The following is a 144,179-nucleotide window of genomic DNA, read 5'->3' on the forward strand; positions in this document are numbered from 1 at the left end:
CTTGGAGAAAAAAAATCACTTCCATTTTAGAAGAAGATGAAACAAATCTTAAGAAACTGGGCTGCATACCTATGGAAAGGTTAGTGTCTGCTTCTTGACTTTGGTTCTTTTCAAAATACAAACATTCCTGATGTCTTTACAAAACAAACGAAGGAAGGATTACTTGCTTTATATTTATTACTATACTGTACCCAGACAGCTCCTCAATGACTTACAGACACATGATTTGATTCAGTCTCACCCAGAGGAACATTTCCTCTTTTGCTGGAATATGACAATCTGCTGTTAAAGCAATCTCACAAACCCCAAAACATAAAGTCTCAAAGACAAATGATCTTATGAGAAGAAGCATTCACCAATCTTGTATAGTGAGTGCTAGTACTTGACAGTGTCAATACATCTATGCACATGGTGAACTCTTCTGATAAAATCTAAAGACAAGATTCAAAGCCTGCTGAAATCAATGTATGTTTCCTTTTTCTGCATTTTGTTGCAGTTAAAAATCCTAATTCATACTTGGTTAAAAAAGAGTTGCTTTTTCTCTTTTCCTAGCATCAAAACATCTTGGCAATATGTGATCTATTGATTTGGAATGAAAAGAAATAAAGTTCATATTAGAGCAAGCTAGAAGTTGACTTAGTTTACGTTATGGTGGTGCCCTGTATTGTCAAAGAGTGATTCACTCCTGCTTTAATATCTATCTCATGACACACTGGAGGCCCTTATGTGCCTATACTGAATTTATAAAGAATTCCCCCAACTACAATGGACAGGATAACAGTCTTCTCTGTCATTCAATTACAATACCATCCATATACCTACATTTTAAATATATGTCTGATGACAATCTATGATCTTTGCTTCAGAGAACGTAAGTGTGCAAAAGTTATATATATGTGAAAGTTGCTTATTCTGATGTAGCATATGGGATGAAGAAAACCTGGACAGTGCTTACAAGTAGTTTATGGGAATATTACTCTGGCCACCCTGAAGCAAGAAGTTCTGCATGTTGTCTTGCAAGTTTTAAACTAATAATGTACTTTTAAATCTTTCAGCATACACTGTGCATTTAAACTTCAATGATTTAAAATATGTAAATAGAAACAGCAGAATGAAAGCCATCAGAGAAACATTAACCATGAGAACTTTACTGCCTAAAAATTACGTATATGTAGGACAGGACATAGATTTTTCTACTATAAATGAAATGGGTTGCTTTGAACAAATACAAGTAGGCAAGAGTAATTACAAAAACATGAATTAAATAGTGGCTTAGAAGTGAAAGTCACATAGCACTACCACACATGACACTTTTCTACTAGAGGCAAACTAAAAAAGGATTATTTCAGTTTTGAAAGAAATCATGAATGGTATAGAACAGTTGGCTCATTCTCTTCATAGAGGTGACATCATGCATATACTGCTTCAGTCTTCAACTGAAGCAGAATATGCATGTATATGCATTTATTTCTTACCAAAATAATCTCATATATTATTGCATCACTCTAATACCACCTGATTTACTTGTAAGTCCTTCTTAATTTATAAGTGATAATGGGTGGATCATAGCAAGTTCATGCTTACAACTGTATTTGTTCACAGACAATCCCTCTAAGTGCAAATGCCCTTATGACTAGGAAGAAGTAATAAAAAGAAATTAATGCATCTTTTTGCAATACCCAAAAGTGCATAAATAAAAGGAGACTGTCAGCATCTGTGATCTCCCAGTAATGCCTTGGGAGTCAGGTGAGGTCAGAAATCATCCTTCACTTACAACTGTCTGAAATGGCTGCTGTACTGGAAATCAGAAGCTGAATGAGATGCTAGCTTTAAGTTTGCCTTAAACTGACAGAGGGAAGGTTTAGATTAAATATTAGGAAGAAGTTCTTCCCTGTGACGGTCGTGAGGCTCCAGCACAGGTTGCCAAGAAAAGCTGTGGCTGCCGCATCCTTTGAAGTGTTCAAGACCAGATTGTACAGGGCTTAAAGTGACATGATCTAGTGGAAGATGTCCTGTGGCAGGTGGGTGGAACTGGATGATCAGTAAGGACCCTTCCAATGCAAACCAGTCCATGATTTTATGTATCTACAAAACACTGAAACATGAACTCTGTCAGATAAAGAACTGCACTGCTGAAAGATGCTAACATAGATTCCAAGATTCAAACAAAAATACTTCTCTTCAAGGTCCATTAGATATGGTTGTGCTCAAAAATATATCATGATAGATACATATACTTGTATGCATACACACACACATGGAGCTGGACTCATCTTATTTAGCTGTAGATGTTTATGACAGGACATGGAGGTCTTCCACTAGACCAGGTTGCTCCAAACCCTATCCAGCTGGTCTTGAACACTTCCTGTATAACTCAATACACTACTGACGCAAAATACTATGTCTGCAAAATGGACAGACCAGTTATTGTACTTTTCTCACACAGCCTGTGGACATATCTAAGTGCTTTAATGTTTATAACTATGTGCTCAGAACACACAAACAATAGCCCAGGACATGCTAATGATTACTGATGTCATGTATTTCTAAAAGCTTAAAGGTTTGTTAGTAAAATATTTTTGTTTCCTATGACATAACTGAACTGAAGATCCAAATGAGCTGAGAGTAATTCAAATTGAAGGCATCTGATGGAAACTCTGGCAGTTGTCCAGCTCAAAAGGATTTCAATAAAAGCAGCAAAACTTTCTTTCATCTGGAACAAAGAAAGAAATACCATCACTGAAGTATATGAGAGAAAAAGGGGGAAGGGGTGTCACATACAGCCCTGGAATAAATAAATACAAAAAAAGAGCAGTACTTCTAGAATACTGAATACAAAGAAAAGGGGTAAACTAGCTTCATCTCAGCACAAATGGCAGGAAGAAATTATTTCTTTGTTCTTCCTTATTTTTTTCTGTTTCAGAAACCCTAAATAAACTGAGAACAAGTTCTTCAGGCTTCAAGCTCTAACTTATTAGCTGTAACAAAAAAATCTTAGATAACAGATAATTAAAAATAAATATATAATTAGGACCAGGTGCATGTTAGTCTTACAGATCTTGACCTGACAGTGGCAAGGAGGGGAACAATTAAAATATTTTTTTTTAGTTTCTGTGTTATACTTGGTCCCATTATTAAAGTTAATTCATAGGAAAGGCTAAATATGAGTGCCATAACTTACATTTATTAAAAAGTTTCTGACTTTACAGTGCACTGCAAACACTAATTTTGTATTCACTAAAATCTAAACACAGTATAATATTCCTTCAGCTCAAAACAGGGAGGAAAAAAAGGGAGGGGGGAAGCACTATTAATTTCAGGGAGCTATTACTAAGATTATTTTTACTTAATATAATCAAATTCTATGTAAACTGGGTTTTTTCATCTCTCTGAATGCCATGAATAGAGTTTGAAATATATTTTCATTGTGCACCAGCTGCATCAGCTCTTTGTGCTTTTTCTTTTGGTTTACTGTTTCTACATTTGAGGATTGTAAGCAAATGCACAAATGAAGTAGAGTGGAACGAGTCACATTCTGCTTCACAAAGAAACGATGCTGCTCTTTTAACTCATTGGGATTGTTCCAGGAATTTGTTTTGAGGAATATACCTCTGGAAATTGCTTCCATGGATTTTCAGCTGAGGTACTGTGCCTAAGTTTAGCTACGTATGTTAAGGCATACAGTACCATCTGTGGAGAATCATCTACTTATGGAGATATAACATGTTTGTCTCACAGTGGTATTACCCTTTCACTTTATAATGCACTGCACCACCTTCTGCTGCCTTCAGAAATCTATTACATTCCCAGGTCTTGACTCAAGTTTCTTGGTTTAGCTACAGTTTACCTGTCCTGAATCTGTCCTAAAATGAGTGCATGGTCATGGGATATGCACCTCAATGGTAGTGTCTCTACTCATACTTCTTGTAACTTCAGGTTAAAAAATTTAAGGTAATAGTGTAACTATTGTGGAGTTATGCTTTCAAAAATATTCTCTAGCAATGTTATCTTGCACAGAAAGTATGGCAATATAATTACACAAACTGAAATAACAAAGAGAAAGGAAACAACTTTAAGACCTCTTGACTGGTAGATGGGCAAATATTTATAGTAAAAGATGAGATAAGGATCAGATCTCAAGCAGCTGAGTTAGGTAAGAAAGTGCAAAACACTTTCCTAGAAGAGGAAGTTCTATGTCTAAATGGAAAGTTGAACAGGAAATAATATAGAGAGAAGATTCAAAGGCTGCACTACTTGTTTGTTTAATTGTTTTGGGCCTTTGTTGTTGTTTTGGGCCTTTGATATAAAAAAAATTAGTGGGGACACTGAACACACAATAAGAGAAAGAAGACAGAGGTTACTGGAGGAAATTAAAAGGAGTTTGGTACTGCTACGGCACCCATAATTTTTTGTTTCTACTACCACTACTATTATTATTATTGTTATTATTATTATTATTATTATTATTATTATTATTATTATTATTGATAATTTATTATATAGTTAATAATGATGATGAGATGATGAGGATGATAATGTCAGTAGTAAAGAAGTTTAACTTGTAGTGCTAATTAAATATATTTAAAATGAAATTATGCTAGCTGATTTGCTCAATAGGTTTCTTGGATTATTTAAGATTACCTTTACTCCTGCTATAGAGAACAGCCTCCTCCTCACAAATCATTGGTGAGAAAGTCAGATAACAATACCGGGGGGGGTGGGGGGTGGGGGGGGGGGGGAAGAGAACAATTATTTACAATACTTCATAATATATTATATTGAGTGAGGTCACATCCTGACTATTATGTTCACTTCTGAACTCCACAGTACAAGAGAGACAAGGAATTACTACAGAGGGTCCAGGTGGGCCACAAAAGATGATGACGGGTCTGAAGCATCTCTCATGGGGAGAGACTGTAGGAGCTGAGCCTATTTAGTCTAAAGAAGAGAAGACTGAGAGGGAATCTTGTTAAATGCATATAAACATCTTGAAGTCAGGTGCCAAGAGGAAGGTGCTGGACTCTTTTCACTGGTATCCAAAAACAGGATGAGGAATAATGGCCGTAAAATAAAACACAAGAAGCCTCATCTCAACATAAGGAAGAACTTCTTTACAATGGGGGTGGCAGAGCACTGGGACAAGCTGCCCAATAAAGTTGTAAAATCTCTGTCTGGAGATATTCAAAACCCACCATGACCTTGCCTTGGCAGGGGGGTTGGATCTGCAGAGATTCAGTCCAACACTAACTATTCTGTGATTTCATGGTATTTTGTTTCAAAATATTATCTTCTTTTTTTCCCCTAGAGATGACAAGGGCATGAATCTGAAACTGAAGAAAAGCTAGTGCAGGTAACTCACATGTTAGGAAAACCACAAGAACAGCAACACAGTGGAAATAGCACTCTGAGAAAGACCCTTAATGACTCAGATATTCTGAATTACTTTTAAAAAGGAAGTGGTTATTTCTGTATGGGGGGGGAAGATATCAACTGTTGCATGACAATTCACCATACTTGTACTCAGGGCTCTAATGAAACCACCTATGGTTGCCAAAATACAAGCAAAAAGGGCTCAACACATTTCTCAATTTTGCCATTACAAGAGTGAGAGAAAAAACCCTTCAATTTAATCTAATCTTAGTTCTCCTACAACAAAGAAATTATATCTTCCCTTGTTTGTTTGGCACTGGTCCTCAAAGTCAGAAAGTTCTGGCTTTAAAGAAGTGCCAGACTCTCCTGATGAGAGATAATTCTTCCACTTAACCATTTGCTTAGAGAAACGCAGGATCAATGGATATAGCAATGGGACAGAGTTTACCTTGTCTAGTTAAATCTCTAGCCTGGTAAGTTTTGAATGTTTAAGCTCACAGTTTCAAATTAGATCGAGGTCTTGCTGAATTCTCTCTTGCACACAGATCTGCAGAGAAAAGGTCAGACTTTCACTCTCTATCGTTGGACTATGAAGGAAGACCACAGTAAGGTAACATTATTATACAATTTTGTACATCAAACATTTGTAAAATGTAAAATATTTGTAAAATTTGTACATCAACAGCTTTGTATACAAACATCTTGTCAAAGCAGCTATTTATTATTATTCCTGTGTGACTGCATTGTTATGCCTGACTTTTTATAAGAACAGGTAGTAACTCACTAGTTCAGTGCTTGCCCACCTCAAATCACATGACATGAGTTAAAATCTTTGCAAATGGTCTGGATGGTGGTGGAAAGTGCACCCTCAATTTGCTACTGATATGACACTGTGAGGACAGGCAGATACTAGGAAGAGTGGGTGATATGCCAAAGGGTTGTGCTGCCATCCAGAGAGATGGAGAAATGGGCTGACACAAAGATTGTGTAGTTCAAGAAATGCAGGATCATGAAGCTGGGAACAACAGTGCTAAGCACCAATATGTAGTGGGTCCACCCAGCTGGAAAGCAGCTCTGCACTAAACTGTAGAGGTCCCATTGGACTAGAAGGTAAACATCAGTGAGGTTGTTAAAGTAAACACCCAAGAGTAATAAAATTATAAAATGGCAGAATTTGAAGTAATGGTCCAAACTTTTAAACTTTGGGGGGCAGGGGGTGTGCATGTGTGTGCATACGATATGAGGTTGGTGTTATTAAATACATTGCATATTTTCTTCCCTACCCCTTCTGGGATTTTATAAATGAAAACTATATTTTGGTATTTTGCTCAGATTTGTAAAATTTGCTGGTAACATTTGAAATTAAGAAAAGTTTTTAATGATTACTTATAAATACATCAAAATACAAGAAATTATAGGATTGGTCTTGTAAACAGAATAAATATAACCTCCTTTAATACTACAGTATTTGTGCAGTTTTTTATTCCCTTGACAGCTCTTTCCTTTACAGGTTAATCTCCCAAAACAGTTAGACAACTGGATTCTCCCTGTATTTCATTAGAAGCATTAGGTTTTTCCCTTGCATTTGTTAAAAGCTGGGTATATTTCACTCAGAAGACTAGATTGCTGCTTGTAGGAACAGATACTTCAAAGTTGTAAAACAAAACTCAAGGTTGAAACACATACTTAGGAAAGTAACTGTTATCTACATAATAAAGAGCTTCAAGAGGGGTGAAAGGACCTCTTTTTCTGCTTCCTTTTTTGCTTTTCCTTTAAAAAGCAGCGATATCAATCAAACCAAACCCATGAAACACAAAAAAACAGAAAGAAAAATCCTTATATTGTTAGATTAGCAATCAAAAAGTTATATTCAAAAGTGTATGCCTGAACAAATCTCTCCCTTTTCTATAGTACTAGATTTTATTGAACAGATGGAACACTTAAGTAATGACAATAACCCAGTACTGGACTAAATGTAAAACACAGACCAACAGATAAAAGCTATGGTCTTTGACATCCAAATGTTAAACCTTTACAGTTGTTTCTAAAACTAAGTGGGAGAGAAAACTTCGAAAAGAGCACTAATTCTCTCATCAGTGAGACACAGTGGCATTTTTCTGGAAGATAAGCATAACAAAAAATAGTTACTGAGGTTTTCAATGAAAAATAATGCCTTTATTCAATGCCATAAAAGCTGATAAATGACAGCTATGTAGAACATCAAGAATAATTCATGTTTTTACTGAGAATTACAAAGCTGATTCAAGAGCATTCCCAAGTAGGCGAATGAACTAATACATTAGCTTTAGTGGTGGTTTCCTCTACAGATGGACAATGTGAGATATAGTTCTGTCAGACAAATGCCAGGGAGTCAGCAGAAAAAAAATCTTAAACCAAACACCTTTATATCAGTCTCTTTAGTCTCTATTTAGTCCACTCACCTTCTACACAAGAAAACCTCACGTCTTCCCCTTTTTACTTCAACGGAGTAGTTACATTGAAGTATAGCCAAGTATAAAGATATATAGATACAGATATAGATATAGATATATAGAAATAGATATAGATATAGATATATACACATGAAGTATGTCTAGACAAGAACTAAAGAGAACAGATGCACTTGCCCTTTGGTGTAGTGTGATTTTGCCTGAGTGAGAATGCTTAAAACACAGTTCCATGTATCTGTTGTCATCTATAGTAAATAATTGCAGTAACAGTTTTGAATTTAAAAAATTATTCAGATCTTTCAAGAATTAAACATGAAGTATTGTGCCTTTTATGAAATCAGAATTAAGTATTAACTGCCAAAAGCAGAAAATGAACTTGATGTTAGTCATTCAAGATACATAGTTTTTTGTTGTTTTTCTTCTTCTAATAGCATATAGATTTAAAGCACTTCATCCAGTCTCCTCTTCGTCCTCCTCGGTTACCTTCTTTTTATGTAATTTGTCATCTCACAGCTATTCAAATAACCATCGTTTTACATATTGGTTTTAGGGAATCTAACCCGCTTTTACAGGAACATTGCAACAGACTTTAGTGCCGTGTTTCACTTCACAGGATTTGCACGTTTTCACATAAATTGGTATGTGGTTTTTTGGGGAGTTTTTTTGGGTTTTGTGTGTGTGTGTTTTTAATAGGTACTTGCACTCAAAGAATTCAGTTTTTTAAAGGAAAGACTGCAATATGGTGTCTTGGTTTAGATAGACAGGTATCTGCCAGGGAGGGTTGGAGTCTCCCTTGAAATGTAAGCCCCTCCCCCCTTTTCCAAATTATTATAAATTTGCAATTAAAAGGCTGTCAGGCCAAGATTTTGGGAATAGGTATAGCAGCTCTTTACTAGGGATATAAAAATACAGATGTTGTAGTACCGAAGAATAAGCAAGCAAACAAACAAACAAGAAATCCTAGAAAAACCCTGACAGAGTCAGAAATACAACCTGACACCCTGTTGGTCAGGGTGTTGGAAGCAGTCCAAAGTAAGCCCTCCTGGAGTGGCAGATGTGGTTCTGTTGGAGTAGAGATGGTCCCGTTGAAGAAAAAGGGTCCAGTAATGGTGAGATGGGTCTGGTCTTCCTCCAGGGATCCGGTGGAAAACTGGATACTTAGTGGCACTGTGGCTCTTTTTTGTCTAGGTTAAGATGGTTAGGCTTATCCTCCCTGTGTGGAGCATCTTACCACAGTACGATGTGATGTGTCATGTCATTGGTGAGCTTTTAATGATCCATTAGCAGAAGATATCCCCATGGGAGTAGTGAAACAATGAAGAGAGATAAGTAGCACTCCACCATCTGACAAGCAACACTGACCCACTTGGGCAAAGATAAGCAGTTCTGCTCCACCCAGTTTCAACAGATGGAATAGAATAACATGTTCTTTACAAAACCCAAGACATATGGTAGTTTAGATGGAGCATTTGTACAATTTTTCTTCCAGGCACTATTTAGGATTTTTTTGATCTCTGCTCTTACAACCATCTCTTCTTTTGTTTCTATATAAATGCCAGCCAATATGACATGTGGGGAGAAATATTCATGGCACACTACCAAGCAGTTTGCATATTCTGAATGTGAGACACACTGATCTTCATTGAGAAAAAACAAAACGAAACAAAAAAGCATAATTATACATTCAGAGGGCATTAGCAATTGCACAACACATCCTCTCTAACTGACTCAAACTGCATGTGGTTTTCACTACAGAGAGCCTGTAGTGGATCAGATCCTATTTGAAAACAAAGTTGTGAAAACAGCTTAGATCAGGGCGAGACTATAATGCCATTTTTGTGTATATAAATCTGAAATCTGAAAAGGTTGAAAAGTTTCCTAAAATACATAGGGGCTTTGGCATTTGGCTTTGCTCTGTGTTACCCTCTCAAAATATCTGAAAAAGAAAATTCAAGGGACTGAATTAACCTTTTTAATTATGACAACATACTGTATTTACTATGCAACATGAACATCAGAATAGAACTAAACTATTTCAAATTGATACAAACATTTCTTTCCCAAAGCAACAGAATCTTAAGCAATCCAGACAAGGGTGAGTTGATATTCCTCCTTTGTTCTGGAGCTTGAAAATGTGATGCTTCCACAAGCTTTTAAAATGCTTCAGTATTGACTACTTTGCATTACTCTGATGTTCCACTGAAATGACTCTTCTAAATGGAGTGGGTCTGTACAGGAACACTGTTAGCAGGCTTTGTTCCTTATCTTACTTAAATAGGTTTTAAGGAATGGCACATTCCATCCGGATTTCTTAGTTTTCTTTCACCCTCCATCCTCAATTTCTACAAGCAGAGGGAGTTTGAATCTGTTCTTGAAAAATGAGATTGCCAAGAATAGGCAAAAAAATTAGATTTCCCCCCCCTGCTATGCTCTGATGAGATCCCACCTGTAGTACTGTGTTCAGCTCTAGCGTCCTTATAATAAGAAGGATGTGGATCTGTTGGATCAAGTCCAGAGAAGGCCACAATGAGGGTCAGATGTTGGAATTCTGGAAACTTAGATTTTGGGATTTTGGTATATGGTGATGTGTGTGGGGTAAGATGGAGACTTTGGGGTGGAGGTTAGTTGTTCTTTTTATCCTTCTTCTTCCTTCTTCGTAGGTTTGGGTGGTTTTCTGTAATTGATTAGTAAAGTCTGCATTGCGAACCTCAAGTAGTAAGTTATTGAGTTTAAGGTAAAAATAATTTAGGTGGCATTTCATAATTGCACAAATTGTCCCGGAAAAGACCTCATAGAGAGATACTCTATTTTACCTCTGTTTTCTAACTTGCTAGTTAGACGTCACGACTTGTGAGACAGTAATATAGATAAGAAATAATAAACACTGAGTCCGAACAAGAAACTATGACTCTCATGTATTAATCCTGGCTCCAACCTGAAGAAGAAAAGAAGATAAAGCCCTCACAGACAGAGGGCTGGAGCTCCTCTGCTATGGAAATGGGCTGAAAGAGTTGGGCGTGTTCAGCCTGGAGAAGAAAAGGCTCTGGTGAAATCTTAGATCTCATTCCAGCACCTAAAGGGGTTCCAAGAGCTGAAAAGGAACTATTGGCAGGGACATGGAGTGACAGGACAAGGGGGAATGGCTTAAATTGTCTGATGGTAGGGTTAGATTAAATATTAGGAAAATATTCTTCAGTGCAAGGGTGGTGAGGCCCTGGCACAGGTTGCCCAGGGAAGGTGTGGTTACCCTATCCCTGGTAGTGTTCAAGGCCAGGTTGAACAGGCCTTCGAGCAACCTGGGACAGTGGAAGATGTCCTTGCCCACAGCAGAGGGGTGGAATTGGATGATCTTTGAGTCCCCTTTTAACCCAAATAATTTTGTGGTTCTATGATTTCATGAATTGCTGAGTTAACGTTCCACATTTTTAACAATTTTCAGTATTTCTATTAGCCTTCTCTTTTATGCTGTTGCTTTTTAAAAAGAAAATAAAGCAGTGAGCTGCAGTCAACATCAGTGATTTTCTGGATTTGGACAATAGTCTGCAATTTTAAATTTCCATAACACTGAAGGGTCTGGACAATGTTAGTACAACCTCTGTCTTCCCAGAATGCCATTTGTGTTGTTCAGTTCTTTTGTTTGTTTTAAAATATTCGAGGTATATCCTTTTCTATCTCTCTTTCTGTGTACTTTAAAACATGCTGTGGAACCCCCCATCTCAGAGATACCTCCATTAACAGAGTACAGCCTATGTGCCAAATCAGATACACTTGATTATAGATGAGCTGTTCTTCATTTAAAAAAGGATACAGAAAGATGGCATAGGTCTCTTGGCGCTATCTTTGAATTAAAAAGTAATTACAGCATGTCACTGTGTTCAGAGGAGTTTTCCTTTTGAGACTTGTTTAATTCATCATTATACATAATTCTTAGTATCGATACTTTGTTAATCTGTGCAACAAAACAGCAAAGGAAAAATGTAAGTCTTAATGAAGGCTGAGGAAGACATGACTAAAAATACAACTGAAGGTACAAAAAATACAAGCAAAGTATATGTACATACAAAATACGTACAAAAATAAAACTAAGAGAAGAGTGTTTCCCAACTCCCTTCCTCCCCCTTCATTGCAGAGAAGTGTGATAATGGGTTTCATGACACAACCGAGCAACCCTATCTTGGCCCTTCATACAAATTGCTATCACCCTCTAAGGTGTTTAAGAAAGCAAGATGGAAATAGGCAGTTCCTACTGCTTTAATGTGGCAATTTTTACATCTGAAATACAGTTTCTTGTGCCCTGCAGCTGGATTAAAGTCCACGTGCTGTTTTTCAGTGAGTCTCAGCAATTTAAGATCTTAAGCATTTGCTAATGTGTAAAACTCTTGATGTAACACCGATAATAAGGTTTTCATGTTGCTGCTTATGGAATTGTTGGTACAGTACTCTCACTATAGCACTGCAGAGCAATTCATCTGAGACCTTGCTTCTCTACTGCTGTGGTACTACTCTCAAATATGCTGTATTTTCTGTACCTGATAGGTAAGATTTGCTTTAATTTCTTCCTAGAGTCTGATCTGATCCACAATCTTAAGTTAGGTCATGAGGCATGGTAAAGGTCTAACAAAAATAGTGTATATATTCTTGCTATGCTGGCATCCAAACTGAGAGACAGAAAAAGGCAGAATACAGCCAAACACTGGTGTTCATACAAAGAGGTAATCCCAGATGTTCCTGTAGTCCAGGTGCTTTATTCCCTGGGAAACAGAGGTGGTGCCAATAGGTGGATTGGCTGGTTAGGACAATAGAGTTGTTAGAAAGGTGAGAAAGCAAAGGAGGAAGGAAAATGCAGAGTTACTAGACAGTTTGGCACAGATATAATTAAACAAATTTATGTGGATGCAAATTTTCATTACCACAAGAATACATTACCCAAGGAAATCTAAGTTACAGATATGTGAGTTGAGTTGTAGACTGGAAGAATACCTTGTGCACCACTGCAAATCACATACAAAAGCCCATAACTTTTTCAATTATTATCTGCTTTAATTGAGGCATGGAATAGCCAGGCTTTCAAAGGCAAGGCCAATTAAGAGTAGCAGGTTACCACAGGAGATGATCTCTCAGTCCTCCACTCCCCTGCTAATAGACAAAGCCCCAGAAGCACCAATATTGAGATGCATCCTTTCTGAGTGAGAAGAGCCAATGTTGTCTCTTGTGCATATGTAACACGAACTAATGTGCTGCTATAGAGAGATCTCTCCCTACAGGGAAAACCAGATTTAAAAGATGGAGCAGTAGGCTCAAATACCTACATAGTGAAAACCAGTGAAGACCACTGCCAGCTCTAAATCCATTAGAAAGGGACTGTAACCTGGTGTGAAATCTGCCAGTCTGACTTAGTTCCTCTGAGAATTGCTGACCACCATGTGGCATGAATTTAAGCAGAAGCCAGAATCCTTTATTCCCATTATAGTGCCCCTATGCTCGCCTGCTGCAGGGATTAGATGTGCCTATTCCTTGTGTACACCAAGGCAGCTCCTTGTTTCCTTTTTACCGTGAACACTGCAATTTCTCATTAGTTAGAAGGGTACTAGTATTGAGTCTTCCCTAATTTTCTATTTACTGTGATAAATCCTATTACTCTTATAAGCACAGTACAATTTCCAAAATACATTCTAAGCCTCATGTATTCATATTGCATGGTCTGTGATTGATATACTTCTCCAAACAGCTCATATTTCACTGTTTTACAGAAATAAAGTTAGAAAAATCAATCTGTCATTGTTCATTATGAGAAAATGGATATCCCTGCAAACTGTGCAGTATCAGTGAAGGCTGCAAAGCTATTCACAGGTGCTGAAAAAGCAGCAAATGAACAACTATATACCAGGACATCTTGGAAAATCTTAGATTAAATTAAAAAGAGTCAACGAGTAATCTTTTAAATGTCAAATGAAACTAGTATTATTTGTAGCGAACTGCTGCTACAATAATTGCCCCTATGTAGCAGATGTAGCAGATGCCATACATCAGATGCAATGTTTGAACTTACCCTTTTTCCTAATCATCGTGAATGTCATGTTGAGGCATATATATAAGACTTCCATATATTGCTTCTTTATAAGAAATTGGGTTCAGCATTATCACCACTAAATCTTCAGGTACCTCTAATTTAAGCAGAATAGTGAAATGACAGCTAGTTTAATTGTTTAATACCTTTTAGAATTTAATCCATAGTAAGTTAAAATTGAGTTATCACTGTGTGAATATGTTTAGGTTATTCTAGAATGAGTTACATCACTTCTTAAAACTATAGACTACATATGTTCCTGCTTCTAGTAGTTTCATGCTGTGAAATTGATTGCAAAGTCAACAACAAATACAACTAGCTTAGACAAATTTCTTCATACAAGTAAATTCTATCACAAGCAATAAACATAATAGTAATGGAAAGAGTGATAAGTAGATTATGTGAGAAATAAATGTTTAGATTACACATTGTAAGGTCAAGAAGTTTAGGAGTCTGGGCAGTTATAAAAATAAACCACAGCATTTTACCTATTAAATCTTGCAGTTATATTAATTTAGTGTCTTGAGTCATAAAATCCTATAACAAAAATAGTTAAGAATTGGAGTTAGCATATTGGATTTTAACAATTGATTTCTTCTTTCTAATTGAGAAACATACCTTAAGGGAAAAATTTATCCCATGATGGAAGACATAGAGAAATTAAACTGTAAGTAAAGCAGTAGGACACCTAAACTATCCCAGTGTAACATATGAAGGAACTTGTTCCATGTGAGTATATACATAAGGAAATAGGAATCTTCATATACAGAATGGATGCTACAGATGTGTAAATATGACCTTAGACACAGTTACTAATTTTGCAAATACATTTTTTATGTCTCACATGCAAATTCTAGTTTCTGTAAATTCAGCAAGTGTACACAGAAGATTTGATGGCACCATGTGAGCAGACATTTTAAAACCTAACTGGCTTCATACAGACCTGATGTCCAGGAAATAATATCTGGCTACATCTTTGATAAAAAAAATCTGTTACTTGAATCAGCATTTTCTCTCCTTACTTCTCAGTTTTCAATGACACAATTCATAAAGACGTTAATTTAAAAATGTAGGTCAAAAAGAATTGATTTTTTTTCCTGGTAACTTATATGGATTTTTTTTTCCCCTGGAAACTTACTATTCCGCATCTGTTGAAACCAGTTGGGGAGGTGTTTTTCTTTATCTCTTGTATAACCCATTCCTCACAATTCCAGGGGTAGGGGGCAGGTGCCTTTTGTTAATGGGCCAGTATGGAGTCCCTGCAGCCCCTCGACATAATACCCAGACTCTGGCCTTGACAGGAAAGATCATAGAGTCACCTGCCCAGCCTGAGAGAGAGGACTTCTCAACAGTGCTTTGCACACAGTGGTTTGCCCCAGTTTCCCCCCTCCCCAGTGCCCCTTGACCTCTGGTTTCCTCTTTTCCCCTGTGTCTCCATTGGTTGTGGGACCCTGGTGACCAGCCCTATCTTCCCTATATGTCACTGACCCTGCCTGCCCTTTGTACCACCCCTGTGCCCCCAGGTCATTGGCTGCCGTACCCCATACTTAAGCTGGTACTCCACACATGGTCTGTTTTTTGTTCGGGATTTCCCTTCAGCTCCTGGAATAAAACATTGCTGGAACCGATCTCACACAAGGATCCTTCTGCCTCTCCTTGCCGAGCTAGCCTTGTGGTGTGTGTGGGTGTGTGAGCTTGACTGCTTTGCCTAAGTTTCCCCAAGCAGCCTTTCCACTGGAGAGGCTTATTGGGTTCTAGACTTCAGCTCCACTCCTAAGAAACACATTGGTACAGGCCAGCTGTTAAAACCAGTAGAACAATGTTCCTTATCTTTTCCAGGATCCATCCTCCCTCCAGGGGGACATCTTCTGTTAAAGGGCCATTACAGCTTATGACACGACTAATAAAATGAAATCATTCCATTGTGAGATGCTCCACCCAGTGGGAGGAGCCAAGCATTCCTACCTGGAGAAAAGCTGAAATTCAGAACAGTAGAGCAGCCCATTTTTCACTGAAATACTGTGTCACACTTTATGTGGCTTTTCACCCTAATAAGCATTAATGTTTAACAGCTCTCAAGTGTTGTGAAAAACTCTAATTGATCCTCTCACACATCTGTGAAATAGCTCCTTACTTTACTGATGGACAAGGAATAACCTTGCTCAAATTACTCACCCAATGCTTTAGAAATCAGTGACAAACCCAGCCTGAATACCTGAGCACCTAATCAGGCACACATTTCCCTGGAACATCTTCCCCCTGCCACAGTTATCACAATATGCATTATATTAGCTCAAACTAGGGAACATGCATATGCACTTCTCAGGGAAACTAGCCTGACACCTTTCTGACACAACAGGGATGATGGATTGAATATCCTAGTGTCATTTATACCAGGGATTTCAGAAGAAGAGGCATTTGCAGAAGCTCAAAAATATTGTTACATTTGCCCCTTTATCCAAGTACATCCATTTTAAAAAAAGTCCCATGAAGGCTTGTAGCTGTAGTTTTGAGTAGTCCTGCGAGGAGCAGGGAGTTTGTCTCTAAAGTTGGATCCCTACAGATCACTTCTGTTGTAAATGAGTAATGGGATGACTGACTCTTGCAATAAGGTATGAATATTATGTGTATGCTAAGAGAAGTTTTATTGATGTATAGTTATGTTATTGTGATTTGTTGTTCGGATGTCCTCTGTTCTCCCCACAGTCCCTTTTCTCCCTGTATGGTTCCCAAGGGAGGGCCTTGGTAGTCGGGATATGTAGAGGGAGGCTGTGTACCTGTGCCCCTTGCATGGGGCATTTTGGGGGAGAGCAGGCTTGTTACTAGGAGGTGTGGCATGGCAACACCTGACCTCCAATCAAGTTGCAAGAAAGCAGTCTCCACCAATGAACAGCAAAGCAGAGTTGATTGGCAGACTTTGGGAGGGGCCAGGGTTACCTGCTGCAACACTAAAGGTATAAAAGGCGGAGCAGCCATTTTGTAGGTGAGCACATGGTGGTTTAGTTCCATGCTCCCAAGAGCTGTAATTTTTCCTTATTCCATCCTTTGTTGTATTTCGTTACGGTTTAATAAACCTTTGCAATTTTAAAAGTGAGCATTGTTTCTCACACTTCCAAACCAAGATATTTAATGATTCTAAAGAGGGAATCTGTTGTGGTGCATGCTTTTTCCATGACTTTCCCAGATCCCCCATGCAATTTGTCTGGCCCTAAAAATGCTCCCTCCCCTTCTCCATCCATCAAGTTGACCCTGTCCCTTCTTCTAGATCCCTCAATGTTAATCCCTAGTTGTTCCAGACCTTCACCTGTCAGCCAATTCCTTGTTCTAGAAGATTCCACATTCCTCAACACCTTGTTGGTTCATCAACTTTGCACCCTCCTCTTTGTATCCCCTCATTGGTTGCAACTTTACAGACCACCCCTTGCGATCCTCCCTCACTGAGCTGTTATTGGCTCCTGTGTTGTACCACCTCTTGTTCCACCCGTTTAAAAAACCCTGTCCCTCTGTGATCAGTGCGTCTCTCCTTGAACCCTTCAGCTGCAATAAACTTGTAATTGGAACCTCACACCAAGAGCCTCCCCTTACTCCTTTATCCGGTCCCAGTCGTGGCTTGCTTCATTTGGCTTGGGGTTGCGAACCCCAAAGGTCCTGCTCTAGGCACTCTCTGCGCCTTAGCAGCTCCCCATTCCTGCCGTGGAGCTCCACTCTAAACGTAGTCGGGGCTTCAGAGACCTGAGAGGAGCACGCAACAGGAGTCAGCTTCCAAGGCTTAAGAAGTGACACAAGGTGATGTGTAGAACCTCCAGCACCAAGTGTCTTAGGATGGCAACTATGCCTGCAAACTGAACAGGAAAGATGTGTCGGGTGCAGAGCAGTAACAGCTCAGCTGATACTACTAGGAACTCTTTCTCTGCAGAATCTTTTCCAAATTTAAAACTGTTCTCACCAAAATAAACCTCCTGAAAGAGTGTTGTAGACACATTACCCCCTCCTGAATGAAATTCTTAGCTGTCCTTCTAGTGCCCACACCCCCACACACATTCTGCTGCCCAGGAAGGCACTTAGAAAAGCTTGCCTCATAAAGGGAATATTATAAATATTTACACTGCATTTCTATATTTAGGCTTATTGCTACCACTACAGTGACAAGGCTGCGTTAAAATTACTTTGTTTAGAAATCTGTGAGGGAAAGCAAGAAGCAGTAAAGGAAAACCCACAGAGAGAGCAGCCTACAATATTCTTTGAAATTACAATTTCTTAAAGCAGAAAAACAGCAGTAAATGGATGTATTACAACGGTATAAACTGAGGGCTAGAGCCAGCTTCTCTTTTCACCGTGATTCTGGGCACAAAACCAGCATAATTCTACATGTCTTAGTAGTGTAAACTGGGAGCAGAGTTTACCCTCAAAAGGAAAGATATGAAACAATTTCAGCAGATAAAAAGAGCTTGAGAGCTGTGAAAGTGGGAGCAGTAGTTTGTTTCAGTGGCCTCAGGAAAAATTCACTTAATAATTTTGGGTAACGCAAAGCTTTGAAAACCTGAATGTTTAGATGCCTTCTGAGAACTGTAGAGAAACATGCAAGCGTAAACGTGCTGCTGTTTGTTGGCTCTTTCATCACTGAGGAAAAAAAACCCTAAAGATATCTACATATTGCATTGCCTGGTAATGGCAATCACATGATGTCTTCTTGATCCCAGAGGTACTTAGGTGTGAATTGAAGCTAATGTAGCAAGTAAACCCACTTGAGGGAGAAAAACGGTTGATGATGAAGATAGGTATTGGTGTGCAGAAGGCAGGGTTGAAAGTTGCAAGCTTGAGTAACATGAAAAAATGCACTTTCAGGGAAGTACAGAGTAGAGTAGCAACGGAGTCACAATTCTTACAAGGCAAACAGTACCACCAGGATGTATTTTAAAAATTGTTAGAATAGGATCAGAATCATTAAGGTTGGAAAATACCACCAAGATCATCAAGTGCAACCATCACCCTGACACTGACCATGAAACCATGTCCCCATGCACCACATCCACAAGGTTTTTGAACGCTTTCATGGATGGCAAGTCCACCGTTGCCCAGGAGTCTGTTCCAGTGCTTGTTCAACCTTTCAGTGAAATTTTTTTTCCTAATATCCCGTATAATCCTCCCCTGACAAAACCGTTCCCACTTGTTCTGTCAATATCTGAAGGGGGGGGCGTAGTGAGGTGGAGACTGGTCTCTTCTGCTGTGCCTGCAACGGCAGGACCACACCGAGAAGGGGGAGATTCAGACTACACAGAATCGATCAGAATAAGCTGAGCTGGAAGACACCCAGTGGCGTCTCTTCACTGTTAGGGTGGTCAGGCATTGGAACACGTTGCCTAGGGAGGGAATGGAGTCATCATCCCTGGAGGGGTTCAAAAGGCATCTTGGATCCGGCGCTGGATCACAAGAGTTCAGAGTTACAGTGCTCCTGTTGGGTTGAACTAGTGGATCCTACCCCAGTCCCGCGGAACTAGCCATTTGTTTCCCGGGCCCGCACGGCCGGGCTCGTCGGCACCCGCGTCCGGCACAGCCCGCTCGGCGCCGCGGCGCCCGCGCAGACGCAGAGGTGCCGCGCAAGCGCGGAGCTCTCCCGGCGGGCGGGCGGCGCTTCCCTGGGGCGGCCGCGGGCCGAGGCAGCCGCGCGGGGCCCTGCGGAGCGGCCCAGCCCCCGCCCAGCCGGGCATTGTTCCCGGCCCGTCTCCGCCGGGAAGTTTCGGCCGCGTCCCGGCTCCGCTGCGTGCCGGGGCGGGGTGGGGGCAGGGGCCCGGAGCCCCTTTGTCGCCTCCTCCCCGGCGTGAGGCGGCCAGCGGAAGGGGGGGCGAGGCTCAACATGATGGCGGCCGAGGCCACGGTTGAGGAGGGCGGCTCGGGCGCTGCGGCCGGGACGGCGGGAGCCGCTGCCGCCGGGGAGCTGGGGCACTGCCCCGCCTTGTGCCGGGGCCGGGCGCCGGAGCCCCAAGGCCCTTTCCTTGTCGGCGGCGGCCCCCCAGGCGGGCCGGCTTTGTGTTCGGTTCTGGGGCTCCTGGAGCTGGGCGCGGGGTCAGCCCCTCCGGCGGGCGCTGGGGCTGCCGATCCCGGCTTCCCCCCGCTGCCGCCGCCGCCGCCCCCGTTGGCCGGGGGTCTGGGGACAGTGGACGAGGGAGACTCGCTGGACGGGCCGGAGTACGAGGAAGAGGAGGTGGCCATTCCGCTCAACGCGCCCCCCACCAATCAGTGAGTACCCACCGCCCCCGCCTCAGTCCTTGGGAGTGGGTACCGCGCCGCCGGGCCCCCACTGCTAGCCGGGGAAAGTGTGTGTCAAACTCGGCTGGAAGTCTCGCAGAAGTTCTGCGTCCCACCCCTTCACCTTCCCTCCCTCCTCCGGTTCCGTTCCAGCAGGAAGTTTGCTTCACGGGGACAGTGCTCGGGTTCTGCGGAGGGCAGCCCACCCGCAACCCGGGAGGGTGAGCGGCTGCAGCAGGGTGGTCGGGCTCCATCCCCTTCGCCGGGTGCTGATCCTCTGGTACTGAGCGGGATCTGCTCATGGGAAAAAGGCGTTTGGGTTAGTTTTTTGCAAGTTTTCATAGCAATACTGCAGGCTGCCTGGAAGAGTGAGCTATTCCGGTTGTGATTTAAAGGATCTGTTGGGGAGACTTTTCCAGCCACTGGTAGCCCTTTCTTAGTAGAGCTATAAACTTAATTTCTGTAAATAGATTAAAAAACCTTATTCATGGCATAAAATACTTTATTTACCATGCCGTCATTTTGTATTGCATTGCTTCCTGCTGAAAAAAAAAAAAAAGGAAGGCAACCTATCTTTTCCATTTCATACAGAAACACAGCCACAGTAATGCCCACGTGTTGGATCTTTTTAAAAATTGAGGCAGTCTTGAATCATGGATTTTAAATGAATTGAAATAATTTCTAATTTAAAAGCCTTAACAAAGGAATATTTTTAGAAATTTTTTAACTGTTGTGCTGCTCAACCAATTTAGAGTTGTTTTTATTTAAGTTATGCTTGGAGAGAGGAGACATTTGGAGTAAACTGTAAACTTACAGCTAGGTTTTATTGCATTTATCCGTGCATCAGGTTAATTAGGATTCCTGCTATGCTGGTAATAGAAAGAATCTTGCACTAGAGACAGACTAGTTCTTTGTTTATGTTGTGTGAAATATAAGATCAGATAATGTTATATAGAATCCATGTGATTGGAAAGTTCTCTAAACACAACCTTTGGATTTCACTGTAAAAAAACTGCAGGTTTATGCAAATCTCTTCCAAGGTGTGTGTTAGAATAGAAAAGAAACTTTCCATATCCTTATCATATTCTCCCCCAAATGAAATTGTTTCAGAAGCTTAAATTTTTCATTAGTATCGTTTATATAAATATGTTGTTCCTGAAGTTCTCGCAAGTATAGTGGATAATTTAGGGAGTAACGTACAGTTGTATTTAAAGGTACATATATATAGATAGGTCAGATAGTTAACCTAAAAATGCGTGTGAATTTTGGGTTCTTTCTTTATATTCTGTCATAGCTTGGCTGACAGAGTTAACTTCTGCATTATGTTACATACTTTAAGGATTTCAGGAGCCATTATCATTTTAAGTAGGACATAAAATTGTAATATTATAGGATTTATTTTAAAATTATTCTGTCTAACCTTGACAGACTTTGTAGCAGTCCTTCATCCTTTCAGTTTCTGAGCTTTGTGTGAAAGTTTGTAAACATTAAAGCCTTGTTTTCTGAATAGTGTTCTGAATGTGTTTGAATAGTCTTAAATTTGTAGAAGTCCATAATGAGCTAGAAATAGGATTAGGCAGTTTTGAAAGAAATCTGGGAAATGGAAGCACATAAAAAGCAAAGTACTTCTTCAGAATTGTGTGCCAAGCACATGAGGGACAGGATTTTACTTTTCTGGTTTGACTCTCTGAAATGTAGAGTGCTTCTGTTAGATCTGGCTAAGTTCTTCAGGAAACTGAGGAAAAAGCCAAACATCAAGCTTTTTACAATATTTTTGGAAAGGAGGACAATTATTAATGAGTAATCAGTTTTTGATACTGAATTAATTGTTACATCTACAATTCTGAGTGAATTTTTCAGTCGAACGTAATACTGGAGCAGACAAGGAGTAAAGCACATCTAGATATTGATTCAGAAGTTTGTACTTCCAAATACATAAGCTTTATCTTTGTAATTTTTATCCTTGGTGTGTGACTTTTCCATAAAATATTTAAGTTGTCTGATGATTTAGAAACGTCTTTCTGTTTCAGTCATTCTCTTATTTGTGGTTTGCAGCATCAGTTTTTACTATTTTCAATTAAGTCATAACGTTGGTATATGTCAGTAGTAAATTCTCTCCTTTCAGTACTGCTGTTTTATTTTGGAAATGCCCTTTCTTTGTAATTATACCATCTGCTTCTGTAGAATGAGAACTCCTGATTTATTACCAAAACCAGAGATCAGTATTAATCTGTCATCGTATATAAGGGAAGCTCCAGTATGGGTCTTTGAAAAGACTAATTGATCTGTCAATTTAAATTTGTATTAAATTTCTCCAGTTGGATATGATTACAGGACTGCTGTTCCATTTGTTTGATTGGCAGCTCCACCGTTTCCCACTTCCTCCTTATTCATTCAGTTTTTATGGAAGGAATGCAGGGTGACTTGATCAATGATTTCACACTTCTGTCACATGGCTTTGTTTGTCTTCATTACTTACAGTGTTTTATGTGTACATCTGAAATTTGAGAGTGCTCTTCACTCCTGGCCTTGCCATAATACAAAATTACTATCCTCCTTCATAAGAATGCAAAGGTAATTTCTTTTATAGTAGTACCAACTCACTAGGTTTCTTTGCCTTCCCATGGGCATGCATTGCAATTTAGGATTTCCTGAGTGGCTACTCTCTTCAGAGAGAAATATCTGATAAATGTTGCTGCTGGTTTTTCCAGGTTCAAACTCCAACCTTAGATTAGACTTCTAAGAATAAAATGAAATAATATAAAGCATTCTGCATAAACTTTGGCACAACTTTTATCACTGCTTCTTTGAGCTTGCTTTGCAAGTGAAAAAAACAAGCCCAACGCAAACAAAAAAACTCAAAACCCAGACAAAGTATGAGTTCCTAGTCTTTCAAGTTTTAGGCTGTAAAGATGTTACAAATGTTTTTTTAAACATGAGTATGCTTTTAAATAGTGTAAAGTTGACATTCTGGCTTTCATAGTAACTGATAGAAAGAGATGGGAAATTAAGCATGAGCAGGTTCTGCACTTCTCATCAGGATGTTTTTTATATAGTTTGTTCAGGGAGATCTGGGGAATATGTATTCTTTTAGTGTGTATTCGATCTGGACTAAAACTACCTTGAGGTTTGTTTGTTCAGTGTGTGTGTGGGTTTTCATTTTATGGAACACAGCAGTGGTGTGTTTGTGTTGCAGCTTAATGCTAGGTGGGAGGCACAGGATACTAGGGAATGAAATGGGCAACTCTGTGTTTGCCTAGGTCATTTTTTCCCTTGCTTTCTGCCCCATTTGCAGAGCTCAGTGACAGAGGCCCAAGTAGTGCAAATGCCTTTGATTTAATGAATGAATGCTGATTCTGTTTTATATTTGATTTAAGATCTTTGCTGACAAAATTACTATATATCATCCTAGTGTTGCAGTAATGTGGCAGGAGCAGTTCCAGTGTTGCAGCAAACCTGGCATTTTCATATGGTGTTTCTTGAACAGTGCTTATCTGTTTGAAATGTAAATCAGTTGAAATCTGAAAGTGATCAACCACACAAAACGAAATAGGCTGTTAAAATGCTGTCTAGTTAAAACAAATCTTGCCCAAAGCAGACATATTCTTACAGTCACTTTTGGTGCTTGTTCAGGCAACATAATAGCAAGAAAAAGCACTGAAGATGAAGACAAGTAGAGAAATATTAAGTAAGAATGGATCGCATTAAAGTTGAACATTTTTCTGCCTGATCAGAGAGTGAAGTTCTATCTTCACCTGAGTATCCAAGGTGGCAAGCTGAGAGTTCTGCATTTGTTTCAGTACCTCATGAAAAAATCTTTTCTGAATAATTGAAGAAGGCCTTTTTCCAGACTAATGAATGAATCTATTTCACTGTAAACCATGAGGAAATAATGTTGGCGTGTTCAGTTAGGTACTGTATTAAGAATATGAAATGTGATGTCAGTAGTATTCTGCATATGAGGTTTCTTCATTCAGCTGCTAATGTAGTTAGCATTGAATATTTTCTTTTTTTAGATCATTAATTTCCCCATCAGTTCCTGGTGTGCGTGGAAGAGAACTTATTTTTCTGAAGTTGGTGGCTAATGTAATCTGGGCTACTTCTGGCTGGATGTGTGGTGTTAGAAGTACTGTCTTAAATGAGTGCTTAAACAGCAGTGGTTGAACAACAGCAGAACAACATTGTACCTGACCTGCTACAGAAAGTGAAGCAGTAGTGTTAGTTCATAGGTAAATGAAAACTTCAAATAAATAAAACCAGAAGTAGAACAGGATTTGAAGCAAGAAGTTTGAGGATGATTTTTCAGTACTTTAGTCAGTATGTCTGGTTAACATCAGATAATGTAATTTTGTTTAAACAGTGACTAGAGTCTCTTGACCTGCTCTTTTAGTTTTTATTTCATGTCACAGATTGAGTCCCATAATATCAGGGTGGGACTTTGGCAGTTCATCTACTAGCCTACCCCACTGAGAAGCATAATACTGTGCTGTGTTTTTTCACCCTTTTTTGTGTGTTTGTTTTGTGGTTTTGAAGGGAAGAGGAACACAAATTTTCTGTTGAGGGCTTAGGTCTCCTCAGTGTAGCATTCCATATTTTGATTCAGGCGTAAATTTGTAAAACTGATGTAGTAGTTTTCCAGTTTCTTTCATATCTTTTTCCCAAACAAAACAAGAGTCCTGTTATATGTCTTGCTGGTAGGCACTGTAGGAGGGAGGAGAAGTTGGCTTGTTTTAACATCATCCTTGTGCTGTACATAAGTATTGCAGGGTTGATTCCTCAGTGTCCCTGCAGAGTATGGTTAGTACCAGTAAAATGTTACAGTGCTAGACAGAGTTTGTATACTTGACCTGCTTTATTTACTTTTATGTACTAGCTGAAGACTAGTAGAAGATGGTCCTTAATAGTTTTTATATAAAATACCTGCTTTATCACTCTTTATAGTGATAGAGCAGAAAAAAGTTTGTTATTAAATTAGTGTATCTTTAAATCATACTTACTGCTGAAGGTGCTGAGGAGTAATCAGCATGGATTTGTTACGGGAAAATTGTACTTAACCCACCTAAGAGCCTTTTGTGATGTGATCACTGACTTAAGGGAAAAACGGAGAGAGTTTGCCATAGCTTTAGTGAGGCTTTGGACACTCTCTTCCATAGTCTCCTTACTGACAAACTGACAAGAGTACAGATTTGGTAAAAGGACATGAGGTGCATTGAAAACTGGTTGAATGACTGGGAATAGCAAGATGATCAGCAGCTTGAAGTCCAGATAGAGGCAGATTACTGGAGGTGTTCCCTAGGGTGCCTCCAGGGGCAATACCTGACCTGGATGCTTGCACAGGGTGCCTGCACCCTTAGCAAGTTCACAGATTATGCAAAACTGAAGGAGGAGTAGCTGAAACACCAGGTAGTTGTGCTGACATCCCAGGTGATGTGGACAGGCTGGAGAATTGCACTGCAGGAGATCTTGTGTAGTTAACCAAAGGAAACACAGAGCTCTGGCGCTGGGTAGTAGTATCCCCAAGCAAGTGGTGGGGTTAAGCAGCTGGAAAGCAGCTCTGCAGAGAGGCGTGTGGATGTGTGGATGTGCACAAAGCTAGCAATGTGCCTGTGTGGGGAAGAAGACTGATGGTATCTAGGGTGTCATTGGGAGGAGTATTGTCCGCAGCTTGAAGAGGGATCATTGTTCCTCTCTGCTCAGCGCTGGTGGGACACACCTGAGGAATTCAGTGGTGGGCTCGCCAGTACAGCACAGTCACGGGGTGACTTGAGAGAGGTCTGTGCAAGGTGTCAGGGTGGTGAAGGGACTGCATCATCTGTCAGATAAAGAGATGCAGAGAAATCAGGAGCTGTTGAGCCTGAAGAAGAGGAAGTTGAGTGGGTCTTAAACATGAGTATAAAAATCATGTGGAACGAGTTGAGATGAGAGTACCAGACTGACCTCAGTGGTGTGAGGTGACAGAGCAAGAGGCAATAGAGACAAATGAAAAAACTTGAATTTCCATTTAAATACAACAGGATGCTTTTGTTCATTTATTTGTTGCTTTGTTTGTATTTTTTTAATGATGAAGGTGATCAAACAGTGACAAATATTGCTCAGAGTGGTCATGAAGTCTCCATCATTGAAGGTGTTCATAACCCAATGGAAGACAGCCCTGACTGAGCAACCAGATGTAGCTGCTCCTGCCTGAGCTGGGGTTGAAAGGTGGGCAAGGCTGGACTAGATGATCCCCAGTGGTCATCCCAACTCAAGTGTTTCTATCTTTATGTATAAAGATACTATTCATAGGTGAGGATCCATGTTACAGGATCTGTTGGCTGAAAACTCTTACTGTAATTAGTCAGGAATAAAGTCAGGACAGTTGCTAATAGGGGAGATTTGTAATGAAAGTACAGGAAATTTTTAGGTTGGCAAAAAGAATATTTCATTACTTTCTGTATAGACACATATCCTCATTTCTCTGGTAAAAGCTTATCTTTAAAAAGATGAATCTGCCTTTAAAGAGGTTTTTCTAAAGTAGCTATCAGTGCCTCTTAAATATTCAATAATTTGCTTCAAATACCTAGCTTTTACATCTGGGGTCTGTTTTTATTATTTTTTTATTATGTTATTATTTATTTATTATGTTTTTTATTCACATATACAAATTAGTGTACCCAGTGTTGCTAGATTAATTTCAAAGCTCCAGTCATATTTCAGGAATGGAGTATTGAGGTTTCCAGGACACTTGGTGTATGCAGTGTGTTATGGCAAGTTACAGTCTGATTCTTATGAAGATCAGATCCACAAAATCGATTTTTGTGTTCAAATTTCAGTATTTTTGGCTACTTTTTAGACCAGCTTCACACCATACCAATTTTTTTTGTTGGTGTTTTTTCCTAAACTGAAATATCAACAGTTGTTCATCCTCAAGTGCTAGTAGTTTGTGGTTTCTTTATACTCATTCTTGTGAGTATAAAATTTCATCAGGGTTGGAATATATAGAATCATAGAACCATAAATTAGCCCAGATTGGGATGGACCTTGAAAGTTCTTGTGTCCCAGCCTTTTGGGGGACAGGGAGTATAACTGAGATTATCTTGCAACCTGTCCATTCACACCTTGAAAACTTCCGGTGCGGTTTTTCTTCCTACTGAGTGAGGTTGTGTCAGTGAATAATTTTAACTACTGGAACACTGTGATGACATGCCCCTTAGCCTTTCTTTCTTCAGAGAGGAGAGACCTAGGTCCTTCATTCCTCATGGGATAGGCTCTCCAGCCATTTGCTCATCTTAGTGTCCCTCCTTTGGATCTTCTCTGGCCTGTTCACATCTTTCTTGGATTATGTGGAGCAGAACTGGACACAGAACTCCGGCTGCAGATGCATATAGCTGGGTGGACTGGCATGATCATCATCTAGGTTTAGCCAATTTTTGGTAATCTACTCAGCAATCATACGGTAATTATGTGTCGGTTTGTGTAAGATGTTTCTCTTAAATTTTGATCTTTTTTATTGTTCTTGGTTTTGAGTCTACCTCTTGATTTCCATAAGTTTTATGTATCTGTATGTAAATGTTTAGCTATATAAAGGAAATTCTGTTTATGGCTTATTAGGCTTTGTATGGTTATTTTATAGATAAATGGCATTATTTTTTATTTATAAAATTTAGGAATGTTCATAAGTCAATCAATTTCTTCTCAATATTGCCATTTGTTAGTAGAGTTAGCACTAGAGGTGTTACAGGATTCAAGGTTGGATACTTGCCTAGTACTGAACATGAAGGGACTGCTTGCATTATCTTATTCAAACAACATTTTTTCCTCAGTTTCTTTCTTTCATGGATTTTTGTCCTTTCTAAGCATCTTTGAATTTTTTTTTAAATTTCTGTTTCTTAAAATAAAACAAAAAGGATGTGAGAGAAATGTCTTTGTTCTCTAAAAGCAGCATGTTACCAAGCTCTGTAGTAATTATCCCAATCTATATTTCAGTCTAGAAACAGGTGGGGTTTTTCTTTTTCTCGGTTTTACACACAATTTTTTTGTTATGCTGTGAGATTTGTTCTGTATGGGTTGTACTCTAGGTTCCTAGTGCATGTTGGAAGATTGGAACATGTTCAAATGTTCACAGTTCGGGTGAGGGTTTGATTACTAGTGCATAAAAAACTTTCAGGGTTTTCTCATTATAGAAGCAGTTAATCCATCCATGGATATGATACATCTCTCTCAAAACAATCCAGCTTGCAGGAGGAGGTGAGAGTGGAGCACAAAACCAAAACCTGTGTTTGATTAAAGAGAGTGAGGTGCAAGGAGGAGGAGGAAGATGAAAGAGCCTCTGCTACATTTAATGAGGGGTAATGGCAGACAAATTGAACAACATCTTAGAAATTCCTTAGTTATTGTCAAGAGTATCTGCTCATTTATGTAGCCTTATTAACAGTGTTTCAGAGCTAGTTACTCAAAAAAGGTGTATTTTTCACCTGAGACCATGGATGGTAAAAATGCACGTAAAAGTGGAAAGTTTTTGCTAAGGCCTTTAATGAGTTCCAGAATTCATTTCCTAATCTGATTCTTCAGTAAGAAAAATGCCAGCTGTTTCAAAAGCTGTTTTTCATGAAGTTTAGCTGTGTTTCACTTGCTTATTGGTGGTTCTTGTGAAAATGAGATAGGCAGTCAGTCTTCTCAGTGTTGGATAGTATGCTGTTGGATAGTATGCTCTGCCTCTTCTAAAATTATGGCATTGTTTGCTGCAACAATTGCAACTTTTAGAAGCTTTCTGCCCTTTGTGGAATTATTTAAATGTATTACTCTTTTTACTGTATACTTACCTTGCTATTTCATGTTTTCATAGTCTGTTAAGACATACTGAGGTTTTTGGTTGATCTGTTTAGTTCTAGCTCAGGGCTGACATAAACTCTGCTGAGTTTTGGTGTCTGTTTTGTGGAGGTGTGTGCAGGGCAGAGGTGCGTGCGTGTCCCGCAGTTAACAGGCTGGCACAGCTAATGTGAGTGCCTGTGGTGGTGACTTTCCATGTTAGTTGGCTGGTTCCTAGTCTTGTAGCGCAGCACAGTTCAGTTTTCCCTGTGCTGTTTTTGAGAGATTTAGGAGCAGTCAAATGAGAAAAGCAGAATGAGTCTTTGTTAGGCTTATGTAGGTAGGCTTAAGTGCCTCTTAGAAAAATTCGTAGGAAAGCAAAAGGGATGAAAATCTCTCCCTCGTGTTCCTAGAACTATAACACTCAGGATCATGCACACTGGACAAAGAGCACTTACTTGGCTAGAAGTTAATTTCAACTGCTTATCTTAGAGGTGCATCCATTCTAGTATATTGGCAGATGTTTTTCTGCTAGCAAAGTTTTGTGATGTGGAGAACTGCAAAGACTTGGTCAAAAGTTAGTAACTACTAAATAATAACTATGAAGATGGAAAAAGGAGATGAATGTAGTAAAATCTAACTGAAATTTAGTTTAGTCTTGTCTCTACAAATTAATGCACAAAGGCAGTATCACACCTTACAAATAGGACAGAAATGGGAAATGAGGTATAAAAGGCAGAATCTGTATAAAAATAGTTAAACTGAGAGTGCAGTTTAGCTGGGAGAAGCTGTAAGGCTGAAATGAAACTTCAGCAGTGAATAGGAGCGTTGAATCTTGTCTTGCTTTAAAATCTTCTAAGGACAGTATCTGCCAGACAGATAATCTGCCAAGGAAGGTGGAAACCTTCCTGGAATGGAAAAACAGCCCCTCCCTCAAAATTATTGTGACTTCAAAATTACGAGGTGTTCAGGCAAAAATATAGGAAAAGGAATAACAGTCCTTTACTAGCAAACATATATGAGATAGATAGATAGATAGATATACTATATATTATATATTTCTCAGAACAAACAAACAAACACCCCCGAAGTTTTCTCATCTGTTAAGTGTCACTTTTCCCCTCTGGTGTAATTACAGTCACGACCGGCAGAGTTGCTAGCGGGGTCTGGTGAGGCAGGGACGCTGCGGTCACTGTCTTGTGGCCAGCAGGTGCACTCCCATACAAGAGTGGGACCTTCCCAGGTGATGGGAGCCCTGGCTCCTGGCAGCACACAGGCATTGGCTCTGGGTTCCCTTGCAGCAAGGAGTGAAGGAAGCAAACAGCCGGTTTTGGTCGCACTGCCGAAAACCACGGGGTAGCAATATTGTAGGCCAGCCACACTCACTGTCACCCATGTGCCCCTTCTCCTCGATTGCCAAGGGGAAGGGGCAGTCCTGGCCCCATGCCCCACAGGATTCTAGGCCGAGTTTACGCCTCTTGTGATGTCCCCTGAGCTGTAGGGTACCTGGGGGGATACAGTGGCAATTCCTGGCACAAATGACTGTGAGATAGTCCCATCCCTGTGATTCACCCCGAAAGACAGTCTTCACATGGAAAGCTTGAGAGGAGGATGGTTGATGTTAACAGAATAAGAAGACAAAAGTTATAATTCAGAATATATTGTTGTGTAATTTTTTTCCTTTGTCTTCATGAAATGCCTTGAGATTTTTATGTGTCTTTTGATACTGAGGATTTTCCCAGTTCAAAGTAATCCTTGCTTTCTTTTGCCTCTAATTGAAACAGAGCTCGTAGTCCGAGGTGGTAACAAGAATCTCTAATGTGTGAAAGGCATTAAGGCAGAGTCTGAACTCATAGGAGAGGAGCTCTGACCCTGATTCCTACAAATTCTATGTTACTACAGCTGTTCTTGAAGCATCATGATCTAGCTGAGAAGAGCCTTGAGTGAAGTGGGTGTGGCATTTAAAGACCGTTTTTCCTGTGCATCGCAGCTTTTTCTAGATGGAAATAGAGAAGTCTACAGCTGTTATCAACATCTTTATTTGTACTAAGTTGCTGAAACTCACTTTTACTCCCCTTCGGCACTTTCTCTTGCATTCTCTTCTCCCTTACCTACTGTGTTCCTAAGTATAAATTGCAGTGTACTCTAAGAGCAAAATCCTTTAGTAAGGCAGCAAAGCTTCATACTTGCTTTTCTCACATCTAAGAAGGAAATATGTAAATAAAGATTTGGTTGTACAATGTGACATGCTTCCACATGTAATAGCAGCTGCCTCCTTCCATATGGTAAATTCACCGTCTGCTACTTCTTTGTGAATGGCTTGTTCTTACATGGTTCCTTGTGGTGTTGGGGCTGTGCTGGGGGCCGGAAGCCTTATAGCTGTACTGTGAACTTGCTAAAGGGGTGCTGTGTAACTGCATTCCTCCTCACAGTAGAAGGGGCTGGCTGGGCCTAATGGGACTGGTGTGACTACCCAGCATCTTCTGTGGAGCATGGGAAAATACAGGGATCTCCTGTTTGTGTGTGGACCAGAGGTGACAACTCTGACTGCAGTGCAGCTCATTCCGTGAGGTTCATGACTTGTCATATGGTTGTCAGCCACTCCATGTGGCAGTGTTGTAGGCACCGTTCTTCTGCACACCTGCATGTTGCTTGCATGGATATAGAAGCTCTTTGTGATGTTGTGTCTTTGTTCTGTCTGCTTGCTGTAATTAAATTGTGATAGATAGGGTTGGAGTTTTGAACGTGCTGCTTTTGAAATAAATTGGCAGATGTATTTTCATGCACAGTTTCAACAGGTTTCTGAAACATGGAAGCCTTTTATTGTTATCCTCTTAGAAGCAAAATAGAGAACAATTGCACAAGTTTCTTAAAGCAGGCAAGTTAAACAGGTGGCCACAGGAAAAAACCACCTGTATTGTAATCTATAATTGATAGGACATTTTATAATTTAATAGTTTCACAAAGTACGCTTGCAAGGCTACTTACTCTCTTTCAATTCATGTCATAACAGCAACTGCATTGTTAGAGTACTAGCTGTGATTCTGAATGTCATTGAATTATGTTTGCTCAAAAGTGAGAGTAGTGGATTGTCAGCATTTAAAAACATGCAAAGCTAATGTTAGGAGTACAGAAGTGTTCCTAGGCAGGATTAGGCCAAACAAGCAGAGGTGACTGGTGAGAAATTATAGGGACCTTGTCTTTGGCAATGATGGAGGATGTACATCTGAGTAATAGTGAGCTAGAGTTTTGAGTGCAGGCACTTGTACGTCACAGTCACTTGGTAACTTATTTATGAACAGGTAGGCAGGTTTTTAATGTGGTACCTTCCTATCCAAACTTTAATTCCTTTCATGAGACTTATAGTACACCATACATAGAAATTCCTTTTGCATCCATTAAGAATCTTGTGGATGGTTAGCATTGCTTCTGACTGAAAACATTAAACTTGAAGCTGTTTTTATTGCAAAATATTTAAGTTGTAAATCTTGACTTAGAAAACTCAGAGGGAGAGGTGGTTTCTTGTGATGTATTTTTGCAGAAATACTGAGTTTGGGCTTCACTCAGGTCATTGGAGCTAAACCAAAGCATCTGGGGGTTACTTTATTTCCTCTCAGAAATTATGGTAGCCTGTTCATATCTTTCAGTGTCCTGCGCTCTGTTCTCTGATGAAATTAGGAGTATGGCTAGCTCTGTAGTTTACCCATTTCTCTTGTCCTTTTTTGGATAGCACTGACTTGGATGGATCTTCCTTTGTAACTGATAATACAACATAGGAGATTTTAAAATCTTTTATAAGTGCTTGTTAGATTAGTCCATATTCTGAAATGAGATTGAATACTGCAGTTTTGTAAAGCAGTTTTTACTATTTGCTATTAAAGCCCTTGAAGACACTGATGGGAGGTTGCAGAGTGTATCTTTCTATAATGCTGAAAACTGGTGATAACAGGATGAGTTATAAGACATGCGCTTCTGACAGTGATATCTTTCAGCGCACCTAGATTGTATATTGCTTGAATGAACTGTTTTTATCTATTGATGAAACTCTGCTATCTGAAAAAAAAAATGCAGTTATTTCTTAAAAATAATTTTGCTTACTCTAATGGTATTATACAAGCTTGCACTTGAGTATGTATCCTATTTTTTTAAAGATGTATGAAATCTGCAGAGGTTTCCTGGGGATATCACTTGAGCTGTCTTCTCTTATCATTGCTCAATATTGACTGCTTTACTGGCATTTGTATTAAATTTAGTGTTAATATTTATTTCTGTGGCTAGTACTCTTAATTTGGTACATTGCACTAATGCAGAGTGAGCTGTAAAATACGGTGGTTTTTTTGCCATCAGAAGTTAACATTTTATAGATGGGCTCGGTGACACTGAATTTAATTGCACTCAGAAATTTATTAATATTATTATTTCAGAAAAGAAATCTTTCCTTAAATGCTTTACCAGGTAATAAATGTCTTCTGGTACTCTTCATATAAACGTGTCAAATGGGACAAAATAAATATAGCCTGTTGAGTGTTAGAGAATGTGATCTCCAGTATGTGGGATATATCAATATAAATATTGCTGTCACCAGCTAGGAGGATGTCTTTTTTGTTCTGGACTGAAAATTGGAGCACCTGAATTTGTGCTATTGTTGTTAGAAATTCTGGTCTCTTACAGAAAAATTCTTCTATTTGCATATGATCCTGCCTTTTTGTTTACTCTGTTTTTTATTGGTAATTTGCATTCTTATTAAGACTCCCATGTCTCCATTTTGAGATTGTGCCTTTCTTTAAGTTTGGCATTGTAATACAATGTGTCTCACAATAGAATTAAGATTGTTTTCCTCAAGTGGGTGGTAAATAGGATCAAGTTAAAGCTTGGTGAATCTGTTTTTAGTGTAAAATAGATTTCATGAAATGGAATCTTGGCTTCTTCATTAGGTGAGTTTCTTGGGTCTCTGAGGAGTTTTATGCTTCATGAAAGTCAGTGTCTCCAGGATAGCAATGCCCAGTTGTAACATATTGGGAACAACCTCGCTCAAGTTTCATCTGTGCAGTGCATGGTGACACACAGAATATTTCACCTTAATTACTTCAAAATCAACAGTCTTGATTTTGCTTCATTTCCTAAAAGACCCTTCTGGTAGGGAAGGTGTGATCCACTTCTTTGTGGACTGTCTTTGAACAACAGGTTTCTGTTCATGAGGCTGCTTTGCTGGAATGGAAGGACACGGGCTCTTGCTAATGTAACTAGGCCTGCAGCAGTTTCAAGTTGTAAACATTGTACAGATACAACAGTGCTTCTACTTGTTTAACTTGTTTTGATCAGGGTGAGGAGGAGAAGCAAATGGGAGCAATACTAGCAAGCACCCAGTTTTGGCAGGTTAAACAGTATCTATGCTCGTGCTGCTCCTACTGGTGAAATAATGTGTTTTGGTTTAGTTTATCAAGGTTTTATTCTGATAAAAGCTCTCACAGCTTTTGTTTACATTTTGTAAAAAAAATTGCTTTTGTTCAGATTTTATCAACAGCTCGGCTTTTAAATTTTTGGTTTTTTGAAGCTATGCCATGAAATATTTGGTATTTTTGCATATATCAGTTCGAGAGATCATTTACATACATTTTAAATTGCATGTTTGTGGCTCTTGCAGAACAGTCTGTGAATTGTTAGAACTAAGTGGTATGTGATCTGAAATGGTGTAGGATTTAAATTGTTTGAAACAGTGGCTGTTTTTGAAGCTGACAGTTTCTGAGTGTAAAATTGAAGGTTTAATGAAGCAAAATAAGGTGGAGGAGCTAATGAATTATTGTGATATATAGCTCTGGAGTATGCTGTGGCTTGGTGAAGGTACTAAGAGCAATGGCTGTCTTTGGAAACTGCTCTCCATCACTCCTTTCTTGGGCGGGAAAAAAAAAAAAAGTTGTACTTGATCATTTGGAGTAGGACAAGTGTTCTGACAAAGGCTGTATAAATGAATTGAGATAGGTGAATGGTAGCAGTAGGTTAAAGATTTCCTTTGTCATATTTTGCAGTCTGTGATTTGCCATGCATCGGCACTCACTTTTGATTGATAGAGTGTGCATTGTGATTAGGAAAGGTGGTTTTGGGGCTGGATGGTGGCCTGATGACTGCTGTCCAGCTCTTTACTGGCTTTGCTGCAGCAGCTTCTCTGTCAGCTGAGGAACACTCTGATAGAATTCACTTCTCCATTGGTGCTTTTGAAATACCCAGCCTGAACTGACACCTGTGTAGACTTAAAATACAATTGTCTTTCAAGTCAGGTCAGTCACCACAGTCTCTGTTTCTTTAAAGTAAACCAATTAGGGAGGAGATAAAAACTGATGATATGTGTACAACCTCTGCCACTTAGGGTTGTTCCTTGGGAAAAGCAGGTTATTTGAAAAACTTCTGTTTTAAAAATACTGTTTATTGGCAGTAAGTAAACCAGGAGGTTGAACTTGTAACAGTGTCATAGCTTTGAAACGAAGTTTTGGAGTTATGTGGGTTTTGACTGAAAGATTTTCTTCCTTCCATAGGTCTGTTTTGTGAGAGTAAATGAAACTCTTAGGTTCTAAGGACACCCGTTATTACTCTTTTTTTTCAGGTGGTATCATGGAAAACTTGACAGAACAATTGCAGAAGAACGTCTTCGACAAGCAGGAAAACCTGGAAGTTACCTTATTCGAGAGAGTGATCGGAGACCAGGTTCATTTGTGCTTTCATTCCTTAGTAAAACAAATGTCAATCATTTTAGGTGAGAATTAAGAGTTTTATTTTGAATACTGTGATCTATCTACTTTTTGTTTCAGTACACAATAATGTAAACAGTGATTGTATTATGATGCAGTATTTTTGACGTTTTTTGCTTTTATGGTACAGTTTTTTAATTGTGTTGATTGTTTTAAAACCTGCTACTTTAAAATTACTTTATAGGATGAAGAACAGGATTGTGAGGAAACCAAAAATATCTGGATAGAGAAGCTTGCCTAAAGTGGTTTGAATAGACAAAGCACCGTGCAGGTTTCATTAGCTGGTCAAGGAGATTGTTTTGTGTCAGTTCCATATTAGTCATTGAAGTTAGCACAGTTAAAGTGCTAGAACATCTGATTGCTTCTTTAATTTTGAGGGGAAGAAACCCCACCCAAAACAAAGGCCCCCAAACAAACAAACAAAAGCCACCGGAAAAAAATCCCAAAGCGAAGCCCACCAGTAGATTATATGTTTAGTAATCAAAAGGTTTGCTGGAAACAGCTTTCAGCATATGTCCTGAGCATTGCGTTCTGACTCCCCTTGCAGTGCTATACACTTACGAGCTTGGGTTTAATCTCTGAAGATTAATCTTTGTATGCATTTTATATTACTTCTTGGGAGAAACAGTTTAATTCAAATTATGCATTAAAGAATCTCTTTTTTTAAGAAAATACACAAACGTTAAAGAAAAAAACAGTTTTGTAAGAAGGTTTTGTTTTGTTAAACTGCTGAAATGATTATGTGAGCTTTTTCCCATTAGATATCAAATTTTTATATAGAGTTTAAGGAGATACTTTGATTATTCCAAAGTAATTTCTTAACTTCTAATAGGGATGCTAAGCTATCTGTAGCAAAATGACTGATTTCTGATGGTGCTTGTTTTCTGCATTGTATAGTCTTGAAGTGTAGTAATTTTTTTGTTAAAGTACTTTGCTACTTTATGTGCATTAGAAAAGGTATATATTATGCATGATAAAGTAACGATGCTGTTGTGTATTAGTGCATTATTTCAGTTTTCCAGGATGTTCACATCACACTTACATTTCTTTCTTTTTGATTTCATTTAGTTCTGACAGATGTACTGTCTTTTTCTGTGAATCAGCACTTTCTTTAGATAAAAAAAACTGGTGGATCATACAATATATACATGAATTTTTTTATAAAATATTTATTAGATTTGTTTACATGTTTACAGAGACCCTGTAATAGTGCGTTTTGTTGAATATAGGCACTGTTTTAAGAATTAAACATGATCCTAATCTCCTTTTCTTCAAGAAAAATTGGTAGCAAATATTTTTATAATGTCAAGCTTCTGTTGCTTTTTTTTTATTAACAGGATTATTGCCATGTGTGGAGACTATTATATTGGTGGACGTCGCTTTGCTTCACTCTCAGACCTGATCGGTTATTACAGTCATGTGTCCTGCTTGCTGAAGGGGGAAAAGCTCTTATTTCCAGTAGCACCTCCAGAGGCAAGTAAATAGAAAATTCTGAAGACTAATTCACTAAAATGTTTCTAACATTAATCACTATTCAGAATTTTCTTTGGGAAAAAAATTTTAGAAAGTTTCCTCTAGTTTTGTATAGGTATACATGGCACTATAAGGAGTCTGAAAATGCATTTTTACTGATACGAAATAATGATTTTTAAAAAATTGCTATTCAATAGAAATAAATAATGAGGAAGATAGAGGTATTGCAGTTGTTGTCCAATGTAGTAACGTCATTTTAAGTAAACAGAGAAAGGAAGAAAATGCTGAGTTCTTGGCTGATAAAGAGGACTGTTGTAATGTAACCTTCACTGTTCTGTGACATTTTGCATATCTAACAATGGTTTCAAATATGCATCCTGGAGATAACCATGGTTTCTTTCACATGCCCATCTTTAAAACAATGAAAGTAATTAAAATGAAACAAAGTACTGCAAAATACCCCCTGTAACAAAACCCAAAATGTGAATAAAGATGTTTCTGAATGTTAAAATTCTGGACATTCCTTCTGCTCTAAGTGTAAGAAAAAGTAAAATAACTGGTCTCTTAGGCAGCAAATTACATGTTTCTGGATGACAGTGGTTTTGAGCTTTGGAAATACAAAACTGGCAAGATGAATATAAGTGGTGCTACCAGTTCTTTGCCTTGGAATGGCATAATGCTGGGGAGAAAGATTCTACAGTATAGAATATACAGTACAGAGAAAAAAACATTGCTCTCTTTTAAACTCTAGCCTGTGGAAGACAGAAGGAGAGTTCGAGCAATTCTACCTTACACCAAAGTGCCAGAAACTGATGAAATAAGGTATGTTCAAGCAACAATTGTCACTGTGAAATCCGCAAGAGTATTTTTAAATAGTAATAATTCAGGTAGATGTTCGTATACAAATACTTTCTGATTGCATCTTAAGCTTGATGGAGTTAGATTAAAGGATGATCTCCCTCTGTTCTTTGGTTGGAAATATGACATTTTGTTCTTAGTATATTTGTTTGTACTAATTGTAAGGAAAGGTACAATAGATACATAGAAACAAAATTAGTAATGTTATAATTATGAAATATGTTATGTAAAGCCTTAGATTTTTACCAAAAGGATGAATTTATCTGACAAAGAATTCTATATGGAAATGGCTTATCTGAGTGTATGAAAGAAATGAGCTAGGCTTTTTTTCTTAACTACCACAGTAAGTAGATATGTCGCTAAGGGAAACAATTCAGATCACTGGACAGAGAAAGTGAGCCTTGACTACTTTCAAATTTAAGAATGGAAAAAGTGAGTCTTTCAATAGCAGAACATTTTCTGGTTACTTGGGATTGATACTGCTCTCTTGAGATAATTTTTTTTCCAGATTAAAAAATAGGATTTGAAAGTGATTTATGGTGATTTCTGTTCTATCTAATGAGACAGATTTCATAAGCTGATGTAATACTCCAGTTGAATTGGGAATTTTCTTAAATTTAGGATTATTGTCTTAAAATGTAGGGAAAAATATGAGAGCTTTATATCCTCATTTGGATGGAAATTTATTCCAAGACTCACAATCCAGTCTGATCCTTTAAAGGATGATATGAGGATATTTGGGTTTGTAGTTATGTGTTTTAATAAGGTGATAGAACTGGGAAGGGGTTCTCTAATGGCACTGTGTGAGAACAAAAAAAAAAAAAAAAAAAGAATTGAGTCCTTTACATGCCTTATTGTGCCTATCAGCTTAAGAGGAAATAGAATTTTATTGTTTGCTATCATAACAAAAATTGTAGGCAATTAAACTTTTTCTTCCTCTTTTAGGATAGAACTGAAATGCAAAGTTAGTATTTGGGTTTTGAGGTCTACATGGCTAAGATAGTCCTGTTCATGGCATAGCTGAGACCAAGGTTCTCAATTTGTTCTAGATTGAATTGATATGCTCCTGAAGACATTATGTATTTCAGAGAATATTGACTTAGAATTTTAATATCATAAGTTCTAAGTATTACTGAGTTAATTTCAACGTGTCTTCCGTGCAGTAACTATACAGTGATGGAGGGTGCTCTTGTTGTCTGTCACCTGTTGAATTTTTTCTTTGTTCTTGGTAGTGGTTTGTTGCTTTTTGTTTTCTCCCTTAGCCTACTTGAAGTGAGAGCCATGCCATAGACATTTGCTATGAATTTTGAATTGAAATGGTAGTTAATGAGCTTCAGCTCTTTATTGTTTTTTCTGTGCCTTGATGAATCATGAAACATGATTGAAAATTATGTGCTGCAATGAAGGTTTTCATGTGACCTGAGTTTGGGTTCTTAACATTTAAGGAATAACTTAGACTAATCTTCCAGAAATGAAAACTCCCTTGGACCAGTTGCTGGGTCCTGCACTTTGGTCACCATAAAACCCTCTGCAGAGCTAGAGGCTGGAGGAGGAGTGGCTAACCCCTAACCCTAACCCAATGGAAAAGGACCTGGGGGTGCTGGTCAGCACTGGCTGAAGGCAAGCTGGCTGAAGATGAGCCAGCTGTGCCCAGGTGGCCAGGAGTCAATGTCATCCTTGCTTGGATCAGCAGTGGTGTAGCCAATAGCACTGAGAAGGTGATTCTTTCCCTGTACTCAACACTGGTGAGCCACACCTTGAGTACTATGTCCGCTTCTGGGCCACTCAGTTCAGGAAAGACATTGAGGTCCTGGAGTGTGTCCAGAGAAGGGTAATGGAACTGGTAAAGTGTCTGGAGTACAAGTCCTGTTAGGTGTGGCTGCAGGGCCTAAGCCTGGAGAAAAGGATTCTCAGGGGATATCTCATTGTTCTTTACCATTGCCTGGAAGAAGCATGTAGTCAGATACGGTTGAGTCTCTGCTACCAGGCATCAATGACAGGATGAGAGGGCATAATCTTAAATTCCCCTTTAGTCTGCAGGGCAGCTTTAGGTTGGACATTTTTCACAGAAAGGGTGATTAGACATTGAAATGCTGCCCATGGGTGTGATGCAATCACTGTCTCAGAAGGTGTTTAAAAAAAGACTGGATGTTGCACTTAGTGCCTTTGTCTGATTGACACGTGGTATTTGGTCATAGGTCGGACTCCATAATCACAGAGGTCTTTTCCAGCCTATTTGATTCTGTGATTCTCTGATTCTGAATGTTAATGCTTCTTATGCTTGTAGCTAATTGCATGGCATCTCTGGTAACTGTTTGTATTCTCTTTGCATCACTTGTCTTCATGTGTGAAAACATAATGAATAGGTATTCCACAACTTACATTATGCAAGGTAATTTTTCAGTGAAAGGAATGTTATTTTCTTATAGAATATAAAATATAATAATAACCTACTAAGGATTATGTTACTTGCATTTCATACTTGATCTCTCTTGATAAAAGAACAATATTGCTGTATTTTCATATTTCAGTATTATTTTTGTTTTATACATTACACACTTTGAAGTTGACAGCCCTGAAGCATATATTAGATACTGAACATAAATCAAAAGTAAGAAAACTTGTGTATAATAGCCACTTAACTGTAAGGAAAAATACTTAACTGTGAGGAAAAATATCAATTTCTTTGATATTCCATTTTTTACAAATAGGTTTTCTGAAATATTTTTTGGGAATTATACTCAAGAATTCATTATATTCATTAAACTTTATATTATGATTATATCTCTGATTTAAATCTTGCTGTAACCCTCTTCAGTTTCCTCAAAGGAGACATGTTTATTGTCCATAATGAATTGGAAGATGGCTGGATGTGGGTTACAAACCTACGGACAGATGAACAAGGTCTTATTGTGGAAGACCTGGTGGAAGAAGTGGTAAGTAATTTTTGCATTCATATTTCTTAAATGAATGGTATTTTTAAATAAAATAATATTGAACAAAACACACAATTAAATGTCACTAGTTTTTCTAATTCTGTACTTTTCTAAACCTAGTAAATTCATCTAGTGGTTCTAAAATACTAAAACTTTTAAGCCTAATTAATTATCGAAAAACATCTATTCATGTGTTGTCCAAAGATAAGAACAAATGAATGGTACTGTAAATTTACTAGGCATTTCCCTAAAATCTACTGTCCTAGTGAAGAATCATTAAATTGCATTTCTTTCTTAGAATTCCCATGAAATGTCCACTAAAACAACTGAATGTAATTTTGCATTGTGATAGGTCTTTCTCATTATTCAAGGATGAAATTAGGTCTAAAAATTTATTCGTGAGAAGAAAAAAGGGGAAAAATAGATTTTTTTTATAGTGTCTTCTTAGACAGTACATACGTTTTGCTAATAGCAGTGTTACTTGAGATGCTTCCCATAGATGCCCTGTGCCAGGATGTGGATAGCTCAACTTAAGTGGCAGTACTAGACTGTTAATCTGTAGACTGATAGGTCAGTGGTAATTTTACCTTAGGAAGGCTGAGAAGGTTGAAACTCTCTAAAAAGTTACCATCTCTAAAGGACTTGGATCATGACTGAAGCAATCATCAGAAATAACATTTTTGCAGAATTTTCACGTAATGAATGAAGAGGAAGACTTCACAGAGCTTGCAGTAAGCCCTTTAGTTAAAAAATGCCTCAGACTTCTAAATGTCTTTTTTTCTACAGAAGGTCTTAACTTTTGACTTTTTTTTTTCAAAATTGAGTTGTACTGTTGTCATTCACTTGATATGTTAATTTTCTCATAGGGAAGAGAAGAAGATCCCCATGAAGGCAAAATGTAAGGATTTTTGGTTTGTTGTTCAAAAGCGATCCTAACTGTTTGTAAACTTCCACTGTGAGTTTTCTGAGTTTTTAAGGAAGTGTCCAAAAAGATACGTTTTGTAATCTCAAGACTAATTTATATACTAGCTGCTGCAAGTGCTGGGATAATTAACATGAAAAAGTCCTGCAATAGGTATGTCTGTTGCTAATGGGTATTGCAGTGCCGAAATCTTAGATGAGGCCATGTATGATCACATTCAGCCAAAATAATGCACAGTGGAGTATTCCTTGAACACAGGTGCCTTGGAGATAACAACTCTAAATACTGTGCCAAAGTACTATTAGGACGGTGTCTCTGCTACATGGGCAGGAGCATTGAGCTTCTGGAGGGTAGGAGGGCTCTGCCGTGGAATCTGGAGAGGCTGGGTCAGAGAGGCCACTGGTGTGAGATCCCACAAGGCCAAGGGATGGTTCCTGCCCTTGGTTCACAACAACCCATGCTGTGCTGCAGGCTGGGGTGGTGGCTGGAAAGCTGCTCAGCAGAAAGGACCTGAGCTGCTGCTGGTCAACAGTGGCTGATCATGAGCCATTGTGGGCCCAGGGGACCAGGAAGGCTGATGGCATCCTGGCTTGGTCAGCAATAGTGTGGCCAGTGGGACCAGGGCAGTGACCATCTCCCTTTCAGGACTGGTGAGGCCACACCTTGAGTTCAGGTTCAGTTTTGGGCTCTCACAGCAAGAAGGAGGTGCTGCAGTGAGTCCAGGGAAGGGAAGTGAAGCTGGGGAAGGGTCTGGAGCACAAGTCTGGTGAGAAGCAGCTGAGGGAGCTGGTGGGGCTCAACCTGGAGAAAAGAAGGCTCAGGGAGAATCTCATCACTCTCGAGAGATGCCTGAAAGGAGGTTGTAGCTAGGAGAGGTCTCTTCTCCCAGGTAATGTGTGATAGGACAAGAGGAAGTTTGCTGAAGTTGTACAAAGGGAGGATTAGATTGGATATTAGGGAAGGTGCCTTTACTGGAAGGGTTGTCAAGCCCTGGAACAGGCTGCCCAGGACAGTGGTACCATTTCTGGAGGGATTTAGGAGGTGTGTATATGTGGCATTTGGGAACATAGTTTAGTGACAGACTTGGCAGTGCTGTGTTTTAAGGATTGGATGGGATGATCTTTAAGGTATTTTCTACCCAAAGTATTCTGTGATCCTATAATTCTGTGATTCTTGTAACACTTAAAGTTTGAAGAAAATGTCACAGAACTATAAGGTTCCTTCTGTTTTTGTAAATACTTAAATTTTTTAAAAAATTGGATGCAATGGTGTGTTAGTCTGTTGATAGATTACATTCACAAGTGAAGATGAGTGGCAGATAGTTGTGAAAAATGCCTGGTGCCTTGATGACTTAATCTGATGTCCTCATTTGTTTGTCATATTTGTGCTTGATATTTTTTTGCTGTTTCCCACTTTCCAAGAGGCTGGTGGCAGAAGGAAGTATTTCAGTGGTCTGTTTGGTTTACTGTATTCTACTAGTCAATTTGGCAGTATGGATGTCTTCAAATGTAGAAATTTTATATTTGGAAAGTAGCTTGTAGGAGATACCTAGAGCTTTGATTCTGTCATGCAGGGGTTGTTTGCCATTCAGAGGAATCCATAAATTAATATCTGAAGGTAGTATAGAAAGCTAGAAATTGGGATCTTTTCTGATAGATGAAAGCGTGCTATCTTTAACTTTCCTTTAAATACAAATTACTAAGTTGTAGCGTGTCAAGCTTTTCTGAATAGTGATAAGTATCAGGCTGAGACTAGGCAGAGGCTGTGAACTTTTGTGGGGTGCTGCTCTGACACAGAACTCTGGGAAAGTACAAGGTGTGAGATCAAAGCAGTTTGTATTCATTAATCTAACAGAGCTAGGTCTTGTTTCCCCAGCTCTGGCAAATTTGAATTTGAGGTTTTCTGTATGTATTTAACTTCTTGTTTGAGCTTCAGATTTTATGGTTCTAGTACATGGCTGTATTACTTCACATAATGCCGATCAAATTGTCTGCTTTCTGGACAATTTATATCAGTCTCTAAACAGGATTGTACTTGAACATCAGCTCCAAGTGTTGGATATTTTTATTGGAAGTAATTTATTTATATGCCTATTAGTGTTAGCCTTTTCATCCTGTTGGTAGAAGAGAATCATTAAGTAGCACAGACATTGATTGTCTTATCTATATATATTGGGTCTTTTTAAATAAAGATTAATTCATAGGTCCCAGAGCCTTGGATGTCACCACAACCAAAAAAGAGATCTCGTAGTCTTGCTTTCTAATTTTTCTCTTCATCTTTGTTAAGATGGTTCCATGGGAAGATCTCCAAACAAGAAGCTTACAATTTGCTGATGACAGGTATGTGTATTTCTCATGTGAAATACTGGGATAGTGAAATGGCACAAAATGATCCTATTAATGTTAAACTGTGGCAAAACTTCCTTTAATATCTGAACATATATGAGTGTTTCAGATTCCCCAACCTTTCTGGGTGCTACCTCAGTACATTACTACATTGTAAGAAAACCTTCATGGCTATCAATACTGAGTATGTTCTTAAGTGAAGTTAATTTTATAATTTTTGATTCAATTAATTTTTAAATTATTAAATGTGGAATCAGTTACTTCACTTCTGTAAAGCAAGTATTTCTGTAAATGAAAACAGTAGTTCTGACCCATATTGTTTAATACCCTACTTTAAATGCAGGAACAGAGATTGTGTTTTTTTTGAAAGTGTTATGAAATTTTTTTTGTATGCTGTCTTACAGAGGTGGCAAAGATGTGGCTATGTTGCAGGCTACAGCTGCACCATTTTTTGTTAATTTTGGTGGTTTAATACTACTACTTCTAGTTTGAGATCACTGCTGGTATTTACCTTTATAGGGTTTGTGTTTCTTCAAGTGTGCAGTTCTTCCTAGTTCATGTAGAAATAGATTTACTAAGGGTTTATATATAATGCTAAGAAAAATTATGCTATTATGATGTCTTTTCAGTTGGTCAGGTGTGCAGTTTTCTTGTGAGGCCTTCAGATAATACCCCTGGTGATTATTCACTTTATTTCCGGACCAGTGAAAATATTCAGCGTTTTAAAATATGTCCAACATCAAACAATCAGTTTATGATGGGGGGCAGATACTATAATAGGTGAGTTCTTGTGGTAAAAGGAATTGTGCTTATTTTATGCTTGTATGACTTGCTCCTGATAATTATTTACTACTATGATTTTATGACTGTAGTTTCCTTTATACTGAGTATTTTCCCTAATATCCTTAGTAGTTACTTCTAACTGAGCAAATTCTTATATGGCTTGTATAGCTAAATAGCCTAAGTGTAACTTGTGTCTCTTGAAGTATTTGTGCTTCTGCCAACCAGTTGCTTCACTCTGTAAATTGTGATTTGAATGGCTCATGTGGGTCCATAATTTGTGTATCTGTAATTAAGATATTACTCTATTTGAAGCAGCTTGGATGCTTCTCCATGTGTTCTTGTCTGTTTGAAAAGGGGAAAATAAAAATGCTAATTTTATCTGAGACAATCAGGGTTTTCAGATAATAAAAATGGGTATTTACAAGAAAGGGGAAAAACACTATTGTTGGAAAAAGTTACTAAATTGCATTGAAATATGTGCATGGTACCTGGAACAGAAATACAGATCAGTTCAGTTGGAGTGAACAAAATTAAGATGCATTTCTTTTGCCATTAGTAAAAAATATGGTAATTTGTACAAAAAGAAAGAGAAATGTGATGTTTCCCCTTTTGTGGGAGAAACTATCAGTACAGCTCCATCTTTGATAGTATTTTTTTAGAGTTGTTGTATCTGGAAGACTTTTCAGTAGTGGAAACTCACTTTCCTCCTAAAACAGAAGTCACTGCCTGCCTTAAAAAAAAAAAAAATCAGCATTTTTCCAGTCCTGCTCACCTATAACCAGGGTATTCTTACCCCAGTAGAGAATATGGGTCACTTCTAGCTTGGCTTCTGAGTGGGTAGAGTTTCAACAGCTGGTGTGTCTCAGAAAATGTCAAGATCTCCTCACTAAGTTCAGTGGTTTTTTTCATATGACTTCACTCACTTGATGCTGTGAGACTGAACAGTTGGATCCTTATGAATCTATGCCCATTTTATACCCAGGCTGCTTGAATACCTTCTTCATTAATCAGTCTGGCCTCCAGCCATCCTCACTGAAAACCAGGCTAGCTGCAGGGTCAGCCTTTCATGAAGGTAAATGCTGATTTCTAGCTGTATGGCTTATTAGGAGGATGATAGGCCAGAAGCCCCCCAGCCTTGATGATGTCAGCTTAATCATCAGGTTAGCAGAACTCTTTCTAGTCTGAAATGGGTTTATAGAATTAAATAGTATACTTTCAGAAAGTTACTATACTGTTATTACTTCAGATTTCTTTATAATATAGTGCTGGATTCACTTGGGGTATAGATTACATTTGCCTGAAAGAGATTCTATGCAGCTGAACAGAAAACAAGATTTTGAAGTTAAGCAATAAATTATGACAAAGTGCTGTAAGAATTTTTTTTAGTATTTTGGTATGTAATTTGCAGATATCTTCCTCAGTGTGAAAAAAAACTTGGATTTTGTTGTGTGTTTGGGAGAATTGTCACTATACTCCTAAGCTCACATTCAGTTTAACTTCCTGTGTGTATCAAGTTGGTAATTTGCTGGAAGTTCAAACATGTAATGAAGAATGCAGCCCTTAGGTGCTCCATCAGGGCATGAAGTCCTAGTCTATATGTTACTCTAACTACAGACTGAGTTTTTAAATGCAACTGAGTTTATTCTTCAGCCCATATTACAAATTTGCAGAAGTTTTGCAGGCTCCTGCTCCTTACACTGAAGAGCTCCTAATGACATTTTAAATCATGGAATGGTGCATTGAAGGTCAAGGTATTCCTGATTTGATTTGATTTCTCTGAGTGAGAAAATTCATGCAGCGCTGTTTTATTGATTAGAAAGTGTTGGTAGTAGCTATTCAACCTGTGAAAAATAGTGACAGAGTCATTATTTTTTGTAGTGTGGCACAGTTGAAATTCTTGTGTAGAAAACAGCATATGCAGACACCATTTCAGTAAAAATTGAAATAAATTACTTGATTTCATTAAAACTGAAAGAAACATTAATCTCGTTTTACGCACCTGAAAGATAAAAATACTTGCAGGAAGGTAATTTTATCAAGTTTGCACTAGTTCATAGCTTCAGAGTGAAATAGAAAAGCCAACCAGGATGCCTTGATGCAACTTTATTTAGGAGTTCTTGAGATTTTTACGGTATCAGCTATTGTTCCTGTGTTGCACATCTGCCTTATTTGTATCTTTGCATACACAGCTGGGTGTGCATGAACTGAGAAGACACACTGAGTATATTTTTATCTACTTAATTACTTAAGTCTTTTTCTAGACTGATATTTTGCATGTAAATGATTAATTTCTGTCAATGTCCCTGTTGCTGTTCTTTATTACAGTGTAAATTTCAGTAGTGCAAAAATAATTACAGCAACTTAAATGCCTTGAATTTCAGCTTGTATCTGTCACTACTTTTCTCCTGAGCCTTCCAAGTGCTATTGCAGTCTGAATCTGGTGATTAGAGTGAATGCTTTCCTGTAGAGGAGTGCTGCTGACATGAGTATTGAAAAGGACAGCTCAGTGATGTCCAGTCATAGTCTGTGTAAGCCCTGCTACAAACCTTTTCCTCTTGTCATAGAAAGAGATTGCACTTCGCTCAGAGTATGTCCCATTCCACTTTGCTAATTACTCTAGGACTTAGATGGAAAATTATTGCCAATGAAATAGCAATTTTCAGCCTGGTTGGAAAGCGGGTAATGCACATGAGCTACCTGAATGTGGAAAGTGCAGTGTCCTCATTTGACATTTTAAGCAAGTAATTAAAATATTTTGTGGAGCTTAGGATTAATACGTTCTGAATACAGTTTTGTGAACTTTCTTGACTTCAGTATATTAGTAAATCCTCATTCCTGCAAATAAGATTATGATGATTAACACTTGATTTTATTAAAAATTTGAGGGAAAGTTTTCTGTGGTTTTGTGGAAAAGCAGATTCTCAAACAGTGGAAAAATTGATGTGTTTAACATTTCAATATTCTTTTTCTTTCTGGAACAGTATTGCTGACATCATTGAGCACTACAGAAAAGAACAGATTGTTGAGGGATATTATTTAAAAGATCCTGTTCCAATGCAGGTAGGATTTCGTCTCTGAGCCTTTGATGTTGAAGTCACAGACTGAGTAATTATCAAATCAATTTATGAACAAAATTACAGCAGAGATACCAGTGGTAGTTAAGCAGCATCCTCTCCAGTAGTCAGTCATCAACAGTTTCAATGTTTTCAGCTCATCTGTTTGTTTTGTTTTATCTTCAAATACATACACTTACCGACCGAAGACTGGCTTGTAGTCAAGAGAAGGTATGGTAAGTTCTGTCTGTGCTCTGAGGTGTTCGACCTCTCCTCCGTGCCCCTGGCTTTGTTCAGGGCTCATGCTTTGATTTAGTCCCATTTTAAGGGGAGCCAGTCTGTCCGTCTCTTCTGTGTCTGGGGTTTTTCTCCTGTCAGAGGAAACCTATACACACCGAAAAGCTTCAGGGATGATTGGAAGGCTGGGACTGCAGCACTTGTTCTGAAGTGCACTTGCCCTATAGCAGAAGTTGATTCTGAGCAATCACCAGTAATAAACACACTACATCATTTAGCTTTTCACAAGCTTATAGTTGGTTAAGAAATTTACATACCTATTTTTTTTCATTTTCTGTTTCCAAGCTTTCCTGTTTCAATGGAATTGAGAAATTCGCTCTTCCTGTCCTCCCTAATGAGAGTTGCAGTCAGTTCATACCTCTTTGTGGGATCTCTCTTACTAATAGGAGAGCATTTCCTCTGTTCACCAAGCCAAGCACACAGAAGCTAACATTACAACTACCTTGTAATGCTACAAGGTAGCTGCTGCTACCAGTTTTAGTGTGAACTCAAGTTTCTTGAGCATGTACCAGAACAATTTAGAGTAGTACATGTTTTGCATAATTCCCTTTCCCACTGGAACGCACTTAATTGAATATACATGTAATTTTCTGTGGTGGGTTGACCCAGATGAGCTGCTAAGGACCTGCACCTTTGTTGCTTACTCCCTATTCCTGCGGAATATGGCAATGGCAAAAAAACCTCCTGCGTTGAGATAAATACTGTTTCATAAGCAAAGGAAGGGGTGATGAAAAGGCAATCACTCAGCACCTCTCATAAGTAGACTGATGGCCAGCTGCTCTCTGAGACCTCCCTGTGCCCACATGCTTATTGTTGGTCGTGATGTCACATGACACGGAGTAGCCCTCTGAGGAATTGTAATCATCTGTCCTGGCTGTCTCTGCTCCCAGCATCTTGTCCACCAGGCCACCTCACTGAGGGATGGGGCAGAGTGGGAAATGGAGAAAGTCTTGAGGTTATGCAGGTACTGATCAACAAGAGCCAGAACACTGGTGTGTTACCACTACTGTTTCAGGCACTAAACCAAAACGCAGCACCTTAGGGGCTGCCATGACAGTTGTTAAGTCCATCCTTGTGAGACCATTATGTTGGCATAGCCAACAGTATCGTAGCCCAGTCCTCCAGTGAGTGACTCAGCTGTTAATGTCTCGTTTTCTGTGTCTGACAGGTGTAACTGCTGTCTTGCACTAGGAGATGTATACGTGGTTATTGCAATCTTTCTTATACTTGTGTCCTTTGTGCTTCCCCATTGTTTCCTGCTGTTAACTTGTGCTCAGGAATGTGATTGGGTCAGAAAGCAAATAGGAATTCTGAGATTGCTCCTTGGAAAACTTCATTAGTAACTTTCTTCATGCTCTATCATTCCTCTTTAATCATGGCAGTAAGTCTTCATTTTAGCTTTTCACATACACAAAACTTGCAGTATTAATATGTAAATATCAATAAAGTCTGTATTAATAAAAAACTGTATTAATAAACTCTGTATTGACTCATTTTTCATGTGAGAATTCTTCAGATTCTTTTAACCTAGCCAGTTACACTTGTGACTTTATTTAAAAATTTGGTGCACAGTGGTGCAGTTAATGTTCAGTTTTGTGTTACCTCCCTTCCACGTAGCACCATGCTCCCTGTTTTTGAGGGGGAAAAAGAATTCAAAAGTTTTGCACCATTTTAGAGTCAATCTGATGGAATTCCTGTGTCTAATATGATATTTACTCAAAAATACTTGTCACTGGATCTCTTGTTTGTGCAGTACTCCTTGTGTACTTACATTACAGACGTTATCTTGACAGATAATTTCGTTACGTTATCATTTCATAACATGGATATAGCTTCCATTGTAGGTCCTGTAATTCCTGTTAATATTACCAAATTATTTTTCGTCTTGCTGTTGTTGGTTTGATCAAAATCAAAATTTTTGCAGATACATGTACAGGAAGAAAAGTAGACTGTTACAGAAAAACCAATTCATATGTCCCTTCTCATCTCAGCGATGTCCTTATTACTTTATAGTCTTGCTTTTCTTGTATTTTTTTTATGGCTAAAGAACTTTCAGCCATAAAAGTTTGATCAGCTTACTTAGTAAGATCAGACCTGACTTGGATTTTCGTCGTATTTGTTACTTGCATTTCTAGGTGCTACCATTTTTTGTGTGAATTTCTCTTTTTTCTGTTTCCTGTTTCTACTTTCTTCTGTTGTCTTGAGTTATGCTCAGTTATATGTGAATTCTAATGAGATTAATGAAGGACTGCAATTTTGAGTCTGTTTTAGTTATGATGTGCACAGTTTTTATTGCTTCAGAGTTTATCCATGATTGCTCAGGCCTGTGACCTTTGGTAGAAGACAGTTGGAAGCTACATAAATCTTCAAAGACTGGCATAAATTTCAACACAGTGAAATCAAAGTGAAAGATTTTTTAAAAATTTTTACATGAAAAAGACTTATTTTGTAGAAGTAGGTCTGTATTGAAAACTCCTATTTTCTTTCAGTTTTGGAAATATGGAAAGAGTGACAGTACATTTCTAGCAAGTGTATTGTATGAAAAATGAATGCTTTAGTAAAATGTGTGAGAGGACAATAGTAGTGAGTTGGTAGCATTCAGTAAGATAGTCCAGATCGTAACTTCATAGGATGCATTTTTTAATGGTAATTTCTGAGCTTAAAGTATGTTTTTCTGACATATTTTCTAGCACCAAGAACAAGTGCTTAATGATACAGTGGATGGAAAAGAAATCTACAATACAATTCGTCGGAAGACAAAGGATGCTTTTTATAAAAATATTGTCAAAAAAGGTTATCTTCTGAAAAAAAGTGAGTTATGTTGCTTGTATTATTTTTTTTTAAAGGAAGATAAAAAGCATGTAAGGATCACAGAATGATACAGTATCTTAAATTGGAAGGGAGTCATAAAGTTCATGCTCATCGCAGGTCTACTGAAAGCTAAACTACATGACTAAGAGCATCATCTAGATACTCCTTAAACCCTGACAGGCTGTGAGCATTTCCTGTGTGCTGACAGGCTGTGTGCATTCCTGTTCCGAGGACCAGCCACCTCCTCAGTGAAGAACTTTTTCCTCAAGTCTAGTCCGAACTTTCCCTGATTCAACTTTGTTCCATTTCCTCATGCCCTATTGTTGGTCACTAGAGAGCAGAGATCAGCATCTCCTAGCTGAATTTAGTGAGGTTAGTGGTACTAGAAAGAGCTAAAAATTGAAGTGGGGAGAAGGTTCTAGAAAGTGTGTAAGGAGTGTGAAAGATCTCTTTCCTTAGGTAGTAGATGAACAGAACAGTGTCATGCATGAAATTACATGCAGCATGAAAATTTTGGTTGGCAGTTCTGAAAGAAGCAGCACAGGGCAAAAACTAGGCATCTCTATCAAAATCATTTAATGAAATACATTTTCATGAAATGTTTATACTTAATATGGAACTCACAAAGTTCTAGCTCATAGAGTTCTGAGAGAGCTAGAATAGTGTAAATCTTTACATTCACTGCAGAGAACAGCTGATTTAATTTTGTTATTCCAAGTCAGGTTTTATGTTTTCAATCTTAAATTTAAAATGCAGTCTGCCATACAAAGGTTATAGTGACTTTTTAGGGTTCTTAACTGACACAGCAAAACATACAATAAACATATTAAAACCTGACAGCTTGAATTACTTCAGTGTAACCTTCAGTATTACTCTGAAGAATTTCCATTGAAAAAGTTCTTGAAGTTTTGAGGACGCTAGTCCCTTACTGAGTGTAACATATCTACTTTTTGAAAAAATCAACATTAATGGACACAGAAAAACGATGTCAATAACAAATTTCTGAAAATGACAAGGATAAGTTAGAGGTGGTAATCTGGATAGTGATCTAATGCAAGAAAGAAGGTAAGAGTTTACATATAGGCTAATACAAGAGACATTAAAAAACCCCAAACCACCCCAAACTATACCTTCTGAACAGAACAAGGGAAGCATCTCATTTGTTAATAAGGCTTATTCTGAGAGAGATGTCATGGAGTAAGGAATGACATCAGAATGACTTGGAAAAATTAGGCTAAAAGAGGCTAATTGGAGTACTCTCATGTAGACAGATGCACGTAGTGTATATGGAATCAGTGCAATAAAATCACTCTTCCATCTAGGAGTCATAGTATAATAAATGAGGGTTACATTTGTAGTTTGAAACCAATGTTGTTACTAGTTTATTGAGGCCCCAATGAATTTATGATGATTGAAGTATAAAATAAAGGCTGAAAGTTTTTTCTAAATGGTACTCTGATTTAAGCATTAATTTGTTGCAGAATGCTCCTAATGCATTTTAATCCAAAGAACCTTTCTCTGCAGCAAGTGGAACCAGCCAAATTCTTCCATACAGATGTGTTTGCAGCTTGATTCTGATTTAAGTTTGCGTACAAAATATTTCCATTTATGTTCTTCAGCTGTATGTTTTAAAGTATTGTAATGCAATCTGTTAAACGTTGGTCAGAGTTTAGGAGTAACTTTCTAATGTCAAGAGTCCATTTCTTAAAAAAATCTAATGAATGGGGTCCACACTGTCATTATTTGCAATCTCTGTAGATACAGTCATAACACTGAGAGGAGCCCAGGGACAGCTTATATGCACTTGCATAATGCTGTTGAAAACACTGAAGATGTTTGAAGAACCTTTTTGCTACTCTGCCTGTATCTGTGAAGAGGATCTGGTTTTAGTCACATTTTATAAAACTGAATGTGTGTACTGATGTTACAACTCAAACAGGATTATCTGTATATTGTGTTTCTCTTCAGAATTGGGCAGAAGCTTTACTGCCCTCTTCTGTTTTCTTAATTTACAAAATTTACATGTTGTTTTAGACAGTATTGTAACTGTTGGCTTGATTCTTGAACAGGTAAAGGAAAGAGATGGAAAAACTTGTACTTTATATTAGAGGGAAATGATGCCCAGCTTATTTATTTTGAAAGTGAAAAACGAGCCACGAAACCCAAAGGACTAATAGACCTTAGCGTGTGTTCTGTCTATGGAGTACATGACAGTTTATTTGGCAGGTAGGACATTGGCTTTTTTTTTAATCCTATTGCACCAAGAGTTAATAAGATAAATAATTTTTTTAAGTTCTAAAAGTTCTACATTACTTTAATGGGTATTTGAAAGCTAACTTGCTTAGAAGTCGGTAGGTGTTTTTCTATTTAAAAACAAGACTTTGTAGCATGCTATATAAGTAAACATCCTCAGAGATTGTTTTTGTGTGGTTACTATACTCAGAGTTACTCACAAATCAAATCTTACTGTAATATTTTGATATTCAAAATACGATGACCACAAGGGACGTGATTATCAGCAAGGAAGAGTTGAGAATCAAAAGTTTTTTAGATACCACCAGAAGTTAAGAAGAGAGTTTATGTATTTTTTCATTGGTAGTTACAAAACTAACTCCACTGGCCTGTGTTATAGTGGTTTATAGAAGAAGTAACTACATTTACTTATATAATAAATGATAGAAGTTGGAAATTCTGGTTATTCTAAGGATCTTAATATTTATTGAAAAATTATAGTTAACTTCCAGTTACTTTGTGAAAAAACTTAGAGCCAAATGTTTAAAATTCGTGGCATTTTTCGATCTGCAAGAACTGATGCTTTGCTCGGTCTGTTTGGGGGTTTTAAAAATATTTATAATAATTTTGAAAAAAAACCCTCCAACATGTAACTACTGGAATGAGGAGCACAGATACAGATAAAGATTATGAAAAAAATTACTGGAATGTTCCCTGTGTTGTTGACAATTAGGCAGGAAGTTTTGTTATATGTTGTAATCAATAAACATTCTGATTTTTTCTCTTAAACAGCTTTTCAGAAACCCTGTGTTGTAGGTTGAAGCATAGTTGGGTGCTAGGTGGTACTTACAGGTCTGTAGGAGGACATGTATGGTTGCAGCAGCTGAGGAAGTTGTTAGTGAGGAGCTGCAGCTGAGACAGTTCCTCCTGTACTTCAAGTATCTGATAAACAACTGTCTCCACCATTTCCTTGGGGGTACAATGAAGTCTGTATTTCGACAGCATTTAAGGTTGTAGAACTTCGTGTCACATATACTCGAATGTTTTGTGTGTGATCTAGTACACATTTCACCGGTCACGAGAGCTGTGGGACACATTCATATTAGGAACTCCTTAGGTTAGTACTGTTTCCTGAAACAAAAGTCCTTTATGTATGATTAACTGGTTGTGAAATAATGCTGAACCTCTGCTGCTTTTAAACTCTATAGGAATAATCCTTATTGACAGGTTTTTTCAACAAGGCTGTTTTTAGTCTTGACTGTAAGCCAGTATACGTGCCTGTTCAGTATACAGCATTCTAAAAACGTCAGTATTCTGAAGCGGGCAGCATATACTGTAGTTTTCTTAAAATGACACAATACATTCGAAAACAAAATGCAGGGGATATTTTGTTGGAGTTCTTCTCTTTCCAGGTGTGATGGTAACATGTAGGTGAATAAAAATGGATGCAGTTGTTCAATGTTCCTTACAGACAAACAGCAGAAATCCGTTAGTTCAGTGTCAACTTCATTTTGGCACAGATCAAGTGAAGGTATATGTTAATATGTGAAGACTAATTAAACTGAATTTTTGTTGTTGTTTTATTTTTAAGGCCAAACTGTTTTCAGATAGTAGTTCAGCACTTTAGTGAAGAGCATTACATCTTTTACTTTGCAGGCGAAACTCCAGAACAAGCACAGGTGAGAGCTTTTATTTGCTAAGTGTAAAAAAAAAAAATTTTTTTTTTATCTTGTGTTGTTCAGTGATGTTGCCGTTCTGAAACAGAACGCAAATGTATCACAAATACTTAGTGGTTATGTAACTGGTGTTAAAATGGACTAGTTAGCAGATCTCTGAGGGGAAAGGCTGGTGCTGAAAATCCAGCACCTGTATTACCTAGTCTTCAGGGTTTCAGTTTTGACAAATTTCAGTCAGGTCCCGTGCACAGAACTTCCATTATTTTCTATTTTCTGTTTCTGGAGAACGTACATATTTTTTGACATAGTTCAACTCAGAAGAAAAAATTTACTCTCCATGTCTTTTCCATGTTATAAAACACAGCATAGTAAGTGAGTGTTTTAATTCAGAGTGAAATAAATAAAATGCTAATGCATGTATGTGTGCCCAGTAGACAAAGTGCATTGAACTGCCTTTTCCAGTAATTTGCTGTGTATATAAACTGGTAGTCTTAGTCTGCCAGGTGCATAGTCTTTGGCCCTGGTGATGCTCAGTGTGAGGTTTTCTGGGTTTATATGGTATCTTTAGTTACTAGCTCTCCTAACGGTTATGTAAACTGATTAAGAATTGTGGGATAGAAACCTACTTCTGATAAATTATTTTACCAACAGTTTGTATCTAAAATGACACAATGTCCTTGTTTATTAAGTTTTAAGCTCTGCAAGTTCACAGGTCTGATGTATACCTTGCATTAGAAGTTAAGCTTTTCATTTGATGTTATTTGAATGGAATGAAAGCTTTTTAGAGCACTCATAACAGACTGTATTCACCTGAGCATGAAGTCTATATAATAAATATAGTATTTTTTGTGTGCTGTATATAAAGGAAAGCACAGATTTTCTTGTTAAATTTGCGCATCAGTTAAATTTGCAGGGATGACATAAGAATGTAGTGGAATTTGTCTTACAACTGTCAGTGTACTGTCTTTGAGAAGCAGTGTGCTGTATCGTAATTGAGATTATGTAAATTAAATTCCATGCTCCTTAATTAATTCTTGTCATATCTGTAAAATCTTTCATTTTCTAAAAAGTAAAAGAATTAGAATAGATAGAAGAATATCCTGTTTTGTTTCTTAAACATTTGGTTTAGTTTGCGTTTGGTTTTGAAACAGCTTAACAAGCTGTTCACTGCATTTATACAGAACATAGTTGTTTCAGGTTTCTTTATAATATGGCTTGGCCCAGAAAAGTTTACAAATATTTCTCTTTTGAAAATGCTCAGCTTTCTTTACTTTCTAACATCTAATAGAAAAATAGAAACTTGGTGGGGCATAGGCTGAAAGCCTTCTTTGGAAGGATTTGAAAGCTGAAGGCTGACTCACAAAGCTGAGAATAGATGCAGTGCATATTCCTGTATTTTTAAAATGTGGAGGATGTTATGAAGAATGATCAAAGCAGTGTTGTGGGGGTTTTAATGACATTGTTAAATTGTACTTTGAGAGTAGATGGCTGATCTTTGAGATGCTGACTGAAGAGAAGACTGTTGGTCAAAACCTAAATTTTGTGCTTTGCAAGAAATGTACGTGATTTAATGGTTGGGAGACAGTAACTAGAGAATGAGGCTATAACATATCTTCTACCTTCCAAAGACAAACTGGAGGATGTGGGATATATGCTCTCTGTTTCTCTGTTAATTGTTCAGGTTTTGTTTGATGCACACAGTGTTATGACTGCCTTGCAGGTACTGGAGAGTATAATCAGACCAGTTTGGCTTGTTGAAGGCAATTTTCTCAGAGGCAAACAAGTTTTGCTTAATTTTATATACAGTTCGCAATTTCTTGTAGTATCACTACACTGGAAAATTGGCAAAGGTCACACTGTATATCCATTAGTAATGCTTGATAATTCTAAATGAGAAAATTCAGATTTGCAAATTCTTTGAGGTTTTGTTTACTGTAGATAATAAATTGCTTTAATATTAATGCTTTTGTACTGTGGCATTACAGAAAACTTTGGTTTTGCCAAGCTAAAGTGAAAATTCAGATACTTTTTGCAGATGTCTGTTCCACTGCAAGAAACTGTATTTGACTTGGTTTTGTTACATTCTTTTGCATCCTTCTCTCTTAGGAGTGGATGAAAGCTCTGCAGGTGTTTTGCAATTTAAGAAAAACCAGTCCAGGAACATCAAATAAACGTCTGCGTCAGGTGAAGCTGATATTGTGGGGTTGGAGGTGCTTGTGGAGTAGTATTATTTTGTGTGGATATTCCTCTGTGCTAAATGATATTCATAAATCTCAGAATTTTCCTTTTAATGGTAGCAAATCCTGAATAAAAGTCTAAAGAAGTCAGCAGCTTTTCGAATATGCCTCATGTGGGAAACTTTAAAAATTAATACAACATTTAAACAAAAAAATTTATATTACATACATAAAATACTCGTTATTTACATTTTATTTACATATAAATACATGTTATTTAACTAAGGATATTCATTTTATGTAACAAATACATGCTGAACCATGCTTGTGTCTTAATTTCTCTTGGCCTCGTGAAAGTGCCATATATGCCAGAATTTCTTCAGAGAGAGCAGTTAGTCTTAAATAGCTATGTCTGTAATGATTGGAGAGTAACAGGGAAATTCTTCAAGAATTCCTGATATGATTTAATCTGAGAAGCACTGAATGTACTTATTTGTGACAGGCAGTGGAGAAGGGAATAAAATGGTGAATAAAAAGTAATAACTGCAACTATTTGGTTGTGAACATTAAAGAAGTTTGGATACTTCTGAATAAGTGAACTAAATTAGGTGAATTTACAGATAAAGTGACAGGTACAATAGCAAAGCAGAAAGGGAATTCTTTTCTTCAAAAAGCCAAGACAGTTCTTATCTACATAAAAGAATACAATGTAATGTGTTGCACAAGGGAATTTCACATAATCTGTTAAGAAAGCACCAAACAATAAACCACTGTATTTGGAACTGTTCTTGGCTCTTACACGAAGTGCAAGTCTTCTGTTGCAGTAAAATTTTCTGTGGCTGGAAGAGTTGTTATTTGCAAATCCTAATGCCTCAAAAATTATTTTAAAGATGCCTTAAAAACATGAGTTGGATATTTGTTTTCAGTAATAATTTGAGTTACTCTTACTTTGTTCCTTGTGTGTTTTAAGATGTTCCAACACCTTTGGTCTTTGCTCTTCTAATAAGGAGTTTTGTATTCAGTATTCACATATTAAGCCTCTGCATAGAGGATTCAAAATAATTCATTCATGTGCTTTGTATTTTAGCAACAAAAAATAAACTGTTTACTTTTTTTTCAGGTCAGCAGTCTCATTTTGCATGTAGAAGAAGCTCATACGCTCCCAGTAAAGCATTTTACAAATCCATATTGTAACATCTACCTGAACAGCGTCCAGGTAGCAAAAACACACATCAGGGAAGGACAGAACCCTGTGTGGTCTGAAGAATTTGTCTTTGAGTGAGTCTTAATTATCTTGAATTAGTGAATTTTACTTCTAATTTGTATTAGATTTAAGATTCTTAACAATTGTTTATTGTTTTACAGTATTTTAAAAAATACTGTATATATGTTTATACAGCAGCAACCTTTCAGACAGATTCTGCATGGGCAGAATTTTCTGTAGGCACCTGTCTTTGCTAATATAAGTGGCTGATAATGGTAACTCAGTATTGAAATGAAATTAGGAAAAGCTTAAATGCCAGCCATGTATAGTATTAATTGAGGCTTTCTGTTTTTTCTCCTAGTGATCTTTCATCTGATATTAATAGATTTGAGATAAGTCTTAGTAACAAAACAAAGAAAAGTAAAGATCCAGATATATGTAAGTATTTTCCTGTAAAAGATGCTTATACATTACAGCAGTGGATACTTTGTGTGGTTACAGTTGCTTTTGTCAAGGATTGTCACAAGAGAATTAAGTAGGTTTTTAGGCTCACTGTACTGCCTATATATATTTTTGATGTCTGGTACTGGCTTTCCATTAATGCTTTTATAATGAGAACTTTGACTGATTTTAGTGATAAAATCACTGTACTCCAGTCCTGTATGTCTGAGATAGCTCTGCTTTATGGTAACTATAGCTAAACAATGACTGTGCTTATCAAAAAGCAAGAACAAAGAGAGGTTTTCTGTATTAGTCTGCTCCATAAAATGTTCAGTTCCATGGAATTTCTTTTCAGGTTTTTGGTTGCTTCCAGTGAGATAGGGAAAGGTACAGTTCTTTATTTAAAAAAATAATCTTGACAGTCTCTGAAGAAAATTTCCCTTTTTTTCTTTCCGTTTTACTTCATCTGTCTTCTTCCCTTACTACCACTCTTTGGCCTAAATCTGAAGTTATCTCAATATCACTTAGAATGGGAAAGGATCTGTGTTTTCTTCTCCTTGTGTTGGCCAGACAGGTGCTTCTTTGATGTGGTTTTCTGTTCCAGCAAATCAACAGAAAAGTGGCAGAATCTGTCAGCTTCCTAGAAAAGAATTTGAAGAATGTAGATTTGAAGCTGTTAAGTAGAAAAAAAAAAAATTAAGGTGTGGTCTCTTCCTACACGATACTTTCAGTTTCATTTTATTTTGTGTTTTTTTTTTTTTTTTTTTTTTTTTGTTTTTTTTTTTTTTTTTGTTTTAAATGGTGTTTGTTTGTTTGTTTGTTTGTTTGTTTTGTGTGTGCTTCAAGGTGTCTTGTTTCCCAGTACTCGTTCTGGAGCAGCTTCAGCCCTGCGTCCCCTCTTTGCTGCTTGCAGGGCAGGATGGCTCTCCCTGCTCTTTTCAAATTTGTTCCAAGATTTTTTTTTTCCATTGTGTTCTGAGCTGTCTGTTCCAAGGCAGTCAGAGTATATATAATCTAGTGCAGTTGTTTACAGTTCACATATATTGTGTTACTGGCCTGTAACTTAGGCCAGTGCTAATTTATTGGTTTTGGGTTTTCTGGGGTTTATTAAGATCTGTTGGGAAACATTAGCCAAAGTAGGATTTACAACTCATTTTGAATGGTCTTGCACAACCTGAATCAGTTTCAGATCTCCTTCTCCTCCTTTCACTAGAAATGTTTCTGCATAGCAGGAGGAGTAAAGATACTTTCTCTCTGACAGATTAAAGGGCTATAATTCCAGTTGTGACCTTGGTCTTGAATTCATTTGAGCTGGAAGACTGATCAGCTATCTACACCAAAGCTTTGGTTAGGAAGAGAATCTTAAAAGAGTAATTCTTGAGTGGGATACTTCAGCAGCTTCTTTGAAAGTATTTTTGTAGTTTCTTCCCCTCCGTCCAGGTTAAGGAGATGCTGTTAGTTTTGTGCATTCTGGTGATGGAAGGCTTCCATCTAGGAAGGGAAGTTCTAGGTCAGGGGCAGGATTGGCTTAATTTCTTTACTGCAGTTATCTACACTCTTACAGCATAAGCATAATCCAACATAACCTCTTTTTGAGATAAAGATTACACTAAGTCAGCTTGAATGAACATACATCTCTGCTTACATCCCCAGCTCCATGAAGTATGTGAAGTTCATGGGGGTAAAATGACCTAAACCACATCTTCTCTGACATCTGTTGTGTTGTACTGCCAGAATAAACCTGTAACTCTTCAAAAGCAAGATCACTGGTTCTCTTCCTCAACCAATGATATTTCCTTTCCTTTTCAGCCACAGACGTTACCTGTGGAATGCTATGAATTTGCAGTCCTGTACAGCTGATGCTGTTCATCTTGCCAGTTATTAATTGTGTTAAGTCACCTTTTCTGCTTGCTTTTCCTTCCATGTAATGCAGATTGAAGGCCCAAAATTTAATTGTTGTGTTCACTGCTTTTTTTCTTTCATCATAATACGCAAAACTTAAATACCAAAAAGATGCATGAATGAAGGCTATCTTTTCAGTATTTTAAAATATTTCCTGAGTTTTCAGGTCTTTACATTGAAGTTTACCTACTACAGATATTCCATAGTTACTTTAGAGTTTTTTTTAAGTATTCGAGATAGTCAGAAATAATACTAAACAGTTCAGCATCAATTCTATTCACTTTTTTTTGTTTCTCTAACTGCAAATTGCGTAAGGACTTACTCAAATAAATATATAATATGGCTTGAAAAGTCCGAAGTCCTAAAATTTATTAGTAGAATTCCATTTGCTACTACTGACAGTTGAATTGGTAGGTCTCAAGGACAACACCGCGAAATGTTGAACTGGAGTGGAGATTCTGGTTTGGTTATGCACTACGGTAATTAATTTCAAATTAATTCATGTTGAGTAGAAGTCTGAAAGGAGCCTACCAATTCAATGTAACATTATAAGCAGGAAAAAAGTCTTACTACTTTAAAGTCTTACTACTTTAATGTAAATTATGATAACATCTATTTTGTAGACTTTGCAACTTGTACAGATATTTCGTATGATTTTTTTTAAAAATCAAAGTCATATTATTTATATTATTGCTATGAAGTGCTACTGTAGCCACAGGGAAAAAATAAATCATCACTTTATTCTAAGTCCTGTATTTCATTCCCATTCCTCTCACTGTGGTACACGTGCCTTACATGTGCAAGCAAATAAGAAGAAAAGCACATTGCTTAGTTGTGGATACTGAGCTTTGATGCCAGGGACAATATGTTAGGAAAGTCAATTTATTACATAGTCTAATGACATTCCATCCACTCTGGTGATAAATAGCAGGTGGTGGTGTAGATTGATTTTCATGCTGTTTGACTGATGTAAATGCATTAATTTTTATCAGTTCATCAACTCCAAAGAATATGGAATAGTCAGCAGGATTGTCCTGAATAAGGCATTATAAATATGATCTTTTTCTGTTCCAGTATCAGATTATATCTTGCTGTGTATTGCAACACTGGGGCAATGAGAAATCTGCTGGAACTGTTGAAAATTTCTGCAAGGCAGATTGGTGTATTGGCTTTGCAGAGATACAAAAAAAATAAGGTCTTGATTTTATGGGCTTTTTTGTTTTTCATGTGAGGAAAGTAAAAGCAAATATCTTTGTCATGGAAAGAGACGGTGTTTGACTGAGAGGTACAGACTGATAGGCTAAATGTAAAACTAATTGTGGATTCCTCTTAGAGCATGGTTGGTGTTTCACAGGCACAGTATTGCCTCTGAAAGTGCCTGGGCCTTTCTTTTTGGGAAAGAAGCCCCTCCACTTGGGAGCACATGTTCCTGCTCTGGATGGGGCTGTGTTCCCTCCCAGCTGCTGTAGCTGGCTAACCAGCTGCTGCACCAGGCTTCAGCTGCAGTCCGGGTCATTGCTTGGCAATTTCAGTGTACTGAAATTGTTACTGATTTGGCTATTCTTGAGCTGACTTTCATTATCTAGTCAGCAGCTGCTTGGGAACACTTCTTAACCTTATACACATAAACTGTTTAGACTGGAGTTACTATAAAAGTAATACATATGTCAGTGTTTGGGAATACCAAAGGAACACTGTAATAATTAATAGGAGCAGACCCTGATGGTGGTGTCAGCCCAAGGCTGGAAAGGGAGTAGTGAATTCTAAAGATTTAACCTGTTTTTTAGTTTCTGACTACCTGAATTTGCAGGGTAGCACTTTTTTACCTACTTACTTGGGTGTTACAAGGAAACCCATGTCAAAATTCGTGTGGCATTTTTGAATTTATATGTATACATTTTTTACACATTGCCGTATATTTCTTCTTCAGTTAAAGTTAAGCCGTTGAAGAGAGAATTAATCCATTAATATATTGATGAAAAACTTTTTGTTTACTCTTGCTGGTATTTTTCCTTGAAATAAGATGATGTGCTGAAAATAAAACCATTTTTTGATTTTTCAATAGCAGCACTGTTTTGGTGGAGATAACATACCTGAACAGTGCTTTTTTTTCTTTAAGTGTTTATGCGTTGCCAATTAAGCCGATTACAAAAAGGACATGCAACAGATGAGTGGTTTCAGCTCAGTTCCCATGTACCATTAAAGGGTATTGAGCCAGGATCTTTGCGTGTTCGAGCACGATATTCCATGGAGAAGATCATGCCAGAAGAGGAGTACAATGAGTTTAAAGAGGTATGAACTTAAGTTTAACCATCCATGGTTTATCTGTCAAAACCAGTTTTTTTCGTTGGTTGAGAGGGATCTCAGTAACACTGGTCAATGTAATAAAATAATAATTTTAAGTGACAGCTATATATATAGATATGTAATATCATATTTTTCCAAAGCTGTTATATGTAAGGAGAAGCTTCTGAATGTTTTAAAATTGTTTTTCTTTCAGCTTATACTCCAGAAAGAACTTCATGTAGTCTATGCCTTATCACATGTTTGTGGACAGGATAGAACATTGTTGGCTGGCATTTTACTGAAGATTTTTCTTCATGAAAGGCTTGAGTCCTTGTTGTTACGAACACTAAATGACAGGGAGATAAGTATGGAAGGTACTGCTCTAAAGCATACAAAAGTTTACTGGAATTCTGGGCAGGTGGGGAGGAAAGAGTTCTGGTGCTATCTCTTCTTTCCACCTCCTTTAGTTGCAGCTTATGTCAAAGAGTAACCATGTTCTTCCTCTCTTTTTGATGTCTCCTTTTCTCAGTTTTTCCAATTTCTTTTTTCAGATGAAGCTACTACCTTGTTCCGTGCCACCACTTTAGCAAGCACACTTATGGAGCAGTATATGAAAGCCACAGCAACAAGTTTTGTTCATCATGCCCTGAAAGACTCCATATTAAAGATAATGGAGAGCAAGCAGTCCTGTGAGGTGATACCTTCAACTGTGGTTTTAAACCTTCTGGTTTGTTGACACAATAATCCATTGGTTGTTAAGTGTTGTGTTTACATTCAGTATTAGTTATAGAGACATCTAATAATCTCTTAGAACTAGACTTCGTTTTCATCAGAAATACAGGAACTGAATTCATTAAGAGATGTTTTAATATTCTTCTTCCTGAATTTTGGCTTCAAACGTTATTCATAGTAGAACTTACTAAGTTTTTTATTCAAAAATTCTTTTAATAATTTAGCAGGCATTCTGTGACTGTTACTGAATGTCCTAAACTATCTTGTTAAACCCAAGATATTGGAGAAGTCAAGGTCTGAATTTCTGTTTTAACTGTAAAATTCCTGATGCTAAATGGTTGTTACTGTTCCTGAAACTCTTTTTAAAATGGCCCTCCTAACTCCTGTGTTTCACTTCATTGTGGAAAAGATGGGAGGCATCAGAAATTCGGACTGAGGGAGACGAAAAGGTCACACAGATAAAAAGTGATGAATATCCAAGCTGGTAGAAGCCAGATAGATATGTATATTAGAACTTAAAATTGCTTCACATTTCCAGACAAGCCACTGAAACATGCTTGAATTCTATAAGAGACTGGTACAGCAGCAGAATATTTAATTTCTTTGAAATTTGGTGTGTAATATTCAGAAACTATATATATGTAGTTCTAGATAGAAGAAAAAACCTAACCTTTTTCTGTTTTAGTTAAATCCCTCGAAGTTAGAAAAAAATGAAGATGTAAACACTAATTTGGCACATCTACTCAGTATACTTTCAGAATTGGTGGAGAAGATATTCATGGCTGCAGAGATACTGCCCCCGTAAGTTAGCACTTTCTGTTCAGATTTATATTTGAAAATTCCCGTTTCCATTAATTACATTGCACTTTAAAATTATGTTTTTACTGATTTATCCTAGTGTTCCTGTATAGACACAGAGGAAAACAGATAGGGGGGAGAATAATACTTCTGGTAATTAATAGTGTTTTACAAAAGCCTCTGGCTGGCACATTTGGTTTTCTGTTAAAGCAGAAGCTACTAGACATGAGATCAGGGACAAAATAGTAATAAAATAATTAATCTCATATTTTTACAAAAAGGTAGAAGACAATGGTAGTTGGCAGACAATGACATGTATTTGTCAGTCTTTCCTCCTCTAAGAAAGAGATGGAATTATTAACAGCATATTAAAAATACAGGTATGTAGTTGCAGTTAAAACGTGCTATGCTTGTTTTTGTCTGCTAGGGAAATGCAGAGGCCAGTTTTTCCCCTGTTTATTTTAATTGATAAAGTAGCTTGGTTTCATACCTCAGATTTGAATCATCTCATAAAAAGTGGATAGTACAGAGCTTCCCTTCATAATGTCATTAGCTTTTAAAGTGTATGAAATCCTCAGTTTTGAGTCATTGCAGTAGCATGGAATTTTCTTTTGTGTTAGTGGTGGCAAGGTTAATATTGAAGATTGCAGTCCTTTTAAGTATATGGTGCAGTGATCAACATTTTCTGAAATACACCACAAATGTCCATTTTTTTTAGTGGGAGAGGACTGTTGCTGTGGTGCTTAACTTTTTTAGCTTTTTTCACTATGTGTCATGTATGGAAAGAATAGTTCTCGTACAGTTAAGAGAGAAACTGAAAGAAAAATCAGCCACCAAAATGGTCTTTTTTCAAAAAGGGAACACTACTTAAGGAAACCGTTGGAAAACATTTAATGCACATCTGAATGACTACAGAATTGCACAGAATGGGTTTTCCTTGTCATTTATAAATTTAATTTTTAAAACAAACTTTTAAAGTAGATTTTTTTATAAATTTGTTATCTCTAACTGAGAGATGATTTAAAAATCTGTCTAAATTATTACTATAAAGTTGATAATAGTTCTGCATCAAGTAGGAGGTTGGTCTAGATCCTTTCCAACCAGCTTTTTTGATTCTGTAAATTTAATGGAATAAGTAATTAGCAACTATTTCTGCAGGACGTTGAGGTATATTTATGGGTGCCTACAGAAGTCCGTTCAAAACAAATGGCCAGCTAATACTACCATGAGAACCAGAGTTGTTAGGTAAGTTACTCGTCAACCTTATTCTGTAAATATTTCTTTCAAGCCTTGTTGAAGACATACTTCAGTGTGCTTATCTATGTTTCTTTCAGTGACAAAACTGTATGAACTTACACAGGTTACTGCAGTGTTTAAGATATTTATGATGATGAAGCACAGTGTCCCAATTAAAGATAGAGCTTGCTGGATTCTTGATTTGTTCTTAGAGCCTTGCCAGAATTGATGTAGTATAGAGGTCAGTATAGCTTTACTTAATGGTTTTAACTTTGAATTTACAGTACTGCGGCCCAGTCATGTTAAAATATTCTGCAGCTCCTCTGAAAATGTTGCTGGATGTTACAGAACCTGGCTGTTCTGAATTCTCACCAGCCACTAAAACTCCCAGCACAATACAAAACTTTGAACTCTCTTCATTGCCAGTGCAGGTCAAACAAAAATGTTTGACGAAGCTGTGGTTTTGACACTTCTTCTAAACCAGGGATTTTAAGGGTATTGATTTGCGGAAATCAGGACTTTACAACTGAAACTGTAAGCAGTACGTTTTATTTCCAGCTGGGATGCATGAGGGTATAGCTCCTCCAAACTGTGCGTTACTGGTCAAGACAAGGTGCAGGTTTAAATGGACATTGATCCCACAAACCCACACCTCCCCACCTGCCCATTCCCCACCTTCTCTCCCTTCATGTTGTAATTAGCTGCCATGCCTCCTGATGGTCTTGAGCTGGGGTCTTGGGAGGAAGGCCCACATCTCCCTTAGGTGTTCCCTGGTTGACCTTTGCTTCTGGGCAGGCACAGTTGAGGTTTGGCTCTTTTTCAGGTCACTTTGTTCTTGCCAAAAATTAGGACCCTGATTTTGCTGGATTCAAACCATAGCTTTCTGCTTTGTTGATTTTTCATAATACCTTAGTCTTACTTTACTGAATTTACCAATGTGCATCTTAATAGTTTTTGCCTAGCAATTTCTGTGTGCACTGCTACCAGTTCTTTCTGCTTAACAAGTTACCTTCTATATGCTGTTACAAGTTGTTCTACTTTTGCAAAAATCATTACACAAACCCTATATGTTTCTGTTTCCTCTTCATCTGCTTAAGTCTATTATATGCTTCTAAAATTCTGAATTTTCATAGCTATATATGTTCCCCATCTCAGTATCAGAGCCACAGCTTGTCTTTTTGTGGTGTCAGGCAGTTGTATGGTTAGCAGAGGTTAATCTCCCATGGAGGGGTCTTTCAGAGCATTTGTATGTGGCTTGTATTTGTCATTTTGACACCAGAAGCCTTATGTGTTTCATACTGTGAAGCGGCATTGCCTTCAAATGGAGACTGCTCCTACTCTGAGAGCTCCTTTTACTCTGAGGGGCTAAGCTGCTGGAAGGCTTTAAAGGTCAGTAGTGAATTCCGTATCTCTGGCTGTTCCTCCCCAGCTCCAAAGAGGACCATCATCCTCCTCCTCCATATGGCTTTCCTTGGTGGATACAACAGCTCACTTTCAGAGTTTTCCCAGTGGTCTACGCTGGATGCTAAAAATACTTTATCAATTGCTTTTGTGGTGTTCCATTTTCACAGGTGGATACTAGATATTTTTCTCTGGAGTGCAGTTTCACAGCCTTCAGTTATGTTTATTACCTTTCATTGTACGCTTTTGGTTTAAGAATTATTCAATATTCACTGCCAGATGGACAATTTTTTGATATCTGGGTATCTTCTCCATTGTGTCAGTCAGAATGTGCTACCATTTCTGTCTGGTTTAAAATTCATATACAGATATTTGTTCATTCCTAATTTAGGCAGGTTGACAAAGGAGCATGAGATCTTCCCTATCAGCAGGGTCTCTGCTACATGTGTTTCTTGTTGACCTTCAAATTTGGGCACTTTAAAAGTGACTGGTGTATGTGCCATGACTTCAAAATTAATTACTGCCTTGGAGCTTTGAATTCTCACCACTGAAAGTATTTTAGCGGAACCGCTGGCCAAGAACTGTTTCCTTACCAGCCCATAGCTTGTGTTTCTTAGAGAGATAAGATACATCTATACAGAACATATTAGGTGTCTTGGACTTACAGAAGGTGCATCAACCTCACTACTGTTTGTCACTTTAAAGAAATGTGGAAATTTCCTTAACTTTACATCTTGTGTAAAGTTTACAACAGTTTACTTTACAACAGGCAAGGTTCCCTTCCTCCTTTCATTAGGAGTGAGGCTCTGGTATTACTGTGGTGAAATCTAGCCTGCTGGTGGCATCCAACGCCAAAATTATAAATATTTTAAATCAGTTTAATTGGTCTGTATGTCACTTCATCGTACAGCAATTAGCTGGAGTCGAGGTTAACCTGAGTGGTGATTTTTACCTCTGGTATTAACAGGAAGACAGATTTTTCCTATGCTGGTGAAGCCTGTTCTGTATTCTTACTGAATGAATTCCTAGTTCTGCAGTTAGAGCACTCTTTTTACAGCTTTTAAAATGGCAGCAATTCTTTCATGGTGGAATGTAGCAGACCCCTTATTTTTCTACTGAAGTGTACTGTCATCAGGATACTGGATCAGCTGAAGCTGACCAAAAGGTGTGTTCTGCCAGGAGAGATCTTTTTGCCCATCCACTCCTGCACTCTAACATACAATGGCTTGGGGAAGTGCGTGGCTGTGGGATGGATGACTTGCAGTAGCAGACAATGGAGAATTTTTGGGAAGTCAGAGACCAAGGCCAGCTCCTTTTTGAGGCAAGCATGGTCTGGGATTGGCTTCACTATTACTTGGCAAGTAACTTCTTCCTACACGATTTCAACAGTTCATCTGTATTGGGAAATTAATGTGCGTCTTTCAGATTTCATTGCAGTTCATAGCATGATGAACTTAATTTATATTTTTACAGAGTACAGGCTAATTTCTTGGTGTCTGTCTCAACAAGATCCCACATTAACTTTATTCCTGAAATACTGCACAATTTTACATCAATTTTCTAATAGTTTTGAACAAAATACAATTTTATTTCATTTCAGTGGCTTTGTTTTTCTTCGACTGATTTGTCCTGCTATCCTGAACCCAAGGATGTTTAATATCATCTCAGGTGACTATTTGCTTCCGATTGAATCTATACTTTATGCAGCAGAGATATGAAATCAGTGTAGTATCTAATGTAGCAAAATAGGAAGTTGTTTTGAATGCCACGTTTCAAGTCAAGTTATCCATGTCATTTGGCTGACTTCTCCTTAGGGTATGTGCTTTTCACCCTCAAAGACTTGATTCTGGATATCCCCAATGTAATTTTAGGGTCCAAAAAAATATCCATTGTGATACTTAGTAATATTTTGAGTCAAGTCTAGCATTTTTTAATATATTTTAGTGGTGTGAAAAATGTAATTATGGGAACTTTAGATGTCACTTTCAATACAGTGCAGTGCCAGAGTTAACAGCTGAATGCAATGGTATCTCTGAAATGTACAAGATTTATAAAGTTGGTATGTGTCTACAAAGCCTGGAATACATTTGTGCACCTAGAAAATTATTGTTGAACAAGTTCTTTGAATGTCCTGCTTAGATGGCTTCCAGCCATTAGAATGGTGTTTTGATGCATTAGATACAGTTGACCTTAGAGAATCTTAAAGATGAGGGATGGCCTTCAGAAAGGGTGAAAAACAAGAAATATAGGAGAAAATAAAAAAAAATCTGGTTCAGAAAAGCTTTTTTCTTTATTTAAAGACAGTTTTTAAGACAATGTGGCATGTTTTCTACCGTCAGTCTAAACTAATAAATGAGAAAGACCATGTCAAACGAAGTTCCTTTCTCTCACACAGTAATCATTTCTGTACATGCTTTGGTGAAAGCATTTAAGAAACATGGCCTGGAACAAGTGATAATTTCTTCAGCATTTTATTATCTTTGGGCATTTTGCAAGTTAGGTACCTCCTAACTTGGGTTGCACTGTGCCTGCAGGTGTAAAGGACTACTTACAAATTTGAGTAATGCCGTTGGAGCTTGTCCATTACAATCCTGCTGAGTTACCTCCAGCTAGTAACTGTTACTGTTGACTACTGTTAAGGGAAACATACAGACCATACAACCCTAAAATCCTGTCAGTGGAATGCTTTCAATCAAGCCATTTACTTTAACTAGAGAGAAAAGTAACACTGTGGGATACTGCTGGCCAACATTACTTGTTGGAAAAGGAAGTTCTGATATAAGTGGTTAATGTAAAGTGTTTATAGTCACAGTGATTACAGACTAGAGATTCATGGACATACAGGCCACTATAGCATGTAACATTCACTCTGTTTTCCTGCTCCCAGTACAACTTAACTTAAAAGCATAACTTGTCAGTGCCCACTTATGTGGGTATAAGCAGATAAGGAAAATGTAAACTTTTTTTTATTTTTAATTTCAAAGGTAAATGTTTTAACAAATAATCCTCCATTCAACAAAACTCAAGTTTTAAGCAGATGGTTATCATTTCACCTAACTCGTAATAACATTTATTTTGCCTTCATGTTCTGTGTGCTACTGTTACAGAAAATAACATGACCAGATTAACATGGCTTTTGGACATTACAAAAGCCATATATTTTACATTACCAAGTGACATCTTTCGCATGCAGTTGTTTTATATTAAAAAAGAATCTGTAAAAACATGAATGGGAAAAGAATTTATTTTCATGTGACTGCTGTTAATTTTAATTGTAATGGCCAGTGACTCTCTACTTTGCATTCCTGCCAGATTCTCCTTCTCCCACTGCTGCAAGAACACTGACGCTGGTCGCCAAGTCTGTGCAGAATTTAGCAAATCTGGTTGAATTTGGAGCTAAGGTGAATATAATCGTACATACTGAGAACAACCTAGAACGTTGTTTCCAGTACACTTTTCACATGTTCCTGTTCAATGCCTGCAAAAAAATTGTTGCTATTTTCTCATGCAGAACATGGCTTTTTCTTCCTCCACTTTGACCCTGTATTTATCACCTGCTAGATTGGTGTTTTCTGTGGTACAGCACTTGAAAGCTCTCCTGCTTGTACTGTCATACTGCTAGACATAATGAAAGGTATTAGTCAGGTGTACCTATTGCACTTATAAGCCCAAGATTTCAATCAAGTTTCTATTAAAACACTAAGATAATGCCAGCAGTGACTGGTCTCAGCTTCCAGGCTGAAACACTGAAAAAAAATCTGATAACTTAAGCATAATTAACATGACTTCAGGCTGACATGAGAAAGTTGTTTCTCTGACACAGAACTTGGAATGTAAGAGTTAATGACAATAGGAAAGAAGGCATTTGGTCCTATGATACCTCTGAACACAGAGCATCTGTTCACTTCAAACAGGTATTTAGAGACACTCACCTTGATGCAAATTTGTATGCATGTGTAAGAAAAATTCTGAATCACAAGTTCTCAATCTTCTAAATACAATACCAAATTCTGTAGTGTTTTGAGTGGCTGCACACCAGACACTAGGAATACACTTGAAAAAAGGATATTATTGTTCCAATTTACATACTAGTTTTGCAGTGTTATCTGCCTGACTGCACTGTGTTTGCCTCAGATGTAACAATTATCTTGGCACTGATTTGTTAAGAATACTTTTTAAAATTACTAGGAGCCATATATGGAAGGGGTAAATCCATTCATCAAGAGCAACAAACATCGCATGATCATGTTCTTGGATGAACTTGGGGTAAGTTGTTAAAAAAATACTTGCTGAAGTTACATAGCAGAATTGTAAATTACAATTTTCTACCCCTCTCATTAACTAGGTCAGCAATGCATCAGCTCCCACATAATTTTGAATGGTTTTATCTGAGTACATTTTTTAATACTTACTTAAAAAGTGCTGGTCTGTCATATGGAATTAGAATCAAGTATTTTCTTAAGATTTTATTATTTAATGCCTCTGTAAATTTGAGAAGCTGAAGTAGATTCTATAGCTATGAGATTAGAAATTTCGGGGAAAAAAATACATACATGTTTTTAAACCAGAAGTTTTTATATACAACTTGTCACATGGTTTTGACCAGAGACTGAAATTAATTTTTCTTCAAAAAACATTAGGCTGAATTTCAGTGGCAAAAGCTTCACTGCGTGCATTCTACATGTTGTAGTTTGCAAGTGAACTGCTGTCGCTGTTGTTTTAAAGTGTGACTGTTTTGTGTGTGATAGCTGTAACAGGAGTTACGACTTCATGTTTTATATATATGTATTTTAAATCCAGCAACTATTTCAAAAAGTGAGATGAAAAGAATGTACTAAGCAACCTGAATTAATTCTTTAGAAGTGACCTAAAGACATCTCAGAATACTTAACAAGTGTGGCATTTGGGTAGGTTCCAGATGTCATCCTTTTCCGATTAAATTGCAATTTCTGCAATTATGATACATCAATTTCCTTTAAATGACAGATTGTACATGAGGTCTGATAACATTTGGTTTGAAAATACCTGTTGGATTTTTCTGCTGTTTTAACTGCAGCATTATTGGTTTATAATCAGTTTCATGAGTTACATGATAGGTAACAGCAGGTTTTGCTGCATTTTGTTGCTCTTCTCTCATTTAGATTAAAAAAAGTTCTCAATGGACGGATTCCCCCTTCATTCAGAGGGTTTGAGTCTCCATATGCTGTAGGTTTCTGATCAGTTCAAAGGTAGAAGGAAGCAATACCAAATCTTGTAATAAGAATCCTGCTAGCACTGCAAATTGCAGTATACTCACAAAATATGCCTGTGAAGAGGAGAAAATAAACAGATAATACATAATAGAAAGATGGACTGCAGGTTTAGCTGGAAAGAGCAAAATTGGTCTTGGCACCCTAAATCTGCTGTCTTCTATTTTGTTGAAGAATGTTCCTGAGCTTCCAGACACTGCGGAGCACTCTCGAACTGATCTCTCCCGTGACCTGGCGGCCTTGCACGAGATCTGTGTGGCGCACTCGGATGAGCTCCGGACACTCAGCAATGAGCGAGGGGTGATGCAGGTGAGTTAACACAAACAAATCATGGGCATGGTGCTGTGTCCCGAGTTACTCCTCGATACTGGGATTCTTTTGTGGCATTTCTGTAGCAGTATGACTGATGTTGTATTTCACTAGGAGGTTATTAGCTGTGAAGGAAATACCTAATCTGTGTAATACATGGAATACATGTTCCCTCATGCAACAAAACCAGTTGAGTTTGGGTGGTTTTTTTAAGTTTCTAGGGGAAGCCTTAAACCCACAAAATTACTGTCTACTGACACTCTCTGGGTCTTAGCTTTCAGATCTGGATTTTTTTTTCAGTTGAGAACCAAATTCACTTTCTTTAACTATTAATACCTCACCTTTGCTTCCTAGTTTGCCAGTAAACTTGTATGCTTGGCAAACTCTGCTGACAAACTGTAACAGTGTGGTAGCTGTACACTTCTTCTGCCTTCCTGTAAAACACAAACAAGCAAGAAGATCCATGGGAGGAGGGGCAAAGTCCATAACATTGTTTTAAGGCTACCCTTATTGGCTAGGGAATCAGACATTTAATCTTCTTAGTATTATATTTAAACTACCAAGTTGCAGATCTGATAGGCTGGTGCTGAAAATGCTGCTTAGGGAGGTCTTTTCTGTCTCCAGGAGCTAACATGTAATTCTGCCGACTCACTTTCTTTTACAGCACGTTCTTAAGAAGCTTTTGGCCATTACTGAACTGCTACAACAAAAACAAAATCAGTATTCAGTGTCTAACAACATCAGGTAGCAGCCCTCCACCTGAATTCTGCATGGATCCAGCATGCCCAACATGGCAACTCTCACCAGTATCACATTCTTCTTGCTCTTGCCAAAAATAGCACACCCTGTCACATTCCCAGTGATGTGTGAACTATGCAAAAAGAAAACAAAGATCCTGTTGGTGAATAATTGTACCAGCAGCTTTTTTTAAGCTATCTGTGCAGGACATTTGCACTTTTTTTTTCCACTTGGAAACAGTTTTCACAACCTCTGAGCCTTGGTGTACAGTTCACCTTCCACAGAGAACATGCTCTGTGTCTAGGACTTTGAAATTTTTAGCACCTCTGATTGCCAAAGTTTTTGCTGTCTGATTGGAAAAGAATTTATCAACTGACATGAGAAGAAAGGCGTTGTTCTGACAACCACCTATAACTGGATAACATTTCTTACTGTAATTTCTGACTGGTTACAGTAATTATGACTTTTGAGTGTTTCAACCACTTTTGACTTGTATTTACAGTTTCCAGAACTTGATGTTATGGTAGGAACAACCTTTACTGTACACTTTTTATACCATGCTGTTTCTCTTGCTGGAATGATGTTGAAAGAGAATATGCAGAATGGGTCTTGTCAGGTTTATTTTTTTGATGTGCCACTGATTCAGTCTGAATAGTTCTTCCATCAAGAACTGTATATCCAGATAAATCACAATGCTTTTGTAAAATGTTTACAACAGTAAATAATTTGAATTCAGTAAATTTATTGATCATTATATCAGACATGCATGCATTCATTAAACCATTTTATAACATAGGTATTGTTTGGTCTTTTTTGTACTGTAAGTCTAGCATAAATACTATTTTTATAAGTGAAAAATAAGTTTTTAAAATAAATCAAGCTGTACATCTCTATCTCTCTGGAAACTGGCTAACTGGCTGCTGTGGAAATTTTTTTAGTGTCTGCACTGGTGGTGTGTTTTGCAGTGTTCATACTGTGTCACTTTTTGAGCATGAGCCCTCAGACAGCATTATCGTGTCCCTATGCCTTAATTTGTACAGCATTGGGTGAGAAAGTAGCTGTTAGAACACCTTGGGCAGGTTGAAATTTAATAAAAAGAAATTCTTCCCTGTCAGTGGGGTGAGGAACTGGCAGAGCACCAGAGAAGCCAGGAATGCCCCTGGGAACTGCTGAAGGTCAGGTTGGATGAAGTTTGGAGCAGCCTTGTCTAGTGGAAGGTGTCCCTGCCCATGACACTGCCATGAAGTGTTTAAAAATTTGAAAAGTAAAATGTGCTCTTGATTTAGAGGATATTTCATCATCACCATGTATTACATTCTAGGCAGTAATACAATAATAAGGAATAAAAGATTCACTGACAAGACTAATGAGATAACCACTTAAATAATTTTATCATATGAACACTGTTGTAAACCTTTACAACACCTACAGTGTTTTTCCTGTTTATCAGAATTGCCAAATCACTGTCATTTAAAATCAGAGAGTTTGCTTTTGCACCTTTAGTGGTTCTTGCTGTGTTGCCCTGGTCTCCAGCTGAACAGGTGAGAAGATCCCAAATGCCACATGTATGACACTGGGCAGACACATCGTGCTCTTCTACAGTGACAGTATAGCTGTTGCAAGACCTTGTTACTAAAGGAGTCTTTTCTTAGATTGTCCTATAACCCTGTCAAGTCTATGTTAAACTGCATCTCAGAGGAGTACGTAATTAACCTTTCTTTCTGCCCTACTTAGATCTTTAAGGGAGTGTATAAAAGGGATTATTTCATGGATTTAGTTGCTTTGGTGTAGGCAATGTAACATGGTAGAAATACAAACTGGAAGACAAAGCTGCCTACCTAATTTTCCAGTTATACACAGAACGCAGCAAAGAGAATGAAACTGGGGAACACCCAAAGATGCATGTAGGTGTGCATATTGTAGAACATTGTGTGTATGAAAAGGAAATAAATCAGTTGGTGCTTTAACACTACACTGCAGCCACATCAAACTGTTTCTGAACCAAAAACAAGGGCCAGATTTCTCAAAGCAAATCTTGCTAGTTGTTGGACCTGTAAGAGTCACACCTGACACCAGAGAGCAGTTCCTGCAGTGGTAGAAGTCCATCTTCCTTCAAAGTAATGCTGAATCCACAAGGTCATCATCTGTCCACTCTTCCTAATGGAAGGAAAAAACACCTTGAGTGACATCTGTGTGTAGTGTGCTCCTTATGGTCTAAATTTAGGAACTGAGATTCCAGAAGACTAAAAAATATTTTAACTTGATGCAAGTCAGGCCTTAAACCTTAAAGCTAGTTATCCATACCTATGCTTAGAGTCATGGACCCAGAGTCATGTTAGCAGCCCCTTTTCAACACCTCTCTGAGATGAAGAAGCATGAACTTTATGTTGGATAACTATGTGGAGATTTCCAACACAGCTCATACTGCACCTTCTAGTAATGTCTTGTTATTTTCATGGCTTTGTCATTTTGGCACCTGAGTCACCTTGCTCAACCATTCATTGTATGTTTTTTCTATTATTTCAAACTGATGAGCTTGCCATACCACTTCTGGCTTTCCTACTGATACTAACCTTCAGCTGCAATTAAATCCAGAAACATCTTAGATCAGAATTGACTGTGCACTTGTAGACTACAGTATCAGCTAACTACAGGAATAATAAAGCCATTAATAAGGTAGGAGCAGTCTGCACACTCTGTAAGCTTTCAAAAAGTTAAGCACACTTTGTCCTGTATGTCCTGGCCAGCTGACATCTGCTCTTTCATGTGACAATTACACAGAAATGAAATTACACAAGTAGAAACCCAGTTTCAGATACATCACCAAAGAAAAATCCTGAGTTCCAGGATCTTTCAAACTGTACAGGGACCTATCATGAAGTGCTGTAGGCTATGTGAATATCCTATCAGGTTAATCCTTTGGAAAATAATTACAGGTATGAAGTAAAAAGAAGCTCCAAAATCAAAACTGCCTCAAACCATCGCAGAGTAACTAACACAAACTGGTGCATGGAACAAGTAAAACCCCCAAAGCTCATATGAAGCTGTTTTCTTAGTTACGCTGTCATAAAGTGAAAAAATTTTTAAGTGCCTTTTTTATGGAGTTGCCAGTTTCAATATACTTTTCAAGACTGGCATTTGGAATAAAAACTAATCACAAGTTTTTGCAGCAATAAAATCATTATAAAATAAGTTCAAGGTCCCACATTTTGTTAGAACATACCTTCAATGCCAGTTTTATTATACTCTGGTTTAAATAATTTTTCAGATTCTACTTTGACACTACAGCATCTCCCTACTGCAATAACCTCTAATAGCAAAAGACACAAATCTTGTCTTTCACCTTCAGATTTAGATAAGGTGACCCTCTTCAGATGTTGGCACATTTTTCTAAATGCCATACTTAGTGTGTCTTAGACTACCAGTATCGTGTCTTTAGCATCAAGATGAGTCCAGTTAAAAAGGGTTCTTCACCTCTGCCAGCATGGGGACTCCAAAATTTCCTGTCCACGTTACAAACAAAAACTGTGGAAGGTGTTCATCTCAGATGTGAAGGACAACCTTAATACTGTTTTTATTTGTTGCCTTTATCAGTTTATCTCCATCTTATTTACACCTCGTCTTACAACGCCAAGTACTAGCTACCCATCTGTAATTCATGCAGCCTTGTTAACATTGTCTGACATAAATTTAGTCCAACACTCTACACTGCTTTAAGCAAGAAACCGAATAAGGTAAATAAAAACTTTCAAAGCACAAGGAACAGCAGGAAGCATGATCTGCACATTCATTCCCCTTTCCACAAAAGACGAGTGTTCAAGAACGCTTCCAAGCACAGGTGAGTATGAAATCTGGCTCATGTGAAGTGAAAAAAAAATTTCAAATTCTGGAAAACTGAAAAAGGTTCAGTCTGAGCAACAAGTAAAATTTTATTACAGATGGGTAAATATATCTCACTTAGCTGTGTCACTTTTGTCTTGGCATTAAGGGTGAAAAAAACAAGAAAAACTTTTACAATCGGTTTACTAACCTCATCCATTTTACATTTCTTTGTGACATATTCGTCATCTTCATAACCTTTTCTCTTCTTCCTAACCCAGAAGAAAAGTGAAATGCTTAGGAATTTTTATAGGGTAAGACTCTATATATTTGACCCCAGGATTACATTATGGACATACCTGTTCCATAAAAATACTACCGAAGCCTTGTCATGCAGCTTAGTGGAAGTTCAGGGTGCATATTGAAGTGAAATGGGCACAGTAGAAAAATCAGGAAGTCCTTTGCCATCCACATAATTTTTAAAACATTAAGCCTTTACAACATTCTTGTTTTAATCACCTGATTTTAAAGCCCTTAGTTCTCATTACATACAACATCAAGTGGCCACGCCTAAGAAGCCACTCAGTATTCCAGTTTTATGTTACAAAATAATCAGCTTGCCCTGCAAATCAGCACAAAAGAACCGATTTATGTATTACTGAAAGCACTTGAGTCTTGCATCTCAGCTTCCAGTAGAAACAGCAAGCAAGCAAACATTGTGTGAACATTTAGAGTTTTTTGTTTTCCATCACTCGCACAGAGAAGACAGTATTAGTGTTCCTATGCCAATAAAAAAGGCCAAAGTTTAGCACATCCAAGGTATACTTACAGGTTTGTATTAAATGAAAAGTCCAAGCTGTGACACTTCTCTAACTTCAGTTTTAGAGCAGCAACCTCTTCAAGCCTTGGCAGTTCATATTTTTTGATGAGATTTTTCATGCCTAAAATGACAGCAACACAGCTGTAAGCACACAGATAATTTCTGCCCTGCCTTGTTGTGTTGAGTCTGCATGCCAAGATACGGGTAGCAGGGCCCTACAGGGGTGGCTTCTCTGAGAAGCTGCAGAGGGCTCTCCCCACGCACAACAGAGGTAATGCCAGAGGGCTCCAAGATGTATCCACTGCTGGCCAAGGTCAAGCCTGTTAAGTGACAATGGGTGTGCATCTGTGATAACAGATTTAAAGGAAAAAGGCCAAACACAAGTGCAACACTAAGTGCTGCTGGAAAGAGGAATGAGAATATATGAGAATAGTGCCCAACATCTACCAGGGTCAGTGAGGAAGGCAAGGAAGGAATGCTTCAGGCACTGAAACAAGATTCCACTGCAGCTCCTGGTGCAGACCATGGTGAAACAGCTTGGACCCTGCATGGAGATCAGCAGGAGTGTGGAGCATGCAGATGCACCTGCAGCTTGTAGAGCAGGCGACTTTGGAGCAGATGGATGTGCCTGAAGGAGGCTGCAACCCCTTGGGAATACCATGCTGTATACCATACCATGTAGGGAAGAGAAACCTACAGTACAGAAGGTTTGCTGGCAAGATTTACGACCCCATGGGTGACCTGCATTAAAGCAACTTATTCCTGAAGGGCTGCATCCTGTGCAACAGACCCACATTAGAAAAGTTAATGAAGAACTGTAGCATGTGGGAAGGACTTGTGAAAATTTATAGAGGACTATCTCTGTGGGAGGGACCCCCCCCACTGCAGCAGAGGAAGAATGTGAGGAAGGAGCAACAGAAACATACGGTAAGCTGACTGACTACAGTCCCCCTGCACTGGAGGGGGAAAATTCAGGAGTGGAACTGAATCCAGGAAGAAGGGAGGGGTGGGGGAAAGGCCTTTTAAGATTTGGTTTTCACTTCTCATTACCCCGCTCTGATTTGATTGGTGATTAATTAATTTTCCTCAGTTGTACCTGTGAAAGTGACTGGTGAGTGACCTCTCCCTGCCCTTATCTTAGTGTCATGGGTTTTGTAAAGAGCATATTATTCTATTCCATCTGGGTGGAGCAGAATTGCTTCTCTTTGCCCAAATGGGTCAGTGTTACTTATCAGATGGTGGAGTGCTACTTATCTCTCTTCATTGTTTCACTACTTCCATGGAATATCTTCTGCTAATGGACCATTAAGAGCTCATCCATGACATTACACATTACACTGCACTATTGTAAGCTGCTCCACAGAGAGGAGGAGCCAAACCATCTTAACCTAGATAAAAAAGAGCCACAGTCCCCCTAGGTATCCAGTTTTTCCACCGGATCCCTGGAGGAAGACCGGACCCATCTCACCATTACTGGACCCTTTTTTCTTCAACGAGACCATCTCTACTCCAACAGAACCACATCTGCCAATCCAGGAGGGCTTACTTTGGACTGCTTCCAACACCCTGACCAACAGGGTGTCAAGTTGTATTTCTAACTCTCAGAGTTTTCTAAAATTTCTTGTTTGTTGTTTGCTTATTCTTCTGTACTACAACATCTGTATTTTTATATCCCTAGTAAAGAACACTATACCTATTCCCAAAATCTTTGCCTGACAGCCTTTTAATTGCAAATTTATGATAATTTGGAAAAGAGGGGGAAAGGCTTACATTTCAAGGGAAACTCCAACCCTCCCTGGCAGGTACCTGTCTATCTAAACCGAGACACTTAGCCCATAAACTTATTTTCTTTTCTTCCCCCTGCCCAGCTAAAGAGGTCAGTGAAAGGGTAGCTTTGGTGGTCACTTGGCATAGAGCTGGGGTCAACCCACTGCACTTGTGAATCACACCACCCTATCCAGTCTCCAGTGTAGCTGAGTATTGCTAATGTCTCACAGGCAGGCTTGAGCCAACAGTTCATCTTTCCTTCCCTAACTAACTACACTGAAACAAGTCTCTAGCATCACTGACTCTGGATTTCCTTAAGGCAGAGTTCACATTACTCCGCTAACCAGCCTCAGAATACACAGGGTATTTTTCGCAATCAACATTGTACTGGCCAGTCCATTTAATAATGCAAATTAAATTTACAAGTTTTTTTCTCTACTGCCAGTACTCTGGAGAAGTCTTTTACAAATGCTTGAAAGATTTCCTTCCAACTATCTTATCTTTACCGAAGAGCTGCCTCTGGGCTAAAGCAAGCATCCACGCAAACTGAAGTGAAAAGTAAGTGATCCCAGCATTCCCTTCCATCTCAGCAATGGAAGTCTGAAGACTCGATTTGTTAGAAGACCAGAAAAAAAGTAAAGGACATCTTAAGTTTTATAAATTAAAGGTAAATTGAATTTGTAGACCCTGGTTACTTGTATGGTGCATTCACTGCTCATGTTAGCCAGCCTAGTTTCACTTGCACCACTCCCACTTGAGACGCATGCACTAGCTTAATGCATTCAACAGCTGATTACTTACTGGGAATTTCCTATCACAGACTTTTCATTTAAATAAAAAAGGTAATAATCATTGTACTACGCTCCCTTTTAGTTTAGATAAACCATGGTAGTATTATTAGTATTTGCAGAATATGTACACACACACAGATACTTCTCACACTAGCGAAGCTAAGCATCTTCTGAAACATCTTACAGCTGCAAAACATATGTGCAGTACAAATATCAGCATGTCACATTAATCATTTAGCTTACAAAAGGTACCTTCTGATGGTAGTAGTTGTTACATGCAGGCTTTGCCAGAAGCTGTAATGTGTAAGATACAGTGACTTAAAAAGCAATTTAGTTCTGTCCTACAGAAACCATTATCTAGTTCTCAAAATGGATTTCTCACTTTTGAATTTACTGACTCTAGTACTTATGTTCTGAAAGGATCAGGCAGGTCTTCTGCCTGTTAATTTATTTAATTTGTTCATATTAATTTGTTTATTTGTTCATTTTTTCTGTCTTTTTTTCCCCTTCCATCCACATGCTGGGTAGTTCATTCTACTGTCTGCAGCTTACTTAGGAATGCCTTAAGGTGAAGAGAACCATTTGAAGCACACTTATCTAAAGCTTTTGTAATTTGGAAAAATATGGGTTTTCCTCCTTTTGAGATATTCTTTACCATACTTTTCCAACGTTTACTTACATTTCATGTCATCTAGTAATGTAGATAAGGTTGATCTGTTTTCTTTCAGCATAAGACTTTCTGATAAATAGCTGGAAAGAGATACGGAAGAAGAAATTTTTTAAACGTCATCATCATTTGTGACAACTACTGTGAGTTAATAAAAAGTGCATTATTTCTTACAAACATCTCCTAGAGCTTTATAATTACATAAGTAAGAACACTTTGTTTACTTAAGTGCTATAAAGTGATAAAAAGGCTAATCTCTCACTGTAAGAAGGTGACAAAGTATTCCCCTAGTCATGTAGAAATAACACTGCCAAATCAGACATTTCTAAGTCGCATGGAGCTAAGTCAAATTCAGTTCAAGGTTCTGTGATATCACACTCTTGTACAGTACGCCCACAGAACAAGCAAATACTTAACAGTGGTTATCAGTCTGACCAACAGCAGAGCTTGCAAGACAGGCCTGCTTCTTTTGGCAGCTAGAAGCTATTACTAAACCCTGTCATGCATGAGCCTCTGGGTCCCTTCCTCTTCCCAATGAGATCAAACTTCTCTTCAGTAAGAACACTAATGCACACTGCCTGGATAGAACAGACATGAGCAATGCTCCTCACCAACACCCACAACAACCAAGGAGTCCTATCCCTTCTCCCATGAGAGCAACAGGTTTTCCAATTCCCATGTGTTCTGTAGCACCTCTGTAGCTGCACCTGATCACCGGTCCACAGACCATCAGCTTCTCTCATGTCTGGCAGCAGAAACTCACATCAAACAGTAAATACAAAGGTTATGCAACTCCATGGTGCGGACAAGTAACAAAGACTTGAATTCTTCCTGAACTTGCAAACAAAGTTCAGACACCTTGAATCACCCACAATCTATAAATTATTTTAGTTGTTTCTGCAAGCATAGTTTTCTGAATTTTGGCACAAGCAGTACAGAATATAGACCTAGGAATGTAGTACGTTGAGTTTCAAGTTAAAGTAAGCACCTGAATGTTTCTACACAATTCTGAGAAGACAGTGAATCCTGTAGAGCATACTCCAAACACTTTCTTTGGAACTAGAGAGATTTGAGATACATTTAGAACAGGTGGAAGATATTATTTTAAAATAATTTTCTGTATTTAGAGCAGGTGTTACACTCCTGATGCAAAATGCTCACAGGCAGTGGCATGGTATTAAAACATGGCAGGTACAGCTCCTTACCACAACCACCTCAGCTGTTCATCTGAAGAAAAGCGTATGTTTTGTCCATAAGAGAACTAAATTAAACAATCAAATTACACATTTCAGCAAAGGTATCAAAGTGTTTGATAATGCCTGTGCAAACACCAGTGGCAATGACACAGAAGGGAATGCAAAGACTGATTTAAAGCAACACCTTAGCCCTGATTCATATCCACAGAAAGTGAACAGTTGCAGCAGCCAAACAAAGCATGTTACAGCATGCCCATTAGCTGTTAGTTCAATGTAATTTCAGTGGACTCTCAGTTTCTACCATATTTCCACTTTTTTCCCTGTGTAATCCTCAAACTGAATCCGAGTCAGAAAATTCTGTGTTGTTCAGAGTTTTTTGGGTTTTTTTAACTTCTTCCAAAGGAATATAAAAACCATACACGAACTAACTGCTTTCATCACCTATTAGTGAAAATGATCAGTACCACGACCATTCTAAAACATAAAGAACAGACAACTGCTATCAATCAGTAAATACACAATTCTAGTACTTAAGAATGTCTAGAACAAAACAATTTCTTTATACAAGAAGCAAACAAACTGTTTAAATCACACATATAAGAAAGAAAATACTACCTTTCCATATTAATTCCTGCTCTTGAGCCACTAGATAATATGGCAGTGAGAGCAATCTGTGAGGGAGTAAAGAGAAGATACGCATCCGTCAGAGCCACTCGGTTAAGGAAGTCATCAGCTGTTTTCCTCAAAACTTCAGGATTTTCCAGCACTGGATAGCGAGTCTAAAAAGTAATGATTTAGGAAAATAAGTAGCTGTTTGTCATTCCTGTTTATGAGCTCAAAACACTCAGTATTTTATTCAACAGTATTTCATAAAGCTAATAAGAAGCAGACCATATCTTTATTCCAAAAATATTCTAAATAACTTAAAGACCACAAGTAAAACAAGTATCTTCCAGGTATTTGTCTATCACTATAGAAATTACATTTTTTAAATTACAAGCACAAAAGGAAGTTTTTTAAGACAATGCATGACAGACTTGTATTACTTTACTATGCAGAGCATATAGGGTATCAGAGAGTATTACCTTAATATCAATTAGAAATCCCTCAAATGGCCTGTATGGATTGTGGATGATGAGATGGAAGTTCAGTTGCTGAATAAGTAGCAGTTCATATTCCAGTATTTGTTCAAGAGCTTTTTCCTGTCCAAGAGGACTTTCTCGAAGGTTACCAACAAACTGTGCACTGGATACATTAAATTCATCTACTTTACAGGCCAAAAATGCACATGTCAACCTTGAGAAGGGAAAAAAAAATCAAAACTGACATACAGAGCATCCATTCTCCTATCAAGAGTTGTGCATCTTTAAAACAATATATTCTGAAGACAGCAAAAGGAGAGTGAAACTGACCATTTTTCATCTTTACTCCTACTTAAGCTCTCAGATTTTCTTTGAGTTTTTTTTAGGTATTTACAAATATAAAGATCATACCTCTAATATTCCATTTGATAGAGTAACTCAGGAAGTGTTGATAACTCACATTATTATCCGAGGATGATACTCCATCACCGAGTTATTGAGGTAAAAACGTTTGAAATACATGCAAGCTGTTCCCTAAGTCGAAAAAAAATGGGGAGGGAAAAAATAAAAATGCATTGAGAATAAAATATGTAAGTACATAAAAAGAAAAAACACAAAATGGGCAAGTTTGGATATATACTACAGGCACAGACAATACACTAAGACACATACAGCCATTATACGTCATTAAATATTTCAAAGTCTTTATTTTTGCCTGCAAGAACTTTACACTACAACTGCCATACAAAATAATTTTTTTTATTTTTACACATGTCTTAGAAGGCAATGCTGAAAAAGCCAACAGTATCTTTATGAAAAAAAATTGGTATTAAAATGAAATTTAAAAATCAAAGGCTGAAAAAAATCGTCCTGAAAGTTGCAAGCAATCCCAACTATTTGACTTTTTACATCAGTAAATTCTGCAGCATGTTTATCAGCATGAAAGCTGATGCCTTCCAGAATGAAACTCTGCAGGGGCTACTTCTCACACATCAGTCTGGCTTCACAGAACATGCGACTGCCATCTTTCAAAGACATCCTCAAACATGGCACTCTTCACTACACCTGCTGAAAAGGGGAGGACTAACAGGGGACAATGTAAAGCATACATCTTAATGGCTTAGTGAGAGAGGCACAATTTCACTCCATTCTTCAGCTCTAAGTCCCCAGTTCTCCCTTCTTAAATATGCTCTTCAGCATTCAAGACAAGTAAGTTCAAGGTAATTTTGTTTTTCCTTTGTAGGTTAATATTTTGCCAGTACCTGATCCAGCTTATTTTGTGGTCAGAGAAGCATTAATGCTGGAAAACAAGTGAATGACAGCCCAAATTTGGTACCATCTCCTTTAGCTACTGTGCGATTGTTTTTTTGAATCATCAAACATTACCATCAACCATCTACGACTATTTTGTTTCTTCTCTTTGCTAAAGGGAAACAAATCAATTCAATCACCCACGCAAGTTGAAGAGCCACAATGAAAAGATCACGTTGAAAAATACCAGGTTTTGTAATGGCTGCACGTGTCAAAAAAACGAAACAAAAAGGATGAAAAGCGACCAGACTGTAGTGCTAGAAGAGAAAAAAAAAAAAAGAAGCTTTAAAGGTATCTGCGCTCTTAAGAACAAGCCAAGCAGACAGCAAGCGAATGAATAAGGGGGGCCGAGGCTGCGGCTCCGTCCTCGCCTCGCTCACCACAACGGACCGCGGCATCGCGGGCTTGAATGCGGCGCAGAAGTCCAGCAGCCTCTTCTCGTAGTACTTGCATAGCGCCAGCTCCTCGTGCGGCTCCAGCAGCACCGGGTCGCCCTGCGGCACCTTGGGAGAAGCAAAGCCGCGCCTCAGTCCGCCGCGGTCTCACCCTGCGGCCCCGCTCCGCCCCGCGCCCGCAACCCCTGCGGCCCCGCACACCTTCCCGCTGGCCGCCGCCCTGGCCCGGGCCCGGCGGTTCCCCTCAGCGCGGCGCCGTGCCAGCTCCTCCTCGCCGCGGAAGGTCCAGTGCCGGCGCTGCGTGCTGCTGTGAAACATGGCTCCGCAACATGGCCGCGCCCGCGCGCGGCACGCCCGGAGCCGCCTCAGCGCGGGCGGCGCGGCGGGGCGGGCCCGGGACACTCCCTCGCGGGAGAGGGACGTTTCCGTTTCCTTTTCCAAACTTTCCCTTTTAAAGGACGAGCTCTGGCGAAAGAGCTAGTCGTAAACTTCGGCAGAATAGTAGCGCTTTCGTGTTTCTCTTTCGGTTTTATTCATGTAAACTTTTAAGTTTACAATGCACTTGTGCGGCTTCACCTCCAGTGCTGGGGGTAGTTTTGGGCACCTCAATGTAAGACAGACATTCAGCTATTAGAGCATCCAGAGGAGGGCCACGAGGATGATGAAGGGTCTGGTGGGGAAGCTGTATGAGGAGTAGCTGAGGTCACATGGTCTGTTCAGCCTAGAGAGGAGGAGACTGAGGGGAGACCTCACTGCAATCTGCAACTTCTTCGTGAGGGGAGAGGAGGGGCTGACGCTGATCTCTTCTCTGTGGTGCCCAGTGACAGGATTCGAGTAAATGGCCTGGATTTAAGTCAGGGGAGCTTTAGGTTGGATATCGGGAAAAAGCTTCTGACCCACAGGATGATTGGGCACTGGAACAGACACCTCAGGGAAGTGGTCACATCACCAAGTCTGATGGATTCAGGAAGTTTTTGGACAAGGGTCTCAGGCACATGGTGTGGCTCTTGGGGTATCCTGTGCAGGCCCAGGAACTGGACGCGATGATCGTAGTGGGTCTCTGTGAAGTCAGCATATTCTGTGATTCTCCTCCCTTAGGTTCCTTTCAGTAGTCTCCTGCTCTACCCAGATAACCATTATGTACAAAATCCAGTTATGCTTTTAAAGAAGCAGCATTTCATAGCCTCCATGCTTCAGCCAGAAATTTTAGATGTGACTTTGTAGTATCTAATATTTATATTTGAAGTGTGTGAGGAAGGTATGTAAAGCATACTTTTGTGGACAGTCACAGGACTTGTAGTTAGAAGTATTACCCATGAAGTTATTTTAGAAGGAGTTTATACAGCAGTGAGGGAAAATTCTTTTAACCTTAACACCATAGTGTTTGATCCCTGTCTAGGATTAATGTTTTGTTTTGTATCAACAGTGCTGACTACAAATACCAGGGATTAATGTGGCTTTGTGTTAACTGTCTACATCTGTGATTTATAAGCCTTGTGCCAGCTAGTGTGGGAAATTAATATAACTTTCCTCATAAATTTTGTAATTTTAATTGTCTCTTCTAATTAATTATTTTAATTATTTTGAAGCAGTGTAATTTTCCACTCTGTCATCTGCCACTGTAGCCAGCATTTAACAAGGTTGTCATAAGCTGGTATTTTGGGAACATGGTTTGGAAAAATTGCTGAAAGTTTTGCTAAAACAAGCATAATCAACACTTTCAATGATCTCAGACCTTGAAGAACATTAACAAGGCCTTGGAGAGATACCTGTTGTAGAAAATGGACACAAATAATGCAAAATTCATAAACGATGAGGGCATTTTGCAGAAACTCAAAGAAGAAACTAACAAAGTCAGTTCAGCAATTGTACTGAAACCTTATCTGTTTGGGGGAAAAGATCATAAAAAGACTGAAGAAGCGGACTAATTAGCATGAGAAGTGAGAAAACAAACAAATAGGAGATAGAATACTAATTAATGAAGAGAATTATGGAACTTATAGCCAATGAACATTAATTTCTTCATTTGCTTCAGTGTATGAATAGTGAAGAGCTTTGCAAGTGGATGTCTGTATTAGGTGAAGCTATCCCTGTGCACCCAAGATGTCGAATAAATATCAGCTCTCTAATATAAACTGGTTGGAGAGTATGTTTCCTGGTTTTTAGTGGTAAAGTGGTTCCTTGTGAGCAGACATGGTAAAGGTCCTTTCCCTAAACTACACAAAAAATAATTCTATTATCTACATAGTCTGAATCCATCAATACTTTGCCTTAAATTACAGCAATTCAGCACATCCAACAACTGCAGTTTGAAATCTGACCAAATCTGAGTTTCAAGAGTCATATGTACAAAAAAACCCCAAAAGGATGTTGTTGTCCATCTAATTGTGATGGCTCCATCGCAAATTAGGGACTAATAAATAGTGCGTATTCTAATATTCAGTTTACTGAAGGACAATATGCTATTTCACATCATTGGTCTTAGACTAAAATGTAAGAATAGGAATGAAAATTTCTGAAAAGAGCAGTACAGAGGATTTTTTTCCGTTTTTTAAAGACTATTGCTTTTATACCTTTCACTTTTCAGAATCTGTACTTCAAAGGTGTGTGAGTTTAAGGATACCAAACAACTATGGACTTCCTTTACTAACTGGTATCATGAATTATAAGTGGTTCTAAAGTTCAGTCTGAAAGTGGACAAAGGCAGATTTAGATAAGACATTTCAAAACGCAATCATAAAATACTCTGAAAAACCTTTGGTAAGTCTGTGACCAAGCTATGAACAGAACCAAGAATTTGCTGTTTCTAGTCCTCTGTTATTTTTTCACAATTGCGCTTTTCACAACTTCTTTACCGACAATACAATTTTAATATATTGTCTTGTAGCCAAAGACGCTAATAAAAAGTAGAAATACCGCAGTGTGATTTTTGTGCAAGTAGTAAGGTCTACAAAGAATGCTATAGAATACACTAATAAAAGTGCAGAGTGAGTATAATTTTTTTTTTTACTAAATTCAGAAGGATAATTACAAGAACTGAAAGGTTTTTTGGAAACTGAAATCTAAAGCTTTAACAGGTATCAATTTTATTGTGAAATACAGAACCATGTTGAGCCAAGTATGTATGAGCAGCTGTGAAATTAGAGATATAGTCTGAATTATCATAAGTAGCTGTATGGGTTATTAATCAGTTGCTCAACTCAGTCAAATGTAAATGTTTGAGGTCTGTCCTTTGTGTTGGTTTTAAATATGTGAGGTGCAGGGATATTTGTTCAGAATTATGCCAGAAGCAAGGTAACCAAGCAAAACTTACAAGCTAATAAAAGCTTTCCAGTAGTGTAAGCTTTTTAATGTGTTCAGCAATTTCTCAGAAAAATTGCCTGAATATGTAAATTAATATCTACCACCCAAATACAGAACACAGCATAATTTGCCTGTTTGTATCAACAAATACTACTACAGGTATTCCTCCTGATGATTTTATAGCAGCTATGGCTGCTCTAAGTGTTCTCTTTTTTGCTGTTTGGGGGGATATAACAAATCAGAATCTCTTGGAAGGTCTAGAGGGGACCAAAAAAACCCAAGAGGCACCACACACATCATCTAGGAAGGGAAAGGTACCTGAAAGACAGAGGCTTAGTCTGTAGAGTTTATGAAAGTGTTTATGAAAATAAACATTCATAAAACCATTTAACATTGATGTTGGTAGTATCTTCTTAGAATAATATGTGAGGAAGGGGATTGTGTACACTAGAGTACAGCACTTCAGCTGAGTTATAATTAATACAACTAAATGAACATAATAAATTTCCTGATTTTTATTATCATTATTGTGATTATTATTAAGCCTAATTGCAGATGCTCTGTAGCCTAAAACTTTCAAAGAAAGGGTTAACCTTGCTGATGCTACTGAGAATTAAAAGCCTTAGAGGTGAAAACACATTGATTTATTCTCATATGATGTTAATATTTGCTATATTTAATGCTGCTGAGAATTTCTCGGTAGAACCTAAATTTGATGCTTTAAATGCTATGTTTTAGTTCTCACTATTTGAATATATTAATATCACAGGGACTTCTTGATTTTGCAGTGTTTGGCTATCAGTTGTCCTACCACAGAAGCTAGTTAAAATCAGATTATCTTTCTTGCTTTTGCTAAGTAGTATTTTACTTTTATTTGATCTCACTGATATCAGTGAGATTATTTAATTGAAGGAGCTTTATCCTATATTCTTAAAATGTCCTCGTCATTCAAAGCATTACAAAGTATGCATATATAGCTATCACTCCTTATATTGAATATGCAATACAGGGGCACAAACTTTACAATCCTCAGCAGAAGCACAGACTCTGTACAAGCAAAAAAGGACTAGAAACAACAGTTTGGAATTCGTGAGCTTTGGATTTTTAAATACTAATGAAAGCCTTTTGCATTCAATAATGTACAAGTTCAAAAATACACTAAGTTTATAGTCTCAAAGAAATCACAAAACATGGTAACAAAACTGAAATAAGATGAAAGAGAAATGTTTGTTTATTCTTCAGTTTGGAGCATTCCATTCATTCTGCAGGGAGGGCTGAGTTCCTATGGGGCAATCAGAATTGGATATTCCTTTTGAGACCATGCAAAACCTCTGTTGATGCCAGCACAAGATTTGCCTAAAGCCTAAGGGCCAAAGATGGCTTTTGTGGAGAGTAGTGGTTATTTTTGCCATTCTTCAATGATGTGTCTTCAGTCATTCATGGAGAAAGTTCTGTTGCTTCTGTCCCTTGTTACTTATTTTTCCTTTTCTGTTTCTCCCATACTGAATTCACCTTGATGTTCTTGACCTTTGTATTTAATTTCTTCACAACTCCATTCTTCCCACCCATATCACTCCCAATATGTCATCTCATAAGAATATAATGTAATTATTGATACCGATGCTAAACTGTCATCACTGGATTTCTGGATGGGTTAAGAGACTGAGGACTCCTTGGAGTTAAGAAATGGAGAACGTGGACTTCTGAGTAAGTCATGCAACTGTATTCATATTCAGAAAGTGCAGTGGTGGCATGTTTGCCAAGATTTCTTTGGAACCAAGTGTCCCTGAAATGTAATTTAAAATTGAGAGCCACCCATTTAGCAACACCCCACACTCTTTCCCTCCGTCTCCCATTGCCGCTATGCAAACCTGGCCACACGAACCCAATACATAAGCAAGCAACTTTCGATACAAAGTGAGTAAATGAAATAGAATTATCTTTTTCTTGAGCACCTAGATGCAGGGTCTCTCAGCTTAAGGACACGATGAGAGCAGCTCTCTGAGGTATATGGGCAGCCCGGACAACTGTCACCTGGCAGAAATTAGACGCCAAAAAGAAAAAAGTTTTTAAAGCAGGTCAGATGTTCCTCCTGGTTCGCTGAGAGGAGCGGGTCGGGACCGGCCCGACCCGCAGCGGAGGGGCAGATCTCGGGTCTCGGGGATTTCTCTTGCGGCAGGCCAGCTCCAGGGCAAGGGAGGCCGCCGGTATCCGGCAGCTCTGAGGAGAGTCCCTGAGGAAGAATCAGGTCTACAACAAAGATGTCGGTGGCGGCAGAGTCAGAGAGGACCGGCTCAGGAGCTTCCCAAATCGAGAGGAGGGATCCCTGCCCGGCCATGAGAGGAGGAGCTTGCGGCACCTGCGGGCATCAAGTGCGGTGGCTGAACAGTCAGTCGCTGTGCAGCTGCCCGCTCCTGGCAGTGACTCTGTGTTGGCTTCCCTACTAAAAGGGTTGTCGTGCTACAGAAACTCAAGTCATACTGCAATGCACGGAGTGTTTTACACCCCCTGTGCTTTGTTCTGGAGCACACAGTTTCTAGAACACACAGTTTCTGCAGAAGCAGGTCTCATCTGGTAGAAAACGTAATGGATGCTAAAATGTCTCACACTCATTGGTGCAATATGATGCTGAGTTTTCCCCACAGGGATTAATTTTAAGAAAAATCTAGTAGCGAGAAAAGATATATGGTCTGAACTTACAGTTCAGTGCACCCGTTCTTCCATGACTTCAGGGCATTTTGTCTTAAAATTCTCAGATTCCATCTGAATCAGGCATTCTAGAAAAGGACATTGCACATAATCCAGAGACACTTCTCTACTACGTTTATCCAGTTCATGTTCTGCATCCTCATACTGAGGCAGAATTCCTGATCTGAGAAACTTTTATGAAAAATTCTCTCTTAAGTATTTCAAATGATGGATGTTGTCTCTTTGTTTTCCCTGCTGTAGGTACATCAGTCAAGTGGAGATGATTTTGGAAACACTAAAAAATTAAACTCATCATTATTATTATTATTATTATTATTATTATTATTATTATTATTATTATTATTATTATTATTATTATTATTATTATTATTTTGGTGAATAATTAATTAATTACTTTTGCCTCCAGTAAAGGTCTAGATGAATTTGAATTAAAACAATGAATAAGGGCTACAGAGATCTAGATTTCAGTACTATCTCTGGTGCAGAAATCCAATTCTGACATTATGGGTTTTACCCATACCTCTAAGGGTCCAGCCTGGTAGAGAAGTGGCAAAAATCAATTAGCCAGATGGCATGATTGATGTGTCTTGAAAAATCAAAAAGGTTTTAATAAAGAAGGAAAATAATACAAAAACAAAGGCAAAGCTGAGCACAGTATAGAGACAAGTCTCCTACTTGCTACAACACCTCAAAAAGTGTGGATTTCTTTGTTCTCTTTCTTTAGTATTTAACAGTTTAGGTGAGCTTTTTGGCTCTTGGCCCAATGAGATGAACAACAGGCTTTGAGTTACATTCTTGGAGCCCAGTCCATGCTTCTGTGCTGGCTCTGATCTAATAACAATGAGAAAATCACAGAACTTTCCAGTTAAACTTTCTAAAATGTGTAAAGGTGAGCTGTAACTCTTTCCCTATTTGGAAGCACCTGCTGGGGATGCGGGGTGCATTGCCACATGGCATATTTTAGTTTTTCAACTGTAAATCTCAATTCCTACATGTTTACCTTCAGAAAAATGAAGAATGAAGGCATGAGCTATTATGTTATTATGGAAACGAGTGCCACAAAAGACCCTAGAAGAAATATTGGAAAAATATGCAGCGATCACCTTATCATCTCAATAAATCCTACCTCTTCCACCCCATACAATTTGGCATTAGTATGTTAAGGAAAGATATACTCACTTTAAATGTTGAGCCTTATAGAAGGTAGTCCCATCATACATAAACGCAAGTTCATAAGAGGAACTTAAAGAATTTGTGCTTTCTGTAGAATTTTGTCAATATGCTTTACTCGGATACAAACACAGCAATATGTAAGCATACTAATTATCCATATACAGCCTTTTTTTCTGAGGAAGACAAATAAATCCTTATTTTCAAAATCTACCTCAATTTTTGCTAATTCCTGTGCTTTCAAACTGATTGCTCAAGCTAAATAAATTCCCTGTTTTTCTTAGTTTGTCTTACATGGCTCTGTTTCACTGAGGTTCATTTGAGTGAGGAAATATCCATGTGTGATTTTCAGTATCTGTGTGGTGACAGTGGCCAGTGGTTGCAGTAAATCACGTCTGAAGTCAAGGCCTGGACATGGCATTAGCAAGCAGCTCTTCCTACTGCTAACCTTCTTCAATAAATTCACAGGCCTTCCGCCACATGTACTAACACATATGGGCTTTTCAATTAGACTTATGCTTTAGAGATTAATACAAAGTGAATACAATAGTGCTTGTTTAAATGAAGATAGTGGCTAAATTGTATCAGTTGCTATTGGTATCCATCTATCTGCTTAGGTAATCAGAGTGAATTAAGCTACAACCATCTCAGGTAACATGGTGATGGACACATTGGGTGGTCAACGAACAGCAGCTCAGCTTTTTAAGCAACACAAAACCTTCTGTTGTTCTCAAGTGTTAAAGGTATATCCTAAAGTCACAGCAGTATTAATTAGATCTAGTTGAATACCGTAATTATTTAAGGACCTGTCTGTGTTTCCAGTGATATGTTACTAAATATACATTTATACAACCATAAGATAGGAGACTAATTGATCAACAAAAACTTGGAGAAGGGTTATGAGTACTCTAAAGTACAATGTTTACCAAAAGATTTATATGAAAAAAAAAAAAAAAAAGAAAAAAAGCTGGACATTTCTCCATCATGTCCTACTATGTCCAGAACTGGTAAAAAGTTGGAGAAATAATTAAAAGTGCATCTACAACTTCTCTGGGGTTAGTTCTATGGTTAGCATTTGGAGAGCTGTGGTCCATTTAGTGATTTTATACAATAAAATCTGGATATATATAGATCACTAGTAAAAATATTTTTTATTTCATAATGCGGAAAGAAAGAAAAAAGTCTTTTTGGCTCTGAGTTCACATATGAGGAGGGAAAAGCCACCAAACCCTTGCTTCTGAAACAAGATTTCTGAACAACCTAAACATCAAATACTTCAGGTTAGAGAACAAGTTTAATTTCAATGAAGTTTGAAACTGTCTTCTGTCAAGTCAGAAATGTATTAAGGAGAACCCCTTGATTAGCAATCTCCAACAACAGTGAAGGTGAGTGTTCCCAGCCTTGCAAGAGGCCTTATGGGCTCCTGCCAAGCATGCATGCAGGGTCTGGATGACTGATCCATGATCTCCCTGGTGCCGGATGGTGCATTGGAGGTCTCTATCAGCTACCAGTGCCCATCCAGGAGCCATTGTCTCTGTTTCCCCATCAACGTTTTCCTCTAGTTCAGGTAGCCAAGTAGCACAAAATGCTTGTAACAGTGTAGGTGAGCTGTGCAAGGAAACACCTCCATGAGGCTGGACTTGAGGTGAGTTTGAGGCTTGGGGAACCAGGAGGGTGTCATTATTGAGAGTGGACATTTCTTGTTTTCCATTCCCAGGACAGCTGGTGTCCATGAGTAATGCCATGACCCTTCAGCAATGTGTGACACCAGTGAGGCGTAGCAGCTCTTCATTCTCTGTTCTGTCTCCAATCTGTCACAAGAAACAAGACATGGAAGGAGTGCCATAATGCTCCAGATCATGAAGAGCTTCTGAGAAGGCACTGGGGTGATGTTTGGAGAGGAGTAATGAGCTACAGAGAACACCAACCAGGTCACAATCTGTCACTGTGATGCCAGCCTCCACAGTTCAATGATGCACAAGGGATGTCTTTCCCAATGTTCCATTGCATCTCTGTACATGATTGGAGCTACAGCAGCTCCACTTTCTACTTCTCTTCTTCTCAGCCATGTCTTCTGCTCACCATAGGTGTTTCATGCCAGTCACCAAAAGCTCTGTCTTTTCTTTCCCTCCTCAGGTGCTTTTGTGCTTCTCTCTTTGTCCAGTCCTGCCTCTGCTGACATAAACAACTCCACCCCAATGACCCTTTTCCCCATTGCTTCCAACATGGATTGATCTGGTCCCAGACTTAGGATTTGGGACAGCCTTATTTAGGCAATGTCAAACTTACAGGATGTTGCAGATATAGCTGCACTGATGCTCTTCTCTTGCAAGGCTCTCCTTCCCAACATGTCTCTAGTTCTCTTGTCCAGGTCATCTGTGCATTTTGGCTGTCTCTTGGGAAACACTCCTTCATGGGTTGTGTAATCCAGCTATTCCTCATAGTGCCACCTGAAACTTTTCCTGGCTTCCTGAGCCTCCCTGTGCTGAATTTCTGATGATCTGTGACTGACCAAACTTTAACCTTGCTGTTTTTCCACAGCCACAGATCCGTTAACTCAGATCCCATGGTCTGGTGATGCCCTCCTTTCCGGGCTGCAGCACAGACTCCTGCAGAGGGCAGCCTCCAACTAGCAGTGTATTTCCAAAAGCCACAGGGGCAGACATGTTAGTGATTCTAACTTCACTAGGTGATGGAGGTGGTAGTAATCCTAATAATAATCCTAGGAATAATCATAATCCTGGTGGTAGATTATGACTGTGACCTCACATCTGTTGCTCTGTGAATTCAGGTGCTGTCAGAGCCTGGGCCCACCTGCGGGAACAAGCACACATGGCCACGGGGACGGAGTGGAGCTGCCCCATCTGCTGCGATGCAACAGATGACGTCGCTTATGTGATGCCCTGTGGCCACCGATTCTGCCTTGGCTGCATCCTGCGTTGGGCAGAAAGAAATCCTGCCTGCCCACTCTGCAGAAGATCCGTCTTGGCAGTGAAGTTTTCTGATCATGGTGGAGATGACTACCTACACTGTGTCACCACACCTCCTAGAGACTAGCCAGAGATCAACACCTAGACAGCAGAAGCTCCTAGAGGCCTGGCTGAAAATGCACCCCATGACCCTGCAGATTCCCTTGCTTCCTCTCTGCAAGGAATAACAGCACCTGCTCAGCAGCAGGCTGGAGGACCAGAGGCTGTGGGTGGCATCCTGCCCGAGCTTTGGACAGAACTTTTCCAAAGACAATGGAACCTCCTGGAGCCCGTGAGGCCATGGCTGCGCCAGGGCCTGGAGATGATATATGGGGGTGAGTGGTTTCAGGTGAAGAGTGCAGAGAGTGGCATCATGCTCGCACTCTGTGTCTATGGTCCAGATAGGGTAGTCTTGGTCCAGAGATTGCAGCCCTGTCTCCAGCAATACACCGCATCACTGGTCCATGGCATCCTCAACATCATTGAGACCCAGTGCAGTGAGGAGGTTCAGAGGCTGCGGCACTCTCACACTGCCAGGGAGGAGGATGAGATCCCTGCTGCCAGGTCTGATTCCCCTCCTTCCCAGGAGGGTGCTCCCACCCTCAGCCAGATCCCATCCAGTGGCATCGCAAATTCCAGCTCTGAGGAGGAAGTCAGGACATCAGAGCCTGCCCCCCATGGACATCCCAGCCACTCCCCATCTGTGTCTATCACTGCAGAGCAGGAGCAGCCCCAGGAAGAGCTGGGGGAGACAAGAGTGGCTGCAGGCTCCTCTGCTCCTGACCAGAGCAGTGACCATGCACCTGCGACATCCCAGCATCGCCGAAAGAGGAGGACCCTTGGGTCCCCAGATGCTTCCCATTGCAGCAAGAGGCAGCGCCGTGATCAGCTCTAGAAAGGCTACAGCAAGCCTTTATTCAAGAAAAAGAAAATAAATGGCTATTTCCTTAATGTAGTCTCAGGTTGCTTTTTCTTTCCTCTTCTCCTGAAGCATTTCTGCTTTACCCTTACACCCAAGTGTCAGCCAAAGGCTTCTGGAGCCCTAGGGCCATGTTGACGGAGCTGCCTCCCCCAGGTAAAGCTGCTGCAGCCACAATGATGGAAGAGCTCATGAGAAAACACTGGGGTAGATGCTTAGAGAGGAGTCATAAGTGAAAGATTGACAATGCATTCCTCAAGCAAGCAATGGAAAACCGTGGGTATGTCTTGAACCATTTCTGCTCAGTGCCTTTGGGAGAAAAGTACAGTTTGCTGAGGTAGCTGGGGAGAATTGCATTGCTTATCCTCCTGAGCATCCTTCATGTAATACAATCCAGGGTACCCAAAGACCGCATGGGATTCAGAGGCAGGAAATTCATTTGCATCCTCAATTTTGCAGTTATGTGTCTTGTCTGCTGATGAATGAGGGTTCTTTTGTGTGTGTCTGTTGATAATCCCTGTTAGTCTCAGACTAGGGGGGTCCAGTACATAAGATGCTGTGTGGTGCTTTTGTATCCAAAAAATGAGTAAGTGTTGGAATTCCTGGCTCTTTCCTGCTCCAAGGTCAGGGCAAAAATAACTTAGGAGATGTTGTTTTTGAAGTCTCAGTCTGAAATTTATTATCCTTCTCTATTACAAATTCATGAGATGTGAGCTCTTTCTTAAGTCAAGACAGTGAGGTAAAATGGTGTCTATTCAAGGCTATTTAAGTCCAATAAATAATTGACATCTATATTATTTATGCTTCTAATCCAATTATGATCACCTGAAACCCGCAATGCATCTTTCACCCAATTAGAGAAAACCACCCAGATTTGTGAAGAAGAATGAAGAAGAAGGTGTAAAAAGACAACTAATCCACACCTAAAGTTCTCCATCTAGGCTCCCGTATATCACCATACACTAAAATCCCAAATCTAAGTTTTTCACCCTGTGAGATCACACAATACTATCCAGACTATCTAAACTACACATATACTTCTTCTGTGCTATCACTCAGTTTTGGAAGTTTTTTCCAAAGGTTTCAGGTCAAATGAAGGTTGGCACCCTACAATTCAGAAAGCTTGAAATTTTCAGCCTTCTGGGCTACAACAAGTAAGGATTATAAAAACTCATTGACCATATTTTCAAAACTGTACTTTTAAACCAAGTAATAGGAGTAATTTTTTTATGCCTTATTTGGTCTGGACTTTTGGAGAAGCTCTTATTCTCTTGAAATCAAGAAGCTGAGGAATGAGAAGTTCATAGAATTCCTATCTGTGCTGGAGGCTGGGCAGGGCACATGAGGCTTTGCCCTCACAGATATTGTTTCTGAGATAAGCCAGCAGAAGAGAACACCAGGAAGGTCAGTATTGTTGGGGAGTCAGGCTTTGGAGTGTCACAGTCTGCCCCTCTGTGACACCACCCTCCACTATTCAGTGATGCACTGTGACAACTGAATTAGCTCGGATGAGTGGTGGTTTAGCCTTGATGGCTTATGCAGGAGGCTTCAACCTGAGACCACCTGAGGAAGGCAGGATACTGAAAGGATATAAGTTAGTATGCTAATAAAATCATTCCATAATAGGCCATGTTTCTAGTTCTGGTTCTCAGTTGATTTGGGAGCTATCTTATATAAGGTTATGTTCTTGTTCCACATTTGGGATTGGACCTCTGCCCTCAGATACCCCTATATATTGTTAAGTTTGCCATGCCCTTGAGACTCTGGATGTTGCCCCTCAGATCATGCAGTTTCCACGGTTTGTTATTTTCTCTATTAAAGTTCTTTGTTTTTCAAGCAGCTCCATCATTCCCACCTCTATTTCTGCCACCCTCACCTGGTCAGATCAGACTGAGTCACAGTGAGCCGGACTGTGGCAATGCACAAGTTAGATCATGTATCAAAACCTAGTGATTTTTTTCTTTTCCTGTGGAAAGATATCTGTGATGTAGGTCATAAGTTATTGGGATATGAGTGGGTTTGTCCTTCTCTGGAATTTCATATATTTTGCAATCCTTTATTGTTTTGGAAAATCTGGATTTCACAACCTAAATGTGAATCCATTTGGTTGGATGAATCCGTGGCCTTTGAAGTATTTTATCTTCTGCCCTTGCTGCCAAGTGTTTAGTGAGTTCACAGAACAGTGAAATAAGTTTTTTTGAAGAGGGAATTGACTTTCCAAAATGGTATGGTGCAGAAATTTCAGCTGTCAGAGACCAGAGGAGATATCAGCTGTTGTGTGTTATTGAAAATCAGCAGAAACAGGTTAGATGACAGTTATATTAGCAAATGTGTTGCAGCCTATTCACATATATTCAAAAAATTATCTTCATGTTTTTTCATTGTATTAAAATTCTAATGTTTTCCACATTTTTTATTTTATTTTCAAAAGCAAAAAAATTGAAAAATCTGGTCAGTGCCTTGCATGTAAGTATCTATCCCATGAAGGATTTAAAATCCTGTGGTTTTCAGTGTTATTGTTATGGAATTTGTTTTACTGATTCTGTGAATAAACCACAACTTAACAGAATTTAAGTTCTGTATAACAAAACTATAAGCCTGATACAAACCAAATCAAAAAAGGTGTGATTTCTGCTGTCATGAGATGATCCTGGTTTTTTATAGCTGCTGATATAAGTGTTCTGGTAATTACATATGCTAAAAACATTTTCTTTAGATACAATGAGGTCAGTTTAGCTGTGCCTGAACATTTTTCCTGGAGTGTTTCTATGACACCGTGGGCTCTAGTAATTATTCCGAGACTCCCCAAACTAGATTTCCTTACAGATTTGCTCTGCAAAACCAGATTTTATCCCTGCCTCCTCTTGAAGAGATCTCAGAAGCCCAGCTGTCCCATCTAGAGATATGAAGAATGAAACAGGCTTCCCAAGCACAATTTTCCACCTGCTGGGTCAGGATAAGCCCGCAGCACCTGAAATGGCATTGGACACTAAAGTACAGCAGATTTCAACCAACTCCCCTTTCATAGAAATTTTTGTTTGTTTGTGTGTTTGGTTTTGGCTTTTATGTTTTGTTTCAAAATTTAACTTGCACTGTCCTTCTTTCACCCCCACTGGTCCATGCCAATGCTGTCATTTGAAGTGGCTGGAGTCAGGACTATTGATATTGTTAATCAGAGTCACATCTCTATTATGGTGCTTGTTGGACACAAATGAACAAAACACCCTTTAAAATCTGTAAAACAATAGAAGAGAAAAAAATATTTTCCTCTTCCGTAACTGTCTACATTGTGTTTGTGGTGTTACAGGTTGCTTCTGCTGAAGCTACTTATCTTTATCCCCAAATTAAAACAGGTTTATATGAAATGAAAACATGAGGTTGCTTCTTGTTGGTTCCTGAAAAGACAGGGCAGAAGTGTTACTGGTCATCCTTCCTCCATGTGCAGTAATGTGCATTATAAAAAATTATTAAAATTCAAGAGCTATTGTAAAGAATGACATTCTTTAATGTTAAGATTTAATATTTAATGAAACAATTATTTAATATTTATTTGTTTGTTTATTTATTTTATTAATTATTTAATACAGAACCGTGGTACATGCCATCTTTGTATTAAAATTTATCCTCAAAACATGGAACTTTGAAGTCCGATTGTGAAAGCAGGTGGTATTCCAGATAATCCAGGAGAAATACATTTTAGTCTTCAAAATCGTTTTCAATTTATTCTTGAAGCAAAAGCACACGTCCTAAAGTACTGTTGGGATCCTCCAGCTGAAAATACTGTATTCCCTAATTTTTTGATTGGCTTCTACTTTACACCATTGACTAAACACTAGTTCTTTCATCATCAGTAGAAATGGTGGTGGCAGTGAGATGGGTGTGGTTATGCCTGCTGTGTTTGTCCTACCTTCTCAAAGGACCACAAGCACTCTTCTTGCTCCATCCTTGCTGCTTTTGTCTATGGTGATACATCATGAGACTGTGAATATTTAGCAGCTGAGGCACCTGAGTAATTTACTTTGGAAATTTAGGAAGATTACACAGTGGCAATATCTAAAAGTAACTTTTAAATTTATTTTGTATATTTGGAGTAGTTCTCCATCCTTCTTGACTACTGCTAGAAGCAGCATTAGTGATCTCTGTAGCCTCAGTTGTATAGGCCAATATTAACACTTGTTTGCTATCAATTATAAACCAATGAATATAACCTAGTATCCAGTGCTAAAATAGCACATTGTCTCTCGAATTTCTGTGTCCATGGAATCTAGGATCACATTCCCATTTAATCTGTGTTGTTTATGTCCCTGGAAAACACCTTGTTGCTCTGAGAAACCTGGTCTAGTGGAACAGGTTTTGGAAACACATGATTGTTAAGGTTGCTTCCAACCCAAGCCATTTATGATTTTTTGAAATTGGTGTAGAAATCATAGAGTAACTTATGCATCTACTATGGATTTATTCTGATATTTTAAGAGGTAAATTTTATGTGTTTTTATTCTTGACATGGCATCAGTGTTGCATCATTCAGGGATACTTTCCTAAAGCATGATTTGGAATCAATCCTAAAGCCACTGTTTTATATAAAAATATTAGCACATTTCAAACGGGACACTTCTGTTCAAAACCTTGTGATTTCATCACAATGTTTCAGCGCAGGATGAAGCTGTTATTGTGGTAATGCTGCTTATATAACAATATGAGATGATGCACATACATATTGTTTGCTCAGAGTATCCAGTTTCTGAAGACTATTAACCTTTTGCAGTGGAACATAGACTCCACCACCAAAGGTTATGAAGTGGGTATGCTTTACTTGGCAGCAGGGCACAAGGGGGATAATTCCACCAAAGACACATGGGTGCCGAACAGAGCTGGTGCTCTTGTTCAAATGCACTTAAACTCATACATATTTATTAAAGTTTCAAGATCGCCTATATATATTCACAATGTATCCCTGCCCACTGTCGCTTTATATGTTAATCAGCTTTTGTGGGTCTGTGCTTATGCATTATCTCCTGGTGATCTCGGGCGGGGGACGCCGGATAAAGTAACATCGTGTTCCTCAGGTGTCCACTGGATGAACTCTGTCTGTGTGCAGGCTCTCTTGGTCTCTTGCTGTTCTCAAAGGCTCCTGGGCATAGTCTAAACTGCAAATCTAGCCTTTTCCAGTTTTTTGAGCACTGGTTTCTTCTTACCAGTCTAAAAGAAATGAGCAAGGTCCTGTTTTTATATGGCAAAGGATTATGTGTTTTTAACACACTTGATTACGCAGTAAATTATAATCTGTTTAAATTTAGTTATAAATTCTCTATATCACTTTCACCGCACAATTTATTGTTCCAAAAAATCCTGGCAGTCTAATTGAAAATACCTGTGTCTTCCCATGATAAACTGAAAAGCATGTTCCTTTAGTTTATTTGAGAAATTATTGTCTTGCTATCATCTTGGAGTTCCCAGTTCTAATCCCATTAAAAAGAAAGCCAAGTATTTTTAGAGTTTTACAGTGAACACACAACAGTTGCAGTGCTACCTTTGATCTGTAAGTGGCAGCATTTATTTATTGGTGCCAGTAGAATTTATAGTGGGATTGTCTGATGTTTCTGAAGTCTTGTGTGTCACATTGCTTCATTTCCAACTTGATTGCTTACAATAAATGCAGTAGTATAGAAATACTGGCTTAAACCAACAAAATCAGAGTGCAACCTGACACCCTGTTGGTCAGGGTGGTGGTCACAGTTCACTTAAAGAGTGGCTACATTCCCATTGGAGTGATGGTTGTGGTCTTGTTGAAAGCAGTTGTCCTTTGGAAAGGTCTGGTCCTCCCGTGGAAGTTTAGGTCCACCTATGGATGTTCAGTGGTGGTGGTGTGCCATGTCCTCAAACGTCAAGATTATTTGTGGTCTGGTTCAGGTGGTACCTCCCCCATGGCAGGAAATTTCACAATGAAATCGTGTAATCCTATGAGTTATAGGATATTTTTAGAGTCCTTGATGATCATTGTAGCATTGAGTTTTTGATGGCCCCTTAACCGGGATGACCTCCTCAAAAGGGTTGTGATTGCGCATCCTTGGAGGGAACTGTGGACGGGGCTGACAGCTGGTCTATGAGCCAGAAGAGTTAATTAATGAGATTCATGTTTAACCCTGAAAGGAATTTTACCAAGGCCATTGACATGGAAACTGAGAAGAAGGAAAAGATAAGCAGAAGAAACCTACATCTAGAAAAAGTATTTTTAGAGAAGTTTTGTGAATGCTAACTGAAAACAGTGATGGAGACTGCTTTGTACCAATGGACGCTGTGTTGATTTATTGTAACCAATAAACAAGTATAAACTTTGTTAAGGAATGTATAAAAGACAGCATGCTGCCATAATAAAGAAGCCTGCTGAAGTTTTACCCCGTTCCTCTGTGCATCATGGCCACCTCAACAGCAACAGGGAACTATCAAGACTGAGTGAGTCATTATCCTACCTCTCAGGGTTGCCTCTTTTTTGGCCTTATCTCAGACACTCAGCTCATATTCTGAGGGGTGGAGTGTGTACCAGGCAGCTGTTGCAAATGTCATGCTGTTAACAGTTCATGATGTAGATGGAAGTAGAATACATAGTTTGATTATATCCATAGTGGCACCCTTTTTCCTGTAACTACAAGAAAATGGAAATCCTTTTTACTTGAGCTGGCTGGGTCATCAAGAGTTTTGAGTGACAGGTGCCAAGTGCTGTCCCATTGTTTAGCATTTATGTTTTCATAGTGTCTTGCTTTGCCACCCCATTTGGACACCTGAAACAGCAGCATTGGAGGCTTCATAGTCATTATGCACTGATAGTATGTCTTGGAGTAGTCCAAATAAAACTTCCAAGACTGGTACTTCTACAGACCTTTTGAAAATGAAGATGTGAAATTGTGCATAGAATACCTGTCCAGGTACTTTTAGATTACATCACTTACTAGTAAGTATGGAGGTAATTTTATTGGAGAACTGTTGAACTCCATACAGCCCCAGAGAGTGTGCCTTGTACTAGTAACCATCCTCTGAGATGCCTGCCTCTGAAGAGTAGTCACTGGAACTAAACTCACCATAAATTGAAAGAGGACGATTGCATAGTAAATCTTACATTATTTCTGTACTAAATATCGTTAATTTAAATGTCTCTGATTTGTAGTCAACTATTGCGTCTTCCAAAGCTACAGACTGGATACTGGGGAGACTTTTGGGAAAGAACAGAAGTTCTCTTTTTAATTTGCCAGATCATAGTGTTTTTAGTGAGGACATTCAGCACTAGGAAGGGTGTTATATTTGAAGACAGATAGAAGACTGCCCTTTGAAACATGATGAGTATGCTAATGTTGCTACTCGAGAGATTATTTTCAGAAATATAAAAGAAACACAATAATTAACTAAAATACTAATTAACTAAACTCAGAAGAACAAAGGCTGAAAAATTCTAGGACATCAGTATGGTTGTATAACTTTTAAAGGGTTGTAATGATTATTTTTCTCAAAGAAACTTTACACACTCTAGTCAAAAGAAAAATTTTACTGTGTTTCTTTTTCTTAGGTCAGTCTCAGCAGGGGATTAAATATCCATGTTTCTTCCTAAAAAACTCATAATATGGTTTGATCTCCTTACTTAATAGGTCCTTTCATAGTCACAATGTTATCAGAAAGGTGTAAATAGTAATCTTTTGTGTTACATTACACAATATATTGCACAATATCACACATCTGCTGTAGATAGATTTGATATATTATATGCAAGAAATACCAGGTGAAGTCTGTAGCCAACCATTTCATACCCTAGGATCAGAGATGTTGAGTACTGTGTGACTGAAATATTGGAAGATGCTTGTATCAAATAATTGCTGTCTGAGATCAAGACTTCTTTGGTACAACATATTCCTCAAAGACACAAAGTCTTTTCAGAGAGGTCTGAAGGCAGAAGATTCTTCTCTGGAAGAGTCTTTTGAGTGGATTCTGCTTATCACTGGGTTAACAGTAAAAACTAATTACAGTGCTCTATTCTCAGACCTAATGGCATTGAACATTTCTGTCTACAGCCCTGAGACCTGAAAATTGACATAGTGATACTGATCCTTCTTCCCTGAGGGATTCTTTATGTTAATGCACAGATAATAACCCAAATCTTTACTTATGTGTTTCATTATGGGCATTCTCAAGTGATCTTTTTAATAGACATCTAGGAAAATGGTGATGGAGAGGTTCTTCTTCTACTAGTGCAAGTAGGAAAAAAAAAGTGTTATGGACCAGTGATTTGGAGGGAGATATTTGGCATCAGAAGGCAATTATTTGCCAAGTGTTTCTTGGTCCTGCAAGATTATGGGTTCAACTGCCTCCCACAGTATTCTCTACTTGCTAAAATAAGCTCAACATTATATTTTTGGAGATCTTGTCACATTGTAATCCTGATATTAACTTTCAAAAATCAGTACTATGGTATAGTGGAAAAATGTCTCTCAAAACTCTTCCTGTCAGTCATCTTGAGCCTAAGTTTACTGTTCTGCCTCTGGTTTGTGTGGAATAACTCATTACTCAAAATACCCATATTTTTAAAGGAACTCAGATTATTTGAATTGCAAGAGATTATTGAGATTATTTCAGGTGGAAGTTACAAATCTGAAGTATTCTGAAAAGTGGTTTTGTTATAAAGCATTAAGGGAAAATTGCAGTACAAATGAGAAAAACAATTTCCTGCTCATGCTAAATGTGTAATTCTGTAATAGCTGTAGTCACTCACTAAGTTATACTCTTAAGAGTATAGTCACTATAGTCACTATAGCTGTAGTCAGTCACTAAGTTATACTCCTAAGAGCTTAAGAGAAGTAATGGTTTTATTTAAAGAATGAAAAGGAGAATGATTTATATAATGTAACATTCACTTAATATATTATGTGTTATATTGATTTATTTTGCTTAACATATACAATAGAGAGCATGTAAGTTATATATGTGTCTTGAAATAATAAAATGTAAAATTTAAATGCCTTAGAAGGAAGATACTACATTTTGCATGCAAATATGTGCATACAAGAGCATCAATGTATTTCTGCCATATGTGCTACTCAGCTGCAGAGGGCTGCAGAGTTGACACCTAAGAAGAAAGGCCTTTTATGTAAGTGCTCCCCCTCCTTTTGTTGCTCAAAATGTCTGAATGAAATTAATATTTTAATCCTTGCCTCCATTTGTGTACTGAATGTGATCTTTTCTAAAACTCTTCCTTTCAGAAGATGGGATATGTACCTTGATAATAGCAAGTGAAAATAGACAGAAAAAGCAACTTTTGCCTGGACATGTTCTGGGTTTGTTGAAAAGAGTAAGTTTAAGACTTTTTCGATTTTGGTAAATTTGCATGTGACTGTCCCTGCACATTCCCTTATGTAGTTTTAAATATATATGTCTTCTCTAGAAATAGCACTACCAAACCTTCTCAGTGCCTTTCTGAATGACTGAAAGGCTAACATACCTTATTTTATATTATAGACTTGCTCCCATATAAATGTTGTAAAATATGTCTGGTCCTGAAAGCCAGGAATTATGTTTTCTATGCAGGATATGGCATGTGTCTGCACTCTTTTAACTAGGAGGCCTAGAAGGGGTATCTATATTTTTATTTATATATATATATATACATATACATATATACACACACACACACATATTTTATATATATATATATATATATATATATATATATATATATGCACATCTCTCTCTCTCTCTCTGTCTCTCTGTCTCCCTGCTCATATTTTTAACATCGCTCTTTTACTTCTTGTTCTGCTTTTGTATACTCCTTTTCATAATTTACATAAAAATACATAACATATGAATAATGTGTAAGACTTACTTTAAATGCAAGGCTCCCAGCTCCCACGGTGCAATAGCTTATACAACCATATGATTAGCTCTGCTCCGTTTTCATTACTGGTAATTTCTGGGAACACAACAGAGGTTGAAAATGCTGAAAGGAATGGACAGTAGTAATTTTGGGAGAAATATTTGTAGTCTTCTCAAGGCAATTGTATTGCAAAGTTTTGTGTGAAATTATTGCTCCTTGATTTTGTTTCCCTGTGAAGAATGCATTAAAAGGTCTGTGTCTGTTCCTTTGTGGATTGAGTCAGATCTGTGGCTTGGTTTTTTGGGCATTTTTTTTAGGATACTGCTGGATTTTTTTCCCTATTTGCATAAATGTGAGCATGTGCTACAAATAAGTAAAGAACCATCAGATTCTCAGGGTTTCTCAGTGAAAGTACAAAGACAATGCTAACAAACACTTGAAGAAACTTAAATATATTGACTTTAAAAAGTTAAAATATAGAGATTTTACTTTCAATTTTAGTTTAATTTAGAGGTTTTAGATTGTTCTGTTTTTTTCCCAGGAAAGTGAAATTGCTTCTGAAATGTGCATACAACATTTTCATTCAAGTCAGTTGATACTGTTGCAGCACATAGATTATCCTTACATTAAGCATGTATTTTTAATAAAGAACAAAGACAGTGTAAATTAACCAAGATACACAAAGGGTTTACTTTTATTTTAGCAGTATCTTAGTCTGTATACTTATTCCAAAAGAAAATAGGGGTTTTTTTCTATTCTTCTTTTCCCCTCAAAGAACTATCATTTATTAACAAGACTGGGTAAAGCTATTGCTGTTTATGATTGGAACAATAATTTTCCAAGCTTTTCAGGCATGTTGACAAAAGTTGTATTTTTCCTGAAATAAAATGAAGGTCAGTGTGCCAGCCTGATCATTCACCCATAAACATCATTACCTTTTAGTCAGGTGCACAAAAAAGGTTTGTTTTAGGAATTTTTGTATCTGTAAATTACTTAAAGGGGTTTTTTTTTTGCTTTTTGGGCATTATAGGAGGTTATCTAAGGTTGCCATAGCAAACAGTTTCACAACATGCTCAATTGTAGCTGTAGATGATTAAGTCATGTACAAGGTCTCAGAGTTAGGTTTGATTAATGTTTTTAATAGCTGATGATACTGTCATATAACCGTCTGCTACCTATATAAATAATTTTGTAAATTTTTAGTTTTATCTGCTGATTGTACATTACATCTAAGCAACCAAAACACAGTGCTGAAATGTCTTCTTTTAAACACCAACAGATGATGTCAAGCATTTGGTATTTCCAGTCCTTGATAGCTCATTTCTGATAGGTTGCCTGAGCAAAACTTTATTTTTCCTACTCCTATGCTTGCAAAGACAAAAATGTGCAAATACATTTTCACAGCAAAGGGATGGGACTTCTGGAATGAGCCATGGGATCAGGAGAGGGTGACTCACCAGAAAGACTCCAGACTACTGCATGAGTGGACTGTGAGGGTATAAAAGCCCAGGTGTTCCTTGGTTGGGGGACCCTCCTTTGAGGCACCTACTCCAGCTGTTTCCATGTTACTGTACTGTGAATAAATTGCTTTAAGGATGTGAATGTCTGAGACTCTGCTGTGGGAAACCTGAGGCTGTACCACTGAGGAAACCCTGTCTGACTGTGTGAATGGGATGTGTGGGGAGTCAAGAGGGGCCCCATCAGGTTCTGGAGCCACACTGGGTCCCAGCAGTGACCGTCTCTTCTGGAGCAAAGGAGAAATACAGAGTAGCTCCTGGGCAGAGAGGAAAAATTCTCTAACAGGGTCCCTAATTCTCTAGACCCTGCTATCTGTTCTCCTGTGCTATAAGACAAGGTTATTTTCTTTCCTATTGGGGAACCACCCACCTTTATGTATTATGGTACAACAAACTTTTCTAGATATTTTTCAGAATGCTGGTAGACAGATATTCAGCTCTGAATTCACATGGTGAGCCTGACTTTAATGGAACTGTACATTTTTTACTGTTGCTGATTAGATGCCCTTAGTTTTATTGAAGATAAAATTTTTTGCTGACTGATGCTTACATTCATCAGGAAATATGTGACATCCTAGATTTTCCCCATTGTCTTGCTAACTGAAACCTAAGTGGGTGGAGAGTTATGTTTGCATCCAAGAAAAGTTACCCTTACAGTTTTTTCCACCTGTCATTCAGTTAAAATTCCCAAATTAGTCCAATTCACTTGCAGTTGTCTCAGATTTCTTAGCTTTCACCTTTTTCTTCCGTTTCCTTCCAATAAGATTTTAATTATATAACACCTTGGTTAGTCATCAAAGAGACTTTAGTGGAAGAAGCTGGAATGTCCTTTGATGTGTCTCTGTGAATAAACTATACTTTCAAAATCCTTTCAGAACCTCAGTGTAAGAGCCAGGATTTCTTGGTTGATGGGTCTGTCATTGGCAAATGTATGCCTAGTGATGATGATATATTTTCAAATATCAGTTATTTCCTTTCACTTTCTTCTGCTGCTTTAGGATGTAATTGTGGATGGATTCTCAAATGCCCAGAAAGCATAATATAGACTTCTTTTGGCAGAAGTCTATATTCTCTCTTGCTCTCATTCAATATTTCTCTCTTTCAACTAATTTTTTAGGGTCAGCATTTGAATCTGAAACAGAAATCTGTGTCATTCAAGAAATAGAGACCCAATAGAAGACTGGCCTCTCTTCAGTGACACCTGTAGATCAGATTTCTATCTATCGTGTTAATAACTATGTGGGCAAATAAATGTAAGGATTTCATTGTCCCTGTATGTCAGGATACAGATCCCTCTGGACCCCTTCCACACAGGCCCAGAGGGGTTCAGAAATGTGAGAGCTGAATTCCCTAAAACCTTCAGAGAAACTAAAATACATAAACCCACACAGACATGAGGTAGAAATGCAAGTTTAGTTTTAAATAAGTAGAGAATATTTTAAGTGCCTTAAGCAAATAAGAGACTGCAGTAGTTAGCAAGAAAAAGCCCCAAAGTCTAGTTTAATGTTCAGTAGCTTCACCTTTTACAAAGTTAGCTAAGCTCTAGACATAATGAAAACACAGTGTAGCCTTGCTACCTTTACTAGACAGAACAGATAGAGTAACATACATAGAATTTATGTAACAAATTGCAACTATTTTCGCACTTCAATGTTAGGTTAAGATAGGTCCAACAAGACTGTAGAAAAATCATGTTTGTACCTGATTGGCTAAAAATAGAATAAAGTGCACTGCTTTGAGAATGCTAACACAGACACTGAGCACAGATCACAGATGCCGCTGTTGCTGCTGTTACTACTGCTGCTGCTGCTAAGATGCTACCACTTCTACTTGAGACTTGGGGACTTTATGCTAGAAGTCTTTCTGCATACTGGCACGAACTGTAACAACTTTGCCTTCTTGAGGCTGATTTTAGCCATGCAATAAAGGACTTTTACAACTACCCAGCTTCTATAGTCTTCAACGTAGACATGCCAAAAACTTGACACCTGTAGTCAGAGGGATGACTGTGCATGCAGACTCTTATGCTCTGTTATACCATTTGAAGTGTGTTTTTAGGTCTGTTTTTTCCTCACTGCTCTATTGAGCTTGTGATGGCCTTTGACCCACATCACAGTAGAAAGTTTATATCCTCTTGCAGTGGTTAAGGAGGGGTTAGCCCCAGCCACCTCCATTTATTTTATCTGTCATTGTGCTGATGCAAAGAGGTGACAAAGACTTTCCTTGTTAGAACCTGATCTTGTTGGTATTAATTTGAGAATTATGCAATGCAGCAGAACAAAGCAGAAAATATAACCAATGCTGGTTCAGATATGCTGATTCAAGTTTAAAAATAGAGTGTCAAGCATGATAAAATAATAGAATCATAAAATGGTTTGGGTCATGTTGATGTCCAGGAGAATATTGTTCCACAATTCTCAAGATCTTATGTTTCAGCTACATTGGTTTCCGCCCAACTTGATCCATTTTTTCGACTGCTGTAGTCTGAACCAAAGTCAGCTTTCTATCTGCTGGCTGTGTTTGCTGCCTAAGCATTTTCTTGATCTGAATATGATTTCCCATAAAAGGATGATGATGAAGGAATTCCTTTTGATTTTAAAATTTCTTAATCTACAGAGGATAATTTCCTCATAAACTTGCACATTTTCCCTATTTGCCCTGAAGCTATGGCTGAGAAACTTCTAGTAATCTGCATAATTCCCAGGCTTGCTGTTTTTTTGACACATATGATGCAATTATTTCCATTCAGTTTCTGCACAGCTCATAGCACACTGACACAAAGCTGTGTGTGAATGTTTGTTCTTTATGTCCTCCTGTGAAGGCTCTGCTTACTGTGACCAGGGGTGCTTCTATTCATATGATAAACAGAAAGTTGAAGCCACTTCACATTATCATTTTAATCTGTTGGCTTTCATGTGGTGTCCTTATTGGCTGGGACTGCTGTGGGGGAAAGGAGACTAATTACACAAAAGCAATTGCAGATTTTACATTAAAAAACAAACAAAACAAACAAACAAACAAAAACCAACCCAGCTAGAGTACATAAGACATAAAGAGTCTGAAATGGAATTTTTTAGTTGCTCTGGGCCATTGGAACTATCGGCAGATAAACCTGATTGTTCAGAGTCTCCAGCCAGAGATTAGCAAAGGATCTGAAGTGGTATTAAGACATGAACGTCTGTCACTTGCTGTGTTCCTGCAGGTCATGTCTGGTCATAACCAGAACTTTGAGTTATAAACAATCTGAGTCCAATCCTGTTAAAAAATGCAGTGCAGAAGCTGTCATCATGAGCATCACTGTGATCCTGCCTTCTCAAGCAGATGGGAAATGCAACTTGGAAATAATCTAGGATCATCTGCCTAATGACTTACTGAGTCATTTGTTTGCTGTTCACATATTCTTAAGAAACTACTGGTGTGCTCAGGCTTCCTCTTTTCCTCAGCATAAGTGAAAGCTGTTGATTATGAAGGGCCTTACCACATCCAAGCAGGAACCTGAAAGATTATATGTTCAGTTAGTGTTGGCCTGTACTGAGATTTCCAATATGTGTACCCATTTCCCCCACCTTTGTGCAAGAATGGGAGAAAAAGAATGTATTTTCTTTACATTTTATCTTTTTGTGGCAGATGTCTTAGGCATCCAGACTGCTCTTAGTAATTACACTGTATGGCCAAGGAGTCATCCCTTCTCTGAAACTTCTCCTTGTAAAGTCAGATACTTAAAACATTCCTTTGCTCACAGTCATTCCTTCCCCTTTAATCTCAGTGGTATAACTGTGCACTTAGCCCAAGATTTTGAAGTTGAAGTTGTTTCCCTGCCTGTCCTTGTTACTAAGGTTGTTTATTACTTGCTTACTTTTCCACATTTTTTCTTCACTCCAGTTCTATGTAAATGAAATGGAATAGATCTTGGGCTGAAAAAGCACATTTTCCAGTGCCACTCCATTTTAAGACAGACTACCAGTACTCAATACTGACAGCTCCTTGCCGTTTACTTAAAAATTGTCTGTGAATGCAGCTGTGAAGAGTTTTTGTATCAAATGTAAAATGTCATCAGAAATGAAAGGTACTTCTTTGGCACATTCCCAAGTGTTGCTCTGTGTGTGCTGTGCTGTTGGCTGGGGACTCCGCCTGCCTTGCCAGTACTCATATCATATTGACTCCAGTCTTCCTGTTCTAAAAGACATTTCCATCTTGTTACTGACTCTTGTCTTACATAAAAGAACAATTTCTTTCCTCAGTGATATGAGGCAAGATTTCCAGAAGGTAGCTGTCCTGGAGAGAGTGGGAGATTCAGAAAGAGTTTATTAGAGAATCTCTACCACTGAGTCGTGAGGTGAAGAAAGAACCCCCTTGCTTTGTAAACTCCTTCACAGAGAGGAGTCAAGGCGCAGCAGGATCTAATCCTAGCCCCAGAGTTTGTCAGTGGTTTATGTTTAAAGGATTATACAGGTGTATTTGAACCTTTATAACAACTTCGTCAACTGCAGGATTAAGGATGGCAAACCGGATATATTTACACAAATATATATGATTTATTAAGATAATGATTAGACAAGAGGAATTATTCAGAATTTTTTAATACACAGTATAAGAGCTGTAACTACTAGTATGTGCAGTATTTTGAAGCAATATTTTAAAAAGTATATTAAAGCAATTGTAATAAAACCAGTAAAAGCAATCATTAAATAGAGGTTGATGTTACTCACCCTTATCAACAACTGTGGGCAAATCTCATTGACTTAGGCTTGAGTACTAACCTTGAGGGGTGTCCACAGTCAAGGGAAGAATCTCCACACACTCTAAGAAGCAGTCTGTTAGAAGACAATCTGTTAACATACAGTATTACATTTGCTCGCAGTTTTGGAGACAGGAATACAACTGAACACACTGAAGGTCACGCAATAACAGCCAAAGTCTATTGAAGGACGTCCCCTTTTACAGGAGCTCCAGAATTCCTGCACTTGAGCACCTGGTTGATTGGGATCTCAGCACTGCCCAGCTCACTGGCCAATTAGATGTCTGCATTCAGGTTTGAAGTCAGGTTGGGGTCCCCTGTTTGAGTTCAAATCCAACCTGTCATTTTCTCATCCAGGGTCTTGTTTACTTCTACTCTTTAACAAACTAGGCTGCTCGAGTTGGGGTTCTGTTATGGCCAGGTTTATCTGTGCATCTTCAGACCAGCTGTGGCTGTCACAATGCAGGACTGGGTTTTATAGTATAAAATGACTGACTGCCAACTGGATGCTTCCAGATCAGATGTACCAGTTCTGTAGCTAGAAATAAGTTATTAGTATCACTTGTTTTTTCCTTTATTGGGTACTTTATAACATCTACCACATCTTCATCTCACTATCAGGATGTTTAACCTTGGGATTGGTGAGTCAGACTGCTTTTGGCATTACTTAACACCGAAACAGCATGACTTCCCCTTCTTCATTTGTGAATGCCCTTTGCAAATAGGGCATTTATTGAGTTGTTTTACACCATTGCAGACCAAGCAACCTCCTACAAAAGCCTGTAAAATACTCATAAACTAGAATAAAATTAATTTATTTGAACTATTGTTTTACTCCAAATTATTTCTTGGCTGTAGTAATGCAGGTAAAACTATCCTAATAGAAAAGAAAGTCTCTTGACAGAGTAAAAAATTCTTATTTGTTTATGCCAAGAAAATATCTCGTTTATGTTTTACACTGTGGTGACCTACAGCTGGCCTAGAGGCCCCACAGTTAAAAATATTTCCAACTTTATAACTGAAAAGTGGTTGATTATATAATTACCTTGATTATGTAATTTGACTAGTAAGGCCCATTGGAAAGCAGGTCCAGGCCGTTTGGGATTCAGGCTGCTATTGGCTGGTTGGCCAGGTGGCAAACACCTCGACCAATGAGAACTAACTGCATGTGCAGTTAATTCTAATCTATGGGTTTTAATCTATGTAAGGAGAAGAGGTCTCAATAAAGTGGGCTGCTACTGCATGACCTTCATGTGTGTTTGTCATTTCCCTGCCTCCGACACATCATTGCGATGTCTGATGACCCCCACAAGTTGCCAGGTGTACAGTGGAGGAGGCAGGAAAGCAGCTGCTACCTGCAATGTCTAGAGCTGTGGAGCCCCAGCAAAGGCAGTGTGTAGAGCTGCTACTTGTGGCATGTAGAGCTTCATAAGACAGTGAGGAGGGCTATGTCTGGATCCAGACCCCCCCCCTTCTGACAGGATCTAAGAAGAAGCTGCTGGGGTGGGAGCATGGGGCTCTACGCCAGAGGAGCCTGTCCTCTAAATGTGGACATTTATGCTACAGAAATGAGTATAAGCTATGACAATGGGGCTTGAATGGCCCTGCTAACATGGTGCAAAAGCCTTGAACTGGACATTGCTGAAGGGGTTGCTTTAGATTTTAAATCGTGGGACTGAGCTGGCAGGCTCATACTTCGAGCAGCGTCCATTGGAGATGAGCTGCAATTGTCATTATTAAGCCATGGAAACTCATAATGGACCTGCTGAAGCAGCTACAAGAGACCGGAACGTGAGGGCAGCAGAGGGAGCAGCAGCTAGAGACTACCCTGTCACCCCGTGCCAGGTTGTACAGAAAGGGGGATGCCCCTGAGCTGAGCCCAGCTGCCCTGAAGCAGAAGATGGCAGTGGAAGAGCCATACCTAGTGCTGGAGCTCATTTGTGTAGAGATCCCAGAAACACATCACTGTGGGTGCCTGGATACTCAGCGAACATTGTACCTGGAAGCAGTGGCGGGCTGCAGGGTCTGAAAGTTGTTGCTGCCATGTGCGCGCCACTGCTGCTGAAGCTGGAGGTACCCGTGGAATACCCACTGACTAGGGGCACTGAAAGCCAAAGCCACCATTTTTCTGCAGACCCCTGAGACAAAGCCGTCATCTGTACACTACCAACAGCCATGCCCAATCCGATCAGTGCTTGGCACCAGATAAAGCTAGCAACAATAACAAGTGGGGATTATGAAGCTGCAGAAGTGATTGATGTGCCATTAACAGGAAGAAGGGAACCTGAGTATGGCACAATTGAAGCATACCCAGTAATAAGGGGTAGTGGAATAACACCAGATAATTACACACCTTTCCAGTGGCCAGGTCTTTCCCAACTGAGTCAGCTTGTAGCCAAGGCTCACCTGGTTTTGCCAGCATGCTGTGGTTTTTAACAACAGAGGAGATGTTTGACTCCCTTTGACATTAAACAGCTTGCCAAACTAATGTTTGCAACAGTCCAGTATATGGTTTTTGAGTCAGCATGGCGATGCGGTACAGAAAAACAGGAGCAAAGAAACCTAAAGGTTCCTCAAACCCATGTTATGAGGTAGGGGCTTCTCAGCTTTTAGGACTACCACCATTAGCTTGCCCTCATCTCCAAGCCAGACTGCATCCACTAGTGCTGGCACAGGTGAAGGATTTGGGGATGCAAGCATTGCTTAAAATAACAAACACAGCAAATCCAACCCAGACCAACCTAAAGATCAGACTGGGGATTAATGAGCTGCAATGGAGAAATAAATTATAAACATCAGGGTCAGAAACCAAATAATTTTATAATTGGCCAAGGACAATGCTAATGAGGACTGTCGAAGAGTCTTAGAACTGCTGCCAAATGAGAACCTATCCTTGGATGAGATGATAAATGCGTGTGCCAAAGTTGGATCCAATGCCCACAACATGCCCTTGTTAGCAGAATCCATAGTGGCAGCTGTGAAAATGACACCCCTGTGCTGATGGGTGGACTACCAGGCCGCCTAAAAGCCAATGTCCCATAAATTTACACTACCAGGGGCAATTCACAGACAAAGGAATACAATCTGTAGCCAGTGTGGACACTGGAACACAGTGGATACCTGCCAGGTGTGTCCGTCCTGCCCTACCTACATCATGCTTAGGACCAGAGACAACATCCTCATGATGATGCTACAGCAGATGTTGAGGAGCAGTGACTTGAGCAATTTGCACACCTGCCACATCAAGAACTGGAGTTTCTGAGATGACAAGTCTATTTAAGGACTTAATCTATTTATAGACATGAAGGTTTTGTACATATTTAGATGTGAGAACTTGACTTGATGCTTTTGAGGCAAATTGTTTTTCTTGCTGGTAGTTTCTTCTCCCAGTTTTGAGAGTTGAAATGTTTCCTGTTTTTTAGAGTAAAGTTGTAAGTTTGTAACCTTTAAGCCATACCCCTGCAGCATGCCAATTTGATAACTTGTAGCATTAGCAGTCCTGCCCAACATCTCCTGAGAGTCAATGTTACAACTTCAAAGATATATGGGACACACCAATAACTAAAAGGGGGCCCGGGCAGTCAAGATGAGTTGAAGGTATCATTCAAGCTTCCCAAGGCCTAGGTTGAAGTTTTTACACAATGCCGTGTCTGTCTTGCCTGCAAGGGCCCTGCAGAGGAGGACAGACACTGCTTTTGTATTTAAAAACAAGAAAGAGGAATTGTGGTGTCCTACAGCAGGCTTGTAGGCCTCATAGTTATAACTAATTCCAACTTTATAGCTGAAATGTGATTGATTATATAATTACCTTAATTATGTAACCCGACCAGTAAGGCCCATTGGAGAGCAGGCCCAGGTAAGAGGTCTCAATAAAGTGGGCTGTCGCTGCATGATCTCTGTGTGTGTATATCACTTCCCTGCCTCCTACACATCATTGCAACTTGAAGGCTTTCTTTTCTTCTAAAGGCTGCTTTGCACATTTTCCCCCCTCTCTGCTTCATACTCTATTGTTTCCTAATCTCTCCTACAGAGGATAAAAACTCTAAAATATTCAAATGCACTTCGCAAACTCCTAGTGTTAAAATAATTCCCAAATTAGACATTATAATGGATTCCCTCCTTCAACTAATAATGCTGTTATTTTTACCTGCTGAACTCTGACACATAGTTAGTATGTTTAACTTCAGTTTTGATGGACATGATGGACCCAACACACCTACAGACAGCATTTAAATCTGTCCATAATAAGTAACAAAAAAAGAATTATATGGTAAGTGTAGTGGTTTCTGATTGCTTTTTCTGAATGGCTCCATCATTCAGGGAACATTGGTATTTGAAAAATTATTTTGAACAGATATATGATTTTGTTCTATTATACACGGTGTATAAGATAAAGATAAAATTTTTCTGTCACCTTTCTTTAGCTGTGAAAAAAATTTCTTTGCGAACCCAAACAGGACAAGTATTTGAAATCTGAGAATACTTTGTTAGAGTTTTTGCTATTAAATACCTCAGTTTTATTGTCACAGCTGACTATTCATCAAAACATCAACACTTCCATGTATATGGTACAGAGAAGAGAGACAGTATTACATTTTATTTCCAAAGAAAATGAAGACATCCTTCAGTGGTTTTTTTCCTCAGTTCACACCCCCCTCCCACCCCCCCTCTAAAACCAACACCAAAAAAACCTTATTCACTGTGTTAGAAAAGTGTTTTACACAGCTTGGATGAGGTACATTGTCTCTTTTCATGAGAAGAGAAAAATAACCCTCATGCCTTGTCAAACCACTGCTCTCAGAAGAAATGTCCATTTTGTTTGTGTGTACAGAAGACAGTGCCCATGCATCTAAAAAGTTCAAACTTTCTATTTGGATCTTTTTGATATTATTTCCCCTGCCTTCCCTCAGTGGAGATATTCAAGAGCTGTCTGGACACAATTCTGTGCCATGTGCTCTGGGATGACCCTGCACGAGCAGGGAGATTAGACCAGATCACCCACCACATTCCACGTTTCAACCTGACCCATTCTGTGGTCCTGTGGTAACATATCTACTGGCACCTTGCAGCCAGTAAATCTCATAAGCAAGGGCTCAGAAGTCATAACCTGGCATAGCAAAATCTCTAGTTCCCTCTAGGACTAGAGAAAATGTGGAATGGGATGGTTGGTCTTCACAAGCAAACAGAAATGGCAGTGAAGCCTCAGCAGTGATGATGCCAGGGACAGACCTCAGTTTCCTCCTGTGGGCCCATCATGCTGCTTTTGAGAAGGTTCATTTGTTCTCAATTCATCTTACCATGAGCTTCCATAAAAATCAGTGATCATGGTTCATGCACGCCCATGGAGGAGCAACTGGGTTTGGTTGTAGCAGTTGCTGTTTCATTTCAGATGAATTATCTGCTAACAGCAGACAATATATCAGTGAAAATCACACCAAAAAGCCAGATGTACCTATGAATACATAATTAAAATGTCATATATGAAATTATTTAATCTGATCCTTCTTAAATCTTGAATTACAATTACATTGTTAATAAATTATTATCTACAAATGGGAATCTCTCTTGAAAGCATAATCTGTGGATGGGAATAAATGCAAAAGACTACAATTTAATGTACTACATAAAAGTTGTGTTTCTACTTAAATATATATTGGGTCTTATCAAGAATATGATAATGCTTTGATGCAGAATTGATTTTTGCCTTTTTTTCTTTTATATGTTTTCTATATTATTTTCCATATATTAGTAGCTCTGTAGCCTATCACAGTATTTGTAGCTAGAATTTTACCTACCCTATTAGAAATACAAAATAAAATCCCTGGTGGCTCCAAGCTAGGGATTTCAAGGTTAGATTCTTGGGGAAGCCAAGGTTGACTCTAGCTCTCTGAGACACATTCTCATAAACAAAGTTTAGTTCCTATCTAAAAGAAGGGAAATTCAAGGAGGGTTGAACTTGGGAAGAAATACCTCACCACTTATGTCTCTAACTGGGGATTTTTGTCAGATACACTAATTTGCTAAACATATAAAAATTGCACACGTTATGCTATGTGTGCATCTTCAGTATTTTCCACCTGGCAAGTTGTGCACCTAAGGATCTTTATAAAGGCAACCCCTTTTTATCACCCTAAGTGTGTCTGGCACATGATTTCAGGAGCAGCAAAAAAGCATCATGCTGATATGCTGTATCATTCTGATTCTGAAATATCTCAATTTTAAAAAACATTATCAGGTTTAGTGATTACCCTGTGAAGAATATGGACTGATGTATTTGAACCTGTTTGAGAAATTGCATTTTATGTACATTTCATATATTTTTTTGATTTTTAATTATGGAAAACCATGGCCCTTTAAGAAGTATTTTAGGCTGGGAAAAAGTCCAAAGCAACAAGAATATCAGCTCCATAACATATAAGCCTGCATCAGGAAGAAGATCAGCTACCCAACAAAATTAAGATATCAAGGGGCTAAATTTGACTCCACCTGACACTCTCTTCTTTTCACTATGATTTATTTCAGAAGAAAAACCTCATGTGAAAGACTGAACAAAATGTAACAGGAGGCCATAGGTTTTTTCCTAGCATATAACATCATAATTTTTGTGGTAGTTACTTTTCATCTACTTGATATGCTTAAGGATTCTGTTTACACAGGTACAGAATAAATACAGTTGACAAACATCATTGGGTCTATCTTGTAGGATGGTGACAATTGCAGATTTGTACATTGTATAAAATAGGCTTAAAAATTAGATGTGTATATAAAACTTTTGAAATATGTGATGTATTTTTATTACTTTTATTCTTCTACTGTGCTCTTCATTATCCTTCCTAGCTATAATTTCAAGATTTGTCACTGTTCTGTATTTTTCTTCTGTACATAGTGTGTGTGGACTATGGCAACGAATCCTCTAGGGTTTCCTTTGCTTTAATTTGCATAAACACAGACATCATATGAATGTAAGCGGATTTGCCTTAAGTAAGTGGCCTTAATCAGCTTTTCAGTTCAGTTTTATTGGTTGTACATACAGTCAGTTATTTCTTCCAGAAATTCTGAAAACCCTACAAAGCTAACCAGATAACATTTGCAATTCTTTGATGCATTTAATGAAATAGAATTTTAATAATTACATAGATTCTGGGGATGACTAGTCTGATCAAGGAGAAGCTATATTTATGTATTTTTATAATTGTTATTGTTGTTGTTTTTATTCTTGTTATGTCTTGGGTTTTGTAACCAAAAAAATGTTTATTCTATTCCATCTATTGAAAACCGGGTGGAGCAGTGTTGGGTCAGTGTTGCACAAATGGGTCAGTGTTGCTTATCAGATGGAGCAGTGTTGCTTATCTCTGTTCATTATTCCACTACCCCCATGGGGATATCTTCTGCTAATGGACCATTAAAAGCTCACCAATGACATGACACATTACATCATACCATTGAAAGATGCTCTACCTGGGGAGAAGGAGCCAAACCATCTTCACCTAGATAAAAAGGAGCCACAAGTGTCACCAGTCATCCAGTTTTCCATCGGATTCCTGGAGGAACAGATCTATGTCACCATTACTGGACCCTTTTTTGATGGGACCATCTCTACTCCTACAGAACCACATCTGCCACTCCAGGAGGGCTTACTTTGGACGGCTTCCAACACCCTGACCAACACAGCGACAGGTTGTATTTCTGACTCTGTCAGGGTTTTCTAGGATTTCTTGTTTGTTTATTTGCTTGCTTATTCTTCTGTACTATAACATTTGTATTTTTATATCCCTAGTAAAGAACTGCTATACCTATTCCAAAAATATTTGCCTGACAACCTTTTAATTCCAAATTTATAATAATTTGGGAATGGGGGGAGGGGCTTACATTCCAAGAGAGACTCCAATCTTCCGTGGCAGACACCTGTCTACCTAAACCAAGACAGATTTTGGTGCCCAATGCGAGAGGGCATTGAGAGGAAAAAGGAATAGCAGTTCTCAGGTGACCCAAGTTCTAGTGTACAGAAGCCTTGTTGGACAGCATTATGTGGTCCAGCTTTCCCTGGTTTGGGTGGCGCATGGTTGTGGCTGTATTTCTGCCATTTGCAAGTCCTTGTCTAAATATGGGCCCTATAATTAAGGCTACTGTGGCTGTCATCCAGTTTATTTTATGGCTTAATAAGGTGAGGAACTCATGGATTTTTAATTTCCTCTGGAAGGCAGGCACATGGATTCAGGGCTATCATACACTAACTGTGTGTTTTGGGGGTCACTTTAACAATGGTACCTACTGTGAAAAAATGACACCGGGGGAATTTTTTTCCTAACCCTTTACCCATCTCTTTGGGTCTGCCCCACCAGTTTTTGAAGGGTTTAAATCCGCTCTGGATGCTAATGATATCATACAATGGCTGGTGCTGCTAATAGGTGTATTCTATTTAGCATTCAGAGATAAGGGAAGATTGACCTGGATAACCACCCTGATTCCTACCCCACAGAATAGGGATGATACCCCAGAGCCTGACTCTGCCCCACAGCCTGCCTCAGAAAGGACCCACCCGGATTGGTTTGAGGTTCTGGTGAAAGAGATGCACGAGATGGGCCAGATGCTGAGGGAGTACATTTTCTCAGCTCATAAAAAACCCTCCACCTGCCCCGAGAAGGCAGAGACTGATGGTGCAGCAATAGAACCCACAGATGTTACAACTGTGCAGGTTACAGCTGAACCACAGGGGCAGCCACAGCCAGCAGCAGTCGCCCCTGTGGAAACAAGGAAGTCTAAGGTGAAATCAGCGAACCCAGGTAGTAAGGATAAGAAAGGAGTGCCCTCACAACCCACAGAAGAGCCATAGGTTGAGATCATCACTGAGTTCCTGTCATACGAAAGTCTGCATAATCTGCAAAAAGATATTGTACGATGAGGACGTGAGGCTTATACAGCCTGGCTGCTTCGAATCTAGGACCTTATGGGTACAGGTGTACGACTGGATAGTGCTGAAGCAAAGAATTTGAGACCCTTGTCCCAGGACTCAGGTGTAAATCAGGTATTTGTAAGGGAGCCAGGCCCCCTTTCCCTCTGGGAGATGCTTTTAATGAGTGTGAGAGAGAGATTTGTCCACAGAGACAGAATGCAGAAGCACAACAATAGAATGCGATGGAAGACCCTTGAGGAACAGATCCAACAGCTGAGGGAAGTGGTAGTATTGGAAGTACTTTTTGGGAGGACCAGACAGCATGATAATGACCCCGACAAGGTTAGATGCACAGGGCACACGTTGTGGAATCTGGCAACTCATGGACCATCTCAATACGCCACATTCATCACAACAATTAATGCCGAGGATAACCGAGAGACAGTGGGTTCTGTTGCCAACAAGCTCAGAAATTATGAAAGTATGATCAGTGGCCCAGTGCAGGCTCCCGTCTCTACGGTGGTGAAGGAACTCAAAGAGGAGATGAGGGAAATGAGAGAGGAAATGAGAAAGAACAGTTCCCATGTAGCACCGGTGCGAGTCACAGGCCCCAGAATCAGAGCCCAACATCCCCCAGCGAGAGAGAGAGGGTACACCCCTCGAGCTGACCTGTGGTTTTATCTGCGGGACCATGGGGAGGACATGGGAGCGTGGCATGGGAAACCTACTTCTGTCCTGGCAGCACGGGTACGTGAGCTCAAGGAGAGAAACGCTAACAGAGGGAGTTCCACTAGAATGAAGGTAGCCTCAGCCTCCCATGAGCAAGCTGACAGGTATTACGGAGGTGGGAATGCTGTGTCGGATTCCCTCGAAGGAACCTCTACCATGTATGTCCAAGAAGAGAATAAAACCCAGTGCTAGAGGGGCCCTGCCTCTAGCCAGGAAGAGGCACGAGAAAATTGGGTTTTTTGGACTGTGTGGATTTGATGGCCTGGCACATCAGAGCCACAAAAATATGAAGCTTTGGTAGATACTGGGTTGCAGTGTACTCTAATGCCATCAGGACATGTGGGGGCAGAACCGATTTCCATTGCCGGGGTGATGGGGGGATCACAGGAATTGACTCTGGTTGAAGCCGAGGTGAGCCTGACCGGGAAGGAGTGGCAGAAACTTCCGATTGTGACCAGCCCAGAGGCTCCGTGTATTCTGGGCATAGACTTCCTCAGGAATGGATATTATAAAGACCCTAAGGGACTCAGATGGGCTTTTGGAATAGCTGCTGTGGAGACAGAGGACATTAAGCAATTGAACACCTTGCCGGGACTATCAGAGAACCCATCTGCAGTGGGACTCCTGAAGGTAGAAGAACAACAAGTACCTGTTGCCACCTTGACGGTGCACCACGAGCAGTATCGGACAAATCGGGGCGCTGTGATCCCCAGCCACAAGATGATCCGTGAGCTGGGGAGCCAAGGAGTGGTCAGCAAAACCCACTCACCCTTCAACAGCCCCATCTGGCCTGTGTGCAAGTCTGATGGGGAATGGAGACTGACTGTGGACTATCGTGCATTGAATGAAGTGACTCCACCGCTGAGCGCTGCTGTGCCGGACATGCTGGAGCTCCAGTACGAGCTGGAGTCCAAGGCAGCGAGGTGGTATACCACTATTGACATTGCCAATGCATTTTTCTCCATTCCTCTGGCTGCAGAATGCAGGCCTCAGTTTGCTTTCACCTGGAGGGGCGTGCAGTACACCTGGAACCGGCTGCCCCAGAGGTGGAAACACAGCCCCACCATCTGCCGCGGGCTGTTCCAGGCTGCACTGGAGAAGGGTGAAGCTCCGGAACATCTACAGTACATCGATGACATCATTGTGTGGGAGAAGACTGCAGCTGAAGTGTTCAAGAAAGGAGAGAGGATCATCCAGATTCTGCTGAAAGCCAGGTTTGCCATCAAGAAGAGCAAAGTCAAGGGATCTGCCAGAGAGATGCAGTTCCTGGGAGTAAAGTGGCAAGATGGACGGCGGCAGATTCCCACTGAGGTCATTGATAAGATCACAGCAATGTCTCCACCGACCAACAAAAAGGAAACACAAGCTTTCCTAGGAGCCATAGGTTTTTGGAGGATGCACATTCCTGAGTACAGTCAGATCGTGAGCCCTCTCTACCTGGTTACCCGCAAGAAGAACAATTTCCACTGGGGCCCTGAACAGCAACACGCCTTTGCCCAGATCAAGCAGGAGATTGCTCATGCAGTAGCCCTTGGCCCAGTCAGGACGGGACCAGATGTGAAGAATGTGCTTTACTCTGCAGCCGGGAACAACGGTTTGTCCTGGAGCCTTTGGCAGAAGGTGCCTGGGGAGACCCGAGGCCGACCACTGGGATTCTGAAGTCAAAGTTACAGAGGATCTGAAGCCAACTACACTCCCACAGAGAAGGAGATCTTGGCCGCCTATGAAGGAGTTCAAGCCGCCTCAGAAGTGACTGGCACCGAAGCACAACTCCTCTTGGCACCCCAACTACCAGTGCTGGGGTGGATGTTTAAAGGAAAGACTCCTTCCACCCACCATGCCACCGATGCCACATGGAGCAAATGGACTGCCCTCATCACACAGCGTGCCCGTATTGGAAACCCAAATCGCCCTGGGATTTTGGAGATAATTACAAACTGGCCGGAAGGAGAAAACTTCGGTTTCACGGACGAAGAGGAGCAGGTACAAGTGACACGGGCTGAAGAAGCTCCTCCGTACAACCAACTGCCAGCAGAAGAAACACACTACGCTCTTTTCACTGACGGTTCCTGTCGCATCGTGGGAATGAACCGTAAGTGGAAAGCAGCCGTATGGAGCCCCACACGACAGGTTGCAGAAGCCACTGAAGGAGACGGGGGATCAAGTCAGCTTGCTGAACTCAAAGCTGTTCAATTAGCCCTTGACATTGCTGAAAGAGAGAAGTGGCCAAAGCTCTACCTCTACACTGATTCGTGGATGGTAGCCAATGCTCTGTGGGGCTGGCTGGAAAGGTGGAAAAAGGCCAACTGGCAGCGTAGAGGAAAACCAATCTGGGCTGCTGATGAATGGAAGGACGTTGCCACTCGTGTAGAGAAGCTGCCTGTGAAAGTCCGCCATGTAGATGCCCATGTTCCCAAGAGTCGGGCTAATGAGGAACACCGAAACAACAAGCAGGTAGATCAGGCTGCCAAGATAGAAGTGTCAAAGATAGATTTAGATTGGCAACACAAGGGAGAGTTGTTCCTAGCCCGATGGGCCCATGATGCCTCGGGTCATCAGGGCAGAGATGCCACCTATAAGTGGGCCCGAGACCGAGGGGTGGATTTAACCATGGACAGTATTTCTCAGGTTATCCATGACTGTGAGACATGTGCTGCAATCAAGCAAGCCAAGCGGGTGAAGCCCTTATGGTATGGTGGGCGGTGGTCCAAATATAAATATGGGGAGGCCTGGCAGATTGACTACATCACCCTTCCCCAAACCCGCCAGGGCAAGCGTTATGTGCTAACCATAGTGGAAGCCACCACTGGATGGTTGGAGACCTACCCTGTGCCTCATGCTACTGCCCGGAACACCATCCTGGGCCTGGAAAAACAAGTCCTGTGGAGACATGGCACCCCTGAGAGAATCGAGTCGGACAATGGGACTCATTTCAAGAATAGTCTTATAAGCACCTGGGCTAGAGAACATGGCATTGAGTGGGTGTACCATATTCCTTATCATGCACCAGCGGCCGGGAAAGTTGAACGGTGCAATGGCCTGCTTAAAACTACCTTGAAAGCACTGGGTGGGGGAACCTTTAAGAATTGGGATACTAATTTAGCAAAGGCCACCTGGTTGGTGAACACTCGAGGTTCCACCAACCGAGCAGGTCCTGCCCAATCTGAGCCCTTGCAAAAGACAGACGGAGATAAGGTTCCAGTGGTACACATGAGAGGTATGCTGGGAAAAACTGTTTGGATTAATCCTGCCTCCAGCAAAGACAATCCCATCCGTGGGGTTGTCTTCGCTCAGGGACCAGGTTGCACCTGGTGGGTGATGCAAAAGGATGGAGAGACCCGATGCATACCTCAAGGGGACCTTGTTTTGGGGTGAACTACCCATGACAATGTGGCTGCATCCATATTTGCATATATATATATGTATTTTTAATAGTTAAAACTCAATGTAATATGTTTGTATGGGAAAAAAATTCGGGGTGGATAATGTTGGGGGTTGGGTTTGTTCCTTCTTTCTCTGGGGAATTTTTTCCCCACGGGTTGCCAAGGGGACCGGGTGTTGGATACTTGAGAGTGCTTGGCTGAAACAAAGAGGTGGACAAAAGGTGGAAGGGGGAGATAACGCAGGTAAAAGACACAGCTTGAGGCAGCTGCGTGCTTTTCTGCTTCCGGCGTTCGGGAGACGCGTGTCGGCCGCTCCTGGAGGATCTCAGCCGCCGCAAAGCACGCCGAGCAGAAGCTGGGCCACTTTTCTGCCTCGCCTTCGACCTTCTTCGGCGCTGCTCCTCTTGCTGCAGCGTGACCCTGCACTCCCTGCGCTGCCGGGACATCCTGCCCCTGCCTGCCGGGACACCCTGCCATCCCAGCGACCAGCCCGGGACTTTTCCACTGTTCCAGCTTGGTGCTCTAAGGATCCTGCAGGGACACCGAAACCAAACTGCCCTGGGTTTTGTGAAACAAAGCCCTCAAGGTTCTTGGTACTGCTGTCGTTTGTCATTAATGCTGTAGTTGTTTGGTGGGGGGGGAGTTTTTTTTGTGTTTGTTTGCTTTGTATTACATACTAGTAAAGAACTGCTATTCCTATTTCCCAAATCTTTGCCAAAGAGCCTCTGATTGTAATTTTACCTAGCAGATACCTGTCTTCCTAAACCAAGACATAGGTTCAGACAATGCAGTCTGCAATTTCACTGAAAGAATATTAGGAAGGAAGACACACAGATGCACAGGTGCAGGCATGCCTCTTTACCTGTGAAAACATGAGCTTTGTCTCTTTGGACACGTAGGTTAGAAAAAAATTTGAAACTAGTCTCGTCTCATGTCTCTCTTTCCCATTGTCTACTTCATCTGCATGGCCAAATTGTTTTTTTGTTTCTTTTCTCACTTGAGATGCATCAGTTCAACAGCCAATGAAGAAGAATATATGTAAAAAACCCTTAATTTTAGAAAATGGGTAAACCATTCTCCTTTAATTTTCATTGAAGATTTTCTTAAGAACATCTCCTTGGATGCCACTCTGTGACTCTGAGGTGAGGTTTGGTTTGCCATACACATATATTCCTCATTAAAAATCCAGTACTTGCCATCTGTCTGAGTCTTCCCTACTGGCAGAGGCAGTGAAAATAGACAAAGTGAACTTCAGAAGGGGAAGCTAAAATAACCTATGGGGAGAATGCTCTCCATCTTTTCTTGGTGGTCTAGATAGATAATAGGCAGCATTTTGTGCCTCCAAAAAAGCATGGTAGGAAGGGGAGAAGATATTCTGAAAGAATATCAAAGGCAAAATGTGCAGAGGAAGGGCTAGGAGGATCTAGGGAGGATAAGAGGAGAGAGTAGGTTTGGGTTTAAAAGATACAAGAGGTTCCTTGAAGGCCCAAGTCAAGTGTGGGAAGACTCCTAAAGGATCTGAAAATTCCATTGCATATCTCACATCAATTTAAAATTCTTTAGCTGATTTCCACTTTTGTTGAATTAACTTCTTTCCAATCAGACTTGGCCCTGAAATAATATGCCCTTGATCTTTTCTAATATTTGTAATGGAATCAAAATCCCCAAGGATAAAGACATTAGGATTCAGAGGCAAATCTATGTTCATTTTTGTATCCACTTTTCTATTACTTTTCTTTAGAATTAATACTCTTCCTAGCCTGGATTCACCCTTGAAAGTCCACAAGGACAGCTACAGAACTCTCCTCCACCCTCTCACACATTCCAGACCCTGGAGGCAGCAAATTCCTCTTCAGAGAGACAAGTTCTGGTGCAGAGTCAGATTAAGCCTGTTCCTGAAGTTTCAGATAGAAATTGAAGTAGTAATTCTTTCTTATATACAGACAGATGAAAAAAGCTTGTCTGTGTTTCCAGTGTGATTTTTAAATTTTTTTTTCTGTCTTCAAGCCTAAAGAGCTGGACTGACACTTTGGCACAGTGGCCCCCTATTGTCCTGCTCTGGGGACTGCTAAGTCTTAACTATCCAAAATAATTATACTTTCCTCCAGTAACGCAGTTCCAGTTCCTATGTGTAAAATGAAATCAATGTTCAAAATTCTGTTGATGTCTTTCATTACAATTTGTTTCCACTAATCTTTTAATTCAAAGTCTCCAGTTATTATCAATATCACTACTTCTGGTAGCATAGGGCTGGAAACACCTAATCAAATGGTGGGCATTTATTGGTATAGTGTTGAGAGAAGGGATGGGTCACAGGAAACTGGAAATGTTCAGCTATTCTGCAAGGGGAAATTGTTCATAATGTGTATAAGTTTGGGCTGAAAACAAAAGAAAGCACAAAGGTAGAATAAATTGTCAACCTCTTTTCATGCCAGATTTATCCAGAAGTTGCCTATGGGACAATCTTGAAAGGTCTTTTAGCTTAAATTCTTTCTACATTAGTTCTGAAACATGTGTCTCATAATGGGAACTCAAAGTTCTCACAAAAGCTTAGGATGGGTCATCTTTCCATGTCTTGCCATCTCAGAGGATGGGGGAGATGGCAACACACCTTCATTTCCCATCTGTGGGTAACCACTCTTTCCTACTCAGCTGTAAAAGGAAGTGTAGCAGGAGACAGGAGGTTTCATGTTCAGCGTGTGAACTGCTCTTGCACCTGCTGGTGCCCAAGACAGTGCTGGAACAAACTCAGTGGGAAAAGGGAAAAATGCAACAGAGGAACAGGCATGAATATAGGACTCTCACATTTTTTTGGGCATGAACCCCAGTATACCACAGCAATTTCATAGACAACTGCACACCTTCCAACAGAAAGAGAGTGTGCCCTTTATTGAGGTGCTTTTCATTAAGCATTTTTCTGAGGCCATGGCAGACCTGGCAATATCTCACTGTAGATCTTCCCACTGAGTTAATTAATGAGCAGGCATTTGGATAAACATGGCCAAAACATCCAAGGACTGTTAATCCCCACATGCAAAAGTGTCTATTTCAACAGTGTGGTAAAAGCAACTTTTAGCCTGCTCCTGCAGCCAGGTCACATGAAATGTTCTAGATGAGTGCATCACCCCATCCATTTAAGTGGTGACCAGCAGAAAGATGTGCAAGCTCACAGGGCAGCGTTTCTAGAGCTCAGCCTCCTTTTCCTACCCCAATTCAGTTTCTCTCATCTTGAGAGTAAGAAAGCACATGCAGGGTCTTGACACACAGGCAGCTACTGACAGGCAGGACAAGAGGACACAGTCTCAAGCTGTGCCAAGGGAAATATAGGCTGGATATTATAAAAAAGTTTTTTACAGAAAGGGTGATAAAGTATTGGTATGGTCTGCTCAGGATGGTGGAGTCACCATCCCTGGATGTGTTTAAAGAAAGACTGGGTGTGGCATTTGGTGCCTTGGTTTAGTTGAGGTGTTAAGGCTGGGTTGGACTCAATGATCTTGAAGATCTCTTCTGACCTAGTGATTCTGCGATTCTGTGACTTATCACTTTGCCTTGTGGATCATGAAATCCAAGGTTCAACATAATTGCACCCACACACCTCAACCACAAGGTCCAGGGCAAGGCTGCTTCGTGTATGGTGAGTGTATGTGTGTATGTGTGCTGCACTGACTCTGACAGGTAATAACAAGGTCAGTGTAGGAAGGCAACTTGTTGCTTCTGTCATTGCTGAGGTGATTGTCATTAATTCTCTGTGCTTTCATGTATATAGGGGCTGTATTCACTGGGGATTCACTTTAATAAATAGCACTTAACATGTATGCATGACTTCTGTCATTCCCTCCTGTCCACGTCCTGCTTTTTTCTCCTATTTTTCAGGCACCCCCTGAAGAGTCCCAGGAACTTTCATAGGGGGCTGCACACCAGGGAAGAAAAGGTGATGTGCTATTTTTCTGAGGCAGCTTTTCTGTGCCCAGGGCATTCCTGTAAATGAGAGGAGTATTAAGATTCCAACAAAACTCAGATAAAGGGAAAAGATGAAGGGACAAAATGAATGAAACTTCCATTAACCATAATGTAAGCAGTTTCTTCATGTTATCTGAGGTTATTCAGGCTGACAAGTAAGCAATTCCCTTTTCACTTTAACAAAAGCATTCCATCTGTGTGCAATGCAGTGGAGCTACAGAAGTGCCACGTTTAAATTAACTAAAGCAGGAAAGAAAGCTCTTGACCAGTTCAGTGAGGAAAAACAGTGAGTTTGCTTTTCCAGTTAGCATGGTGAGCAGTGCCCCTTCTCCCTTCTGTTACTCCAATTAAAAATGCTTTATTTCTCCAGACTATTGCCGTTAAGTGCTCTTGCATTAATTCAAGTGAAAAGTTTTACATTCCATCAGTTCAGAATTTTACCATGGGAAACATGGCCAGCTTTTCTGTCATGATTTCTTTTATTTCTGATTGGCTGATTTGGTGATTTAAACAGCTCTCACTTTCAATGGCTGCTCAAAGATTTTCTCCTGTACTCATAGAGTCTTCAGAGAGAGGGTTCAGGTGATTCTTCTGTCATCTCTGGTGATGAGAAATTCTTAGATGAAAGAAGGAATCCAGATTCAGGTCTGCCTGCAGCCCTTCTGGAAGACAGCAACTCAATGACCGCAGTTCTTGCAGTTTGTGAGGAGACATTAATATCTTATCTGACAATTGGTCATGAGCCTAAGTTCTTGCAGTGAATGTTCAGGCATTTCATGTCCTCCCAGGCCAGACCAACACAGTATTATGGAGCCCAAATCCACACTAAGAGCCTTCTTATGCATTGGTTTGGCACTTTTGCACTGTAAGAGGTAAATATAGTGTTTTGATGGAGCTGGGGAAGGGGAGAAGGAAAGCAGGAGTAAATTGCCCAGTGACTGCTAATAACTTGAGGTTAGAGCCTCTCCTAGATTTATGCAGGACAGTTGAAATGTAAGGAGTTGAAAGAAGGCAAATATTAATTCCTCCCTGTAAATTTAAAAGCTAGGCTAAAGAGAGCTGGATTGACAATTCTTCGGTATTTCTGCTTTCTCTGCAGATCTTGCAGAGCCTTGGCTTCATGCTCATTTTCTGTATTAAAACAAATGACAGTACATCAGGGGAAAATCCCTCACATTTTAACAAAGTACTCAATGGTACATGAACTTAGGACAGTGGTTAAATGCTGCCATGTAACTGGATGCTTCCTTTACAAGCAATTTTACCCTATAAAATCAGCAACAAGAGATTTCTGGGTTCAACAGACCTGAATTTTAGAAGCTGAATATCCAAGATATATGCCACCTTGTCTGAAGCTTTGATCTTGTGTTAGAAAGAAAAAATAACATTATTATCATGTCGTTCAGCCCAGCTGACAGAGGATTTTATATTTTAAGAATGCTTTTGAGATGCCTAAATTGAGAACAGAAGGATGTTCTATTCCTTACTAAATGGAATAAGAGTTGTAGTTTGATCAACATGGTGTTGCAGCTGAAAATAAAGCACCTAAACATAACAAAGCTAATATGTGATGAAAGAAGATGAGCATTGAGTGATTGGCCAAATCTCTACCTGACACAGATAACATAATTACATTTCTTCATTATAACATTGACACTTGCAGGGATGTGTGGGTCTGTCAGTTCCCAATTCAAAGTAATGCAGCATTGTCAAGCATCAGTGCTCAAAAAAAGTGCTCTGCTATTTACTCCCTTCTCAAAAGCAAGATGTTAAGTCATAACATTATTTATATATAGAAATATATGTGGATATAGATGGAATAAATGTACACATATTCAAATTTATGGATACACATGTGTAAACATATATTTGTACATACATTTGCAGATATATATAAATACATTAAAGGAGCTCCTCATTTCTCCACCTCATTTGTAAACTATCTTTAAGTACCTGCTTCTCAAGTGAGGGACTATTTTTGTTCAGTCACTAGTCCAAGCAAAATGCCTTTTTTTAATTTGGGGGTTCTTAGATTTTGTTTACTTGTTGGGAGGGTTTTTTGTTGTTATTTTTTATTATTAACACAGCTGGAAAAACTGTTCCTGACACCACATCATGTTTACAAGGACTTGAGTGCTAAAAATAGAAGTTCAATGCTATGTTGACTTAGTCGATTATCTGGTTTGGTTAAAAAAACCTTGCAAACTGTTCAGAGGAATGGGAAATAATTCCATTACCTTCCACAATTATTTCCATGACTGTGCATTAAATGAGAAGAAATCAAACTCTTTTATTCTAGAAATCCCAGCAAGGGACGTTTCAGCAGGTAGATATCCTGTAAAAACCTCCACTGCCCAGACACAATCAAGGTGAGCTGTTACAAGACAGGTATAGTTTTTGCTAAACACCGAGAGCAAAGGCTTGGACCAAGACTGCTGCTGGGATGAGGCAGGTCTCTGTTTAGCTGTGGTCTCACCATGTCCACAGGTCACATACAAATATTTAATCTTACCTATAAAAATGTAGATAAATATTCCTGTCAATGTGACATTTTGTAAGGGCTGTGTAAATTAAAGATGTGTGGATTCTTTTTTTTCTAGTATACAGGTGCACAAGTTAGAATAAATTGGCTGCCAGCCAATCACTGGAGTGGTCTCTGGAGTTCATGCAAGTCCCATCTGATGGTGTTGCTGGTGCAACTCAAGGTGAAAGTTATGCCAAGTGGAAAGTTTTTCCTAGGATGTCCTGAAATGGGTTCTTGGTCTTACACCACAGAATTTCTAAAGTACAAATGAGCTAAATCCCTTAGAGTGACCACAAATTTGGCAAGTGTATCTGCTCATTGATTTTTATTTTTAGCAAATCCAAACCTGGAACTTGCTTGCAGACAACACACATATGTGCTAGCATCTGTTTTAACTTTGGTTTTAATGTCTGATGTAATTAATTAAAAAGGTGAAATATGAAGGGAAATGAGATGGTGCTTCCTTGAATGTTCCTTTTAAAAGGTATAGATGTTTCATTCTTTTTCACTTAGTACCGGCAGAAAAATCTTGATTGAAATTAAGTTCCAACAAAACTAAGGAAAATATTAAATCTTTGAATGAATATTTTATCCTAACTTCAAACAAGGTCTGCTTTCTTTGCACAGGAGAGATGAAGAAAACCAGAGTTTCTTTTTCCCTCAAAAAAAAAAAATCATTACCTATACACTGAAATTATTACTTTAAGTTAAAACAAAATAGGCATGTTCATCTTTTAAGCATTAAAAGAGTGATTAAGGAAGTATCTGGAGCTTTAAATTGTTTTTATCTGCATTGCAAAGTGTTCCTCGTTTCATAAAAATGAAGTCACTTGTTTGGAGCTTTAGAAGCTGTTGCAAAAAAACCTCCCAAAATTAAACGAACTCATAGTTACCTATAAGGATCATGTGAAAATAAATACCTTAGTAGTGAAACTTGCTTTAGAGCTTGGCTCATATTGATCCATCTCCAGTTATATTTATGCCATTATAGGCATAAAGGTGAGCTACTCACCAAGGTTATTGTTGCTTGCTGTTGCCTGGTGCAGGGAAAGAATAGTGCATTTTAATGTTTCCCCCCCCAAAAAAGTGTAAGTTTTTTATATGCCTCTGACTTAGTTTGGGTGGGTTTATTTCCTGACTTCTTTTATATCTTCATAATGCAGTGCTGATATGAGAGGTGGTACAGAGCAGTAGTAATGTGCTAGGCTTTTAAGAACCCTTATATAATCAGAAAATAATACGGGTGTTCAGGGCTGCTTACCGGCTAGCTCACTCACTGAGTCCACATTAAGGGGTACGATTTAGTACCTTTCCAATTTGGTGGGTCTGAGCCTCTGGCAGAAGCATGACAAACAGCGTGGAAGACAAAAGGAGGACTCCCATGTGGGCTTCACCTAGGCTTTATCCCACCCAGAGGGCTCCCACGTATGAAGTGAGGTTTTGCCCTTGGGTTTCAGCTTAAGTACAGGGGGTGTGGAAAGAATAGGGGACAATCTAGAACCAATCCCAGAGAGGATGGGAGTAACCCAGAAAAAGAGGGCAATTAGTAGAACATCTTATACATACATAATAAAGGGAGAAGAAGTCATGGACTCTGCCAATCAGCCCAGCCCCTCACCAGAGCCTGGTCAGGGTTGCAAAGTGATAGACAGGACCCACAACTAGGGAAAAACCAAAGAGGGGTTTTTACATGAGGTAGGTAGAACAAACCATTTTACAGAAACTTGGTAAACTTAAATTTCACTTCACAACAAGTAAAGAATCAGACAAGGTAAAAAAAATAATCATGGTCTGAGTCAACATAGAGCAGTTTGGACAGATCAAATTCTCTGATCCATGGCAGATAGTCCATTTTAAGATTTATTAATATCTTCCCACTAGAAGTTACCAGGAGATAAATGGCTGGTAGTGAGACCCTATTCAGCAGCAGTAGGGAAACTGTGACTCCCTTACCAGTGTGGGTGCGAGGTCTTGTGGACATGAGATTTGCCAAATCAATACACTAATGAAATGTACTTTTCATGGGGCATTCCCTTAGGAAACATTGCCGGTGGGAACAAAAGGAACATGTCTAAAATGAAGGCCATGCCCTTAAGAATTTGGGCCCATCTGCCTCCTTTCTACCTGACCCTGAAATACGTCTCAGAAGGTGCAGAAGTTAATACAGATACTGGCTACCATGTACTTTCTCACAATTAGTAGAAAGTGCTGTACTGTAATTAAGGGGTGAAGTGGGGCATGATGAATATATGGAAAGGAAGACCCTTAATAAATGATAGAGCCTTGAAAAGAAATTTATAATTAGTATGCATTTGATGTGTAATGTACCAATTTTAAGACTTTGCCTGGAATAAACTGCTATGGTTGGTCTTTGAAGGAGTGGTGAGATTAGCATTTACAAAGGGGGCAATTTTCTGCCTTCTTGACTCTGTTAAATGGAGGAAATAACTTCCAAGACTGAAGCAGTAGTCAGCCCATCAGTCATCCTCACAGCTGGAAATGGGATCCCAAATGCTGAGATGAGTTAATTTGTCACTTAATAAATACATAGTGGCACCATATGATGCTGACACACTCCACACTGTGGCAAAGGATAGAACTGTTTACACAGGCATGCTGCTTTCTTAGGTACCTCCCCACTGGCAGATCCTTTTGTTTGGGAGGATCAATTTACTTTGCACAATAATTTGACTGAATTGATCAGTTCAGAGAACATAATTGTTGGCTAATCCTAGGTAATCCTGTTCTACCCAGATGGAAGGAACAAAGGGTGTTGGCAGCAGGCAAGTTTTTTCTTCATTCTGGAGGATGCTGTCTCTGGGCATGATGAACTTCAATTAAAGCTGATGGTAGGCAGATGTGTAGCCTATACCCAATGGGTGTCAGAGATAACAGGAGGAAGCTAATTTACACGTCCCAGCCTGGCTGCTGTCCTTAATAGTCCCTCCCCCAGTTGTCCTGACTGGGAGAGGAACACAAACAAAAGTCAGTATTACTAGTTCCAAGAGTGACTGCACTTCTTTACAAACCAAATGAGGAATGATAGGCTGGTAAGCAAAAAATAGTAACCCCTCCCTTCAACATGTTTAAAACCCCATGAGCAGGACAATTTAGTACAAGACATGAACATGACATTTTTCTGAATCATGACACACCCAGACTTGGCTAGGCACTGCAGAACATGTAACTTTCTAGTTTTAACTTTTAAATTCCTCAATTTTACAGTTTTGTTTGAAGCCACTAATTCTAAATACTTTGATTACATTTCAACTGGAGTAATAAAACTCAAATCAGTCTGTAAATATACAAAATAATCATTTTAATATTTTCTTTTTAATCAAGCTTCTTTTCTATAACCAGCACCTTTCTGATTTGTCTTCAGCAGAAGTCGTAGATTATTCTTTCACTTTAAAAACAGAATAAAATAAAAAAATAAAATAAAATAAAATAAAATAAAATAAAATAAAATAAAATAAAATAAAATAACCTTTTTAAAAAAAAAACTAGCACAATAAACAATTTTCAAAATATCAAAATACATGTTTGGAATTTGTAATGCAGCATGAAGTAGTTTCCCAAAATTTGGATTATAGCACTGAGAAATACAATCACACATTTTTAGGGAGTTTCCCCACCTTGTCTTCACAGCATCTTTTTAATACATGGTGCAGGGACTTTTCTTAACTTTTAGCTTGCTGTTCCTTTCAGTTTCTTAACTTTTACCTTATTATTTCCATCCTTTTGAAATTGGTGGACTGACATTGATGGATAAATATGACCTAGAATTCAGAAATAGCCCCCCAATCTGAGGTATATCTCATGAACTGAAAGAGATGCGTAATAGACAATTGGCTGGTGATTGTAAATGGTTTTGAGCTATTATGTTTATTTTATGGTACACTGTTTTTAGATATTCATCTCAGTACACAGAACTCATCATTGTGACAGACAAAAAACTGTGAAATGTCCCTTTTCCTCCCCTCTTTCCTCTTCCATGTCCTCCAAACCTGTTCATTCATTTCAACAAAGATGTGCTGGAAGAAAGCTTGGACTGTCAGGAGAATTTTGCCCAAATTCTCCCCAACTTCTAGGAAAGCTTGTCTTGTCCCTTTTCAGCAGTGAAAACTAGAGTTTAGAAAACTACTGTTCAGCAATCTTCTAGGATAAATTAGAAAGGATCAGTGGCAAATACCTTCAAAATCAAGGGATGCAGCTTCCACATCATTACATAAAAGAAAAATGTGATTTATTCAATAGCAGACAAAGGCAGAGTGGATGACCTTAGTTCACTCAGTAACAGGGCATCTCTTCACATGTACTTTTTCAGAAGGTAGTTCTATGTGAAAAGTACATGTAAGAAAGTGTAAATACTGGAATATATGATCCTTATTTTCCTCTTTAAAGAAAAGAATTTCAGAAGAACAAAAATTAAACTAAATTTATTTCATGCATAGAAGTAGAAGAAAAAAATCTTCCTGCATATTAGTGATTGTGTTTTTTAATCCCATAGTATATTAATTCATACAGAGTGTAATATTAACTACAATAGAAAATTCTTACTGTAGGGTATAACTTTATTTTAAATGAATGATGGAACTTTTGAGGAGGGAGATAAAAGGGAAGCCTGGTAGATATTAGATTTGGGCATGGATCTGTTTTCAAAATGATAGGCAAAAGTATATGTTAATGAAGATCTTTTCATTAGATAATTTCAAATTTAAGAAAAAATATGGTGACATACAAACCCTCAAAAATCTGTATTATTAACCACTAGCTGTTTGATCAACAAAGTCACAGTTGAGTGTGCTGAAAATAGAATGTCCCACTAGCATGCTTATAATATGTACAGCACTATATACATGAAGTATGCAATATATAAAAGGATCAGTTGGTTTATACCAACTTTCATTTCAAAGTATATATTTTGCAGCTGAGTTCTGCAAACCTTTCAAAAGCTGTCTTCCAAATGGAAATACATATATATCTTCACATGGAAAGCAATAAAGGCATGTTTTCTCATGTGAAGAATGTGGAAACAGGTTTCATATTCTGGGTTGTCTGTTTTGATTAATTTTATTTTCCTTTTTTTACTAACTTTATATATGCAAAGCATAGAAAATTGGCAGAATATTTAGAGACAGCCTCATTGCTATTTGTGAACTCCCACTAGGCTTATCCTCTCCCTAAAAATACACAGAGAAGATTCCTGGGGTCACAAGTGCTATCCAATAGAAAGGGGACAAATGGACACTCTAAGGAATCCTTGGCAATGGCAGCACTAAATTGTAGTTACAATTAAAACTTAATTTTATTAAGAGAATATGTGGTTAGTATAGCACAGAATTTATGTTTATGGCACTGGTTCTCTACAAACAGATAGAATATAGTACAACTTATAAGTAATGTAATGCAGAGTTTATAATAAAACTGTTTTTTGGGACAGTACTCTGTACTGCTGTGCCTCCCTCTCCTGTGCTGGGTCTATCATCACCATTGGGCTAGCCTGGGACCTTCAAAGCTGCTGAGAAGAGGAGTAACCAGCCTGGTGCACAGGAACCTGAAGGAGGGGAAGAAGAGGTCTATGTTATTTGTCTGCTAGAGCACAGAACCTGCAGGCCCTGATAATGTGGGGAATGGGACAAATACATCCCATGTGGCCACAGAGACTGGCTACTTGCCTTGTAAAATGGTGTTAGTTATGCTGTCCACATTACTGGGTTTCAAGCTGGGGAAGCATGTCACAGGCAGGTGCCACTCATGCAGATGAGGTCAGTGCTTTGAAGACACATCCCAGAGACTCCTAAAACCTCCTTGGTTGTGATCCAATCTTACCTGTGAGCCTCTGTAAGAGCTAGGCTGAGCAGATATGAAGTACCATGGATGTCCTCTCCAAAGGAGTGTAAAGGACTTCTCTACATTTTTCATCCTTAAAAAAACAAGGAGAAGCATCCTATGCATGGGATACATTGACAGAATACCACCTAGTGAACACAACTGGTTCAGTTTTACTTCCATTAGCTCTTCCCTCTCTTTCAGAAAAAGAAAATACAGTACATGAAAATAGAGCTACCCTTCATCAAGGAGTATCTACTCCACATCCCCTGAGTTTCTGGCACACACAGGAGGACCTTGGGAAGGAGTTCCAATCCAGAATGTGCGATTGCACAGCTGAATTTGGGAGAAGGCTAAACAATCAGAGGTTTCAGTTTCAAAAAAGCAGTTTCATCATTTTCTCAAGGCAGAGTGAATATTCAAATTGCCCTTCCTGATAGTTTCAGTAATTTTTTGATTTATTAAGGTCCTTATGCAAAAATGAGATTCTAGAAAGTGCTTACCTTTGTGTCTCACCATCTTACAGTGTCCACAATACTGACAACAAAGGAGCAAGGAAAACAGCAAATTTTGATTGATTTACTATCTATCTTTATAGGTACCTGAATGCTCCTTTTCTGTTTTGCTTGACAAACATGATCATTGAGCATAATATAAAGGCAAAACATTAACCTCTTTTGCCTTGTGCATGTAAAGAATCAAAGTTAATAGAACTAGAATGAACGCCAGATAGCTGTTCTGATATGTAAAAATATTGATATAAAGAACTGAACAATATGAATATTTCTGGGTTTTATTTGTGGAATACAATCCTCCTCAAAGAAGAGATCTTCTTGGCAAGAATTCCCTTAATAAATAATCACACTTCTGGAGCTTGAAATTTTTGGCTTCAGTTGCGGGAGACATTTTTCCATTTTTTGGGGGGGGAAAGTCACCCAGCCTCCATATTTTTTCAGTCAGCTGTGTTTTCTCAGGCTCCTAGTAAATCAGCCTTCTCATGTTCATGTGGCTCTTACAGACAGTATCTCATTGTGTCCTAATTGCAGACAATTTATACTAATTTTTTCATAGATTCTGGAAAGAAACCCTTGTGTGACTGTGTAACAGGAGCAGTGGAAAAGGACTGAAATTTTGCAGGAATTGTGAACAATTCTCTTCCAATTACACTCATGTTATTAAGAGTGTAATTTGAGGCACAGCTATAATGACCCAGAGCAGCAGGTTTGCTTTCTTTCCTGCTTATGTCATTTCCATCACTCACTGTGTTTTGAAGGTTTATGTCAGAACATTGAGTGCATGTATAGACAATCATTATCACCATGCTACTTGAGGATATTTTGCTGCATCCCACAACCCCCAGGTACAAAATGATGATGCCCAGGTTGGTTCTGCAGTCCCAGTTGCACTTTTGGAAGCATGAAATATTAAAACAGATCACCCTGTCCTGCTAGGCTGCACTGTCCAGCTTGCAGAGTACATAGCAAAAAGTGGCCTGTTAAATGATGAAAAATCCTTTAGCTCTCGGCTTCAGACCTCTGGGCTCCCTGCCTGTACCCAGGGAGCAGTCTGGGGAGAAGTCAGGGAAAAGAAATTACATCAAAACCAGCTGTTACATTAAAGCTACTACCATTAAATATGGACAACATGTTAACCAAAATAGGGCCTTTTTACAGTGTGGGCTTTTACAATTACTGAGAGTCCAGAGCTGCTTCCTCCCCGCGCACACCAGCTGCCCCCCCGCCCCCGCTTTCCCACTTTATGGAAACAGCAGTAAATGTCATTCTAAGATGTCCTATTGTCCCTTAAATTGTGAGTAAATTGTGTTTTATTTAAATCTCCTCTTTATTATTTTAATTTACTATGTTTCTCAGCTCTGAGCATTATGTGTTCCCAGCTGCACAGCACAGAAGTGATTCAGCACATAAGTCCTGCTTTTCAGTTGCTCTGACTGACATTTATAGTTTGCTTTTATTGTAATTATGAATTATAATAAAATCTCTGTTTTTCTTCTGAAAACTTTATATACAGGAACATAGGAAATAATGTCTACATTTGCCTTGCTAGTTTCAGTGCTGGCACCTGAAATTATTTTAGGCACAAATTAAAGTGGATTGTGCCCAACAGAGGATGTCAAATTTTACCATGGGAGGTTTCAAACACCCACTGTGCTGTTCATCCACATCTGCATCCAAAATACTGAAAACCAGCAAGCATCTCAGAATTGTAGAATTACTGACTCATTTATGTCGGACAAGACCTCGAATATCATAGAGTCTGTGCATTTACCCAGAGCTCACAAGCCCATCACTAAACTGTGTCCCTGAACAACACATCTACACATTTAGATCACTCTGGGGATGGTGACTTCAACATTGCCCTGAGCAGTCTGTGCCAGGGCTTGACAATCTTTCCAGTAAGGAAATTTTACTTGATATTCTATCTAAATCTGTCATGGCACAACTTGAGGCCATTTCCTCTTGTTCTATCACTTGCTGCTTCAGGGATTTGGCTGTCGTGCATAGAGGAGAAAACAAGTGAAGGAGCATGATGGTGGTGGAGAGGCTCAGAGAAGAATGCATGCTGATAAGCACCTCTTAAGAGTCCTTTAAACCCCAAATAGTTGTCTACAGAATATTTGAACAAGAGTATAGATGGAAAGGACAGCTCCTGAAAAGGAAGTTCAAAGTTTTTTCACCACTTCTATTTTCATCATTTTCACCACTATCATCTAAATGTTTTTCATCAACTCTCCACTTGTTGCTGTTTCCTCTAACACTCTATGCTGTTTCTATGCCATTCCCTATAAAACTCAATTATCCCTCTAATCAAATTCTATGCTGTAAACTAAAGGAAAAGAATAGTATTGGAAATTCAGCCAGAAATTTCAGTGAAGACATCTATTTATGGCCTTGTAAATAATAATTTTAAAAAGGTATTACTTTAGGTCACAGAGAAGAGTTGTTTTCAGAGAATGTTTGTCTAAAACCACCAGCTGTGTCAGCTGTTGACATTTGTGAAAAGTAGTTAAAAGTTGAGGAAATCTGGAAAGAGGAGGCAGCTACAATACTTCATGTGAAGTCACATGATATTCCCAAAACACAGAAGAGACTGTCTCCTGCTGGTGAAGAAGAGATGGAGAGGAACATTTAGTCTGGAGTAAATATAACTGTTAATATAACTAGAGACCTAAATAAAGCCTATCGGCAGGTGTCTAGTACCTGTCTTAGCAGTCTACTTATTTTTCCAAACCTGTATAAGCTTGCAATATAGCAATGTGCACAGAGGAGCTTGTTCTGTAGAAACAGGCTCTTACTTTTTGTTATTCATTATAATACAGGACTAAAGAGATAACTGTTTAATATGACTTTGTAGTACTCCACTTGAGTGGCTGTTGGGTCCTTCACTGAGATAGCGCAGGTCCACTTTTAGGAAGGACAACAGCCTACATTCAGAGAGATTTCTGATTACTAGGTAAACTGGGCAAAAGTCCTCCTCTTCCAAATAATGATACTAAATTTCTAAAACTGAATATGTGAGTGGAGGATAGACAGTTTGATGGCTTTATGGACCAGTTGTGGTGGGTATGTTTTTGGAATAGCAATGGCCTGAGATCCTGCCCCTCATTTTGGTGAGTTCTACGCAAGCCAGTTCACTGGCCTAGGGCCAAATGTCTGCTACATGTCACCCAAAAGTTGTCTATCCTCCTGTTCTCTTTCTTACTAATCCTAAGGATCTTCCTTTTCTGTCGTTCAACTGGGATAGAAAAGGAAGGGGCTAAGGGGCTCTATTACAATGAGTAACCAGGAAGATGGCTTTCAAAAAAAGTGGTAAGGCACCAGTTTCTGTTACTGTTTTTATTTTTGCCATCCTTAAAGGAGATGAGTTCTCAGATCATTGATATTTCCTCTAACTGTCTCAGTAGGCTAACTGGAGCCTCACTTAAATACAGTTAAGCCCATTCCACGCACTTACTTGGAAATTTGGTATTTTGTTGGGAGGAATGGATGAGCTCTGAGTGTATGCACTAAAATTTAGGCAAAGCAATGCACTATGGGTCACTCAACAAACAGAAAAGAGTTGGTCAAGAGAACAGAATTAAATTTTAGGGTTTAAAATGTATATATTATTTAGCTTTATAGATCTGATTAGAAATAAAGTGGTTTAGGTACCCAAAAATATTTTCTTACATTTCAAACCTCCATGTAGGACCCAACTGAACTGCCTTTACAAAGCACTCTTATTCTGTGTTTAGGATGACACTTCAGTAGGTACATGCATACATGGATTAAAATTCTTAACTTTTGACTGTTTGCTTTAGTGACATACAGGAAGAGAATGAAAGATCATCCTTCCCTTGACAACACGGCATATCTACTGTAATTTCACCTTGGAAATCAATCTGATATAAAGTTTCTTTGATTTTTACATGATTTTCTGTGTAGCTTGATCTTGGTCTTAACTACATTTACTTTTTGAGAAAATGGATAGGAATACTTTCAACTTTTCTAACTACAAAGAAAACAGTTCTATCTGTATCAGCTAAAAGACATGCAGCTCCAGCTGGTTTGAAAAGTTACAAAGTGTGAAGGGAAGTTGAAAAACCATATATGAGTTACAAGTGGAAGAGCAGAAAGAAAGAAATGACAACTTGTGTTCATTTAAGAGAAACCTTAACAGCAAAAGGATAATTGTCTTGAGGTTTTCTTTCCCCAAGCTCTACATTTAACTGATTCTCTTCCCTTTTTTTAATTTTATTTTTTTCTTTTCTTTTGTTTATTTTTTAATTTTTAATGTAGAAACCAAGACTGAGAAATATGCTTTCAGGATTATATGTGCATTTTTACCAACAAATTAGGTAGTAGTGTCACTCCATTTATTTATTTGTTTTCAATCATTGTAAAAATACCTTCCTTCTGGAAATGTGAAGGATAGCAAAATTATTGGACAGGGAGACCAAACACCCCTGTTTTGGTTTAGATCATCTATTTCAGGTTCGTTTTGGGGTACAGGAAGGTTTGTGAGCCATCTTCATTGTCACACCTCATAGAATCATGGAATCATCATGGAAACACTGAAACACAGAATAGTCTGGATTGAAAGGAACTATAATAATCATCTCTATCCAACCCCTCTGTCATGGGCAGGGTCACCTTCCACTAGACCAGGTTGCTCTAAGCCCCTTCCAACCTGAATTTAAACATTTCCAGATGTATAAATTCCCTGTGCCAATGTCCCACCCTCCTCACAGTAACGAATTTCTTCCTAAAACTCACCTCTATTATTTTAAAACCATTTCCTCCTTGTTCTATCACTATTTTCCCATGTAAAAAGTTGCTTTTCACCTTTTTTATAAACTCTCTTTAATAACTAAAGGACCATATCTATCTTACTTCCAGTTTGCTTAAAAACTCTCAGTCAGCCCTCAGAGTCCAGCTACCTGGTGCATCACTAAAAATGACGCAATCATAAGACCAGCAGGTAAGACCTGCTTTCATCCCCCAAAGACCTGTGATGACCTCTGACACAATATCGGGCTCACTGCTGAAACTGAAGGCTGAAACAATTTCATTCCGTAAGAGGACAACAGGCACAAGCACTGCTTCAGAGAAATGCTTCTGCCTAGATGCTGAAACTGTGAGAACCTGTTAAGAAGCAATGTCAAGGCCGAGATGCATTGCTCTGCTGAAGTTAAAGAGGCCCATTAATACTACTCCTGAAGTAATAATTAATAACAATTAATATTTAATACTACTCCTGAAGTCTTTTAACATCTCTTTTTGTCCACAAACCTGTCCACTTTCAGAATGTGCTGAAACATATGAAAGACAGAATTTTCCAGTGGCCTCCTTGATGATGCACTGGGTAGAGAAATACTCATCACAAAATTCTTAATTGTTCCATGGATGTTGTTTTTGCAAAGCAATATTGGCAAATCTTTTATTTTCTTTTCTGTGCTCAACGACCTCTGCGATTTCCCTATATAGTTTCTAATGATCTAAGCAAAATATTCCCAGTGTTACTCCTCTTCCTTATAGGAAATTTAACTTTCTGAAGTGGATTAAAAAGTCAGTAGTCCATGGAAGTCTAAAGTGATCAGCTAAGCATTAGCATACACAAGTGGCAGAAAAATAATTAAGTAATCCATTGCAGAAAAAAATCAACTAGTATTCTATAGTTGAAAAGCAGAAAAAAACCCAGTTCTGACTCAGTACACTGAAAGTACTGAGTTTTTCTATTGATGCCACCAGATAACGGCTCTAACTTATTTATTTAGGAAGGTCATGGGGTAATTGCATATTTTAGACTGATG

The 144,179-nt window shown here is 39.0% G+C and overlaps 2 protein-coding genes across 3 annotated transcripts; one reads left to right on the forward strand and one right to left on the reverse strand.

Annotated features, from left to right (window-relative positions):
* The first annotated feature begins 19,626 nt into the window (after nt 1-19,626).
* RASA1 (RAS p21 protein activator 1) lies at nt 19,627-74,317 on the forward strand. Of its 2 annotated transcripts, none has more exons than XM_066181848.1 (25): nt 19,627-20,124; nt 35,519-35,668; nt 37,001-37,136; nt 37,888-37,958; nt 40,813-40,930; nt 41,797-41,828; nt 44,139-44,191; nt 44,827-44,977; nt 47,962-48,040; nt 51,021-51,141; nt 53,211-53,367; nt 54,965-55,052; nt 57,156-57,233; nt 58,347-58,504; nt 58,792-58,868; nt 62,893-63,065; nt 63,274-63,433; nt 63,611-63,786; nt 64,477-64,592; nt 65,748-65,834; nt 68,827-68,894; nt 70,539-70,627; nt 71,415-71,492; nt 72,650-72,784; nt 73,449-74,317. In XM_066181848.1, the coding sequence occupies exons 1-25, from the start codon at nt 19,742-19,744 to the stop codon at nt 73,530-73,532; spliced, it is 3,018 nt and encodes a 1,005-aa protein (XP_066037945.1). In that variant the 5' UTR covers nt 19,627-19,741; the 3' UTR covers nt 73,533-74,317. The 2 variants fall into 2 exon arrangements, with proteins under 2 accessions (XP_066037945.1, XP_066037946.1); XM_066181849.1 differs by having other exon boundaries at nt 19,629-20,124; nt 63,611-63,753.
* A 323-nt stretch (nt 74,318-74,640) lies between these two features.
* Nucleotides 74,641-85,705, reverse strand: CCNH (cyclin H). The gene is made up of 9 exons (XM_066181851.1): nt 85,572-85,705; nt 85,356-85,478; nt 84,125-84,198; nt 83,668-83,878; nt 83,198-83,361; nt 81,399-81,469; nt 78,171-78,282; nt 77,553-77,613; nt 74,641-75,679 (listed from the first exon to the last, which is right to left on the reverse strand). The coding sequence occupies exons 1-9, from the start codon at nt 85,686-85,688 to the stop codon at nt 75,635-75,637; spliced, it is 978 nt and encodes a 325-aa protein (XP_066037948.1). The 5' UTR covers nt 85,689-85,705; the 3' UTR covers nt 74,641-75,634.
* Between the last annotated feature and the right edge of the window lie 58,474 nt (nt 85,706-144,179).

This window comes from Chamaea fasciata, unplaced genomic scaffold (genome assembly GCF_029207755.1).
Source record: "Chamaea fasciata isolate MVZ Bird 193981 ecotype frontalis unplaced genomic scaffold, bChaFas1.0.hap1 SCAF_4, whole genome shotgun sequence".
Lineage (NCBI taxonomy): Eukaryota > Metazoa > Chordata > Aves > Passeriformes > Sylviidae > Chamaea > Chamaea fasciata.

Coding starts and splice junctions, on each gene's coding strand:
- CCNH (XM_066181851.1), bottom strand. CDS start 85,688: ATGTTTCACAGCAGCACGCAGCGCCGGCACTGGACCTTCCGCGGCGAG. Junction 78,283..81,398: donor ATTACTAGATGACATGAAAT/GTAAGTAAACGT, acceptor CTGTCATTTTAG/GCATGAAAAATCTCATCAAA. Junction 77,614..78,170: donor TTTTCATTTAATACAAACCT/GTAAGTATACCT, acceptor CTTCTGGGTTAG/GAAGAAGAGAAAAGGTTATG.
- RASA1 (XM_066181848.1), top strand. CDS start 19,742: ATGATGGCGGCCGAGGCCACGGTTGAGGAGGGCGGCTCGGGCGCTGCG. Junction 35,669..37,000: donor ACAAATGTCAATCATTTTAG/GTGAGAATTAAG, acceptor TTTTATTAACAG/GATTATTGCCATGTGTGGAG. Junction 72,785..73,448: donor ATGAGCGAGGGGTGATGCAG/GTGAGTTAACAC, acceptor TTTCTTTTACAG/CACGTTCTTAAGAAGCTTTT.